The sequence below is a fragment of the Hemicordylus capensis genome, chromosome 5 (genome assembly GCF_027244095.1).
Source record: "Hemicordylus capensis ecotype Gifberg chromosome 5, rHemCap1.1.pri, whole genome shotgun sequence".
Lineage (NCBI taxonomy): Eukaryota > Metazoa > Chordata > Lepidosauria > Squamata > Cordylidae > Hemicordylus > Hemicordylus capensis.
In genome coordinates this window covers 68689258-68816029 of record NC_069661.1, presented here as the reverse complement: position 1 = coordinate 68816029, position 126772 = coordinate 68689258, and the positions used below count along the sequence as shown (strand labels likewise).

Here is a 126772-nt window from a genome sequence, read left to right as displayed (position 1 = left end):
ATTTATTGTCATTGATCATTATTTTCAGAAGAGAATTCTTGTCTTCCCCAAGGATCTATGTTGGAGAGAATGGCCCATACTCAGCTGTGATCCATTTGAAAATATTTATTTTTATTCAGTCCAAACCTGTGCATGTTTCATCAGATATAAGTTTCATGATATGAATATGGGACTTATGTACAAGGAAGTCTAAATAGAACCTCATCCACAGATACATTCCTCCATAACAAGCCTTTCTACAAACAATTCAAATTTCTCTGATCAAACATTTCTTTTTAGTTTTAATGAATTTTACAGATTGTAGAAGTGCAATGTAAAAGCAGTAGTAAGATATAAGAAAATCTAATCTACAACATATATTCCTGTGCTGTTAAAAGAAAAGGTATATATGCTGAATTTCCATTGTAACTGTTAGTATCCCCATATCATTTATTTACTGATGCACAGTAAAGCATCCTATGTGAGGGAATATGTTGGAATGCTGAGATGTAAATCTTTGGAGGAGTAAAGATGTGTCAACAAGGGCTATTGGCCACATCACACCCAATTATTTTCCTTGGGGTTAGTTCCATCAACAAAAACATATAATCAAATTCAATGTAATTTATATTCTCATTAGCTCAGTGAGCAGAACATAAACTAGAGGTAATTGTTGAGATAATTCTCCAGTGAGAGGAATATGAACTACAGGTACTGCAATTGCTGAGGTGATTCTCTCAGCAATACTAAATGATCTGATCAGATCAGATCATGGGGTTATGCACCTGACCACATGCACGTGTGGGCAGGGGGGAAGGCAGGATCCAACCTATCTTCCTCTGCATTCATACTTAGGAAGTAAGGAAATCTCAATGTCTATGCCAATTTCCTACTTTGGCAAGATAGAGAGCATAATTTCTAACATCAGGATTGTTATTTGCTGAAGGATCTGAAATATTTAATCTTTTCACTTTAAACATTTTTCTAGTCCTCAAGGCTGCAGAAGAAATACCTACGTTGCAAAACATCCTTCTAGTCAGAGGCGTAACTGTTGGGGCACATGTACGGGCACATGTACCCCAACCTTAGACTTAAAGGTACCAACCCAGAAGTATGTGGAATTCAGGCCTGTGTCTGGTTCCATTTTATTAAGATAGGAAATAATACCTGGGCTCAGAGTGAATTGACACCCCAGATCTCAACTGGTCTGTGAGGGAAGAGGCGATCCAGCATTGTATTGTGAAATGGGTACTCAAAAGCACAAAAGCCAGGCCCGAACAATCCAAATGCTAAAATGTGACTCACTATCAGATAATGTCTGTGGAAGAGGCCAGAGGCTGATCTCCCCTCTTCTGTTGCCAGAAATCTGTGTTAATCCTTGTCAATGATTGACTCAATTGCTCTCTATAGAAATTCAACATAGGTAGATGCATACAAAGAAAACACCTATAGACTATAATTCTTACTTTACTAACACTTTAACACCTTTTTGGGACAAGGGAAGATGCCCATTTGCAGCTCAGAGATGCAGATTTGCTTTGGGCAATGCCCCCCCCCAAGCACACAGTTTACAGAAGATGAGATTCAGATTTTTCTTGACTGGCCAATATCCTGAATAATTAAAATACATTATCTAAAAGGTAACAGCATTGTCACCCCTTTTTGGGGACCCAGGAAAAGATGGAGATTTGAATAGACTCTATGAGAGATCAAAGGAAAATACAGCTATAAAGAATGAGGCTACTGGACAGAGAGCTAGCAATCTTGTGCCTACGTGCAAGATCGGCTCACAAGCAATCCCAGAGTTTGCTGCTAAGCCGCGGGGCAACAAGCAGGAACTCTGTCCATGGACAGGAGCTGTCTGTGACTTCTACTGCACAGTGAGAAGTCAAGACTTCCCCAGCCATGGTGCTCTGACTCTCAGCCGTGCTCTGAGCAAACTGCATGCTTCATCCAAAAGCTCCTGTCTCCAGCCAAAAGCTTCGCTCCTTCAGCTGAAAGATCCACCGCTCTCAAAGCCTCTGTTCCTGGTAATATGCTGCCCCTACAAGCCTTGAATCCCTTAATCCCTTCCCCTTCTTCTCCCTTCCCTTCATCCCTCTACTAATTCCTGATCTCCCCAAACCATGCCAGTCGTCAGCCTTCCTTACCCCCCCTTTTTCTGACTATATCTGAATTATATTAGGCTTTAGGAAAATTTAATACACACACATATGTTAGTTAGGAACACGGGTTGAACATTGGTGCTGGCTAGGATGTTCTGTTTAAATACTGTTAGTAATATTGATAGAGTGTTCTGCTTTCTGCTCTGCTAGATTGATGTTGTTATACTCAATAAAGCCCATTGAATCCTTTTAGGATTGGTTTGATCTCCTTTCTTCCTTGAGCCCAGATCCCACATGGTCACTATATAAAAGAACATGGTCACTTGGTGACACTATGAGACAGGCCTAATTTTGTATGCTAGCTAATAAGCATATTTAGTATATAAATCAGGCCTGCAGTGTAACATAACTAGGGAAAATAGCGCCTAGGGCAAGCACTGAAATTGCGCCCCTGTCCAAACAGGAATGGTGGGACTTGTAATCAACAATATCTGGAAATCCCTGTTAAAAGGAACACTGTACCATCTCGACATGGTTGTTGATCAAAACCTGAAAATATGAGCCATCTCTGTAAAAGACTTAGAACAACAGTCAGGAGTTATGCGAGGATTCCAAGTGTCATTTTCTCTTTCTCATCTCATTCTTTAAAAAACATGACTTTGTCCTAGAGCAGGGGTTCTCAACCTTGGGTGCCCAGATGTTGCTGGACTTCAACTCCCATAATCCCCAACCAAAGAGCACTGGGGCTGGGGATTATGGGAGATGAAGTCCAACAACATCTGGGGACCCAAGGTTGAGAATCCCTGTCCTAGAGGATCACCTGCCCAAATAGCCACTAGCAAAATAGAGGAAGAAGAAGGTGGTAGGGTGTGTGTGTGTTTCTATAAACCAGTGAATGATTCCTGCCAGCCTTTGTCTTATGATGACTGTTGGCTCATGATGGGGTATATGTGCATTCACCACACTAGTGCTTACTTTGACACCAGGAGGGAGGAGGATACATTAGTTTGCCACACTAGACAGAGGAATTTGCAACAGGAGCAGACAGCCAAGTTCTGCCAGACTAAAAAACCAGCCCCTGCCAGACTAAAAAATCATTGTAATTTGCCCCTTCCTGTCACAAGCAGCGTGCTGTTCTTTTATTATTGACTCTAACTCTCAGATATCCCAGTCATGGATGGAAAATTCAGGGTCAATTTACAAGAGACACATTTTCTACATGGAAGTTTCTTCTGTGCAGGTGTTGTGCAGAAACCCATGTGTAGTGACCGCCAGGGGCATAGCAAGGTTGGAATGGGCCAAGATGAGAGTTTAAAATGGGCCCCCAGCCCCTCAAAGTCCAGGGCCTGCACACACCCCAGGCCCCCAAGGATTTAAGTCGGATATTTCAAAATAAGTATGCTGCCTGGAAATACATTTCACTGAATACACACATGCACACTTCACAGTATATAGTGATATACATTGAGTACTATATATTTGTGCTACCTTTAATGCCTAGAAAACACTAGCAATGCTAATTATTAAAATGGCCCCCTCACTGCAGATTAGCAAAGGAGACTTTCAACCATGCAGGGTGAGCCTATGTTTGTTTTCTCAGAATTCTGAACAAATTCAGTAAAGTTTGATTCCAGGAGGTTTTTCACACGAGTCTTTTAAAGCCCTTTAACACACATCTCCTCTGGAATGGAGGTGCTGCATTCACATGTTGGCCAGATTTACCCTGAAGTCCCGGCAAGTTATTGGGGAGCAGTTCACACACAAGAAAAATAAAATAAAATAAAATAAAAGCACAACACATGCTTCACAGTTCTCACTCAGACCTTCTGGGTTGCAAAACAACTTGAACATCAGTGCATTTATGAATGAATGAATGAAAATAAATAAAACATACTTGTTCCAGAAGTGTTTGTAATTTTCTGCCCTGAAACAAGCCACTTATAGGCCTTTTTAGATAGTTTTTGTTTTTAAAGCCAGCACATTTTTCAGTCTGTTTTAAATTAAATATTCAGAGACTTCTCAGTCTCGCCCCCACCCCCCATATCAAAGCCCTATGGCAAGCAGATTCCTATAGGGGTGGGGGGACAACAAAAAGGAATTCACAGCCTACCTGGCAAAAGCTGTGCTGGGTGGTCTGGGCAGAGGGTCTGCTGCTGCTACTGCTGCTGCAGAGAACTCTAACTGATTCCTCCTTCCTGGCTTGCTTGGCCTGGTGAGTACAGGCTTCAGGGAGGCTTACTCAGAGGCCTCTCTGGAAGCCCCACCCACCCGCCGATCAGCTGAGAGGCGGGGAGAGAAGAGCTCTGCAGTTTGCAGGCCTTGCTGATCCTAGGCCTCCCGATCAGCCGGAGCTGAAGGCAAGTGGCTGAGGGGCCCTGGGGCTGGGCAGGTGGGCAGTGGGGTGGGGGTGGCAGGAACTGGCGTGGCACCCCCACCTCAGTGGCACCTAGGGCATGTGCCCTGCCTGCCCCCCCCCAGTTCCACCTATGCTTCTAGTAGATGAGTTGTTCTCTTTACACAACATGGGCAGTTTCCCTTTCTATTTGCCTGATGTCTATGAGTCCCTGTCAAGAATTTGAACTCACCTGCTGGGCCAAGAGATGATCTTCAAGATAAATGGTAAGTCAGGCCAATAAAATATTGAAGAGTAAATAACAAAACTGTCTTAAAACCTTTCTGTGGAATATACAGTAAGCTACAAAGCATAGATAGCTGGCACACACCTGTTGCTCAACCTGAAGAGAGTTCAGTGTTCATCAGACTCAATACTTGACCAGATTTATGATAGTTCCTGAACACTGTAATCTTTTCCCCACCCACTGGTTATATAAACAGCACTCTTTAGAACCAACACTTATGAAGAGAACTGCATTCATTTCTTGACTATGACACAGTCCTTCTGCAGCCAGCCATGCAAAAAATGAAAAAAAGAAAAGAAAAGATTGAAGCAAAGAAAAAGCCCCATATCTTACAATCAAAAGAGAACATGCAGGTTAAATAGGTATGCAAACATGTCTAACTTACATAATTTATTTCAGTTGCAAAAGCTGAGTATTCCAGAGACAGGTATTAGTAAAGAGTTTCAGGTGTCTCGTCAACTTTTCTGATGGCCACATCAACAAATCAATCTGCATTTAAATAATATTGTGCCCTTTATCTTGGCCCCAAACAATTTATTTATTGGCTGCATGGAACAGTTTATAGAGAGGATAAATTATCATTCAGACATTTAGAAAATCAGTCTGGAAAGCTGTGCCTGATGCTAATGATGGCTCATTTGGCTGCCTTTCTTCTCAGTGTAATTAAGGAAATAAAAAATCCCAATTTGGTTTCAGAGTTCATTAAAATAAATCAGAGGGAGGCTCTCTTTGAAAAGAGAAAAAAAATGATCACTAGGATATGCAGACCAGATGCAAAATGTCCTGAGTGGGGGGATGCCTGACATGAAGATACAAGGTCACTAGAAGAGCACAAAATGAGACATCCTTGTGAGTGTTCTGGGAATGTCGTCTGACTACATATTGTATGAAGAAGTGATATATTCATTCTAGTAATTCTAGCACTGTTGTAGATGGCTGAATGCATGCTGTGCCTGGGTTCAGCCTTCATGAGGGTGTGCATGAACTTACTAAAGGCATCAGACTCCACAGTGGCAACTGTCTGTAGGCATCTGCTGCCCTCTGTGAGAAGAAGCAAGATGGGGAGCTAATCAGTGAAGATCTGAAAAAATTCACTTATTCATTCTGTATAACAATTCCAGAGAAGATCAGGGTGCAAATGTATTATGTGAAAGCAGCATAATACATGAGACTGCTTGAAGTCTTGACAGCTTATCTGATGCAAGCAGAAGTTAAGATGGGCACTATAATGAGGAGTATAATCCTGTTAGATATCAACAAATGGTTCTTGAGGTGTTGTGACTTACTTTCCATAGGAATCAATGGCAGCAGGGATGGAACTATAATGTGTTCAAAGAACATGAACCGGCCAGCATTCAGGAGCTGCTTCACTTGCCTCCCCGCTCCCCTTGTCTCTTTCTATGCCAGCCAGCCACTCCTGCTGCCACCCATCATGCTGACTTGCTGCTCACTGTCCCACCTGCTCACCTGGCTCCCAGGCTGGTGGGAAGCAGGAAAGCCCCAAATGGAGTCTTCCTACTTCCCATCAGCCGGGATCTAGCTGGGAATGGACAATGTTAATGTGTTTGCATCAGGATGCATGTGTGTCATGCATCCCAGCTGGCTCTGGGCTGGTCCAGCTGGCCCAGGAGCCAGGTGAGTGGATAGGACAGTATAAAGAGGAGCAGCAGCAGCAGCAGCAGCAGGAAGGTCTGGTCAACCAGCTCCCTGGTTCAGGGCTCTCCCACTTCTCACTGCCTGGGAGCCTGGTGAGTGGGCAGCGGACAGGAGTGGCAGTACACAGTTGGTGAGAGCAATGAGCGGTGCTAGCTACCACCACTGGTGAGCAGTGCCATTGTGCCACTGTGTGTGTGTGTGTGTGTGTGTGTGTGTGTGTGTGTGCGCGCGCGCGCCATTTTTGTGTACTGGACACAGACCTCTTTGCCCTCATTATGCCCCTGAATGACAGATACGCAAATGGGACAAAGCAGGTCCACTAGAACCACTTCTAATGCCAACGGCTAACAACAACAAAAAGGAATGGACCATCTTTCAGGAACATCTGTTTAGGTTACTTTGCCACTGTGGTCATGTATAATGGTTATACTGGCTTTGTATCTTCCTGACTAGATTTCAGATATTTCATTGTCTTCCATTTTTGTTCACTATGGCCCATTGGAAGCTAACAGAAAAGTAATCATTGGTTAAGAAAATACCTCAGACATGGAAGTGTTTGAGTATGCTAGAGTGCACAAGTTGTCTGGCAAGTACCCACAATAAATCATTTATTCCTCTGAATAAACAGTTGCTTTTAAAAGTGATGTATTGATTCTTACATTCTACAACCCACTCAACAGAGCACAGAGAAAACACGGAGTTCTTTTAACCTTCAGCATTTCTGTTTTAGAGTGTAATCACATATGTGGGCTGGTTCGGATGAGACACCAGTGGCAATTAGGAAAGCATCACACTGAGAGCGTGCCCACCTTGATGTCACCAGAGAACATCCTGACATGCTATTGGAATGTCGCTTAATTGCGTGAGGGGGTGTTAAATGGAATTGCCCCTCTACATGTGCTCTGGAATCCTATTTAAACAGGTATTTGGAGTGTGTGTAGAGGGATGTTTCAGATGAACACTCCTTCACATGATTAAGGGATGCCTTGACAGAACATTGGGACATCCTCTGGTGGCACCAGGGTAGGAATGCTTTCAGTGTGACCCTGTCCTGATTGCATGTTGCAGCTGGTGTCTCATCTGAAGCAGCCCATTGTTTTTTATTCAACAATAATTATAAATATAAACAACAAAACAGAAACATAATAAATTAAAACCAACAACACAATCAGAAACCAAAACAATATAAAACAATTTAAAAGCAGTTTAAAACAATGAAAAACAGTTTTAAAACTCTGGAAGGCCAGACCAAAAAAGTAAGTCTTAAGGGTTCTCTTGAAGGCCAGTAATGTTGTTAAGCCTCGGATTTCTGCAGGGAGTGAACTACACAACTCAGGAAAAGCTGCAAAGAAGCCCTGATCCTGAGTTGCCACCAGTTGACCTGGTGGCAGTTGGAGGCAGACCTCTCCAGGGTGCTTTCCAGACTGTGAGTATGAGCGCGGGAGGAAGTGGTGGAAAGTCTGGCACCTAACCCTAACCGTTTTCAAAGTGTGTCACGTTTTGAAGCTGGTTAGGGTTAGCCATCAGATTTTAACCACTTCCTCCCACTCTGAGGCTTTGAGGGGAGAAAGCAAGAGAAAGGAGGAGGAGAGGAAGCAACCTCTCACCCCTGGATCCACACATAAGGCGCTTCCGTGTGTGTGTGTGTGTGTGTGTGTGTGTGTGTGTGTGTGTGTGTGAGAGAGAGAGAGAGAGAGAGAGAAAAGGATGGTGAGCAGGTGACATATCAACTTCCCCCCACCCCCAATGAATTTGCGCAAGAGCACTGGGCTCTTGCCAAAAAAAACCCCCAATAAACCAAATATTAGCTGATTGCAACCAGTGGTACTTCAGGTAATATTGTGCAAGTGCAGTACCAGGGATTTTTTTTAAAAAAGCCGATTGCAGAGGCTGGTTGCTTTGTGCAAGAACAGCAGGATTATTTTTTTAAAAAGCTGATTTCAAAATCTGAAATGCAGAGATTAAGATATATCCACTGATAAGCCCTTTCAAATGACACTTGGGGGAAAATGGAGCAAGCCTGCAAACTGTTCTCAAACCTAAGAAAATCAGCAACTATTTTCTCATGCACATACAACGCTTTAAATCTGAAATATCAAGATAAGATCCGAATACAGGCTGTAGCTGTGCAAATGCCACCTTACTGTTCCCATATGCAAGACAGTGTCAAAACCCATATTGTACAAACACACACCAAGCTTACACGTAGCAAAGTAATTTTAAGTTGCTGATTGGAAAGCACCCAGATGACCTTAATGTGCAGTGGGGATCCTGAAGAAGGCAGCACTCTCTAAAGTAACTTAGAGAATGACTCTCTAAGCTATTCAGGGCTTTAAAAGTAATAACCAAAAGGCTCGTGACTCTTATCTGCTCTTAATCTTATCTGCTCTTAATCACAATCTGCCTCTGCTAGAAATTACCTCCTTTTCTTTCTAATGCATATATATATATATATATATATATATATATATATATATATATATATATATAAGAGCAGGGAAAGAGGGGAGTAATCCTTCACCTTCCTGTTGTTTCCTATCCAGTTATCTTTTGTAGTTTGTTTTTTTGTTTGTTTGAACGTCTGTCCCAAGGGGAATCCTGTAGAGCATGTGGGGGAGAAGTCAGAAAGGAAAAGGAGAAGGAGAAAACGGGAGTTGTTGCTGAATAAACCTTTAGAAGCCACATTTAGTTAATCTATCTCTTGAACTGTTAACTATCACTATTAAGCAAGACCAAACTATTTCTGGTATTCAGATAGGTGGTGAAGAAATCAAACTTGTTTTATATGCTGATTATGCCTTGCTTTTTTTTTTTCTAATCCCATAACATCCTTGTCTCCATTGACTGCTTTAATTTCTAAGTTTTGGATCTTATCAGGCTATATGGTGAATTATCAGAAATCTGTGGCTCTGCAATTTGGTGCATCTCCTAAAGATCCCACATTGAATAAGTGGGGTTTCAAGTGGTCAGAAAGTCATTTTAAATATTTGGGAGTGTTAATGTCTAAATAAATCAAACAAATGGTTCCTATTAATTTAAATCCCTTCATTAAACAAACTGAGATGGATCTTAACCACTGGGGAAAGCTCACACACCACCAGGGGAGTAGGAGCAAGGCAGGAAGGGAGGATGATGAGCCAGAGCCAGGCAGCTCCGGTGGTGGGGAAAGAGGAAAACAGGAAAATAGAAGCTGCCATATACTGAGTCAGACCATTGGTCTATCTAGCTCAGTATTGTCTTCACAGACTGGCAGCGGCTTCTCCAAGGCTGCAGGCAGGAATCTCTCTCAGCCCTATCTTGGAGAAGCCAGGGAGGGAACTTGGAACCTTCTGCTCTTCCCAGAGCGGCTCCATCCCCTGAAGGGAATATCTTACAGTGCTCACACTTCTAGTCTCCCATTCATATTCAATCAGGGTGGACCCTGCTTAGCTAAGGGGACAATTCATGCTTGCTACCATGAGAGAGCTCTCCTCTCCAGCCAGGAGGAGGCTGAGATGAGGTGGTGCTGCCTGGACCAATTCCATTTGAGTGAATATGAATGATTGCATGTGTTTCTTATTATGCACATGAGACATGACATCATTGGCGAGGAGAGGAGAAGGATGGCAAATCTTTGCTTGCCTATGGGTGGCAAAAAGGTCAGTCCTCCCCAACAACCCTGGAAAGAGGCAATCTGTGAAACTCTAATTGAACTATTCATTCCACTACAGGAAAATCACCCTTTGAACTACTGAGAGGACACAAAGCTACCACCAAACTTACCCAATGGCAACAATTAATAGGATTTTCCATTCACCCTGACAGTGCAGAGATTTGCCGCTTTCCTCTCCCCCTGCCGGCAGCTTGCTTGCGAACTCTCGTGAGAGCTGCCACGCATGAGATTAGCGACGGGGACACCATAGAGAAATATCTATAGAGAGATAATGGCATTTTGGAGTTTCTCTGTAGTATCCTGGCTATAGGCAGTTGTTACTAAGTGGGAAACACTTACATATATTAAACAGCACTAGTATGATATAGTGCTGCTGGCATGGATAGCAGCCAACTAGTGACAAGTGCTAAGTACTTCTGACTGTTTTCATTAGAATCTTGATCTAGCTACATGATGGATCTCTCAATACTAAACTATTTTAGAAAATGAAATTTGTCCTTAGTTTTGGAAGCATTCTATTATATTAAGTGGTTTCTGCCATAAAATGTGATTTCTGCTATCTACAGTGGCTTTCTAATGTGACAATCACTTTTGTGTAAAGGGTAATGTGAAGTGACATTTATTGCTTTTGGTGTTTCTTCTTAGGGGTCTATAGTAAAAGATATTACTCTCTATATCCAGCCTTGCAAAATGGCTTTCAGCTACTAGAGTGGATATTAGTTGTTATGTGTCGCCAGAAGAATCCTTGGTCCAATTAAAATATTATTAATAATAAAAGTTCAATTGAAGTTATACATTTGTTTATACAGGGAAGCAGAAAATAACATATTCTAGAATAATCTGTCATGAAATCTCTATAGAAATAACAACAATATTTTATAAAAGAATACTAGCATCAGGAAAAATGTATTCATGGATTTATAAACAGATTTCCCCCACACAGGTAATCTACATGCATCACTGCAGTCTTCCTTGACTGAGCAGAAAGGATAGGATCTCTGGGTATGCAGGAAGCAGTCACCACCTTCTCCTGTAATGGCCTGCTGCAGGCACTTTAGGCATGTCCATCCGCAGATGCCAAGGAGGGGCAGCAAGAAACAAGGCTCCATTATGTCACATAGGAATCATTTCCCTTGCAGGTTTGATGCCTGCAGTGACCTGGATGAAACCCAGTGTGGTTTACTATTACTTAAACATATTATGAATATGTTTTAAGTGTGAATGTTTTAATGTTGCAAAAAGATTTTTAAAAATAAGATTCTTAAACTGAGGCGTGATCTGTTCTAGTACTGAAATTGATTTTCTTGTGTGAAATGTAATCCTTTTTTGCAATTAATTTCTCAAAAAGATACGGTAAAAGAGAACAGTAGATACAGATAATAATCTCTCAACTTTCTCCTCCTCACTGCATATTTGAATATTTTTAACGTGGATAAAATGCACCTTTATTAAGCTTCTGAATTAATTAGGCAGAAATAAAAATGTATAACTAAGAGTAATCAAAGGTTGCCTTAGGTAAGCATTTAAATGTTGTTGTTTTTTAAAGAGTTAACTGTAAAATCAATTTGCAGCATGGGATTATATTGAAATTATAAAGATCAAATGGCATTAGCATTATATATGGTTGGAAAAACTTTGATGAAAATAATTATAAGCAGAAAATATGTGGATGTATTCTACAAAAAGCTTTTCTGTCTTCCGCCTCTCTGTTGGGATTCCTCAGGGTTATCTGCTCCTTGTTTAAAGAATCCTTATACAAATCCCATGGCTGACATCAGCCCAGTAACATAGCGTGAATGCAAGCTGCACTGATTGCACAAATGCAAAATTGTGCACATGATGTAACACAAGAATATGTTCATTGTTTCCAATGGACTTACTCCTGTGTAGCAAATAATGTTGCATGGCTGCAACAAGTTGTTTTTGTGGTTGTACTTAATCATTTTTAATTGTTTTTATTAAAGTGTTTTATTAAAGTGGTTTTTATTTGCTTTTTGGTTTAAATACTGTCTTGAGATTTTATAATTTTATGATTTATGAAAAATGTAATAAATAATGAAATAAGTGGGACAAAGTGAGCTGAAAAGTAGGGACCTGAGGAAACGATGGCTGATAGGCACATGGTGATGAAGAAAGGAAGAGCCAAGGAGAAGGTCGAACTTGAGCAAAGCCGCTTATAGAGCCTATAAAGGGGGGCTCTGTGCTATTGACAGGGGAAAGTGATTGGATAGCAGAGGTTTGAACACTGGGAGCTTTTGGGCATGGGCAGACTCTAGATTCTGACTGTCATGTCTCTTAAAGGGCTACATAGAAAGGCAGTTCTGTAGCCTCAACTGTCACTGTAGCACAGCATTACTATGGAGACTAACCTTCTCACCACTGAGTTCTCTGGGGCTTACTTCCCAGTAGATGTGCATAGGATTGCAGCTTTAGTCTTACAGCAGATGGCACTCACATGCAGTCAACCATCCAAATGCAAACCAGAGTGGAACCAGCTTAGCATAAGAGGATCCATCGTGCTTGCTACCGCAAGCCCAGCAATCCTTTCCTACATTCCAAAGGCATTTTCTCCCACATTCCTCTCCCACATTCCAAAGGCTTGCAAGGATCAGATCAGGAGTTCCTGATCCCATCTGTGCAAGCCTTTGGATTACAAAGTCACCCTCATAGCTTCCTGCTTGATAGCAGTCACTGTACTTCTCCTCCTCCTCTTCCTCCCTCATCTGCTCAAAAGGCAGAGGGTGGAGCCTTCTTTTTTAATCACTTCCTACTGCTTTAACTTCTTCACTCTCAACTGTGGTGTTTTTGGTTAATCCATCCCTTGATCCAGGTCAGCTTTTGAATGGAGATTTAGTTACTTGTATTCCAGTCCTGGGGTAGAGGCAGGGCTAACAAACAGCCTGCAGAAAGAGGACTGAAAAGCAGTCCTCACTTGCCTTTCTGTACGTACTATCTATTTCATTAAACTATTAATTTTCCTGATTCCACTCCATTGCCTTGTCCTTGCATACCACAACTCTTTCCCTTGGATTCTACATCTGCCTTTTGAACATGCAGAGGACAAGACATGGCAGAGAAGAAGGAGAGTGTAGAGAACAGTGGTGGCAGTTGGTATGTGGGTACACCACTTAAATCTTGTGGGCAGTGGCAACTCTGGGCCAGATGAGGTGGTTGGAGGCAGGGGATCAGTGGAGACAGCTGTTCTACCACCTGAGAAAACCATCTCATCATGACACATTAGTGGGCTAGCCCTGGCCAGATACCATGGGAATACAGGATGCTTGCTGCTGTGGTCCTAAATAAGTCAATAAAAACAAACAAACAAACAAACAAACAAACAAAACTACCAAGCTCTCCCTACTTGCATGTGCAGTGAATTTAACAAAAGAACTTTGGGTTTTGATAAGGTTACCTACCGTTTTGACATCATAATCAGCTTCATGGAACCAAGTATTTTGACATGAATTTCACTGTTAACAAAATTTGACAGTAACCACGATGACAATAAAGAATCCCAGTAAGCATTAGGGATGTGCACGGAACTGGCTCAGAGGCCCTTTATGGGCCGCCGAACCAGATCAAAGAACCAGTGCTTCTGCCGGTTCAATGGTGGCAGGGGTCTATCTTTTAGAGTGGGAGAGGGTGCACTTACCCCCTCCCAACGCTTACCCACCGCCAGCGTCCGTTTTTTGTAACAGCTAATCGGGGCGGTAGTGTACCTCCCTGCTGCCCCATTGTCCCCGTTGGCCAGATATGACTGGTAGTTTCAGATGTGCCGGCGTGTGCAGGCGCGTCTGGAACTTCTGGCCATATCCAGCGAATGGGGTCAACAGGGCGTCAGGGAGGTATGCTGCTGCCCCGATTAGCTATTACAAAAATGGACGCTGGTTGGGGAAAAGCAGCAGGAGGGGTAAGTGCACCTCCCCCCGCTCTTAAAGATAGACCCCCGCTGCCTTTGAGTCTCCCCGCCGCAGTTCTGTGCACATCCCTAGTAAGGTTTTTCCAAAGTGAGATGCAAAGAGAAATTTCAATATTTCACACTACTCACAGGGGATAGTCTGACAGTATCAATAAAGTTTATATCTTCTGGAGAGGTATCTATGTTAATCTGTTGCATTAAATAAACAACAGAGTCTTGTAGCAATTTAAGGACTAACTAATATATTACAGAAGCATACTATAATTCTGCGGGCTGTAGTCTACTTTGCCAGAGGCCACTGAAGAAAATACACTCAGTATTTAAGGAATTATAAGCGCAGCTTAAAGTCATAACTTTTCTTCTGTGAATGGTCTGAACCTTTATTTCGCAATCACAATCAACAGTATTTTAATAAGGGAAATGAAAATGTATTTCTGCATTTTCCCTCCCCCAGGACATCACATTAAAATTGTATAGCAAGATCATTGATTCTGACATAAAAAGGGAAAGGTATAAAAATATATTATCCAGCAAACTCTTGCTGTCAACAATGCCTATTAATCCTATTTGAAAGGATATAGACTATGGATAATTTAGAAACAAATTGTAAGCAAGTTGCCTGAGTTTTCAAATTACCTGAATTTTCTATCTGGCATTGTGACAAACAGCAGCTCATTCGGTTCTATGAGCTTCAGTGTTGTGGTGAAATCATATATTTTCATTTGTTTCATGCAGGTATGACAGGCTGACAGAATGACAGGCTCTTTTGTGAAGTTGGATATAACTATTGTCATTTAAATTACCGCAAATGGTGAATTCGTACTAAAAAACAGATACAGTATTAGTAATAGCCTTGTTTTTACTTTCATGGGCAGTAAAGGGATAAAACCTTGCATTTTAATATGGAATAATTAATTCTGTATTAATCCATTGTCCCCAGTGTGGGAGAATAACCAACCTGTTCTCCAACTCGAGGCTTCTAGTTGTATTTTAATAGTTTGGATCCAAAAAGATAGGAGTGGAAGCAAAATAGCTTTTAATACTTTTCTGCAAGAGTTTGCACAACACAACAGTTCATGCAGTGCTAGGTTCTATAGAAGTTTTCATTTTTCTGCTCATGCAAGAAGTTGCACAAGGCTGTTCACAAGCTCTTGTAGAAGTGGAAGAGCAGTTTTACTTGTATCCTGCAACATTCTGATGTGAGGTACAGAGCAGTGTTTCTGTGAGAATGTGCATCTTTGGATTTAACCCAGTGTTTGAAAAAAACCTACATTATCAAAAAATGAAAGAATACAAAATGTGCATCTTTGGATTTAACCCAGTGTTTGAAAAAAACCTACATTATCAAAAAGTGAAAGAATACAAAATATCAATGAAATATATGAAATTAAAGTCTTAAGAGTCAACAAATAACGTTAGGCTTTCCAGTCCAATGAAGTCAGGATTTCCAGACTAGTCACATAATTCAAAAGACTAGACTTAAAATAGCAATATACACAGGTTTAGCTGACTTGTAGACTGAGTGATCTGCAGCGAGATTTGTAGTGATGGAGTTTTTTGAAGTTATTGCAAGATAATAAATGTGTATAAATATGTTCATGCAGTTAGCTTTCACATGAAAGTGTCACCATGAGGTTATATTTCTCTATAATACTTCTGTAATTGTGTGTTTCATAAATGTTCCTCCTTGTAAGGAAATCAAACCGAACTGTGGAAAAGCAGCCACTGAATACTGGAATGGCATCTTTATATTTGCATCCTAATTTTCACTACGGGAGAGCATATTTCTAGAAATAAATAATCACAGAAGAATGACAGCATAGCCCTGCTAATTGGGCAAAGAGGCACCTTTTAAAATGGTGGCTCCTTTATATTTAGCTGTGGGAAGCAACTGTCTCTATTCAGTCCAGCATAACACCCCCCCAGTAGCTTGTACTGACGTCTCTCTTGTGTTTCTTTTTCATATTGTGAGCCCTTTTGGAACAGGAACTATCTTCTCATTCCTTTTGCTATGTAAACAATGTTTTGAATATATTTTCATTGAAAAGCAGTCTACAGTATACATATTCTAATTTTTTAAAATGTTAGTAGACCCTAGATAAATGCTGTCTTCTGATGGATTTAATTATGCTGTGACTGAGTTTTATAGTTATTTCAAAACTAGTGTTTAATACAAGCCCACTGTGAGCATATGTAAGCTATAAAATGCTATAAAATGGTTTATACCATTTTAACTGTCATGACTCCTCTCCTCCAATTGTACTTGGATGATGATGCTGAGAATTGTTTCAAAACCTTTCTTTATAGAACTGCAGTTCCCACCGAAAGTGCTCTGGGGAGAAAGAGTAAGTATTAAAACTATGTGAGTTGGTGGCACAGATGTGTTCTTATTACAGTTAGCAACTATGTTGTGCAAGGCAACATGGTTGGTTCTGAATTGCCCATGCTGTTGCAGGAGTCTAAAGCAATGCTGTTTCAGACAGGACTTGTCCGCTACTACTTAAAGTGGCACAATCACATTTCTGCAGCACTACACACATTGGCTGACACGATGCGCAGCCCATCATTGCCCAAACACTCCACCACAGGAATATTGCAGATTTGTAAGCAAATCAAATGCTTTCCCAAACCAGTGGTTGCATGAGCAACACTACCACAGTTTCCCCCATTTGCTGCAATGGGGAAAATTGTGGTAGTGCTGCTTTCTGAACAGTGCTGCTGGGGCCATTAATATGTCCACAGCAGCCCCAGGGCAGAGCATTATGGGCTCATTGTCAACCAGCATTTTCAATATACATGCTGCCGAATTGAGATGAGCTCTGTTCCACAACATTACGCGCATTGCTTTAGATACCTGCAGCAGCACTGGTGGTCAGAGGCGTATCTAAGGAAAATAGCACCTAGGGCAAGCATTGAAATTGTGTCCCCTGTCCAAACATCTGACACCCATCTTTCAGATAACTTTACCATAATATCAGTGGAAAAATACAAGTCTGAAGGTCACATACAAGTCACATATCTGAATATGTGTACAGTGACTTATATTATATTAATTTTTTTAAAAAAATTACCTGTAGCCCCTTTGGGGGGCTTCTAAAGGCTGGGGGGGTCTGCAAAGGTTCCCCCTCCCCCCTGCTGGCCTCTAGGGCCTCACAAGGACCATTTAAGTATGTGCGGTGGCCATTTTTTAATATTTTTTTAAAAAAACTGGCAGCTGAAAACAAAATGGCCACCACACATGCTCAAATGGCCTCGGTGAGGCCTGGTATGGCCTAGGGCCTCAAAGAGGCCATTTGAGCATGCACGGTGGCCATTTTGTTTTTGGCAGCCATTTTTCAAAAAAAATATTTTTTTTAATCGCGCCCCCCCTTCAAGTGGCACCCGGGGCACGTGCCCTGCCTGCCCCACCCTAGATACGCCCCTGCTGGTGGTTCAGAACCGACCACGTTGCCTTACAGAAAATGGCAGCCATCGGCAACATACAGAGTAGTTAGTCATCACTACATAAGAACATAAAAACATAAGAACAGCCCTGCTGGATCAGTCCCAAGGTCTATCTAGCCCAGCATCCTGTTTCACTCAGTGGCCCACCATATGCCTCTGTGAAGCCTACAGGCAAGAGGTGAGGGCATGCCCTCTCTCCTGCTGCTCCTCCCCTGCTACTGGTATTTAGAGGCGACTTGCCTCTGAAACTGGAGGTTGCTAATAGCCACTGATAGACTCTCCTCCCCTGAATTTGTCTGCCCCCTTTAAAGCCACCCAAGCTGATGGCCATCACCACATCCCATGGCAGAGAATTCCATAGATTAATTATGCGCTGTGTGAAAAGGTACTTCCTTTTGTCGGTATTTCCTTTTTAGATTCTATCCCTTCTCTTACATGCAGTGCTACTCCACCTCCAAGGCGCCCCTCCCTGTCCTTTCTATAGACTTTATATCCAGGGATAAAAGTGTCCCACTGTTCTCACTGTTCCACCATGTTTCTGTTATGCTCACTATATCAATTCTTTCGTTAGAAACCATGCACTCCAGCTCACCCATCTTGGCTTGGAGGCATTGTCATCTACTACTACTACTACGACGATGATGACGATGATGAATTTTTATGTACCACTCTTCAACCAAAGTTCTCAAAGTGGTTTACACAGAAAAAAACCCCAAATACATAAATAAGATGGTCCTGTCCCCAAAGGGCTCACAGTCTAAAAATGAACATTAGGTTGACACCATAAACAGCCACTGGAAGGATGCTGTGCTGGGGTTGGATAGGGCAAATTGCTCTCTCTCTGCTAAATATAAGAGCAGAGAGAGAAATATATACATAAACACCACTTTATGTTGGGAATTCTCTCTGGTAGGAGAAACCCTTTTTCATTATAGCAGAGTGCACAGAGGCACAACACAGTGGAATTTCGTTAGGCATGTGTGTATGCTGAGAGTAAAGTAACTTGGAGCCAGTTCATAGTTTCAAAGCAATATAAGTGGTATTTATTAGAGAACTCCATTCTAGATAGGAAAGTGAAGAGTTGGGATCTCTAATCTATCTATCTAGCTGGATTCTGCATCTCTGCACACATGGTGCAGGAGAGAGGAGCTTGCATGTTGCAAGGTGAAGGGAAGAGAAGAGAGAGAGGAAGGAAGTGGCTGGAAGGAAGTAAGTCCCTAAGATTAGCAATCTACATATCAAAGGGATAGTGTCAGAGCAGTAGAGAAGGGATGACCAGTGTCTTGACCCTCTAGCCCTCTGACTCACTATTATTTTACATTTTATATCCCGCTCCTCCTCCAAAGAGCCCAGAGCGTTGCACTACACAGTTGAGTTTCTCTTTCACAACAACCCTGTGAAGTGGGTTAGGCTGAGAGAGAAGTGACTGGCCCAGAGTCACCCAGCAAGTATCATGGCTGAGTGGAGATTTTAACTCAGGTCTCCCCAGTCCTAGTCCAGCACTCTAACCACTAAACCACGCTGGCTCTATGTCATTGAGACAAGCAACAGCGCATAGTCCTTCACTTCCAACACTTTAAAAGGTGCCTCTTTGCTCAGTAAGCACCTATACGCTGAATCCCTTACCTGGTATCTTTCTTTTGTCTCTTTGGCTAGCTGGCACAGCCTACTGCCCAGGGGCGTAACTATAATAGGGCAAGGGGAGACAGTTGTCTGGGGGCCCACTGCCTTGTCCCCCCCAGAGGCAAGTCACATGACTGACCCCCCCTAGCCGTGTACCTGTCTGGGCTTCCTTCAGTTGTATTCATCCTCCAAAACTGATGGAGTGCCAAGACCTGGAGCTACCAGAACAGCATCTCTTTCTCCATCAAATGACTTGCTGATGATGAACACCATCATTTGATGATGAACACTTTTGATGATGAACACCATCAAATGGTGTTCATCATCAACATTTGATCATGAACACCATCAAATGACTTGCATCATCCACAATTTACAAAACCGGGGGGGCATTTTAAAATCTTGTCTCTGAGCCCACTCCAACCTTGCTACGCCCCTGATACTGCCTGCTCTTTATGTGGTTCTGCTCTGTCCCATTCTGTTTTATCTGAATCCTCTGTACCCTCACACTTTAAGGGATGGCATTTGCTGAACCGGATACTGTCTAGCTCCTGTCGGCTATTCCCCAGGTGTCATTTTAAAATCTGCCAACTTTTGGATTTTAAGCAGCAGTCTGGTTCCATCATGGTTCAAGTGCAGCCCATCCCTTTTGTACAGGCTTTACTTGCCCCAAAATGTATCCCAGTGTCTACCAACTCTAAACCCCTCCTCCTGGCACCAGTGTCTCATCCACATATTGAGACCCCTCAGCTCTGCCTGTCCCACTAACCCTGCATGTGGAATAGGTAGCAGTTCTGAGAATGCTACCTTGCGGGTCTGGAACTTCAATATGCTACCTATCAGGCTAAATTTGGCTTCCAGGAGGACCTCCCAACTACATTTCTTCACATCATTGGTGCTAACGTGCACCACGACAGCTGTCTCCTCCTCAGTGCTGCCCAACAGCCTATCTAGATGCTGCTTGATGTCTGCAACCTTCAGACCAGGCAGGCAAGTAACCATGAGGTCACAAATCCATCTCTCTATACCTCTATTGACTGATTCACCCACTAGAAAGAGCCCCCCCCAGAGGAGTATCCCCTGTGCGAGAGGATATGGGCTCATCATCCATGGAAGGGGTCCCTTCTGAGTGAGCATTTCCCTCTTCCTCAAACTGATGTCCTTCTTACCAGAGACCTTCATCCTCCCTGACAGCAGTGGAGCTATCAGCCTTGGAGTGAGATGCCTCTACCACATCCCTGGCCTCGTTTGCATGTCTCTCCAAGCTTTTCCAGATCCACCACCTTGGACTCGAGGAAATGAACTTGTTCCCTGAGAGCTAGGAGCTCCTTGCACCGAGCACACACCCATGACTTCTGCCCATGTAACAAATAATCATACATGCAACACTATGTCCAATGCACTGGGAAGTGTCCCCTTCCTTGTTGACTCTCTATCTTTATAACTGTTTTTGTTGGCTGTTTACAGTATTTCGAGATAGTTTATTATAAAGTTAGGTCTTAGTTGTATTAGTCAGCTATTTAACTGTCCAAACTTCCTTTCTCAAGAATATGAAGGAGGGAGTAGTACTTACCTTCTTTTCCCACTGGGCTCCTTGTGATCAAGGGGACTCATTTCAGGCTCTCCTGCACACTTCCCTGCTAAACTCCACACAAAACTCCAATGTCCTGTTTGCTATCCCTGTTTGCTAAGCTCTCAGGCCTTCACCCTTGTGTTCAAGACCAGCAGACAAACTGACTCTGCTCAGGATTGTGACCCCTCCCACAAGCTGAGGCACTCACCTGGAATGAATCCTCCACTCAGGCTACTCTTCTGTCAAAGACACAAACACTTCCACTCAGCCAGAAATCAAACCCTAGAAAATCACCAGATCTAGCAAACTTACTTTTGTATACAACAACAGTTTGGAATATGTTTGGAATACTTAGTTTGGAATATGTTTGGAATACTTAGTTTGGAATTATTTTGGAATATGACAATATTTGTCATATTCATATTTATATGAGTTCCTAAAGCGAGTGCAGAATGAGAAAGGGGGGGAAGGTAACATGCATAAAGCAAGTAGGAAAAGGAGGGAATGAGGAAGATCTGAGAGTATCAGTCTACCGATCAGAAGCCAGAGCAGGGAGAGAGACAGCAAGAGTGGGTAAACAAAGAGGAAGACCCTTGCTTTTTATCTCTATTCCCAATGCCCCTAGTGGTCAGTAGGATAGAAGGTGTAAAGTGTCGATGCTGCTGGAGCTGTATGTCCAGCAAAGACTAGCTCAAGTCTTTCAATGGGACTTAGTAACAACTAACTTATGCAGGATGCTGCCCCTTGATATCAGTGGCACGATACTAATTTAAATCTACTACTTTCTGAAAAGATTGGGACTTGGGCTGTAAATTTGCCACATATTGATAAACTGTAATGAGAGAAGTTCCAACTGAAAGGGATTAGAGAATAAAAATCATTTCATGGTGGAGATGATTCTATACAATTAGAGACATTCTTATACTACAAGCAGTCTTCCTTGTTTGTGGATAATGTGAATGTATCACAGACTGAAATTCCAAACCTCAAAGAACTGAGGTGACCTAGAAGGTTGGCTTTGAATAATCTGGCACCTGTTGTGAGCATTTACTTTTATGTGAAATTTATTAGATCACTCAATTGTATCTGTCTTGGCAAGATATACTGGTGGGAGGGAAGGAGGGAAAATAACTCATGAAAATGGAACTGTAGAATATCAAAATCTTAAATGCATTTAATAACATTAATAAAAGAAACTATTATGCAGCCTTGGGGAAAATTGCCTTCTGGCCAATGCAGATAATTTCCTTGCGAACCTGTTTTGGCATCAGTCCTGGTTATTACAGTATGCATAATGTATGTATTTTTATCTGGTCTTATTTCAGTATATCTAATAATTGGACAAATAATTTCCTGCCTCAACAGGACAAGTTGCCCCAGATTGTACAGTATGTTTAATGTTAAACTAATTGGGCCTAACAGTACAAAAAGATCAGGTCATTTAAACAATCAATTTGATGTTATCACAAAATGTACTGTGCCAAGTAAAATTCTTTTCTGGATAAACAGTTGAATTGTTAGCCACATAATAGCCACCAGTCAACACATTCCTGTTCTGATTGTGTTGGTGTCAGTCAGGGAGCTCCAGGGACAGTTAAAAGTCAGACACCCCAGATAAAGTAGGAAATAGACTTCATTATACAAAGAGTGACATAACCGCTGCTAACTTGGCAAAGAGACACCTTTTAACGTGGTGATTCTCTTTATTGCTAGTTTTCATGCTAGTGCTTGTTATTTATTTATTTAAAATCAGATTTGTTTTTATATTTTTAGCTCAATGTTTTAATGTGTCTTTTTTATAATCTTGTTTTTAAATTTTATTGTGAGCCACCTTGGGATTTTCTTAATGAAAGGTGGGGTATAAATTTAACAATTAAATAAATAAATAAATAAATAAATAAATAAATATTGAGCAGGAGGAGAGTAACTGGCCCTCTCCACCCCCAGCACAGCACCTCCAGTGACTGTTGCTGGTGTCTATCTTGTGTTTTCTTTTTAGATTGTGAGCCTTTTGCGGGGTCAGGGGTCCATCTTATTTATTATTTCTCTGTGTAAAGTGCCCTGAGCCATTTTTGGAAGGGCGGTATAGAAACTGAATGAATGAATGAATGAATGAATGAATGAATAAATAATATTGTTCATAATCTAAAATTAGCTAGTATGGTAGCATTGCCTCACAGTAGTTCTAAGAGAACTTGTAAATGTCTCTGACAATTTCTACATACTTAATTTTGGCCTGGTGAGAGCTGTAGTGGCTGTAGGGAGAGCATAGGTGGCCCGTGTTTAGCCCCCCCCATTCTTAAGGTGGGCCTCCCCCATGGCACCCCTTCACTCCCACCACACATGAGCAGAGGCTGTTTGTGTCACCATGCAAATTTCTGTGGTGATGCAAATGGTCTCCATGCATGTGTGGAGGTCGCTCTGTTGGCCTCCGTACTTGCGTGGAGGCCTGAACTGGGCCCCCGGTGGCCTGAGCTGATGGGGGAGCAATGGGGGTGGAGGCATAGGGGAGCATCTGCAGGCCTGAGGAGCGCCATGTCAGCGGGGTGTAAGGTTACCTCCTGCCCCTTTTAACCCGGGTAGGGTTCCCCCAGGTGCTTGTAAAGGTGAATCCTTACCAGATTCGCCTTTACAAGCATACAAATCTGGCCAAACTGGTTCGATCCAAATCAGGTTTGGTTCAGCTTGAGCTCAGACTGCCCCCCCCCCTTTTGGGGACTGGTCTGGTTCAAGTTCAACCAGGTTGGTTCAAATTGAACCAGTTTTGTACAACCTTAATTGTTTGAGCTTTAAAAATGAATGTTGTTTAGATTTCAACTTAAAGTCTATGCAAAGACTTTCAAGCACCCAGGGAAAGCTGTATACTGAGCCCCCTCAGGCACAACAATGCCCCTGACAGTGTGACCAGAACCTAAGGGGTATACTCATGAGTCAAATGGGCCATAACCCAAAATTTGCCTTTAAAAAAGCCAAATCTGGCCAGAGAGCCTGATAAATAAATTAGGAACTAGAACTTGATTTGATGTACTTCCATGATCCTTTATCTACTGGATTCTTGAATAGTAGAAGCCTCATCAAGACAACAAATGTGCCTACAATCAGTGTGTCAATTGAGGCTGGCTGTATATGCATATGCAGACCCCGCAAAACTATAGATAGTGTGACTGGAGCCTCCATGTATATAGCTACTTTGAATGTGGTTTGGTCCACAAGATAAAATCAAAGCATGGAAGCCATTGGCAGGGCCAGTTGGTGTGATTCTTCTTCCTTCTCCATGTGTTGATTCTCCATCCATACGTTATGTGAACAGGGCTAGAAAGCAGAGTGGAAGGTAGATCAGGGATTGTTCTAGAACACAAGAGATATAAGTAATATGATCTCACAAGAGCAAGGGCACGATCCCAGCAATGGCATGCACTCTTTGCTTCATGTTTGTGATCCTTAATTCATTCTCCCTGCTGCGTTTTGAGTGCTGAGCAATGGCGGATTAAGGTATAGGCAGAGCAGGCATCTGCCTACAGTGGCAAAATTTGAGGAGTGGCCATCTGCCTCTCTTCAAATTTTGCTGTGCCTCTCTGTGGGCTTGGTAGCTGCGGGGAGAGGAGCGTGAGAGGGGAAATCCCCCCTTTTGTCTCAAAAAATCACCACTGCTGTAGTAGGATAGGGGTGGTGTAGGTAGTTGGCTGCAGGGAGGGTGGAACGGGGCGAGGAGGGAAGAGTATCCACCCTTTTTTACCTTTTAAAGCAAGTAAGTGCTGTTATCCCCGATTTTGCGTGGTAGTGGTCTCCAGCCCTGGCCCCTCCCCTCCAGTAACAGGTTACTTGTAAAGGGGGCATCACTGGCTTACTCACTGCTTGGCTTGAGCAAGCTCTCCTGCTCATTTCAGGCTGCGTTGGCTGCCTGAAAACCCTTTATTTTGCTTCCTCTCCCTCTAGAGCTCCCTCAAGAGCTCACTCGGGTTCTCTGGAGCACGGGCCATACCCCTTTTGCATGTGATGTCACAGGCAACAGGGGTGTGGCCTGGGCTAAGGGGGTGTGGCCCGGGCTTCAGAGAGCCTGAGCAAGCTCTTGCCACTCATTTCAGGCAGCCGTTTGCTGCCTGAATTCAGTTCATTTTGCTTTCCTTCACTGGAGGGAAATAAAGGGTGTTCAGGCAGCAAACGCAGCCTGAAATGATGGAGAGAGCTTGCTCAAGCTGAGCAGTGAGTGAACCAGTGACTCCCTCTTAACATTTATGAGTAACGCTCCCAGTTACTGGAGGGGAGGGGCCAGGGCCATAGGCCACCATGCCATTGTGAAACATCAGGGATAGCAGCACTTACTTTCTTTAAAAGGTTAAAAAAGGGGGGTACTCTTCCCTCTTCATCCCCCTACACCAGGGATTCTCAACGTGTGGGTCCCCAGATGTAATTGGACTTCAACTCCCATAATTCCCAACCAAAGGCCACTGAGGCTGGGAATTATGGGAGTTGGAGTCCAATAACATCTGGGGACCCACACGTTGAGAAACCCTGCCCTACACCCTCCCTGCAGCCAACCACCTACACCGCCCATAACCAGCCATTGAAGCGGTGATTTTTTGAGACAAAATGGGGGGAGGGATTTCTCCTCGCGTGCTCCTTCTCCATGGTGGCAAAAGTCCTATTTGCCTATTGCCAGCAAAGAGGTTAACCCACCCCTGGTGCGAGATCAACAGGGAGGGTAGACTGGACTGCATCTGCAGTTCAGCTCTTTTGAACCTTTGCAAACATGTCATGTCCAGTCTTATACAAGCAATGGGCAATGTTTACTCAGAACTTTTATACAAGCTGGAAAAGTGAGTCAAAGCTCAATTGAGATTTGAAAGTTTGAAAGCCTGGCATCCCAAACAGTATAGATTTCCAGTGATTTGACAAATATAATATGGGCAAAACAAGATGAATGCCAAGACTCAGGTGGAAACCATTCCATAATAATGGTGTTCTACACTGGGCTGACTTCTGAGCAAGCTTTCCCATTGTGTAAAAATTAGTTTGATATCTCCCTCCTGCCAGGTCACTGAATGGTAAGTTAAATGCATCATTTAACACAGGTCAACCATAAACAGGAGGCAGGGATTTTACTTTGTACTATAACATTAGTGAAGAGGGTCACTTGTGAAAATCTGGTTATTTTATTTGCTTCATTAGGCTCTTCGTATGATCAAACGCAATACTCAATAATTGCACCTTTTAAAGCTTAAAAGTTTTTATTCAAAGACTTGAGGCATGTAGAATGGCAATGAGCAGCAAAAGATACACAAAATGCAAAGGCATAGCATGGTTAAATCAAAATGTAACTATAACATTCTAAGAAGCATTAAATGCATGGCACTTGAAGCTACTATTAGAAGAGATATTGTGAATTAATAAGATTTACCCCCAACAGGAGCATAGCTACGGAAGAGGGGGTCCGTGTTCACCTGTAGACCCCTTGGAGTGAGGGAAATAATGAAGAAAATAGGGACAGGTGGAGTTGGGGGGCCCTTAGGAGTGGGGAACCTGGGTTCTTTGAACCCATCCTCTCAATTATAGCTACACCCCAACCCCCAATGACATCCCCTAAGCCTTTTCTATACTAAGTTAATCTGAACTCATTACCCTGTACCTCTAAGAGCAATCATATTTATGTTCTGGCAGCTTGAGGTGTTTTCAGGCTTCTCAATAGAATAAAATAAAAGTCAGAACAAACTAAGCAAAGAATTAGCTACTCAATGCATAGGTGAGTGTATCAGAATATACATTGCATAGATTAAGCATATAGACTTAGAAAAGGATAGAATACTTAAGATTTAATAAGAATGATTACTGTGCATCTTGGCTAGAGGGAGAGAGAGAAAAGACTGAAGAGGAACGTAAAATATACCTGCAAAGAGAGAGAAATATTCTATTTGTGAAGAGAGAGAGAGAAAATCTGCTGCTTTCCCTACTGTTTCTACATTTTATATTCCAAAAGTTAAAAAAAAAAAAAAATTCTCTGTATTTTCAGACTCTTGATTGGTTTCCACGTGTTGCATCCAGGATTCTCATTGGCAATTTGGGTTCCCCTTTTGCACAAATATTAAAATTTAATATTCTGCTTTGATCATGGCCACCTGTAATCCACCAATCATCCAGTCCTCCCACTTTTGACAAGACTTGCTGATGCTTAATTGTCTAGTTCACTGCATTCTTCCAGCCACCTGGTCCTCCTTTCTTTCTTCACTCCAGATAAGGCTCCAGATACCATATACCAGCTTGACAAGATGCAGATGAAGTGGGTCTTTCAGTCTACTCCCTATGCCTGTTCCATGGCCTGTGTCCCCACAATTCATTAGCTGGCTTATCTTCAAAGACTCTCTGGCTAGTTGATGTCAAGCCACCTGTCTCTTGCTTGCTTAGAGGCCCCTTTCCAGGTGTTTAGCCTGAGTTTGGCTCTCTGCCAGAGTCTTTCATAGTACAAAGAAAATGCTAGATTTTCCATTTAGTTCAGTTTTCTGGTCCATTTTCCCTTTTTCAGTATACACTTCCATAGTCCAGCATAGTCCAAAAATAGGCCAGAGTAAACAACTTGGACTTGTGAGCTGCTCTAATTGAGAATGGCATTTTGCCCTAAGAAAAGCAATAATAACTAGAAAGTAATACTGTGTTCCAAATCAATCTCTTATTAAAAGGCACAAGTTCTTCCTCTTCTAATTTTTCAATCTGCAAGTGAAAGACTGACCAATTTCTTATAGTGTCTGAGTCTAAGAATGTTGTAGCAATCTAGGAAAGGAAGAGAAGCGTATGTGCCAGGATTGCATCCATTAGTGAGTTCAATTAGATGGAATGAATGTAGACAAGGGGGAGGGGGAGGGGCGGGAGCTTGTAAAAGAGACTGGGAAATGAAAGTCAGCGGCTTACATACTGTGCAGCGTTATGCTGATGTTGAGAGATCTCACCTCACTGCTGCACGACTTCATATACATGCCTGCAGAGGGGAATGTTCTGATCTCTCGGAGCATTGAATGCAACACATCTTCTGTTATTCCCAATGGAAGAAGCACCTCACTGTGTGACCACACACACACCACCCCAAGGGAGCAGAGCCGAACACTCTGCCCCCTGCAAGCAGCATGGATGTGTGTTTTAAAGTCATGCAGCAATGAGGGTAGGATCTCTCTGTTGTGCTGTGCAGTATGCAAACCAGTCACCTATTGTTTCTGCTGCTGCTGCTGTTACTGTTCTTGTCAGGTGTTGCATTTTATTTATTTAATTAGTTAGTTGGGGGTTTCCCAACTGTGTGTCCTGAGATGTTGCCCAACTACAATCCCCATAATAATCAGCTACATAATACCCAGCTACAAAGGCCCCTTGCTTAGTAGTGATGGATGCAGTCCTGGCACTTTTCTTCTCTTCCAAGATTGTTACAGCATTGCCAGACTCAGTGGGTCAGTCCCTCACTGTGTGTCCCTCAGGAGATTGATTAATCACCACTTTCCATAGTATGCATTAAGTACTCTGCACAAGCACTTTGCTAGTTTAGATGTGGACCACTGTTTTTATCCTTTTCCTGGCTTTAATATTTTTAAGCATGGTATACATAAACTAAGCCACATAATGGTGCAGCAGGGAATTAACTTGCCTAGGGAGCAAGAGGTTGTTGGTTCGAATCCCTGCTGGTATGTTTCCCAACACCTATATTGGGCAGCAGTGATATAGGAAGATGCTGAAAGGCATCATCTCATACTACGCAGGCGATGGCAATGGTTAACTCCTCCTGTATTCTACCAAAGACAACCACAGGGCTCTGTAATCACCAAGAGTCGACACCGACTCGACAGCACAACTTTACTTTATACATAAATTAAATGATTGAATGATCTATCTATCTATCTATCTATCTATCTATCTATCTATCTATCTATGTTCTGTTGCATTGTATTGCTTTAAATGGTCTGGTTGATTAGAAGACTAACTTTTGCTGCTTCATGGGGGAATTTCAAGAGCTCATTAAGAAGGATGAATCTGAATTCTCTGCAATTTCCAACTCTAAACATTGGTTTTTACCTAAAGCTCTCCATGTGTGCAGAGGCGTAACGAGGGAAAACGGCGCCCGGGGCAAGCACTGAAATGGCACCCCCCCAACTGCCCCCCCAGGTTTTTCCTCACAAGCGCCCGCCGCCGCCGCCAAGCCAGGCCACTGACTGGCCGCCAGGTGCCAGCAAAGCAATGGGGGGGCCCCCCCGCAGGTGGCGTGGAAGGGACCACTCGTGGGGAAGGGGACACCGACGTGCTCCCTTGACTGCTGCAGCACTGCTGCACTGAGTAGGAAACATTTGTATTAACAAAATTTTTTAATTTTTTTTAAAAAAAATTGGTCATGGCGGCGCCCCCCACGTGACCAGAAAAGATGGCGCCCGGGGCATGTGCCCCCCCTGCCCCCCTATAGTTACACCTCTGCATGTGTGACAGGAAGCATGGGAGTGAGTGTCACTAATTTACCAATTTTGACTGTTCCCTCATGGCTGCAGCCATGTCACACACACACTCTTCTGAAGAGTTCCCCAATCCTCAGGAATGCCTTTGGGAGAGGAATGTGAAGGCTACAGTGAGCAGAGAGCAGGAAAAATTCTGGGGCATTCAAGAAACACCACATGTAGTATTTTGGGATCCAAATTATTCTTACTCACAATAAATATATTTTGAGGGATTCATTCTCACAGCAGCAAAGAGGAAGTGTATATTCATGTAAAGTATATTCACTCTGGAGTTTGCTTCAGGTGCATAGCAAGGTTGAAGTGGGCACTGGGGAAAACGGTGAAGATGGGTCCTTGAGCTTTTTGACTAGATATGCCTCCCCCCATATCTTTGCTGCAGAAGAACTGTAATGACATGATGAAAAATGATACAGTTTTGGCACATTATCGCTCTCACTCCTATGCAATAATTTCACACACTCCTCACACCTGCACACTACCCCTCCCCCCCACACACACTTGTGCACACGTTTTTCTGCCTCAGAATTTTTTCAAAAACAATTTCAGCTTAAAGATGCAAGGAGTCCTCCAATCAGTGTGCTCGGGAGGAAGGAGAGGGAAAGCAAAGAGCAAGTTGTTGCCCAGCCAGAAGTCCCTGCCCCCTCAGGGGAGGGGGGAGGGATGTGCACAAGCCATTTGTGCATCCCCCAGTGGGGTGATGAGTGGTTCAATTAAAGAGTAGACAAGGAGTTCCTTACCTGCTTGTCCTCACCTCTCCACTCATCTATGGGTGGCACCCGCTCTCCAAATGGCTGCAAGGGGTTGCGGCACCATTCCCTGCAGCCTCCATGCAGTGTTGGCACACACATCGGCCATGTGTATGCCGATGCCACACAGAGGCTGTAGGAATAGTGTCACAGCTCCGTGTGGCTGTTTGGGGAGTGGGCGCCGCTGGCGGAAAAGCGGCAGGGTGGAGACGAGCAGATAAGGAACTCCTTGTCTGCTTTTTAAGGGAACTGCTCCCCACTGCATTGAGCCAGTTCAATTGCCAGTGCCCAAGCCAGTTCGGCGCTTCCCAGAAGAGGCGCCAATCTGGGTTGTGCACAGATTGCACCCAGGGGCATTAGTTCCTCCTTGTTCAATGATGACTATGTCCTTTTGTGCTTCATTATGCCTGCTGCAAAGGCTGTGTTGTGTGTTTTTCAGAGCTTTTAAACATGGCTATCTCTACAGATGAAGATCATGCACTGTATTTATAAGGTACTGAAAAGCAAATGTTCTTTTGTATTTATAAGGTACTGAAAAGCAAAAGGCCAATGTTCTGTCACTGCTGTCCTGGATCACTCTCAGAAACTAGTTACTAAGAAGCCAACTGTTCCACATTACATTGCACTGCTCTAGAAATGGATGAATTTCAAAGCTCAGATGAATTTCTGCGTGTAATTAACCTTTGAAGAAATGGCTACAGACAGAATAGAACTGTGTTCCAACATCTGGCTTCAATCTACTTAAGTAAGAATCACACTGAGCTGGCCTCCTGACTTAAAAAAAAGAAAAGAAAAGTGTTAGGTACATCTTTAAAGAAATAATGTGGGACCTCCCATTGGTGTGAGAGATGGATGCAAGCACTGGATCCTTAATTGCTTTGGGAAAATGGGCTTTTCCATTGCCACCACTGAAGTATAGATGACAGTTCTTCTGTTTGAAGCCTTATTAAAGGAAATATCTATGGAAAGCTGAGCTTTCAGCCTGCCAGAACATGTTCTGGAGGCTGGACAAAGAAAGAAAGAGTACAAGGAGTTTTTTTAACCTGTCATCTGGTTTAGATGGATTGAAATTAAATGCATAAAGTTGTAGCAGGAATAAAGAACAATGCTGATGCATGATACAAGCACAATGAAGAGCATAAAGAGCTGTTCCAGCACTGGAAGATATAGCTCTGGGTGAAGTATTAAAATCTCATTATATTGGCTTTCAAAAACTAATTGGTTAATCAAGGAAGCAAAGGCAGCTCATATATTAACTTCCAAATGGAACCCATCTATCAATGCACTGCTTCAGAAAGGCCTTCCACACATTGTCAAAGAGTTTTTGAATTGGTACACCTAGCCCAGAGAATAAGGTGTGGCCATGTGGGGAGCGGGGGAGTAACCTGCCTACAGAGCAGGAGGCTGTTGGTTCGAATACCCGTTGGTGGGAAACACCTATATTGGGCAGCAGCTATACAGGAAGACGCTGTAAGGCATCATCTCATACTGCACGGGAGAAGGCAATGGTAAACCACTTCTGTATTCTACCAAGAAAACCACAAGGCTCTGTGGGTGCCAGGAGTCGACACACTGACTTGATGGCACAATCTTTCCTTTTCTTATGTGGGGAGTGAGGTTGAAGGAAAAGTGGCTGCCAGTTCTCCTTCCCTTGATGAAGTGAGGCTCTCAGCTGCTGCCTGGGGCATGATGGTGTGAGAAGGGAAAGTCGAGAGAAGTGGAAAACTGACTAAACAAACAAACAAAACAAACAAACATTCAGTAAGTAGTGCCTCTGAAGCCCCACCTAACTCATGACAGTTATGAGGCAGGATTTCCCTGTCATGAGGCAGGACTGGTTCGCGGGGAGGAATAAGGGAGTCTCACTACTAGAGGAGTAATTTTAGGGTAATCCCAAAGGATTTGTCCTTCTTCAACATATGGAGAATATGAATTATTAGTTTTAAGTATAAATACTTAATCTGATTTTCTGATCCCTCAGTACTTTCTAGTTTTAAAAACATTCTAGTTTTTAAAAGATACCAGTATTTTAATTTCAGAGCTGCAATTGAGTTTACCATCAACCCAGTGTGCATTATCCCATAACACGAACAATTTCATATTTTTTTCAAAGAAGCTTAGGATGTATGAAAATTAAGTATTTAATGTTGGAAGCAGCTGGATCGATATAAATAGGTTTACTTTAATGAGCTTCTAATCAGTAAGTACTGATTAATATGGCTAATAAATGAGCTTCCTTCATTCTGAAATAGCACAACAGTTTTTTAGAAAGAAAATGGAATCACTCTCTGTAATGTTCCACATTTGAACATTCTTCTTTTTACTTGGGTCTTTGCACAGTAGGAGGATGGATTGCATTTGTCTATTCAGTTGAGGCTTTTTCATTTATGATGGATTATTTTTACTGTTTTGTGGCTTTGTATTCCATTTTTATTCTTTCATATGATTTTTTAAATATTGTGTTTTATATACTGTGCACTGCCTTGAGGCTATAGCGTGAAAGGTGGTGTGTGTGTGTGTATATATGCATCTATCTATCTATCTATCTATCTATCTATCTATCTATCTATCTATCTATCTATCTATCTATCTAGTTTATTAATTTGTACTTTTGTCTACAAATCTGCCTACTTCTGTTGGACTGTTGCTGGCATTCATGGGAATCTTCAACCCCTTCTTTTTTATTTACAAAATGCTTCTAGCTATTCCCCCCTTACTCTTTACTCTTCCTATATTGCCCTCTTCCAATACTTGGTTCTGAAGCCATTGAACTCTTTATCTGTATTCTGTAAGCACCACCAAAAACATGGCAGTGATGAAGACTACAGTTCGGTTCAAATTTGAATGGAATTCAAACTGAACCACTGATATGTGAACTGGTCCATTAGAACTGGTTGGTGATTTGGTTTGTGCACTCTAACTGGGTCGAACTAGTTCCTTGGTGGCTCCTCTAGGCCCTGCTTGCACCCAATAAAGTGGGCCAGCAGGGACCCAGTTCTGGTCTCCAGTCACGTGGGGAGCCCGGAAACAGGGTCCCACCAGCCCATGCTGCTGGGGGGAGCACTGCCACCATCACCACAGGTAAGGTGCCCCTTCACCCACCTCCCACCTGCCCTTTCAACCCCCTTTTAGTGTTAGGGATCCCTCTTGCTTGTAAAGTCTTTACTGGATTCCCCTTTACAAGCATCCTGAACTGGGCCTGGTTTGGTTTGAACTCAGACCGGTCCCCTTTGGTGGGGGGCAATCCAGTTCAAGGTCGAACTGGTTCTGCACACCCCTAACATGCAGTATAAATGTGTGTGATTCTGGAAAAAATGTAATAGCAGTGAAGTTCACTTGGAGAACATGCAATACAGGAGGGTCAGAGGCCAAAGGCACAATTTTAACAAGTAAATGAGCTTTGAAGTGGTAAGGAAGAAAGGAATCTATTCATTCTGAAATTTGGAAAAAAAAAATAGCCAGCTAAGGACAAAGGCAATAAAGGAAAGAAAATGATGTATGCCATCCAATTTTCCTTGTACTATTTCTCTTTCTTTCTTATCAGACTATGAAGTCTCTGTATTTTAAAGACGTCATTTCTTGCTCTGTTCTGATAGCTAGAGAGATTTTCCATTTAGATTATGTTTTCTCATTTTTAAAGAAACAACACCGATTCTAAGATGCTATTTAAACTATCAAAAAGCTTCCAGTTTTAGGTGAGAGTTAAGGTGCTTACAAATTTCACCCATGCATGCACCCATTTCCAAAACTGTGGAAATTGCATGTTAAGATTATTACTTTAACTTCAAGACCATGCAAGCCATAGATAATTTGTGCAGTTTCATATATTATGCTGGCTTTACAAAGTAAGTGTGAGTCTGGTCCTGAGAATGATGATAACCATGGGATAGAGAGACCAACCCTCATAACTCATCCCAGATGGCGGCCCCCTTTAGGACCCCATGGGAACCCTGGGCAGTGACACATATGGCTGGAGGTGGGGCTAGGTAGGGATAGGGCATATCCCTATGCCCAGCAATAGGCTTGATGCATACCGATTTCGACCCCTGGAAAGCACATTCTTGGTTGTGGCAGACCCAGGTGAGCATCTACAGAGAGGTATTGGAAGACACCTCTGTGCAGCTGCGCATCAAAGGCATGCCCCCAGGGCTGGCTAGTGGGCATCTGTTTGAACCTCTCCCAGGTCATATGCCCTTTCCGCTTTTAAAAATGGGGTTTTCCATGTGATTGGGGCAGTTCCCAACAAGTTTGACCCTTAGAGTAATTTCTTTCAGTCAAATAGCATGTCTGCCAACCCTCTCCCCCAACATTCTCTTCCTTGGATGAGGACAATCCCAAGTGATCTCAGCTGAGATCTCAGCTACCACTCGTTTGTTCAGGTACAACCATGTGGAAAGATATAATTTTAATTTTCATCTGGTTGGCATTCAGGCTGTGCAGGCAACGTCTTAAATAATGCTCAGCCCTGGCTAAACATCAGCTAAAGAAAATTTAGCATTTTATCCTTACAATTATGTGTTACCATAGTAACCAACAGCTGAGCTGAACATTTTTCTTTCTTTCATGTTATCCTGACAATTAATTCCAGTGAGAAACTTGTCATACTAAGTGGCTGGAAGAAATCAGGAAGAACAAAATATTTCATTTTTGACTTGGTGACATGCTGTAGGTTTTGTTCTACAGTAGTAAGGTACTGCTTTGTATTAGTAAAGAATGCTGCCTTGAAAAAGAGAAATGCATTAGGCCTTTTGGGGTGGTGGTCATTTTTTAAAGAGAAGGCTGGACTTGCATATACTGTTCTGAGAGTACGTTCTTAAGCCCCACCCAGTGCTGATGCACTTATAAGGCTTCATCTGCTCAGTACCCATAGTTAGATTCTCTGCAGACAAATGCTATAAGTTTTGTTTACTGTATGGGGCTTCTGAGCATGTCATTTCCAGGGCAGGTCTCCGGGATATTCTCTCAAGATGCTGTATGTGAATACATTGTCCCCCTCCTTTTTTAAAGTGCCTGAAGAGAGCTAATGTTACAAATGCCCTGCCTTCTACATTTAATTCCTAGCACCTCGAAATATAAAATGCTGGTAAAATCAGATAGCAGGCCTAGAGAATGCTTCTACAGAACCCTTGTGAGCTACGAACAACCAGAGCAGACAATTCTCAGGAGAATAGGCCAACAGTTTGGTTTAGTAAAATGCATATGGAATACCCTTAATATAATGCAGGGGTCAGCAATCTGTGGCCCATGTGCCAAAAGTGGCATGAAGAATGATTTTGAGTGGACTCACACTGCTAGGTTACAGTGCCCACTGTCTGTCTCCAGCGAGTGTGTTGCTGCTTACTGTAGCAGGCGATGGAGATCTTTCTGGCTGGCTCTCTCTCTGTCGCTCTCTCTCTCTCTTGAACACACTGAAAAAAACACATGCATGCATGTGAGAGGGAGCCAGCCAGACAGCACAGCCAGAGAGACTGCTGCAGCTGATCCTGGAGGATGTCTGCTGCCTGCTACAGCAAGCCCTACACAGCTTGGGACCAGTGTTCCTTCCCTCTAACAAAGATTCCCAGATGTTGTTGACTACAACTCCCAGAATCCCCTGCAGCAATGGCTTTTGCTTGGGGAGTATGGGAGTTGTAGTCAACAACATCTGGGAATCCCTGTTAGAGGGAACACTGCTTGGGACCAGGTTACCTGAGAGAGAGCCTTGCCCCATATTCCCCAACTTGGACCTTAAGATCTTGTGTGCCTCTGCCAAATGAAGTGAGGTAAGTGGCTACTAGGGAGAGTGAGTTTTCAGTAGCGGCACCCCATTTATGGAATAGCCTTCCCAGTGAGGCTCGCTTGACACCATCACTTAGGTCTTCACCTGGCATCTAAAAGAAACTTCTATTCACTCAGGCTTTAAAAAATAGATTTAAAAAAGTTTTTAAAATATTTTGTACAGTATTCTGTATTTTGCTGTTGTTTTGTGTTGTGTTTTATTGGATGTTTTTAATGTTGTGCAGTGAGTCACCCAGATAACAATTTGTTATAGGGCAGCTAATTATATATTATTTCTTGTTTACACAGTCAGACAGTAGGTGTGTGCACAGAACTGTCTGGCCCGGTTCGGTTCCAGGCCGGCCCCCCATCGAACCTCCCCCCAGTCCGGTCCGGTCCTGGACTGGTCTCGCAGAGGCCATTGGTGCATGTGTGGCGGCCGCCAAAATGGTAGCAGCTCACTGAGGCCTGGAAGGGCCAAAAAGGCTTTACATAACGGCTGCTGTGGTGATGAGGAAGGCTGGCAGGGGGAGAGGGAACCCGCAAGGAACCCCCCCCACCCCGCAGCTTCAGCAAGCCCCCTGAAGGGGCTAAAGGTACTTCTCATTTACTTTAATTTTTGTTTTTTAAAAAATACAGACCTGCTGGACCGGACCCGGCAGTCTGGTTCTGGTCCGACGGAACCGGGTGGTGGTGGTTCAGTTCGACCACGAACCCACGAACACCCGGACCAGACTGCTGGACTGCCGGACAGGTCCGCACATCCCTATCAGACAGGTGTTATAGACTGGTTTGTTTTATCCAGACCGGGTCCTTCCCAAGGACCTGGGATTACTGAATTTTATTATCAATATTGTTGTTGTTATTATAGATATCAGTGCAAAATATAGGCTGTTCCCAGTAAAGCTGCTTTTTGTAATTGGCTGATGGTGATTTCTGTGGCCCCTATGGTGCTGAGGAGCTCTTCAAGTTGTTTTGGAATTGCACCTAGGGCACCAATTACTACTGGGATTATTTTGGACTTCTTCTGCCACAGCCTTTCAATTTCAATTTGTAGATCTTTGTATTTTGTGATTTTTTTCTATTTCTTTTTCTTCTATTCTGCTATCACCTGGTATTGCTATGTCAATTATTTTAACTTGTTTTTCTTTCTTCGCGACTACAGTTATATCTGGTGTATTGTGTGGCAGACGTTTGTCTGTTTGTACTCAGAAGTCCCATAATATTTTTGCATCTTTATTTTTTACAACTTTTTCAGTTTTATGGTCCTGCCCATCTTTGGCTACAGGTAGCTTGTATTTTTTGCAGATATTCCAGTGTATCATCCTTGGCACTTGCTGTTTGTTGTTGATTTTTCGACTTTTGCTCTTATTGCATTTGTTCTTAGTGCCTGTTCTTGTGCAGCCAGTATTAAACCCTCTGTTTCTTTCTTCAAGTTGCCATTCTTAAGCCATTGCCAGGTCTTGGTGATGTCTGATTTTTCTGGTTATATTGTACAAATATTGACCATGCAGTGGCTTATTTTTCCACTTGTCTGCCCGGTTCTTTACTTGTTCTTTCTTGTAGGCCTGCTTTGTTTCATTGGTGTCTAATATCATCATCATCATCATCATCATCATCATCATCATCATCATTGTAACCAGTCTTCCTAACATGCACTGTCTCTCCCCCTTCAGCAACTACCTCCTGTGCTTTGTCTGCTCCCAAAATGGAGGAGACAAAGCCCACGTTTGCTGAAGAATTGATGCTTAATGCTGGCTGCAGAACAGTGCTGAATGCTGTTTGGAAGAAAAGAGGTGCCGATCAGCACAGGGCTTCAAGCCTAGGAGTGACTCTGGTGGATGGGAATGGCCAGCAACTTAGGAATGGGGCAGCATCACAGCCTGGCTGACAAAGGGGGCAGGATGGGGCTTATTTAAACAAGTGCATTGAGTACATATTTAGGGGCTATGTGCCAGGAGGACAGGCTATGTGTGCCAGGACATAAGAACAGCCCTGCTGGATCAGGTCCAAGGCCCATCTAATCCAGCATCCTGTTTCACACAGTGGCCCACCAGATGCTGCTGGAAGCCACAGGCAGGGGTTGAGGGTGTGCCCTCTCTCCTGCTGTTACTCCCCTGCAACTGGTACTCAGAGGCATCCTGCCTTTGAGGCTAGAGGTGGCCCTCTGACTAGTAGCCGTTGATAGACCTCTCGTCCATGAAGTTATCCAAGCTCTTCTTAAAGCCATCCAGGTTGTTGGCAGTCACCACATCTTGTGGCAAAGAATTCTACAAGTTGATTATGCATTATGCAAAAAAGTACTTCAGTTCATTGGAACTGAACTAAATTTCATTGGAACTAAATTTCCTGGCAGTCAATTTCATGGGATGACCTCTGGTTCTAGTGTTATGTGAGAGGGAGAGAAATTCCTCTCTATCCAATTTCTCCACACCATGCATTATTTTATAGACCTCTATCATGTATCCCCTCAGTCGTTTTTCTAAACTAAAAAGCCTCAGGTGTTGTAGCCTTGCCACATAAGAAAGGTGCTCTAGGCCCCTGATCATCTTGGTTGCCCTCTTCTGCACCTTTTCCAGTTCTACAGTGTCTTTTTAAATCTATTAATATTTATTTAAAATATTTATACCCCATTCCTCCAGTGCACTACTGCTTGAGGCGGCTCACAACAATAAGATAGACACAAGATACAAAAAAAGTAATACAATTAACTGAATTAAACAAAATAAATTGTCAGATTAAAAACTACAATCCTTAGGCTCAAATTAAAACTGAAAATTATAAAAAGCTAAAGAAACTACCAAATTTGGTAATTATAATAACCATAATAATAATAATAGTAACAACAACAACAATAACAGTATCTGATCCAAAAATACCATATAGATTCAAGGAAAATTAGAGAAGTCCTGGAAATAATAAAGCAGCAAATAACAGCAGTGTCAAAGAAGATTAGCAGATATGAAGCCAGAATTACACAACACAGGCAGAACCTCCAATTCCAGTCAAATCAGAAACAATTCTACCAAAGCATAGAAGGAGAAACTGCAAGAAACCTAGAAACACCAAATAAAGAAGAAACAGTGCAATTCTGGGGGAAATTATGGGACAATCCAATAGATTATAATAAAAAAGCAGGCTGGGTAAAAGAGGTCAAAAAATGTAACCAACAATTGCAAGATCTAATAATAACACCAGAACTAATAAGTGAAAGAGCAAAGAAAATTAAAAATTGGACTGTGCCAGGCGACGATGAACTGCATGGCTTTTGGCTTAAACACTTAACAAGCCTTCATAAACAACTATCAAAACAGTTCAATCACATTTTGCAAGGAGGTGATATTGAACTATGGCTAACAACTGGGAAAACTCATCTCATCATGAAAGACCCAGCAAAAGGTGCAGTTCCAAGTAATTATAGACTGATAACCTGCCTGCCAACCATATTCAAATTATTAACTGGAATAATAGCAGATGAAGTGATGCAACACTTATTAACTAACAAACAGCTTCCAGTTGAACAGAAAGGAAATTGCCCGAACACCAGAGGCACAAAAGACCAGCTCCTGATTGACAAAATGATTTTAGAAAATTGCAAGAGAAGAAAAACCAATCTAAGTGTTGCATGGATTGACTACAAGAAGGCCTTCGTCTCATTGCCTCACACATGGATACTAAAATGTTTAGAAACAACTGGTGTCAGCAAAAATCATTCAGATAATTATTTTAAAAAGCAATGAGCATGTGGAGTACACAGTTAACAATCAATGGCGAGACACTTGGACAGGTTAGCATTAGAAGAGGCATTTTCCACGATCTGGAGTTGTATGGAAAGTCCCAGTCAGAAATCGAATCACTGCTAAACACTGTTTGTACATTCAGTAGCAATATAGCAATGGAGTTTGGACTAGACAAGTGTGCTGCATTAATCATGAACACAGGAAAAATAAGAAAAACAGAAGGAATAGAACTGCCCACTGGAAGCAACATCAAGAACCTGGAAAGAAAGAACATTACAAATACTTGGGAATTCTCCAGGTTGATAACATTGCACACACTGAAGTTAAAATAAAAATTGGAAGTGAATACATGAGGAGAGTTAGAAAAATCCTAAAGTCCAAACTCAATGGCAGGAACACCATACAAGCCATAAAATACCTGGGCTATACCTATTATCAGATGCACTGCAGGAATAATAGACTGGACCCAGGCAGAGCTAGAGACGCTAGATCGTAAGACCAGGAAAATAATGACCATCAATCATGCTCTGCACTCCCGCAGTGATGTAGATAGGCTATACCTCCCTTGCAGCTCAGGTGGAAGAGGAATGCTGCAAGTCCATCAAACAGTAGAGGAGGAGAAAAGAGGCCTTGAAGAATATATCAAGGACAGTGAAGAAGATGCACTTCAAATGGTCATTAACGGGAAACTATTCAACACCAATGAAAGAAAGCAGGCCTACAAGAAAGAACAAGTCAAGAACCGAGCAGAAAAATGGAAAAATAAGCCCCTGCATGGTCAATATTTGCACAATATAAGTGGAAAATCAGACATCACCAAGACCTGGCAATGGCTTAAGAATGGCAACTTGAAGAAAAAAACAGAGGGTTTAATACTGGCTGCACAAGAACAGGCACTAAGAACAAATGTAATAAGAGCAAAAGTAGAAAAGTCAACAACAAACAGCAAGTGCCGCCTTTGTAAAGAAGCAGATGAAACCGTGGACCACCTAATCAACTGTTGTAAAAAGATCTCACAGGCTGACTACAAACAAAGGCATGACAAGGTAGCAGGGATGACAGACTGGAACATCTGCCAAGCTACCAGTAGCCAAAGATGGGCAGGACCATAAAACTGAAAAAGTTGTAAAAAATAAAGATGCAAAAATATTATGGGACTTCTGAGTACAAACAGACAAACATCTGCCACACAATACACCAGATATAACTGTAGTCGCGAAGAAAGAAAAACAAGTTAAAATAATTGACATAGCAATACCAGGTGATAGCAGAATAGAAGAAAAAGAAATAGAAAAAAATCACAAAATACAAAGATCTACAAATTGAAATTGAAAGGCTGTGGCAGAAGTCCAAAATAATCCCAGTAGTAATTGGTGCCCTAGGTGCAATTCCAAAACAACTTGAAGAGCACCTCAATGACATAGGGGCCACAGAAATCACCATCAGCCAATTACAAAAAGCAGCTTTACTGGGAACAGCCTATATTTTGCAATGATATCTATAATAACAACAATATTGATAATAAAATTCAGTAATCTCTGGTCCTTGGGAAGGACTCGATGTCTGGTCTGGATAAAACAAATCAGTCAATAGCACCTGTCTGACTGTGTAAACAACAACAACAACAATAATAAATAATTACTGGGAACAGCCTATATTTTGTGATGATATCTATAATAATAACAACAATATTGATAATAAAATCCAGCCATCCCAGGTCCTTGGGAAGGACTCGATGTCTGGATAAAACAAACCAGTCAATAACACCTGTCTGACCGTGTAAACAAGAAATAATAATAATATAATGGAGCATTAAAAAGCCTAAAATAATAAAATGGAGCATTAAAAAAAAAAAAGAGCCCCTGGTGGCACAGTGGTAAAACTGCTGCCCTGTAACCAGAAGGTTACATGTTCGATCCTGACCAGGGGCTCAAGGTTGACTCAGCCTTCCATCCTTCTGAGGTTGGTAAAATGCAGAGGCGTAACTGTAGGGGGGGCAGGGGGGGCACGTGCCCCGGGCGCCATCTTTTCTGGTCACGTGGGGGACGCCACCATGACCAATTTTTAAAAAAAAAAAATTAAATTTTTTTGTTAATACAAATGTTTCCTGCTCAGTGCAGCAGCGCTGCAGCAGTCAAGGGAGCGCGTCAGTGCCCCCTTCCCCACGAGCGGTCCCTTCCGCGCCGCCTGCGCCCCCCCCCATTGCTTTGCTGGCGCCTGGCGGCCAGTCAGTGGCCTGGCTTGGTGGCGGCGGCGAGCGCTTGTGAGGAAAAACCTAAGTATAATGTAGTATGTTGGGGGGGCGACGGGGGACGGGGACAGTGGGGGGGCGCCATTTCAGTGCTTGCCCCGGGCGCCGTTTTCCCTAGTTACGCCTCTGGTAAAATGAGTACCCAGAATGTTGGGGGCAATATGCTAAATCATTTTAAACCGCTTAGAGAGCTCCGGCTATAAATCGGTATATAAATGTAAGTGCTGCTATTGCTATTATTTAAAAGGTCTCTTTTTAAGATGTGCTTTAGAACTGTATGCAGTACTCCAGGTCTGGCTGCACCATAGTTTTATAAAAAGGCATTATAATAGTAGCAGTTTTATTTTTAATCCTCTTCCTAATGATCCTTAGCATGGAATTGGCCTTTTTCACATCTGGCACACATTGAGTCAACACTTTCAACGAGCTGTCCACCACAACCCCAAGGACATCCATGGAGGATGTCTTGAGGATTTGCTCTCGGGGCGCCCCCTTCTTCAGATATATTTGAACCAGGCCACAGTGAACAGTAGAAAGAAAATAAAAGCAAATGAATGAATAATGGAAAGCTAATGAAACAGATACCATGTTTACAAATGAATAACTAAAATGGCGAGGGTTTTTAAATAATAAAAATGAATGATATAAGCAAAAAAGATGTTCTCACCGTCCCTAAGAATGGGTATGGGAATTGATAGCAGATGCACATTCATGAAGTGAAATGAATGAGAAAGGGGAATAAGGCAAAATGAAAGAGGACAGCTGATCACATGCATGTTAATCAAGCACTAGTTTCAGTATCAAGTACTGACTTGATACTGCATTTATCAATACTGTCCCAAGTTTGAAACAGGCCATCAGAGATCATAACCATGGACAGAACTTTTATTTTATCTCGCATCTACTCAGTACAGAATACTTTGCAATGGCATCAATTAACACTTCCAGCAGCCAGTCACCAACTAAGAAGTAAAGATATTCATTGTAAGTCTTCAAGTATGAGTCAGCCCATATCCAGGGCAGAAAGATGAAGAGCTTAGGATTTTGCATTTGTTATGAATATATTGTTCTTTTCGCTTATGTTGTGTTTAGAGATGAGAGCATGTAAAATACTGAGAAGAATAATTTCACACCTTTCTAAAACTAGGGAAGAAGCTCCTTTCATTCAGAAACACAAACAGTTCAAATCTTCTAATGAAGTACTTTATATTGAAGCACCAAGTTCTAATGAAGTACTTTATATTGAAGCACCAATATTGAAGCACCAATTATGCACCAGAAAATTAGTCTTCTGCTTTTAAAGTGTTTGCTTTCGTCAAGCATCAAGAAACAAAACAAAATTACCTGTAGAGAAAACAGTGTAGAGTGTAACTATTTCAGTTCATTATATATGCAGGGCCTGGAGAGATTAATGTCACCAGACAGGTTTTTTAGAATAATTCCTGGAATGGTTGAAATATTATAGAAGCCTAAATGAACGTGTATAAAGTAACCATAGAATAATAGGATAAATGCACTATTTTGTGAGTGACTTCAGCTTGACAATTTAGGGATTTTGTGTCTTGAGGTCTGTGCCCCATGAGCTAGATGAGGCTATCACACTTAGGAACATAGGAACATAAGAAACTGCCATATACTGAGTCAGACCATAGGTCCATCTAGCTCAATATTGTCTACACAGACTGGCAGCGGCTTCTCCAAGGTTGCAGGAAGGAATCTCTCTCAGCCCTATCTTGGATATACCAGGGAGGGAACTTGGAAACTTCTGCTCTTCCCAGAGCAGCTCCATCCCCTAAGGGGAATATCTTCCCGTGCTCACACATCTGGTCTCCCTTTCATATGTAACCAGGATGGACCCTGCTTAGCTAAGGGGGAAAGTCATGCTTGCTACCACAAGACCAGCTCTCCCTTCCATGTAGACTGTCAAAGAAAAGATAGGGGGAATAACTTTCTTCATAAGCAAAGCCCCTTCAGGATTTATGTAACTATATATGCAGGTGCAGAGTTTCAGTGCCAGCAGGAATGCATTGGCAGGCCCTGATCTGAATTGTGTGCCCCTGCCCACATATTGGAAATTGTGGATTAAAAGAAGCTCTTCTGAGTTAGGGTTAATTACACGAGAGACAAATTCAATTTTATTGGAAAAAGCCACTCCATATGTAAGCATATTTTCTCCCTGTGGGGCTTATGGGCAGGTCACAGCCAATATTAACTGTTGAATTGACACCTGCGGAAAATATGGCATTGCATACTGCTTTAATGTGCTTAATTGGCACAGTCATTCAACTGACACTAGAATTTCTCAGAACGAGTTTAGAGTAACTAAACATGAGGTGCTTTCTGCACACAAGGATAGATTGCCTCCTTGTTTCTATTTAAATATAATCTAAATTAATATGAACTAAATCCTAAAATCTTTCAGAATCCCTTTTCCTCCCCCCGCCCGCCCCCAGGATAGTATCCAGGAAGCTAATAGGATGTACAGAGTGATCTGGAACTAGAGGCGGATGACAGTTTAGTGGATGGTTTACATTCCAGATGGAGTCATTTTTACCTGCCAGTAGAACTCAGGACAATAGCCAAGCACTTATTTCCTTTGCTGCACCTATACAGCAACTCAGAGGAGATGAGCAGTGTGGTATGTATGAGGCTGTGACTTAAAAACAGCTAGGAAATTCAAACATTCTCCTTTTCCCAAGCAAATTAAACACATGCCTGCTCTTCAGCTTTTTCTCATAACTACCGTACTGTTCAAATGCTCATAATTATTAGGGATACTAATCTTTTTTTAAAAAAGGTCTTAGAATCTGCTTCTGACTTAGGAAATCTTTTGCTCATCAGTGCATGGAGAACAAACAGGACTTTGACAACTGTAGGATCTTCCTCAGAGTGGGTGGGTTCACATGACCGCTGGGAAGTATGTAGGAGCAAACCACTAGTTGTTGGTGAGCATGTGCTTCCAGCCCCTTTCGAAACCTACCAGTGTTGGATTAATGAGCTGCACTTCCCTCCATCAACCCCAAATTCATAACCTACATTTGAAGTTGGGTGGCGAATGTTGGTAGGTGGAAGGAAGTGTGACCTGGGAACACAACATTGGCAGGTTTGGATGACACAGAAATGTGCTGGCGTACTGACTTGTGCTGGAAGCATGCACTCACTGAAAATGAATGATTCCTTCCTACTTAATTCCCAGTGGTTGTGCGAACCTGCCCAATGTGAGAAACATGGCACTTCCAAGGTTGTAATAAAAGCAATGTTCTACTTCACCATCAGGCAATGTTTTTGTTTACTTCTGTGGATGCTTATATGTATTTTGGTGACACAGGAAGCTGATTGTTTTCAAGCTTTTTTTAACAATGAAATTTGCAATACAGTCCTACAATCACAATGAATTTCCTTGGCCTACCCAATTCCTTCCAATAAAAAGAGCCAGCCAGGTAGCTGTAGTGGGGGTGGGCAGCAGGTTCTGCTGGGTGTCATTCCTTCTGTCTCTGCAATGGCACTGCCTGCCTTCCTGCCACAGTGACAGCCATCGCCTCTCCCCTCTTCTCCCTGCTATCTGCTCCACTGAGGTCCACCCTGCCTCTTACACCACCAAACACAGGGTAGGGGAAAAATATACTCTAGTAACGGGGAAGAGAAGGTATGACATGGCAGAGGGGAGGGGGAAGCACAGCAATAGGGGAAGAGAAGCTGGGAGGAGAGTTGGAGGAAGCCCTGCTAACTTGGCAAAGAGGCACCTTTTACCGTGGTGATTCTCTTTATTTAGCAGGGGGAAAGTAAGTGGCCCTATCTGCCCCCAGCACAGTACCTCCAGTGAATGTTGCTGGTGTCTATCTTATGTTTCTTTTTAGATTGTGAGCCCTTTGGGGCAGGGAGCCATCTTATTTATTTATTATTTCTCTGTGTAAATCGCCCTGAGCCATTTTTGGAAGGGCAATATAGAAATCTAAATAAATAAATAAATAAATAAATAAATAGCCAGCGCTCATTGGGGAAGGAGAAAGAGAGGGGAAACCATGCCCTGACAGGGTGAGGTGGCATTTGATTCAAAGAAGATTCTTTGAAATATGAATACATTTTTTTTAAATTTATTTGATAGATGATGAATGACTGGAAATGCCAGTAGGTCTTCAAACTTATATCGAGGTGAATGATGCGTTTTTCCCCTTCAAGCCAGGGGGTGGGGGAGAAAGGCAATAAACTTGCTTTTATTCCAGGTCCAAGTGGTTTGTGAGAAACTGCTAGAAGAAATCCAAACTCCCTGACTAGCACTTTGCTGCTCAGCTGTCAATCCACAGATGAGCTTATCCTTACTGATAGACCTTGGCACTTCGAAGTGAAGATTTCAAACCCCATGCCATTTTGCCTGTGAATAGCCACTTTAGTTCTCCCTGTTATCAAAATGTGACACATTTAAAGATAAGAGGGTTGCCTTTTCTGCTTCAGTGGTTCAGTTATGTCTATCACTGTAACCCAAAGCTGGTGCTTTCAGTTCAGCTATTCCCCATTAGTATTTATTTCTAAAGCTTTGCTTCATTACTTGCATAATGAGCACTGCTAAGCTTAAGCATCAAGGGTAATAGAAACATTTATATATTTCTTTTGTAATATATACTATGTAAACCATTTGGAGATTTTTGTTTGTTTGTTGAAAAGCAGTATATATAATAACAGCAACAATGTGACATTTCATGTCCAACTTGCTAACTTCTGCACAATGAGGCCCTATTTACATGTTCATTTAATGTGGGATGGCTGCAGACAAACATCATTCTACTTATTCAGGTCTAAATAGTGAGCAAGGCATCAAGTGCCTTATGAACAAGGTATGAATGCTAGGTTGCTAAAGAAATGTTGCCAGGAATTCTTTTGAAGGCATGGTGGTTCACTCTTCTGGAAATCAAAGTTTTGTGAGTGCATTAAAGTGCAATGTGATAGTTTGGGAATGGGAAGCAAGGAAAGATCTAGCATGGAAAGCCATATGAGATAACTGGCCATCTGGGGCAAGGCCTGCAGTGGATCATTATCCATCTGGTGAATTTATCGATTCCAAACACATGCACAGCCCAAGTAGAAGCCATAGCGCCAGGTTTTAAACTGCAGAAATGTGTGCAAGAGATATTAATCCCTCAGCATGCAAAGGCATGCACTATGTGCTTAGACAGAAAAATAAAATGTGTGACGGGGAGCCCACATGCTAGAGTACATAATGTCTGTCATGTTTATTATTGATTGATTGATTGATTTGATTTGATTTTATACCGCCCTTCTGAAATGGCAGATCTGAAACCCGAATCGAATCGAATCGAATCAGCCGTGATTCAATTTGTACACGAATCTAGCCAATGGACCACAGGGGTGATTCGTTTTGTCTCCGAATCAGCTAGATTCGGGTACAAATCGATTTGTATCCAAATCAATTCGCACATCCCTAGTTTTAAGGGCTCTCTTGAAGGTCAGTAAGGAATTAAGATTGCGAATTTCCGCTGAGAGTGCATTCCACAGCCCGGGAGCAGCTACAGAGACGGCCCACCCCTGAGTCACCACCAAACGTACCGGTGGTAACTGGAGACAGACCTCCTCAGATGACCTTAACGTGCAGTGGGGATCATGTAGAAGAAGGCACTCTCTAAGCTATCTAGGACCCAAGCTGTTCAGGGCTTTAAAGGTAATAACCAGCACTTTGTATTTTGTACTGGAAACATATTGGCAGCCAGTGTAACTGTTTCAAAAGAGGAAAAATATGGTCTCTCCAGGTTGCCTCAGAGACCAATCTGGCTGCCACATTCTGAACTAACTGAAGTTTCCGGACTACATACAAAGGCAGCCCCACGTAGAGCGCATTGCAATAGTCAAGTCGGGAGGTTTAGGAATACATAGCTTCCACTTCAGTTTTCATGTTTATCTCTGGGGAAAACAAATGCAGTTCAGCTGCTTCATACAGTGGGTGGCTTCACACGATCACAAGCAAGTAAGTAAGCTGGAGACATGTCAGGAATTGAAAGCACGCACTCCTGGTGGGCATGATGTCTAAACCTGGCCAAGTCCAGTTCCTGCGTTGGATTCCCAACCTTCACCTGACATTCTCCATCCACATGTAACCTACATCTGAAATTGAGCAGAATGGCAGGTGAATCTCCGGAATCCAGTGTAGGAACTGGACTTGCATAAATTCAGATATCGCACCTCCCAGGAACTGAAGCGCTCTTACCCCTGGACCTCAGGGCCGAAGTCCAGGGCCTCCGTATCCCCTGGGGACCCCCAAATCCTCTTTAGTCTGCCCTGGGTGGTGTGGCCGTGGTGCCATGCTGTGGGCCTATACTGTGCTGTGCAGCTGAGTGCAAGTGTGACCTGCACCAGGACACTTTAAAGAAAGAGGGGGTAGTGGGGAAAGTGTTGCATGTTGAAATGTTTCTGCTAATGCATATTGGCATAGACACACCTGTTTTATATTCTTACATACTTGCACGTTCAGTTGTTGTTTGTGCCATCAAAAGCCCACGTGTTAAATATATATATACTGTGTGTGACGTGGTATGTGTAGGGGGGTGCTGCTTAACTTGCCGGGGGGCCCCAGTGGAGGGGTGGGGCTCCAAAGGCCTTTAGGTCCTGGTTCCAAAATTACCTAGGTGCACCTCTGCCAAGGACCATGTGCTGCCAGCTCCCAACACTTCCCCTGACATGTTTATGGCTTACTAATTTGCTGGCGGTTGTGTGAAGCCACCCAGTGTAACACAACTCTAGGATTTCTATAGGTTAAGGAGCTTATTTCAGAATCTCAGTACAAAAGGCCTTGCTCCTTTCCACAGCTGCCCCAGGCTCCATGCAAAGGACTTGGAGCAGGGCCACTTCCATTGATAAATAAGACTAGCAGGATTTCTGTTTAAGGGTAATGCATAAAGGTAAAGGTAAAGTGTGCCATCGAGTCGGTGTCGGCTCCTGGTGACCACAGAGCCTTGTGGTTTTCTTTGGTAGAGGGGGTTACCATTGCCATCTACCACACAGTATGAGATGATACCTTTCAGCATCTTCCTACATCGCTGCTGCCCGATATAGGTACCAGCGGGGATTCAAATCAGCAACCTTTGGCTTGCTGGTCAAGTCATTTCCCCGCTGCACCATTAGGTGGCTAAGTGTATCCCTTTTCTCAGTGTAGCCAAAGACTGTTGGGAGGGCACAGCCAGGGGACATTTTGCCGCCAGGGCCAGTTGGTGTGGTCCTGCTCATCTTCCCTTGGCAGGGGTATTATGTGAGGGCTTGTGAGAGTCCAGGCAAGGATATGAACAAACAAAACTGCTCAAGGGCCGCAGTGCTGTGTGAAATGACAATCACAGATCAAACACTGCTAGACAGAGCTTTGGTTATCATCATACATCACCATAAAAGAATCCACACATTAAATTACAAGTCATCAAAGCCTTATTCAGACTTCCCATTGTATGTGCATACAGGTGACTGCACTGCACACATGTACATGTTTTTTGTGTGCATGACTGTACCTGCATTCATTTTAAAGTGAACCTGGATACAGGCCCCCTCCACTGCAAGGCACAGATAGGAAGTGTACAATTGTAAATAAGATGTGAATAATTGTACATGTGTACACATTTGCATGTGCATGCTCATGGTTTGAGATAAAAGGTGGAATGGAGCTAGAAGGAAGAGAACAGGGAGAACCCCTCCTTGTGTGCGTTCATTGCATGAAGCTTGATCCAGTGATCCTCAAGGAAGGGAGCGTGTGGCAAGGCGGGGAGTCTGTGTGTAGAAAGAGGGGACAGTATGGCGGGGGGGGGGGGGCAAGAGTGTCAAGAAACGGCAGCAGCTAGCCCAGCAGTAGCAGCTAGCTCACAATCTAGCTTGAGCATGCCAAGGCTAGATATACCCACAATTTTGCCCCTGGGATACAGCAGGGCCATTGCGGGGCTCTCTCTCCCCCGATAGGTGAAAAAATAGAGACACCTCAATGGTGTCAATAACTGGGTTAGGCCAATCAGCATGGGCGCACATTCCATTGCAGCACAGAATAATGAAAAGGGACAAAGATGGTTCCAATTATTCATGAGCGGTTATGTATTTGATTGCCTTACTGAAAACAGGTGTGTCAGGTGCATATAGAGTCCTTTGTTTAAGGTCAAGCTCCCCTCCTAATCTAGCTGCTCCCTTCCTTTACTTATGGCATGATTGCCCATCTTGGCTGGAGCACTCAAGTGTCCTTATTGCTAGGAGTCATCCTGCCCAGGAGATAGCTTTTAAGGTCTGTCAGCTGGCAACTTCAAAAGTCAAAGCTGTTTTTAACACCCTTTTCAGTCAAGCGTTTTGACCTTTAGGCACGTGTCCAAACTTGCCTTTTGCCAACGGCCCAAATATGCATAGAAGCATGAGCTGGAAGATGGGTGAAGGCTGCTCAGCCATGGACCTGGTGCTGTACAAGGTTCGAGTGTGTGTGTGTGTCCCCGCTCCCTCATTAGAACACTATTGGCAACACTATACCTAGACACACCAGGGATTGAACCTAGGACTTCTACATGCAAAGCAGATGGTGTACCACTGAAATGCAGCCGCCCTCCTTAGCTGTGGTTATTAACTGGTAGGAATATTTTCCATACATTACCAGCTAATTACTTCATTTCCCTCAAGCTGAAATCATACCCTGCAAAAACAACTTCTGGGGCTCAGTCTTGGAATTCCGTAAATCAAGGCTTCCCACCTTTGGGTCCTCAGATTTTTTTTTGCTATAGTCCTATCATCCCCACATTGAGGTCCAACAACATCTGGGGACCCAAAGTTGGGAACCCCTGGTTTAGACAAAGGAAGGTCAGTTGATGGCACTGGAGTTTTCCTACACATTGTAGATACTGACAGGAAGAGAAGCATCTGTTTCTTCTTCCTTCAAAGCAGCTGAGTGACATGCTGCATTTAGGCAGCATTATGCAAACTGCAAGTTCCCAATTAGCAATTTGATTTCTTACATAATAACAGCCCTGCTGGATCAGTCCTAAGGCCTATCTAGTCCAGCATCCTGTTTCACATCGTAGCCCATCAGATGCCTCTGGGGAGCTCACAGGCAAGAGGTATGTGCATGCCCTCTCTCTGCTGTTGCTCCCCTGCAACTGGTATTTGGAGGCATCATGCCTCTGAGGCTGGAGCTGGCCTCAGCCATCAGACTAGTAGCCATTGATAAACCTGTCCTCTATGACTTTGTCAAAGCCCCCTTTAAAGCTATCCAAGCTGGTGGACATCACCTCATCCCATGGCAAAGAATTCAAAAGATTAATTATGTGCTGTGTGAAAAAGCACTTCCTCTTGTTGATCCTAAATTTCCCAACAGTTTCATGGGGTGACCCCAGGTTTTAGTGTTGTGAAAGAGGGAGAAAAACATCTCTCTGTCTACCTTCTCCACTCCATGCATAATTTTATACACCTCAATCATATATTCCCTTAGTTGCCTCTTTTCCAAGGTAAAGAGCCCCAGATGCTGTAGCCTAGCCTCATAAGGAAGGTGCTCCTGGCCCCTGATAATTTTGGTTGCCCTCTTCTGCACCTTTTCCAGTCCTACAATATCTAACTTAAGATACAGTGATCAAAGCTGTACGCAGTACTCCAGATATGGCTGCACCATAGATTTGTATAAGGGCATCATAATATTAGCAGTTTTATTTTCTGTCCTCTTCCTAATGATCCCTAGCATGGAATTAACCTTTTTCACAGCTGCCAAACACTGAGCCAAAACTTTCAATGAGCTGTCCATCACGACACCAAGATCTCTCTCCTGGTCAGTCACTGATAGCTCAGATCCCATCAATGTATATGTGAAATTAGGGGTTTTTTTTGCCCCAATGTGCATCACTTTACACTTGCTTAGACTGAACCGCATTTGCCATTTTGTCACCACCTCCCCCAGTTTGGGGCTACCTCTTTGCAGCTCCCCACAATCTGTTTTGGATTTCACTATCCTAAATAGTTTAGTGTAATCTGCAAATCTGGCCACTTCGCTGCTTACCTCAACTTCTAGATCATTTATGAACAAGTTAAAGAGCATTGGTCCCAGTACTGATCCCTGGGGTACCTGCCTTCTTACCTCCCTCCATTATGAAAACTGTCTATTTATTCCTCTGTTTCCTGTCCTTTAACTAGTTTCCGATCTACACATGAACCTGTCCCCTTATCCCATGACTGCTAAGTTTACTCAAGAACCTTTGGTGGGGAACTTTGTCAAAAGCTTTTTGGAAGTCCAGGTATACACCGGATCACCTTTATCCACATGCCTATTGACACTCTCAAATAACTCCAAAAGGTTAGTGAGGCAAGACTTTTCCTTGAAGCAGCCATGCTAGTTCTCCTTCAACAAGGCCTTTTCTTCTTTATGTTAAACAATTTTGTCCTTAAGTATGCTTTCCATCAATTTACCCAGCACCAAAGTTAAGCTGACCGGCCTGTAATTTCCAGGATTCATCCTGGATCCCTTTTTGATCATCGGAGTCACACTGGCTACTTTTCAGTCCTCTGGTATAGAGCCTGAATTTACCCAGTCTATTAGTTGAAATCACCCAGTATTACTGCCCTGTCCCTCTTTGACGCCTCTCTTATTTGTTTTTCCAACTTCAGGTCACTCTCAGCACTTTGATCCAGAGGATGATAGCACGCCCCTAGTCACACATTTCCTTTTAGTCCTCATAACGTTACCTATAATGTTTCTGAGACTCCGGTCCACCTAGGTTTTCTAGTTTATTAGAATCTATCCCTTCTTTGATATACAGTGCACTCCTCCCCCAATCCTCCCCTCCCTGTCCCTTCTATAGAGTTTATATCCAGGAATAATCGTGTCCCACTGGTTCTCACTGTTCCACCAGGTTTCCATTACACCCACTATACTCCAGCTCAGTCATCTTGGCTTGGAGGCGTTTACTGCATTTTCCAACATTGTTGGTGCCAACGTGCACCACGGCAGCTTCTCTCCAGCACTGCCCAGCTGCCTACCTAGACACAGCATGACATCCACAACCTTTGCACCAAGCTAGCAAGTCACCGTGCGGTCTACATGCAGGTCATAGAGCCATCTCTGTATGCCCCTGACTGAATCACCCACTACTAGGAAGTCCCCACCCCCTGGAGGAGTATCCTGTGCCAGAGGATATGGGTGCATCATATGGGTGCATTACCCAAGGAAGGGGTCCCTGCTAAGGGAGTGTTTCCCTCTTCTTCAGACCAATGTCCTCCTTCCCCGAGACCCTCATTCTCCATGACTGCAGAAGTGCCATCAGCCTGGGTGTGGGATGTCTTTATCACATCCCTGAGGGTCTCATCCACATGCCTCTCTGCCTCCCTGAGCTTCTCCAGGTCAGCCACTTTGGCTTCAAGGGAACAAACTTGTTCCCTGAGAGCCAGGAGCTCTTTGCACCGAGCGCACACCCAAAAATTCTGCCCCACAGGCAAATAGTCATTCATGGGACACTCTCTATATTACACTGGGAAGCACCCCCTCCCCTGCTGGCATTCTACTTTCATAACTACTTTTATTGGCTATTTAACATATATAGGGCTTGAAGCTATGTACTGGGTGTAATTGTTGGCTAATTAAAGTTTTTTTAATCTTTGTTCTCCAAGAAAATAAAAAAAGTTGGGTAGTACTCACCTTATTCTTGCGCAGGGTGTCTCCTCTGCGATGGGGGGGCACTTCTGTGCCTCCCCACAGAATTTCCCACAAATCTCCTGCAAAACTCCTTCTAACTGGGCAAAGAGGCACCTTTTACCGTGGTGATTCTCTTTATTTAGCAGGGGGAGAGTAACTGGCCCTATCCACCCCCACCACAGTACTTCCAGTGACTGTTGCTGGTGTGTGTCTTGTGTTTCTTTTTAGAATGTGAGCCCTTTGGGGACAGGGAGCCATCTTATTTGTTATTTCTCTTTGTAAACGGCCCTGAGCCATTTTTGGAAGGGCGGTATAGAAATCGAATTATTATTATTATTAATATCTGTTCGCAAAGCAACTCTGGTCTGAGTCTTGTATTCAAGACCAGCAGGCAAACTGACTCTCCTCAGAAATATGAACCCTCCCACAAGCTGAGGTACCCACCTAGAATGAATCCCCCACTCAAGCTAGTCCTCTGTCAAAGACACAAACACATCCATCCAGCCAGAAATCAAACCCTAAAAAAATCAGCAGCCCTTACAAACCTGGCTTCTTCCCCTCTTGTTTTCTTGGTGATTTATATATTTAGTTCCTTGCTGTGTTCCCTTGCTTGATATCTTCTTTAGGAAAGAAATACAAGCTTGTTGCTTCCTCTTGTTCCAAGACCAGCTGGCAATTTCTTAGATTAGATTAGATTAGAAATTGAAGATTAGACATTCTTAGAATTTCTTAGGTTTCACTAAATGCAGACACACGTTTTGACCCTTTTGAATCTCCTTTCTTTATAAAACCTAGCCACGTTTGGCTTAATAGCATAAACTATGATCTCCACTCTATTCATTACAATCTCAGTCTTTTTTCCATGTGGCGTACGTTAAAGATGAAGTTTCCTGGGCTGTGCTAATATGTTACGCAAGAAGCAAGGATGATGGCCAATTTGCTGTATCAGAGGGTTGACAGCAGATTAACAAGGCAGTGAATATATTGATTCCGTTCACCTTGAGTAATATAGATATAAAGATATAAAATAATGTTCATTGTGCTGCTTCTGATATTTAACAAGGAACTAACAGCTATTTTGAGGGAAGAGGGATTTTCATTCAGACCATGGCAAAGGAAAGGCTTACATATCCACTCCTTGTGTGCTAGGTTCCCATACTCAAGCAAGTTATTTCAATGTTTTAAAAAGAAAAACCCTAGGTGGTGGCAGAAATAACTTTTTAAAAGCACAAGTAACGTTTACACAGCTCTTTAATGAGTGATACCCTGGGCTTCTTCTGACCTTTGTGAACCAGAAAGAAACTATGTGGGAAGGTGTTGGCTTTGCCCCAGCACTTTTTGCAAAGGACTGAAATGCACATAGAAACAGATGAGTGGGAATGCCAGTGCTCCTCTTCTTCCAGAGATTTGCAACATAGGACGCTGCCTTATATAGTCAGACCATTGGCACTGACACTGCCAATACTGAGTCAGTATTGTCTACATAGACTAGACTGGCAGTGGCTTCTCTAAGGTTGCAGGCAGGAGTCTTTCTCAGCTGTATTTTGGAGATGCCAAGGAGAGAAGTTGGAACCTTCTGCACGCAAACATGCAGGTGTTCTACCCAGAGCAGTTCCACCCCTGAAGGGGAATGTCTTACAGTGCTCGCACATGTAATCTCCCATTTACATGCAAACCAGGGCAGACCCTGCTTAGCAAAGGGGACAATTCATGCTTGCTACCACTAGACCAGCTCTTCTCTCTTTGCAAAAGATCATGTGTGTCCTGTGCAGACAAATTCCCATGAGGGATGCAGAGATCCCACAATGAACTGGAGACCTCAGAAGAACTGAATGTGCATCCCCATTCATATCCTGTGTGGAAGGCTGCTTACACATTTGGCCAGTACGGCTGCAACCAGTTGATCCATTAGTGTCCCATGGTGATGCTGACTGGGGCTCTGCAGACCGATCCCGTGCCTGTTCATTTGCAAGTTCCAATGGGATTTACCCCTGAGTAAATGTGCACAGGATTGTATTATAAAACTATTACCCAAGTATATAGCACAGCGTTCAGAACTGAACGTTTTCCCCCCTGAGTGAGTCCTATTTTGCTATTTCTATTCTAACCTCCACTACTTTGGTCCTTTGAAGACCAAACTGCAATTCTGCTCTCATTTGCAAGTTATGTAAAATTAGATTAACGCATCTTATATACAGCTACTAGTAGTCTACATAACAACTTCTCTCCCATTCAGGTTTGTTCATCATAGGCACTATTGCTCACAATAGTTTGCTAGCAACACATTTCTAGATTTCTAATTCAGGGATACATGAAAAATAAGAATCTTGGTTTTTATTTAGAAGCAGCTCAATAGTATCTATCTATCTATCTATCTATCTATCTATACCTTTTAAAGGATCATATAAAATTATCTATGAAACAAGAAAACTAGAAACAAGATGTCTAAAAATAATGCATTTTTAAAAGGTTTATGCAAATATTTGAAATTACAAAATATCTGGAAGTAATGAACAAACAAGCAACATCAATACAAGTAGCATTTAAATAAGTTATATATTTCTTATTAGAAACCACATGACAAATGGAGAATCTACAAATGAAGAAGTTATTCTAGTAATAACTAATCTGCCTACTTTCCTTTCACTATCCCTACACCTGTAGCAAGTCTGGTTCAAATCGTTTAGGTGGTTCACAAGTTAGCCCACTTGCGCCTCAAACATTTACACATCCATCATCTTGAATTCTGGTGGATGACATCACCACAAACTACGTTGTTGAGGTGTCCCTACAACTCTACCCATTTTGGTTCATATTGGTCCCCCCCCCGCCACACACACACACAAACACAGACACATGGAATGCTGGGTGATCTCATAAATCTACTGGAAAGTAGGTTCAAAATCTAAGCGTACATTTTCTTAAGAGATAGCACACTACCTGTCCTGGATAAAAAAGGGTGAAAGTTCAGCACTGCACACGGTTATGGCTACTTGGCACAGGGATTTTGTGAAAGGCATGGAAGAGTTGTGAGATAGATACTGAAGATAGGTTCTGTATTATGGTCACTGACCAGTCAACGAATCAACTTTAGGAACAGACAATAAAATTTAGTATCTAAAATGATTACTCCAATTATTCAACTAAGATCTAGCCACAAAATTAACATCTAACTTAATCTGTTACATCCAGAAACTACATTAAATTAATCTGAACTTGAGCCACTTCCTTCCATGCCTTGATTGCCGCAGCACAAAACTTAGCAACACGGTGTTAACAGCTTTATTTTCCATCAAATAAGAGAAGGAAACATAGAATTCTTCAGGATGGCCTGGTAATTTTAATATGAAAGGGTGGATAAAAATATGATAAAACTCACAGTAAAATGAACAGATAATAAAACGTGCCCCACTGCTTCAACCTCAGCAGACCCACAGTGGCATATATGTTCTAAACAGAGAATTTTATGAAATCTGTCTTCCAGTGCTGCTTCCATAGGTCAAGGGCAAGGACTGCTTCCATGTACTCTGGAAACAACATGTTAACAGAGCTAGCCCCACAGGGCTGAATATTAGCTTCAACCAAAGGTTAAAGGCAGTAATCCACACCCTCATTTCAACTTCCTGAAGGCCTGCTTCAAGTTACAGAACTACATTAGGAACACTTCTGGGTACCTGGAAAATTGCCCCATTTTGGTAGTGAAGTTGGGTTAAATGTCCTGTAATGCTGCCTTTTTCTTAGTCAATCAATTGGTCAGTTTCCAGTATTGCTACTCTGACTGGCAGCAGGTCTCCAAAATGTTTCTCAGCCTTCCTATCCCGAGATAGTTTAACTGGAAATGCTAGGGTAGAGGATAAATCCGAGACCATGGGCCTGGACCTTACACATGAACCTAAAGCATGGGCTCTGCCACGGAGTTCTGATGAGCCCTCAGGAAGCAGGGCTGCTCCTGCTGGAAGGCGGTCTGGTTTCACATGGATTGCAGCTTATGAGATGATTTAAAGAGCGATGTAGTGCGCTCTGTGTGCGGGGGTGGTGGTAGGGTAGGAGGGCTTCTGAGCCCCCACTTCAGAAAACAATTCCCACAATCTATGGCAAACTGATCCCCAATCTCAGGGGAACTCTGGAAGTTGCCTCCAATGTCAGAAAAAGAGAGCACAGCAGTTACAAAAATCCATAATGAAAACATGCTGGAGAGTAGTCTTTGAGTCAAACTAGTCATTTGTGCTTCAGTTTATGTATTTATTTTAATCAAAACAGCAGCCACAGGATGGAGAGACTGATCAGGATAGCAGATTACAGGGAGAGGGCATTTAAGCTTTCTTTGTTGTGGGAATAATCTGCAACTCCCTCTATCCTTAAGTGCTTATTAGCTCTTCGAGGGAAGCTCCTATTGCTGCCAAAGAGAGTTTGCCTCCCAGCTAACAGCAGTTTTAAGCAGATGATTTAGGCCATGGTCCCAATCCTGACTGAGCCACCTTCCAGTGTGTGTGTGTGTGTGCGTGTGTGTGCGCGCACACACACACACACGGACAAATCACACATTTAACATCACATTTGGTTTGACTCTTAACAATTCCTATATAGCCACTGAAAAATAAAGGAAAGACAATACTGACATTATTCCCCTGGATAGTGACCAATAATTACACTTAACTGATTGCTTTTAAAAAGCTTTCTCCATTATTGTTATTATTTAGAATATTTATGTATCAGTTTTCAACAACTACAAATCAACGGGAATAAGAAGAAGATTGCTTGTCCTAAAGAGACACAAGGGAGGGACCAGCAACAGCCATTAGAGAGATCCTGTGCTGGGTTGAATAGGGACAGTTTCTACTTCTCTGCTAAATATAAGAGAGCCACCATTTTAAAAAGGTGCCTCTTTATCCACAGTATGGGCCACCATACTGTCATTCTTCCATAGTTACTAATAAACTTCTGTAGTTAGTTAACAACTTGTAACATTACAGAATCATTAAAACCTCCGACTTAAGATTTCACCCCATAATCATCCAGTCCTGAGATAGTAAGCGTTAAAAGATTTCCCCTTATTTCCCAAAATGTAGAGGACATGATCAACGTTTTTCATTAAGCACAAAAGTTATTCATTTAGAGACCTTCTCCTGTTTCTGTAGCAAGAGTGAGGATATCTTTGATCTAAGAACATATGTGATCTTCTCACACCTCTTAAATGTAGTAACTAGTGGCACCATCTGCTGGTTCAAGTGTTTCTTCAGACTTTAGAAAAAGCTGTTGAGAGTGACCCAGCCAGGATGACACAAAAGGCTATCAAGAGTAATAGATAGTTTCTCAGGCCCTGCATAGACAAAGAAACATATAAGAGTGGGAAGAGAAGTAGCATTATTTTCTAGAAAGGCAATGCAATACTGAGTTACTTACAGAACTCTGCAGACAAGTGAATTTGTTGTAAGGGGGTACGTCCGTAGAAACAAATGTTATTATAAACATTAGTGGCCATCTTCTATGCATCTCATTCAGCAGGAGTTGCCAACCCGAGGTTCTCCAACTGTTGGACTACAATGCCCATCCTTCCCAGCTACAATAAATTGTAGCTAGGAGGATGGGAACTGTAGTCCCAACAATAGTTGGAGAGACTCAGGCTGGCCATTCACGTCATATAAACCACCTAGAGACGTAAGTTTTGGGTGGTATAGAAATATTTTACATACAGACAGACAGACAGACAGTGTGAAGATAATGTTTATTTGGCCCAATACATGGATTTTACAGATCCATGCATACAAACCAGCAAGAGTGCTACAGCCATGGTAAATACTCGAGCGTTAGGAAAGTGGAAGCCTTCGGTTGCTGCTTCTCCTAACGAAAAGCAGCTTTTGGGAGGTACAAAAGGGATGAAGAGGTGTTCAACTCCTCCCCTGCACATTACTTAGCTGCTCCAACTCACACCGCCCTCTAGCCCAGGGATCCTCAACGTTGGGCCCCCAGATGTTAGTGGACTTCAACTCCCATAATCCCAAGCCCCAGTGGCCTTTGGTTGGGGATTATGGGAGTTGAAGTCCAATGACATCTGGGGGCCCAATGTTGAGGATCCCTGCTTAGCCACTTGCTCCCAGCAGGGTTCCAGATGAGTACTGCCCTCACAAATGTGCACCTGGAAATATGGACCCTGTGATAAGGGGAATGGCAGTGTGTGTGTGTGTGTGTGTGTGTGTGTGTGTGTGTGTGTATTCCCAAACTGGAATATTCAATCCAAGCTGCTCCTTCCAGATGCTGCTTTTCTGCAGTAGAAGCAGCAGCAGCAGCCAGAGGCTGTTAAACAAGTAATATGCCACTGATCTTCTATTTTTTGAGCAATCTTGGGAGGCACACACAGAGCTCTAGGAAGTGTAGTCCATCTAGTGCTCTAGGTGAATCTTCCAAGATGGTGCTGGGCCTCGACAGGACTCCATTTCTCTTAAAGGAGCCCCCCAGGACAAGCAAAACCACAGCACTGTGCAGAGGCGAGCATGCTGGGAAAAGTAACCTTCATGCAGTGCCAGGGAAGCAATGCTTCAGGTCAAGGCTTTGCACAGCCCTTGCCAGGGAGCTGCAGTTTGGAGCCCCCACTGGCTCATGGGACTCACAAAGAAGAAGACTGTAATATGTAGTTCCACTCAAAGCGTAAATAATTCAACACATGGGAGGAAAGAGAGTACAAGTGAGTTGCACTTCCTCTCTCTAGGTGCTGAAAACTGGGCTTGCTCGTCTCCCCATGCAAAGAAGGGATACACAGGCTCAGCTTCTGATGTTCTAAGCAAGCTTGGAAAAAGGACACACAACCCACTTGCACATCCCCTTTCCCTAGGGGTGTGCACGGAACTGGGAACCCCGGTTTGGTTAGAACAGAACTGGACTTCAACCAAACCAGGCCCAGTTCGGTTCCGTGCACGTTGAGCCAGGCCCCAGTTCGACTCAAGGCTGAAATGGTTCAGGCCTAGCTCAAGGGTGGGGGGCAGTTCTAAATGTAATAAATAAATAAATATATTTTTAAAAAAATTATAGACAGGTCCAGTGGCCTCTGGGGAGGTGCTGCCGCAGCCGTAGGTATAGGTGGGTGTAGCCGAAGTTTTCTCTTTCCCCGCTGGCCTCCCTGCCGGACTTCTTTGGGCTGGTTTGGCCTGTTTATGGGCCTTTTTGGCCGTCTGCCTGCTTGTGACAGCCATTTTGAAGGCCTCCATGCATGCACACTGGCCATTTGCATGCCTGAGTCAGGCTGACTAGGGGAAGGCCAGTGGGGGGGGAGGGGGAACCTTTGGCGACTCCCCGTGGCTGCGGCAGCACCCCCTGGAGGCCACTGGACACAGCCGTAAGTTTAATTTTAAAAACCATTTAGAACCCCCGAGCTGGCCCGGGGGGCTTGGCTTGAAGTCAGTTTCAAGCAGAGCAGGCCTTGAAGCCAACGAACCAGGCCTTTTTGGCTTGAGGGCAAGCCCAGTTCGATAGTGAACCGGTTCGACCTCGAGCCGGTTTGCACATCCTTATCTTCCCCTACACATCCTATTGACTGACTGATTGATTGTTGAATTTGCATACTGCTTTTCATTAAAACAAACAATTAATTTCAAAAAATTAAAAAGGATATAATATTTACACAATTAAAAAATTAAGCTAAAAATATAAAAACCTACACCTGACTAAAAGGATTTAAAATAGTACAAAATAACAATTCAACAATACAAAGCAGCAATGGAGTTAATCATATAAAAGCCTGGGTAAAAAGCCAGGATTTCATAAGCTTTCTAAAAACTGTGATGGAGACCAAGGAGTGAATAGCCACCAGGAGAGCATTCCAGAGTCTGTGCATTCCTATCCACTGTTCTTGGAGATGCAGTAGCCATCAGAGCACTTAATACAACTATAATGAGAGAAATATGTACAGGATGCTAACGTCCATACCTTTATTTCTTTAAATACCAGGGCTCCCCACATTGCAGCTATAAAGCCAGGACCCTAGAGAACAATAAATAAAAAACATTAATATCAATTGAGGATTTTGCACAATTCTGTTTTTTAATATTAAGAAAATATGATTATGCAAGTAGATTGTTGATCATGGGTAAGACAAGAGGACGAAACGAGAAAGACATGGACTAATCCTGCAATAGGCTGTAGGATAATTATTTTTTAACTTGCAAGCAACCCCAGATCTCCCCACTGGGAGCATGCTAAAGCCTCTAACCTGGAAATTCTGATTCTTTGTGGTCATTTGCACAATCAAAAAGTGTGTTCAACCCGGGTTTGGGAGCTGCGTGTGCTCCCAATTTTCAGTTGTGTAGAAGCAAGATTAGAGGAAAACCTGGGTAGAATTGATTGTGTAGAAGCAAGGTAGGAGGAAAAGCTACCCAGGTTTTCTTCCTACCTTGCTTCCATACAATCACTTTCCACACAACTGAAAATTGGGAACACAGTCAGCTCCCAAACCCAGGTAGAACCACACTTTTTGATTGTGCGAATGACCTCTTTATTTCAGATGGGTAAAATTCTCTTCTCTTTCTCAGCAGAAGGGAAAGCACTCAGCATATGCTCAGAGACATAAGCACTGGTATATAAAGCAGTTCAACAAATACTGAATTATACCAGCATGCCCTAAGAACAGCTGTCTTCTCTAACAGGCAGCTGATAGCACTGATGGAGGCCTAGCTCTAGCAGTAACAAATCCTCCTATGCAAACCTGCTGCAAGTTCTGCACATACAAAGTCAAGTACAAGATCATGGTCAAGCAGTTTAAAACAAAATGTAGTGCCTGCCTATATAGTTACTGCAGACCTTCTCCTGCCTATACCTTCAGTCTTAATTCTGAATTCTACCCACAACCTAGCCCCTACACCAGATTTGCCTTATAACAGTTTGTACATATCATAACAGAGCCTGATGGAAACCCTTGGTGGAAGATATATCCAACCACATTTGGAAGAATGCCCATATTGTATTGTGAGAACCCGTGGGCTTCTTAACATTCATTGTAAGCATTCGTTATGAAAATGGCTTATTTCATTCTCCATTCCCACTCACTAAATAATTCAGTTTAGTTCTCTAACAACTTTTCAAGGTGTTTCCAATTGTAGTTACTCAGGCTTAAACCAACCCCCACTCTACACTCAAACATTAATTTCCATAACTGAGATGTAAAGTTTCTGGGTTTAGTACCTTGCAGCCAACCTGCCAGAATATTTTTTTGGAATTTTCTCCCCCTATTGCCAGTTTTGACCTCAAATGCACCTGCACATTATATCTCAAAATGTCTCAGAGTACCCTCGGTTTTCCTCTGTAGGGAGGGGAAGATTTATTTTATGAACAATGCCCATCTCTGAAGTTCTGAAGCTTACATAAACCATAGCATACATGTCAGTGGGACAGGTACCCTGAGGAAGAGGGCAGGGAATGATTTATTCCTTTGGCCCTTTTCTCCTTCCCACAGCTGAGTTTTTTGTGGAAGTGGGGGAGAAAGGATAGGAAGAGTCATTTTCACTCTCTTCCATTCACAGTTCCTAAATCACTCCTGCAGGTGGCAGAATTCATTGGTTGGGGGAGCAGGAGGAGAATGGGATTTAGGACCAGAAACCCTCTCTGAGCCCAGTTCTTTCCCTTCTCTCCCCTAAGGTGTCCATGCGAGGGAAAGAACTTGGATTCAGAGACAGCACACCTTACTCTGAGTCCAATTCCCCACAGTCCCCTTTTACAGTTGCTTTGGAGGGTTTGCACTATCTGCTTTCACTCAGGCTCCCTGAACATGATCTGTAGGCACACAATGCAGTCATTGTGAAGTTGTTGAAGTTAAGCAGGTCTAAGTCTGGTTGCTGAAGTTAAGCAGGTCTAAGTCTGGTCAGTTCCTGGATGGGAGATCACCTGGGAACCCCACTGCCCTAAGCTATATGATGAAAGGAAAGGTGGGATAGAAATTTAACAAATAAATAAATATGCTGCGGCCTGCCTTTACAATGACAGATAGAACTTTGCCAGGTTCCATCTGCTTTCCCTAAGTGGGGCTATTAGTTCTAGAAGAACAAACATGGTCAGACTAGAATTAAAGTTAATGATGAAGGTGAAATCACATTCTCCTAAAAGAAGAGGCAAATGAGAAAAACCTAACCTGCGGTTACATCTCTCTAATTTTTTTCATCTGTGTGTGGAATGAGTTTTATTCTGAGCAGCAGTATCAAGGCAGTGTGTGTGCATGTGCTTTCAAAGTGGGGCCTTCCTGATTCAACCTGAGCAGGATCTAAAATTAACTGAGCGGACATCAAAAACCATGTGAGCGCATGCACACACACACACACGCCTTAGAGGGAACACTGATGCAAAACCCCCAAAACAAGGGTAGGAGTGGGTCATAAGCACAGCTTGGTATGCAAATGAACGCATTGTTGAAAACCTTGCCTTACAAACAAATTTTTTGGTACTCACAGCAGTAATGATTGGGAAGCTGACCACAGCACTGAGGTAACGATTTGCTAAAAACCAGCAACAAGTGGCTATTGCCCACAGCACACCAGAAACAAATCCTAAAAACAGATATAAATATATGATATGACACATTCAACTTTTATATTACATATAATATGTAGTGGGAGAAAAATACATTAATACAAAAGCTGGTTTACCATATCAGGTTTAGTTATTCCAACAAAGGCAGGGGTCCTAAGTTTGGGGCCCAGAGAAACTATGGACAAGAAATACACACTCAATGCATTTCCTTACGAGGTTAGGAGAACTGTTCAGGGTCCTAATAAGAATCAGTGAAGTCCTCCCATTATACAGTCCAATGTTTACAAAGAAATCATGGGCTGTATCTAGAAGTTCCCTTCCTCTGGAAGATGGGAATCTTTGGATATAGCCCCCTGTAAATAAAGGCTGCAGCCCAGCAGGCAATGCCAAGTACATGGCTTGAGGATTTCAGGTGGGCAGCTGACTCCACAAAACAGTTAAGTTGGAGATCTGGGATAGGGATGTGCCAAAACGCGATTCGGGGATCTGAATCATGGGCGCATGCCTTTAAAATTACACAGGCATTGCCATAATCCTCTAGTATGTCTGCGTGCCAGCGGGGTGTCTCTCAGCTGCCCCTGGGCAATGCTGGCATGCACATGGCTGTTGCACATGCCCTGCCGGCATAGCTGGGGGGAGTGCTGGGATGCCGCGGGCATGCACGGCAGCCATGTGCATACCAGCGTCATGCAGGGGCAGCTGGGAGACACCCCGCTGGCACATGGGAATAGCTGGGGGGAGTGCCAGGATTACAGCAATGGCAGTGATCAGAGGAGGAGCAGGTATGGACTTCCTCTCCTTTGCTTTAAAGGGGCTGTGTAAGCCCTCATTTTTAAAGGGATGTGCCCACAATTTAGAGGTCTGAATCATGTTTTAGCACATCCCTAATCTGAGATTTAAGCTGATTTAATGCCATTGACCAGTTCAGGCTCCGTTGCCTTCATTCTAAACATCCAGTATCCAGACTAAATTACTTCTAAGTAGTCATATTAAAATTTAGTCCAATAGAGTAACTAATACTATTAAGCAACTTAGTCTGGATACTGCTCACTGGCTGTAAAGTAGCAGCACAGTATCCAGTGGGAGTCTCTTACTATGGACTATGGTGGGGAAATTATTTTCTTTGCTTTCTTGCTCCATCTGTCGTATCTCCATTTGTCATAAATTAGAGCTTGCTGCAAGAATGCAGCCATCAGGTGGAAGACATTTCCTCTGAATTAAATGAGGCTTATTATCAGAGTGTATAATCAAAGTGTAAGGTTGCAAGCCTGTGTACAGTTCTACATACCTAAGGCACATCAGAATCATAACCACCCTACGCATTAGAAGTAAATGCCACTGAAATCAATGGGATGGCCTTTTCAGTCAGCATACAACCTCCTTCTTTCTTAAATCAGTTTTGCAAGCATTCACAAAATTTTAATTAATTAATTAAATTATTTTTTACATTTCTCTACCACCTTGTACCAACATTTTGTATCAGTTTACAAAAACAAGTGATCAAATTAGAATTAAAATCAAACTAAAAGTTATAAAATTTCAAAACAAGGAGAACTGGTCTTGTAGTAGCATGCATGACTTGTCCCCTTAGCTAGCAGGGTCCACCCTGGTTGCATATGAATGGGAGACTTGATGTGTGAGCATTGTAAGAATATTCCAAGTTTCCTCCCTGGAACCTCTAAGATAGGGCTCAAAGAGATTCCTGCTTGCAACCCTGGAGAAGCCACTGACAGTCTGTGTACACAATACTGAGCTAGATGGACCTATGGTCTAACTCAGTATATGGCAGCTTCCTATGTTCCTGATTGATTGATTAAGTGGCATCAAGTTGGTGTTGACTCTTAGTGACCACATAGTTCCTACACTTTTTAAAAACCTGCCAGAAATGGGGAAGCTTTTTCAACAACAGGAAGTTTGTTCCCAAGCCTCAGGGTGACTATAGAAAAGGCCCCACCCTGAGTCTCCACCAGATGAGCTGGGGGGCAACCACAGGTGGACCTCTCCCAAAAGATCTTAATAAGCGGTGGAGATCGTGAAAGAGAAGGTGCTCTCTTAAATACTATGGGAAAAACCAATTAGGGCTTTATAGGTAATCACCAGCAAAAAAAGTATAAAAGATCTGTAGATGGGAGAAAGGACTGAACAAAACATTGTTCAGATAAACACACCATGAGCCTGGAAAAAGAGATGCAGACAGTTTAAGCGAAGAGGCAAGACGGAACAGCGAATCTGCATTTGATCCAGGAGCTGTAGAGGTATTATTTTTTTGAGAAGCAAAGGTAGCAGGGAAGCTGAGCTCACCCCACAGCAGAAAAACTGGCACCTGCTCCTATTTTCAGGTAGGTCTATAAGCAGCATTTGAAATTTGAATTCTATTCCATGTTGAATATGCAATAAGACTTAAGCACCAGATAGTTTTTGTATCTTCTTTAATGAAACTTCATAACGAACTATATTAATGGCATCAATGGTCTTTCAGAAGGATTTATGTATTGCAGCTGTCTTTGCATTCTCATTCAGAGATACCTAGGGGGATCTTTGCAAGATTAGTATATACCACCTGCATTACGGGTTTGTCTAATCGCAGCAAATAATGTGCTATATCAGATAGCAATAGCAATAGCAATAGTACTTACATTTATATACCGCTCTATAGCCGAAGCTCTCTAAGCGGTTTACAATGATTTAGCATATTGCCCCCAACATTCTGGGTACTCATTTTACCGACCTCGGAAGGATGGAAGGCTGAGTGAACCTTGAGCCCCTGGTCAGGATCGAACTTGTAACCTTCTGGTTACAGGGCGGCAGTTTTACCACTGCGCCACCAGGGGCTCATATAATAGGAGATAATATGGAGCTTGTTAGTTAAAATAACAGCATATGTATTTCACCATTATACCTGGGATTATAGCTTTAGGATAAACTTTAGGATTATTTTTCATGGCTGCACAGTAGATCAAAAAGTAGGTGGTACTTGTAAGAAAGATGCCACTGAAATGTGCAAAGACGTAATCTAAATCTGAAACAGAAAGTAGGGCATATGAAATATTCAAAATATACAAATTCACAAATGCTTACACAAAGCATAACATTTCACAGTACTCCAGAAAAGATGTAATTACTGGAGATAAGTTCACGTTCATGCTGTATTATTTATTTATTTTTTATTTATTCGATTTTTATACCGCCCTTCTGAAATGGCTCAGCGTGATTTACAATTAAAAACAGAAACCATTAAAACCAATAACAATTAAAAACAGAAATATAAATATGAACACCAATTAAAAAACATCTTAAAAAACAATAAAACTATCAGAATAATTAAAACCCTGAAAACCAGGTTAACATTAAAACAATTAAAACTAATTAAAAACCCTGAAAGGCCAGGCTAAACAGATGGGTTTTAAGGGCTCTCTTGAACGTCAGTAAGGAATTAAGATTATGAATTTCTGCTGGGAGTGCATTCCACAGCCTTGGAGCACCTACAGAGAAGGCCCGCTTCTGAGTCGCCACCAAACGAACCAGTGGTAACTGGAGACGGACCTCCTCAGATGACCTTAACGTGTGGTGGGGATCATGTAAAAGAAGGCGCTCTCTAAGATATCTTGGACCCAAGCCGTTCAGGGCTTTAAAGGTAATAACCAGCACTTTGTATTTTGCCTGGAAACATATCGGCAGCCAGTGTAACTGTTTCAAAACAGGCATCATATGGTCTCTCCGGGTTGCCCCAGAGACCAATCTGGCTGCCGCATTCTGAACTAACTGAAGTTTCTGGACTACGTACAAAGGCAGCCCCACGTAGAGCGCATTGCAATAGTCAAGCCAGGAGGTTTGGAGAATGAGTGCCATTTCCTGAAGATGAAAGAGAGAAGTATATTTGGATGTCATCAGCATACTGATAACACCCAGCACCAAACCTCCTGATGACCTCACCCAGCTGTTTCATGTAGATGTTAAAAAGCATTGGTGACAGAATGGAGCCCTGAGGGACTCTATATAACAGCTCCCGTTTTGAGGAGCAACTGTCACCAAGCTCCACCATCTGGAATCTACCTGAGAGATAGGAACGGAACCACTGCAAAGCAGTGCCTCATATCCCCAACTCCCCCAGGCGATCCAGAAGGATACCATAGTCGATGGTATTGAACGCTGCCAAGAGGCCCAGAAGAACCAGCAGAGTCACACCCCCTCTGTCAATTTACCGGTAAAGGCCATCCATCAGACCGATCAAGGCTGTCTCAACCCCTTAGCCAGCTCTAAATCCAGTTTGAAATGGGTCTAGATATTCAGTTTCCTCCAAGATTGCCTGCAGCTGGTCGGCCACCACCCTCTCAATCACCTTGCCCAACCAAGGGAGATTGGAGATTGGCCTGTAACTATCCAATGTTAAGGGGTCCAGAGAAGGCTTCTTTAAGAGTGGTCACAATTACTGATTTAATGCCTCCTACAGTTTATTCAGTTTTTGTTGAATTAATGTGTTGATGGCATTATACATTCATGTGTGATGAAGGCATGAGTGGAAAACCACACTAAATGTCTCTTTCATTAAGAACAAAACTATTTCTATAGGTTTTATGTTGGTGGACCAGATGGTGGTCTTTTTGGTTAAACATTTATTTATTTAGCATATTTGAAATACTGCCAAAAACTCAAGACTCTGGTGGTTTACAATAAAAACAACACAGATTTTAAAAAGTTAAAGTATTAAAACAACTTTAAAAAATGATAGATTCTATAAATCGAATTAAAAGCCTGGGTGAATAAATGTGTTTAACAGCCCTTTTAAAGGCTGTCAAAGATGGAGAGGCTCTTATTTCAATAGGGAGTGCGTTCCAAAGCCTAAGGAGAGCAATGGAGAAGGCCCATCCCTGAGTGGCCACCAGATGAGCTGGTGGCAGCTGCAGACTGACCTCTCCAGATGATCTCAATAGGTGGCAGGGCTCATAATGGAGAAAGCGTTCTCTTCAATACCCTGGGCCTAAGCTTTTTAGGGCTTTATAGGTTATAACCAACACCTTGTACTTTGCCCAGAAACATATTGGTAGACAGTGTAGATCCTTTAATATAGCTGCAAAATGATCTCTTTGACATGACCCATAGACCAACCTGGCTTCTGCATTTTGCACCAGTTGCAGTTTCTGGACTATGTACAAAGGCAGGCGCACATACAGGGCACTGCAGAAATCAAGTCTGGAGGCTACCAGCATTCACACTCCGGTTCTAAGGCTGTTTATCTCAAGAAATGGACGCAGCTGGCATATCAGTTGAAGCTGATAGAAAGCACCTCTGGCCATTGCCAAAACCTGAAAGAGGTCTGGATCCAGAAGCGCTCCCAGAGTGCTGGGAGTAAACATGTCCATATGCTTTACAAAAATGTGACAACTGCTATAGTTATTTACGGTGCTCTCTTTCTCTTGGTGGCTTCAGATGTTCAGTGTAAAAAGCAGGAGAAAGACGTTTTAAAATGAATAACAAAGAGGCGGGTCTCATGATCAATGAGACTTGCCTGGGGAGGGTGAGCGGGAAGAGCGGGACTTAGCCAACTCTCCCAGCACTCGAGCAGACAGTCTGTTCTGGGTGGCCGAAGCAGCCGCCCACACAACTGGAGCTGGGCGGAGCGAAGGCCAATCGGCAGGTGTTGGGGGGAGCAGGAGCTGGGGGGAGTGGCGGGTGCTGGGGGGACCAATCAGCAGGTGCTGGGAGGAGTAGGAAGCTCCAGCATGCCCTGAGTGAGCGTGCAGGGCATGCTGGTGAGACCTCTGAAGTGGGGAAGCCGGTTTTTGCCTCCCCTCCAGGGGTCTCCTCGTGAGTAGCTGCGCCATGGCTACTCACGATTTTTAAAATCAGGTTTGCGGAGTGCTCGCTCTGCAAACGTGGTTTAAGGGCAGGGGTAGTTAGGTGGGTTACCCGCTTAGGAACCACCGGGCTCAAAGCCGAGCCCGGTGGTTCACACGATGGGACGAAATCGGGCTAGCGGATTTCGTCCCATCGTGTGAATAGCCTCAAAGTCCTTTAATTAGCAAACTGCTCTAGCAGACTTGCTATGCTGGGGAGCTCCTGGGTCACAAAGACTTGTGGTGACTTGCCTGTGGTGACTCAGCTGATACTGCCACCACCAGGGAGGTGTGAAGGGATCTGTCATCACCACTACCACAGCCCAATTCAGATGGAAGAGATTCTAGACCAAGAAAGTTCTGGCAGGGTCTGCTAGGTCTACTGGCAGAGATATGTGGGGAGAGAAACAAAAGGGGATATAAGAAACTTCTTCTGCCACCCACCACAAATGATATTGGTTCTCCAGTGGTATATGTTAATTTTAAAAGAGTCAAATCTCCCTTTACCAAACTGACTTGCTCCTGTGTACTTAGTTCCATTTCTTCTGCCATGGTCCTTGATGTAAAGCACAGGCACAAAACTAGAACCGTACAGTATTCCAGCGATCACAGCTAGGCAGCAACCTCTAACAGAAAAAGATAGACACAAATTCACAGTCATGCCTTGAGTTGCAATATTCACTAGAGGCTTCCTATGTGAATCATCAATGGATTTCCAGAAATTGCTATCTGGGAAGTGAGGGCAAAGGTTTCACCACTGCAATGGTATACATTAGGTACATAGGAAGCTGCTTATACGGGTCAGGCTATTGATTCATTGAACTCAGTACTAACCGGGAGTGGCTTTCCAGGGTTTCAGACACGGGTCTTTCCCAGCCCTACCTGAAGATGCCAGGGATTGAACATGGGACTTCCTGCATTCAAAGTAGATGCTCTACCACTAAGCTATGGTTCCATTCCCTGTGGCTACTGTTTGCCATCTCTGCTGCCTTATGCAATTAATACTTTGCACACCGCAAGAAGGAAGGTAGGATAGAAAAAATGTACTAGAAAGCTGGAGAGAACTTACATTATTCTCTTTCCTAATGGAGAGAAACTGTCCACCCATGATACATCACTCCTGTTTGCAGCACTATGTATAGAAGTGTTGACTAACTGTTGATGAAAATGAAAGCCATTGAAACTAAGATTTCTGAAAACATCAACACTTGTATTCACTGCAGATTTTACTAGATATGAGAACTTATTTGAGATGGGGAGGGCATTATTACCATTGTGCAGAGGCATGACGCTAAACCCCATGTCACAGTAAATTTATCCAAATTTTGGAAAAGTATGATTTCATTACTGCATTGATTTCATAATTAAGAAGCTTTTTCTGTTTAATGGAAATATGCCTCCTGCAACTTAAATGCACTACTTCATATCCTCTTTGGACTCAAAGAATTGTATGCTCTTTTTTCTGGATGCCTTTTATAGATGTGAAACTTGTTAATGAGGTCGTTCTCACAACCAGCTCTACCCAGGCTGCGTTGCCCTACCTGGGTAGCGTAGCCCTACCTAGGTAGAGCTGGTTATGAGAAATGCCAGGATCGGTCCCGATCCCGGTGCTCCTCAGCTGGGTAACCTGGGTTTTCTATCTAGGCTAAAAGTGAGGTAGAAAGACACGCACATGCCCTTCTACCTCACCACCTAGTCATGTGGGTCCTTAGGCTACTGGCAGCCTGAGTGTCCATAGAGCTGGGTGGAAGGAGCAGCCTGGCAGGAGGAAGTTCCTCAACAGACTGTGCTACTCATGAGGTGAACTGTGGACTTCCTGGAGGCTGGGCATCCTTCCTACTACCTTTACCTCGCCGCCCCAGTGCTCATGTGGGCGTGCGAATGGTGGAGCCCTGGTCAGGCCCTGGATCATGTTGGGGGAAGACAGGTAGTCTCCTGCCTTTCCCTCAGTCCTCCCCAGAACAGTAATTTTGGTCATGTAAACAACCTTAAGATATTGCCTCTTAATCTTGTGGAAGCTGGCCTTTGTGTTGAAATACACTACCTTCCCTGAGAACAAGGGGTTGTCTGGAGAACAGCATGGCTCCCAAAGATAAAGAAGAGGCCACACTCAGTTCCTTCCAATATTCCTTACAAGACTTTTATTCTAGAGCTTTCATGGCCCTCTGAAGTGTCCCTCTTTTCAGCATTCTAGACTGAGCTCTCTATTCTAGAGGCTGGTTCACACATGTATGTAAAACACTCGAATTGCTCATACATTGATTACTTGGCACCAGCATGTGTGAATGGACATTAGGTAAAACAGAGGTTTTATCTGAGATTGCCTATGACCTATGAAAGTCATACTTGATGCTACAGTCAACAAATGGCAAACATGCACGTGCCAACTGGCTACAGGTGGGAGCAGAGATATACACAGAGAAACATTTATTTCCTGAACATAGGACCAAAGGTTGCTCTTGCTGCAGTCTAAAACAGCAATCGCTTTTTGGATCATATGGTCATCTCATGATTTATTTGCTTTACTTTAACATCTCAGCAATGCAACTTCTTTTCAGCAATGCAACTTCTTGCCCAAGTATCCCCCACTTCCATTTCTGGCCTTTCCCCTTCTTTGATATGGACACTAGTTTACATTATAGAATGTTGAATTTCATTTTATTTATTTATTTTTTATCAGGCCATTTCTCTACTGTGCTTAGATAATTTGAAAGTTTCAGTCTATTCTCTCATGCTCCGTTCTGCTCATTCCCTTCAAGTCATCAATGAAGATTATACCAGTTGCAGTGGAGCACCCGAAGGAGAAAGGGCATGCACATACGACTTGTCTGTAGGCTCCCCAGAGGCATCGAGTGGGCCACTGTGTGAAATAGAATGCTGGACTAGATGGGTCTTGTGCCTGATCCAGCAGGGCTGTTCTTATGTTAAGATGACTTTGAGCTCTGAATTGAGCTCTGCAGAACTTCAGTTGAACAGGGGATAAGGGACAGTTTGGGGCCTCCCAGGGGCTACCCTGCAGCCTAGCAAAGCAAGTGGCTAGGGTAACCCAGTGCTAAGAGTTTTTTTCTAGGGCAGAGGCATAAACCAGCTATCTTAAAACAACAATGCAAATGGCATACTCACATGTTCTCTTATTAATGGAGTGCTTTCTGATGAAGGTAGAGCGCTCTGAACATCAGTTTTTACTAAAAGAAATAGGATGGTGCTGCAAAGGAAATTATTTTAAATACTAAACTCTTGATGTTGCAGTATCTCAAGCATCTAAGACTTAGCATTTGTGCAACACTTTCAAGTATTAGAAGCATTTCACATCACAGTGTTGTAAACCTTACAAGAACCCAGTATAAGTATTATTCTCAGATAGCAGATGAAGAGCACCTCATCAAAGGCATTCATGGCAAAAGCAAGATTTGAGCAGGGATTCACTGATTCATAGTTCAGTCTTTTTGCCAATACACTATGCTAGCTCTCTAATATATTTGTACAGAACAGGAGAACCCCATTATCTGTGGGGGTTCCGTTCTGTGGGGGGCGGTGGGAGGGAACGGATAGCGAAACTGTGGATAACAGGGCATTAGGGCAATGGGAATGGGGGGGCAAGGAGGGTTATGTCCCCTAATCAGTGAAAAGAGCAAAAAAAGGGCAGATAGTGGGGGGAAATGGGGGGAGTGCCCCAGTGTACTCTATATGACCCCAGTGTCCAGCAATACCCCCCAAATGTTCTCTAATATATTTGTACAGTACAGAAGAACCCTACTATCCATGGGGATTCTGTTCTGGGGGGTGTGAGGGTAGGGAGTGGATAGCAAAACTGCAGATTATTGGGCACTAAAGATAAAGTTTGCTGTCGAGTCGGTTTCAACTCCTGGCGACCACAGAGCCCTGTGGTTGTCTTTGGTAGAATATAGGAGGGGTTTGCCATTGCCATCTCCTGTGCAGTATGAGATGATGCCTTTCAGCATCTTCCTATATTGCTGCTGCCCGATATAGGTGTTTCCCATAGTCTGGGAAACATACCAGCAGGGATTCGAACTGGCAAATTCTGGCTAGTAAAGTCATTTCCCTGCTGCGACATTAGGGGCAGTGGAAATTGGGGCATTAGGTTCCCTGGCCAGCAAAAAACGAGCAGGAAGTGGGGAAAATGTGGTGGGTGGGTGCCATACTGTACTCTATGTGTCCTCAGCTATCCAGCAATGCTCCCAAACACTGAAATCTTCATTTTTTAAAAGCAAAAATAAAATAAAATCTGTGTTCTTTTTTTACAAAAACGAGCCAAAAAATGATTCCCTTACTTAAAATGGTGGGCAGAAATGACCTCAGATATTATTTCTGCCCGATCCACATATATGCAAGTCTTATCCCCTTAGCTGCCAATTTTTCACGCATATACCGGGGTCGAGTATATACCTGACCACGGATACATGAAACTGCGGCTGGCAGGTCTGCGATTAACGAGGTTTGCCTGTATATATTTCAGTCATATGGTTTTCAATATTTCATTTTGTCACTTTTGCAAGACATTATTCTTTGAAGCAGGGGTTCCCAACCATGGCTCACCTGATGCCATAGTGGCTGGAGATGATGGGAGTTGTAGTCCAACAACATCTGGGACCCATGGATAGGAATCCCTGCTTTAAAACAGGTAAAAATCATTTGATTCCCAAATTATATTATTAAATCATTTAAAGACATATATTCAGACTGTAAAAAATAAATTATTCACTTGGTTTTAAATACATTTCACTTGCTGGCATTTTAAAATACAAACATAAACATTATTGATTGATTAAGTAACGTCAAGTCGGTGCTGACTCTTAGTAACCACATAGATAGATTCTCTCCAGGATGATCTGTCTTCAACTTGGCCTTTAAGGTCTCTCAGTGGTACATTCATTGTTGTCGTAATCGAGTCCATCCACCTTGCTGCTGGTTGTCCTCTTCTTCTAAGCATTCTAACCCCTAAGCAGGGTTCTAAGCATCATTAAGAAAAGGATAGGTTTTAAAAATACCTTAACACTGAAAGTCCAGCTCCAATGTAGTTTAAGACTGGCTTTGCGACTTCTTCAGGGTCAATTCCAAACCAGCCAAACCTATTAACCAAAAAGTGAAAAAATAAAATAAAAAATTAAAGTACCCAAAATAAAATGGTTATAGGAAGAGAAGGAGGAAAATCTGTATAACGAATCACCAAGTAAGTTTCAGTTTAGATTCATTTTATTGCTTAGTAATAAAATACTTCAAAAAGATTATCTTAACACAAAAACAACATGTATTAAAAACATCCAAACATCTGTGACACAATTACATAGGAACACAGGAAGCAGTCTTATACTGAATTGGACCAGTGATCCACCTAGCTCAGTATTGTCTACACTGACCGGCAGCAGTTCTTCAAGTTTTCAAGCAGGAGCCTTTCCCAGCCCTACCTGGAGATGCCAGGGATTGAACCTGAGACCTTCTGCATGCAAAGCAGCTGCTCTACAGTCCCATCCCCTTACATTGAACTTAACCTCTGCACATACCTTGCCTAATACCCATAGAAAGGAAGGAAGGATGAAAAGTAGTAACTTTTTTCAGGGTCCTAAAGTCACTGGCTAGGTTGGACAATACATCCAACTGGCTCCTTAGCATGTGCTATAGGAAGCGAACACGCAAATCTTGCCACCTCCCAGCTTGCCATCCTGCAGCCTCATAATTGCCCAGGGGTGTACCAGGAGGGAGACAGGATACATGTGCTCATGTCCTCACATCTCATGGCAAGAGGGACTGGTTGGATGTATGGTTTAAACCAGCCCATTGCTAAATAAGTTATCTAGCTTTTAAAGAACAGACCACTTACGTAACTTTAAGAAGTGGCAAGATCTCCCCCCTCTTTCATCCTGCATCAATGAGCAGTCAGAAAACTAGTGGAGAAGATCTTCAACCAATGAAGTAAAAAAACAATACTGTCTAATAAGATATTCAAGCTACTTGCACAAACACATTTCATACGGTACTTACAATCTCAGTGGAAGCACTGGGGCGGAGGGGTGGGATAATATTCCCTGTGATGCCATAGTGATTTTAGTTTGAATGGTGCTGGCAGTTAATTAATTTTAACATCATTTATTTGCTACAACATGACAAGACTTGAATGGCTTGTCATGTTGAATAGAAAGAAGACACAAACCTGAACATAAAGAAATCACAAGCATGTTGGTTTTACACTTTGACCCTAATATCAATTGGCCTGCACATTGCTGACTCCACACCAGAGCATGCATGGAATGTCTAAGCAACGTGTGGGAGAACGGATATTTATTTAGTTATTTAATTTATATACTGCCTGACTCCAAAGGCTCTAAGCAGTTCACAAACCATAAATAACAAACTGTAACACAATAAAACAAACTAATCAAACAAGCAAGAGTAAAACAATTAAAAACATTCAAGGATTACTAGAAGCCAGGCTAAAAAAAAAAGTGTCTTAAGGGCTCTTTTAAAGGCTGACAAAGATATGCCACGGAAATCTATAGGGAGCGCATTCCACAGCTCAGGAGCGACTACAGAGAAGGCCTGCTCCCAGGTCACCGCCAGACAGCAGCATCCAGAGGCAGACCTCTCTCAATGACCTTAATGTGTGGTGGGAATCATGCAGAAGGCACTCTCACAGGTAATCCAGTCCTAAGCCATTTAGGGCTTTAAAGGTAATTACCAGCATTTGTATTTTGCCCAGAAGCCTATTGGCAGCCAATGCAATTCTTTTAAAACAGGCATAATATGGTGTCTCCGAGAAACCCCAGAGACCAATCTAGCCGTTGCATTTTGGATCAACTGAAGTTTCCAAACTACACACAAAAGCGGCCACATGTAGAGTGCATTGCAGAAGTCAAGCCTAGAGGCTACCAGAAAGTGCACCACAGAACAAAGATCATTTTCTTTGAGGAATGGATGCAGCTGTCATACCAACCGAAGTTGATAAAAAGCACTTCTGGCCTTACCCTCAACCTGAGCAACCAGAGTGAGGCCTGGGTCCAGAAACACGCCCAAGCTATGTACCTGATCCTTTGGGGGGAGTGCAACTTTTTATAATATTAAAAAATATTTAAATATTTAACACTTTCCCTGGTGTTCTGGGCTGTGGTACAGAATTCTTAGGCATTCTATATGGAGGATATGGTAGCCATCTTCAAGTATCTGAAGGGCTGACGCCTAGAAGGAGGAGCGGACTTGATCTCCCAAGGGCAGAACTAGAACTAATGAGCTGAAATTACAAAGAAGCAGCTTCAGGCTAGACATTAGTAACATTTTGCTCTGTACTATGGAGGATTCTCCTTTACTAAAGGTTTTCCAACAGGGGCTAGATCATATTTTGTAAAGGATGCTGTAGCAGTTTCCCACACTGAGCAGAGAGCTTCTCTAAGGTCCCTTCAAAGCTACCTAATGGTGCAGCGGGAAATTTACTTGACTAGCAAGCCAGAGGTTGCCGGTTCAAATCCCTGCTGGTACCTATATCAGGCAGCAGCAATAAAGGAAAATGCTGAAAGGCATCATCTTTGAGGAGGAGGAAGCAATGGTAGGAGGCAATGGTAAATCCCTCCTGTATTCTACCAACGACAATCACAGGGCTCTGTGGTCGCCAAGAATCAAAATCCACTTGACAGCACACTTTACTTTAAGGTCCAGGGGTGCAACAAGGTTGGAGTGGGGTCCAGAGACAAGATTTTAAAATGCGCCCCCCTCACTGAAGCTCAGCTCGTGAAGCAAAGAAATCTTAAATGAGGTTGAATAGTGGTAACAAAAAACATAGTTAGGTGTTACATACATACATACATATATATGTGTGTGTGTGTGTGTGTGTGTGTGCGCGCGCGCGTGCGCCACAATAGAACATCATCCTAAATTATTTTTTAAAAGGTTTTGTAAATTGTGGATGATGCAAGTCATTTAATGGTACTAGAGAAAGACATGCTGTTCTGGTAGCTCCAGGTCTTAACACTCACATAGGTTTCAGAGGATGAATACAACTGAGGGAAGCCTGGGCGGGTGCGCAGCTGGGGGAGTCAGTCATGTGACTTACCTCTGGGGGGCCCCGCAAGGCAGTGGGACCCCAGACAATTGTCTCCCCTTGCCCTATTATAGTTACGCCCCTGTTAAGGTCCCTTCCACCACCGTTTAAAATGTCCCTGTAACACATACATGTGGAAAGAAATAATCATAAAGGTGTATCCATACAATGTTTCTGGGTCTGATTCTTTGAGCAGAAACCCCTATTTATGTTGTATAACTGATTACAACTATGAAGGGGAAAATGCTTTCACCCAGGTGCTAACCTGATTGAAAGTATTTTAAAAGAAAGTGTCAGAAATACAAACACGACTACCAACGGTAGAGATTAAGCATACAGAATGTTTACCTTGAGCTTGCCCAGCCAGTTAGCAGGTTAAAAGAAGCCCAGATTAACAGCCCAAGGCCTAACCCAATGGTTTTAACAATGGGGACAACTGTTATATTACCTGCATGGTATAAAAAGAAGAAAAGTGAAATAAATTGATTTTTAATATATATATTCAATACCGATAGTGGAAGGATACAATAAACTCCGTAACTAGTGCTTTTGAGTGCAAATCACATAACAAGCTAACAATTCAAACACAAACATTGTTCCATTTACAGTTATGTCAACAGAAACAAATTTAAAACACTCCCAGTTTTTTTAAATAAAGTAATCAAGACTAGATTTACCACTTCCTCCCTAAAACTGCGACACTGAAATTTTACCTGCCATTCAGTTGCTAGGCACAGATTTCAGGCAGGACAGAGGAAGCTAATCATATGCATTCAATATCGCCAAAAGCCCTGTTTGGCATTATCTGGGGATGCTCTTTTCCCATACAGAGTACACTTGAAAGCCTTGCCCCTGCACTTACACCAGGAGCGACCAGCGCGGGTGCTGCCAGGGAGGTGGCAAGAGGCACCCTCAAGCACCAATTAGAAGGTCCTTACCTCCGCTCCGGCTGCAGCTGCAAATTACTCCAAGCAGCAGCGCTCTGCCCAGCACTCCCTGCAGCAATGGATCGGCTCCGTCACTCACCTGGCTTCCGTGGAGCCACCCCCACTGGTGGCCAGGTGAGTGGCAGAGCTGATCCGCTGCCACAGGAAGTAGTTTGCAACTGCAGCCGGAGCGGAAGTAAGCACCTATTAATTTGTGCTTAATGGTGCCTCTCTATCCTCCCCCCCCCCACACCGGCAGCCACACTGGCCACTCCTGACTGACACACTCTGAAGCCCTGGCCTCCTATTGGTCTGCATGGACAAATCCTATACTTGTGGACAGATTCTTTCCATGATAAGAACACTGGGGTATCCTAGCATTCTTTTAATGCCTGTATAGGCCTCAAATGGTATTCAGAAGCAAAGCAAAACATGAAAAATACCAACAGGGCCGAGCATTCGGCAGAGATAAGCTGACCTCCTGACTAAATTGTTCAGTGGAGGTCCTGTTGAAATTAAGTAACACTTTTTAATAACTCAGCCTGGATGTAATGCATTTCTGTCTTGCAATAGCTCTTACAGTGCAATCCTTTATTTAGACGTAAATCCCACTGATTTTGGTGAAGCTTATTTATGATTGTTTAGGATTGGAGCCTCAGAATTCCAGTCATAATACATTGCTAGATAGTATCTGCAACCATAGATGTGGGTTTTCTGGAACATTTTGAACTGGGAAATTTCCCACGCAAATTTTCCCCTTTGCATAATATCTGCATTTTTCCTTTTAAAAATACTAAACAAATTGCTCTAAGTAGATTATGATATGTTTGTCATATTATTTGACCTATTTATACAGCTAAAAAACACTTCCATCATATTAATTTCCCGCTCTGTATCTCAAAGGTTTTTTCAAGTAGCCAAGTATTCGAACTAAAATATTTGTTTTGGGTTGGGGAATCAATAAAGACACTTCACATGCTTTAATTGTTATACTTAAACAAATGCAAAGCTTTGTGTGGAAAGAATGTTTTTTATTACAATCCTCAAATCAATACAACATACGTACCCTCTCATGCACTTTTTTTGTGTATAATCACCTGAAAAACATTAAGTACAACTTACGAAATTGCTGAACTTGCATTGGAATCATTCATTATTATTAATGAATTTCATGAAACAATGCTGGGCATCCAGACTAACATTGTACATGTGCAGCAGTTTGAATTCCAGACCACCACTGCACTGTCACTTGAGCAGGGGGAGGGTGACTTTTGTCCTCTTCCCTTTGAAACCCAGTGTCTGTCACCAAAATATGCCCTTGAGGATCATGCAAATATCAGGGACATATTTTGGTGAAGTGCAGATGACGTGAGAAGAAAGGGAAGATGGGCAAAAATCTACATCAAAAAAAGGACATTGCAGAACTGGAAAAGCTGCAGAAGAGGGCAACCAAGATGATCGGGGCCTAAAGCACTTTTCTTATGAGGCAAGGCTACAACTAGGGGATGTGCAAACAGTTCGAGGGTGGTTAGCTGCGCGAGTCTACGGAGGCCCGAACGGGCCCAAAAAAGTGGCCAGACGGGCCGCGGTGGTGAGGACCGAGGCTGGTCGGGCTGTGGCGGAGATAACCGAGGATGGCAGGGGGAGGGGGAACCTCCGTGGACACCCCCATGGCCTAGAGGAAGCCCCCCAAAGGGGCTAAAGGTAGAATTTTTTTAATTTTTTCTTTTTAATTGCGAACTCCCCTCCCAAACCAAACTGAACCAGGGGGTGGGGGGTTTCTAAGGGGTGCTGGACTGAACAGATTTGGTAAGGTTTGATTCCGGTCCGGACTCAAACCGAACCGGGCCAGCCAGTTCCAAGCACATCCCTAGCTACAACACCTGGAGCTATTTAGTTTAGAAAAAAGACGAGTGCAGGGAGACATGATGGAGGTCTATGAAATCATGCATGGTGTGGAGAAAGAGAAATTCTTTTCCCTCTCACATAACACTAGAACCAGGGGTCATACCATGAAATTGATTGCCGGGAAATTTAGGAGCAACAAACGGAAGTAATTTTTCACACAACACATAATCAACTGGTTGAATTCTCTGCCACAAGATGTGGTGACAGCCAACAACCTGGATGGCTTTAAGGGGGTTTGGATAACTTCATGGAGGAGAGGTCTATCATTGGCTACTAGTCGGAGGGCTATAGGCCACCTCCCGCCTCAAAAGCAGGATGCCTCTGTGTACCAGTTGCAGGGGAGTAACAGCAAGAGAGAAGGCATGCCCTCAACTCCTGCCTGTAGGCTTCCAGCGGCATCTGGTGGGCCACTGTGTGAAACAGGATGCTGGACTAGATCGGCCTTGGGCCTGATCCAGCAGGGCTGTTCTTATGTACCCCTTTCTCCACTCAAGCAACAGCACAGTGGTAGTCTGGAATTTGCACTGCTGAACATGTCCAGAAGTAAGCCAATGAAATTTTAGAAATGGAGAATTTTCCAGTCCATATCCCTGCCTGCAACACAAATTACAACTTTCTCAGGTGTCTTATCTTTTGCTGTATAATGTCAATCTGTAAATTGTGCCGAGGTTCACATATGTGCCAGTGTAAAATTCTGAAGTAGTAGGATTAATTCAGCATTACCTGTAGCCCATAAAAAGCCCCCAACCATTGCAAGAGGCCAAAATTTAGGGCAGTTTTGAATGAGGTTAACGATTAAAGAAACTATCCATATGGCAGTGCAGAGAATCCACTGGAAGAACATTCCTAGAATGCAAATAAAATCAAGAATAGTTAAATGTCACTGACACTCCAATAGATCACTCTTCATGAATAGGTTCATTTTTATGAAATATTATAAGTTAATACTTCATTTTAACTCATATTATAACATGCTAAGATACTCTGTGGTTTTACTAGTTCTTCAATGACAACTAGTTAGTAATCACATTTATTGACCTAATTTATTTGTTTTCAGGTGCTGTCTTTTAAAAGCATATAAAATGACATGGTGCATATATATATTTATATGTACAGAAATTATAAATTTCTATAATGCAAAAGAATATAAACAATTTGGTTAAAACATAAAAGTTTACCATCTCCAGTGTCAAATTTCTTAATGGGTACAAAGTTTGATCCAAATAAGACGACAGCTACTGCTGAAGAAGTAAAACCAATAGTTAGCTCTGTTGTGTTGCTGCTGACGGAGCTGTTGCTTGCTTGCCAGTTGTCCATCTCTGTTCTTGGAGCCTGACTCAATTTCCTTTAGGAGATACTTTGATTCTGTTTCCTCCTGGCAGCCTCTGTAACTTGAGAAATGATTTGAACAAATAATATCCATGGGCTAAGAGCCAGTAGTCCACAATGCAAATAAACAATCCTATTATGGATATGCTTCCATTTTCTTTTGTTATTATGAGTACTGTATAAAAACATTACACCTAATATTGTATATACTAATTAGTAATAAGAATTAGGGATGTGCAAATTGATTTGGGTACAAATCAATTTGTAGCCAAATCTAGCTGATTCGGATGTAGGGGCGGAGCCACCATTGGGCCAATGGGCTCAAAGAACCCGGAATGTGACCAATCAGGCGCCACATCTCGCAGCCCCCAACACCCCCCCAAATGATGTCAGAAGCGGAGATGCTAGTTTAGCTCCTGAGCGGGGGCCACATGGCCCCTTCGGGAGCTAAACTAAGGCTGGCACTGCGTTCGTAATGCCAGCCAGGAGCGGCTCTTCCCTGCTAAGGCAGGGAAGAGCCACTCCTGGCTAAGTAGCTCCTGAAGGGGCCGCGTGGCCTGTGCTCAGGAGCTAAACTAGCACCTCCACGTCTGATGTCATATGTGGGGCGCTTGTCGGGGGCTCCGTTCGGGAGCCAGACTTGAATTGTGCCTGATTTGATTCGAATAGATTCAAGATTTGGATCCCTCCTATTAATTCCCCCAGATTCCCAGCCTTCAGAAGAAGAAGAAGAAGCAGCAGCAGCAGCAGCAAAGCTCTGGCCCTTGTAGAAGTGGAGTTATGGAGCAAAATGTACATTCACTATTTTCCAAGTGTTTGGATACTTTGGTGTATAATAACTGTCCCTCAATGAATCCCTATGAGGATTCATTACACACCTTCATTTCTTCTATTCATTTTGACTGTCTTTTTGACAGTGCCAACTGCCGTGTGCCAACTACACCCCACACCCACCCACAAGGCAATGGGGTACTACTCTGTTTATGTTCTAGGATTTTTTCAAGTGTTTAGGCTCTTTGGTGTCTAATAACCTTTCTTCATAATGAATTCCTATGAGGATTCATTACACACCAAAAAGTCTAAACTAATCCACTAATCCAGTAGTCCACTAATTCCCCACCCCCACCTGCAAAGCGGTGGGGTCAAAATGAACAGAAGAAATGAAGGTGTGTAATGAAAACACCAAAGAATCTAAACACTTCAAAAATACCTAAAAAATAAACTGAGTACTCCAGTGTGTGGGTGGGTGGGGAACACATGGCAGCTGACAGCTGGCACTGTCCAATGATAGTCAAAATGAACAGAAGAAATGAAGGTGTATAATGAATCCTCATAGGGATTCATTATGAGGAAAGGTTATTAGACACCAAATAATCCAAACACTTGAAAAATAATGACTGCACATTTTGCCCCATAACTCCACTTCTACAAGGGCTAGAGCTTAGCTTAGCTATTTATTTATTTATTAAATGAAAGCTGGGGATCCGTTTTAGGGTTAGGATAAGGCAATTTTGAATCCCCATTGTTTCCTATGGGGGAAATGTTCAAAATCAGTAAAAACTAAAAAAAAATCATTAAACGTCAACCAAGTATCCCACTGCCTTGAAATTTGGGTGGTAGGTGGCACCCATGGGGACCTACCCACCACCCAAATTTGGTGCCCCTAGGATCTTGTTAAGTGGTCCAAATCAGACCGAGTCAAAAGCAAAGCACATACAAATTGAATCTGGGATGATTTGAAGGGGGTAGATTTGGATACAAAACAAATCAGGGGAGATTTGTTTGGGGTACAAGTCAAATTTTTAAAAATCGATTTGTGCACATCCTAAATAAGAAGGGGCTACTTTGCATAAGGCTTATTGTAGTATTTATTTATTTATTGTTAAATTTCTATACTTCCTTTCATTGTAGTTCACACAAAAGTTAAAACAAGTCTAGAAAGAATACACAATTAAATTATCAGCAAGAATATAAAAATACAGATCTGATTAAAGGATTAAAAAACAAGCACAATATAATCATACAAGAAGCAGTAGCAATAGAAACGTTCGTATAAGAGCCTGGCAAAAAACCAAGATTTCACATGCTATAAATTGTGATGGTGACTGAGGAGCAGTTGGCCACCAGGAGAGCAATCCAGAGTCTGGGGGCAACAACTGAGAAGGCCCTGTCCCATGTGCATGACAGCTGAGCCTTCTTCATTGTACCCGGAGTACAGCCCTCCCAGATGACTTTGTCAAGCAGGCAGAAAACTTTGGGAGCAGAGGGTCCCCTCAGGAATCCAGGGCCCAAACCGTTAAGGGCTTTAAAGGTCAAAGTGTAGTAAAATGTACATGCAGAAAGGCAGGAATCATACTAAGTTAGTCATGAATAAATACCGTTGAAATTAATGGGACTTGACTTAGTCATGACTAACTTAAGTCCCATTAATTTCAATGGGACTTATGCATGACTAACTTAGTATGATTCCTGCCCAAAGACAAGCTCTGTAGGGCTCTCGCTTGCCTATAGAGAGCCTTCCGCACATACATTTATGTGCATGGGACACTCTACATGCTATAGCCAATGTATAACATGTATAACAGTACATCATGCACTTATTTTAACTACCACAATGTCGGAAAAGAACAACAGATTGTTCATATGAGGCACCTCAGAAGCAAAATGATACGAGTGCTATGTTTGTGCACATAATACACGAGCGGAAGCCATCCCTAGGCTGTTATATGGATTAGCCCCAGCCAGAGCAAACCTGTTCACAATTCACATGAACAATAGCAATGTATTTAGCACATTTTTATGCCATCCTATCTACAAATCTCTGAGCAGTTTACAATTTTCACCTGCTGTATTTGTATCCCGCCCCCCTCAAATGGATTTGTTTAATCCTCCATTTAATAATGATGGCATCCTTGGAAATCCAGCTTTTCTAGTCACTGTCACACCAGATGAACTTGCAGATATCATTAGTGGCCACTGAACAGCCCCTTCAGACTATACCCCATTATTCAGTTTTCTGCAACATCTTGCTTTATCACGCAGTAGCATATCACAATTAACGCTCTTGCCTCCTGAAGGGCTTCAATCTTTTGGCTTTCAGCTTGGCTTTTAGAATTCAAGCTCTCTCGCTGTCTGTGTGTCTCTCTGCTTCTCCCCCATTTCTTTCCCCATCCGTTCTCTCTAGAAACGCTAGTCTCACCTCCCCACTACCACCCGGTCGCCCCCACCGTAATGTACTTACAAAGTTTCCCTGTCCACCCTGCTTCCTGCTTTCCTGCCTGGTCCGATTTTTCAAAACTAAACTACAGACGGAAGCAAAGAACTCCACCCCATTCTCATGTGATGCATCTCCCCTCCCATCTACTTGTTTTCGATGGCACGCTCTTCTGGGGGTTTTTATTTTGCGCGTTACTGACCAACGACCTATTGTCTATGCTGAGACAAACCACACGACTAAGTAGAATTCTGCACTCTCTGTGATTCCTGCTCTCTCTTTTTTTGCGTAAACTGCAACTAATATCATGTGTGTGCTTGGATTTGATCACGGGATCAGGGCAAAGGGGAAGAGGAGTGGTATTGGTTTCTTTTAAGGTAGTCTTGCTCTGACGACATTCTTAAGGACAATTTTCTCTTAACTCTCAGATTTTTGTTTCCAGTAATGTCTTCTGATTCCAGTACTGTCTTCTGATTCACAGGAATAAAATTTTCTCTGATCCCGTCAGATTTTCTCCTTCTGGTTCTGTTTTTTGATAGACAAGACATTATAAGTTTTCAGGACCCTGTCAGTGTCAGGTTTTAGTACCCACGTATGCGTTTCTGATGGGTGCTGTTTATATATTATTTATTTGCTTTTCTGATGGGTGCTGTTTATTATTTATTTATTACATTTTATCTCCTGCTCTTCCTCCAAGGAGCCCAGAGCGGTGTACTACATACTTGGGTTTCTCCTCACAACAACCCTGTCAAGTAGGTTAGGCTGAGAGAGAAGTGACTGGCCCAGAGTCACCCAGCAAGTCTCATGGCTGAATGGGGATTTGCTCAGGTCTCCCCGGTCCTAGTCCAGCACTCTAACCACTACACCACGCTGGCTCTCTAATGGACTGGACCATAAGTTTTCATGATTCTGTCAGGTTCCAGTACTGAGGTATGTTTTTTGCGATGGGTGCTGTTTCCTGATGGACTGGACCATAAGTTTGCAGTCTCTCTTCAATACTCCCTCGGATTTTAGTAGTGGGGCAAGCTTGCGCCACTGCTTTTGAGCATGCTCAGTTGTACTGAAAAGAAAAATCTGATAGTTAACTGAAAATTATCCTACAGTGCTGATTTGTGTGTGTGAATTAAGGTTACCAAACCTCTGGGATTGGCCTGGAGTCTCCAGGAATAGTCATCCATCTCCAGGTGATGGTTAAAAGCAGTCCTGGAGATTTTAGTGGTTTGATATCATGAAAAAATATTGGAAAAACACCTTTAGAATGGAATAGCTTCAGCCCACGTTGGCAACTCGGGGCCTTTTAAAGACATTCCGGGGGGGGGGATTTTCATTGGAATCCCCCACTTTCTTCTCTAGCTGACATACTGTGCAATGTTGTACACACAGTGGACTGTGGAGGAGCACAATTGCGCAATCACAAATTTTGCTCAGAGTTGCACGGCATTGCACCAATGAATTATATAGAATGGCTGCACTATCATGCAACTCCATTTGTGTAATTTTTGCACAGCTGCAACAGCACTCTTGCATTGCACAGCTGCAACAGTGCTCTTGCACTACTGGCCAAATGTTATGTTCCACTGTATGTGTAATGTTGTACAGCCACCGCATCCCATAACAATGTAAAAAGCCCCAATACTGAAATAACAGCCACCTAATGGTGCAATGGGGAAGTAACTTGCCTAGGGAGCAAGAGGTTGCTGGTTTGAATCCCTGCTTGTGTATTTCCCAGAATATGGGGAAACTCCTATATTACGCAGCAGCAATATAGGAAGGTGCTGAAAGGCATCGTGTCATACTGCGCGGGAGATGGCAATGGTAAACCCTTCCTGTATTCTACCAAACAAAACCACAGGGCTCTGTGGTCACCAGGAGTCGACACTGACTCGACGGCACAATGTTACTTTACTGAAATAACTCTCTCTCTCTCTTTTTTTGCATTTTAAAATTTTATTGATTTTTACAATACCTTAACAATCAAGTTACATTTAATTAAGTAAATGCTTAATCCCGCTTGCCAGTCTGAGTGGTTCTTGTTAACTATACATATTTTTACTGAAATAACTCTTGATCCTGGGGCTATATTTTAACTAATTTGTTTTGCTGCCCCAAATGAAAAGGATTGATCTGATCATTTCAAATATTGATCTCCACTTTGGGAGATTCAGTGCTCCAGCTGCTTATCTCTAAGTCCAGCAGATGAACAGAATAGTGACTGCAGGTTTTGCTTCTTAATTCTGCCTTAATTCTTAATTCTGCAAGGGCTATAACTTAGCTTTAAAAGAAAGAAAGAAAGAAAGAAAGAAAGAAAGAAAGCTGGGAATCTGGGCAAGTGAATGGGCTAACCGGGTGCCAGGAAACATGCTTAAAATCTAGTAAATACCTAGAAATCTGGGGGAGATGGCAACAACCTTAAGCCTGGGCACACACATGATCCCAGCACTGCGGTTATGGGCATGCTCGCACCCTTATCCTTGGCTAAAGGCCGGGCTTCAAAGTGGGCTTAGGTGGATGGACAGGTCCAGGATCCATGCAGATCCCGGCGATTCACACGAGCAGTCTAACCCAGGCTGGGCTGCCCTAGCCTGGGTTAAGCTGCTACTGGGAACAGCCTTACTGTGTTTTTATGAAGACACTTAAGTTTTAATTAAATGCCTCGGCTGCCCCCTGGTGGCTCTGCTGAAACACTTTTCAGACTCAAGTTGACAAAGCAGATCACCTACAAGCATCGGTAATTAAAATATTAAGTGTGATGACCTCTGGATGACCTGTATTTCCAGCCTCTTGCCTTTTTTCTAAGATCTAGTGCAAATAATGTTGTTTTTCCTCTTTCCAGAAATGATACCAATTTCAGCTGTCCTACAGTTTTTACAATTAGGGACATTCTCATAAGAAAAGTTAGGAACATAGGAAGCTGCCATATACTGAGTCTGGCCATTGATCTATCTAGCTCAGTATCGTCCTCACAGACTGGCAGCGGCTTCTCCAAGGTTGCAGAGGCAGGAATCTCTCTCAGCCCTATCTTGGAGAAGCCAGGGAGGGAACTTGAAACCTTCTGCTCTTTCCAGAGCAGCTTCATCCCCTGAGAGGAATATCTTGTAGTGCTCACACTTCCAGTCTCCCTTTCATAAGCAACCAGGGCAGACCCTGCTTAGCTAAGGGGACAAGTCATGCTTGCTACCACAAGACCAGCTCTCCTTGCTGAGGCTTTTCTGACAAGCCTAACCCTGCCTGCGTTGCCCCAAGCCCCTTCCATGCCCAACCTGAATGAGAGCATCATCAACATGCCATCCTGTGATTGGTTTGTACTGGCCGTGCTCCCATTGACATTGGGTAGAGGTTGGTGGACTTTCTTTCTTTCTTTCCTCTTGTTTTCTCTTCCCATCTTGTTCATAGAATCCCAACTAAGCTCCACTGTGTTTACACTAGTGTAAGTAGCCACTGCTGTAACTGAGACCACAGGATGGCACTGTTACTTCAACAGGCCTGTGTATGTCTTAGGCCTCAGTAGGCCTGAGGTACACAAAGGCCTCCATTTTGTTGTGGCTGTCTGTGCCTACACAGATGGGCTGAGTTACACTGAAGGGACATGATATCAAAGAGAAAACTATGGAAAACAGAATACAACCTAAATATATAGACACAAGTGAATTTTGGCCCGTTGAATAACGGGCGCTAGTAATGGCGCTCCTGGCCCCCCGCCGCCATTCCCCCTCCCTCCGCCGTACGCCCCCCCCACCTTTAAGGGCCAAATCGGCCCAGGCACTTGCCCCCGCCAGGCCGGGGAGACGGAGGCCGGGACCGGGGGCGGAGCGGAGGCCATGTAACTTTAAAATAAAAATTGCTCCCGCGGTCGCTGCCACCGCCGACCACCCTCCCTCCCTCCCAGCTGCTGAGTCCCCCTTACCCTGGCCGACTGCTGTCGGCCGTAGACAGCCCTCAATTTAAGAGGCAGAGAGGAGCTCGCAAGCAGAGCTCCTCTCTGTGCAAAGCCTCTTGCCGAACTGCCACTTTGGGCGCAAGGGACGCAAGCGCCCAAAGCGGCAGTTTGGCAAGAGGCTTTGCACAGAGAGGAGCTCTGCTTGCGAGCTCCTCTCTGCCTCTTAAATTGAAGGCAGTCTTTGGCCGACAGCAGTCGGCCAGGGTAAGGGGGACTCGGCAGCTGGGAGGAAGGGTGGGCGGTCGGCGGCGTCGGCCGCGGGAGCAATTTTTTTTTTAAGTTACATGGTCTCCGCTCCGCCCCCGGCCTCCATCTATTTTGGCCGAGGCGGCGGCTCCGCCGCCGCCTCGGTCACTTTCCCCCGCCGCCACCTCTCCGGCTTCTTCGGGGCAGCAGCTTCTGGCTGCCCAAGATGGCTCCCGGTGCCGGCGAGCGTGTCTCCCTTGCCCTGTTCTGGGCCTGCGCTTTGTGCAGGCGCAGAACAGGGCAGGGAGGCACGGACATACGCTTGGTGTCCGTCCACGGACGGACACCAAGCGTTTTATTAGAGAGGATACTTTGCACTGCTAGTAGACTAGAAAGCTGAATTACATCAGCAACTGTCCTCTTTTTGGCTAAGAAGGGGCACAAGGCAGTCCCAGCCCTGCTAAAGCTGCTGCAAGTACTTTATAGGATGGCCCCATTCCTTACCAAAATTAAACCTAGGTATATGTAACTAAGCCACCTAATGGCACAGTAGGAAATCACTTGACTAGCAAGCCAGAAGTTGCTGGTTCGAATCTCTACTGGTATGTTTATCAGAATATGGAAAATTCCTATATTGGGCAACAGCAATATAGGAAGATGCTGAAAGGCATCGTCTCATACTGCGTGGGAGGAGGCAATGGTAAACCCCTCCTGTATTCACCACGGGGCTCTGTGGTCGCCAGGAGTCAACATCAACTCAACGGCACGCTTTACCTTTTATATGTAACTAACCTGAACACTTTTTATTCTCTTCTTAACTTTGCCTCCATCTTCCTCCTGCTACCTCTTTTACCTCCCTCTGAGTTGAATTTTAGCTTCTAAAGTTTTTAGGGCACTGATGGATCTATATAACACATTAATACAAGTTAGTCTCATTTAATTAAATGGGACTTACTATCTAGAAAATGTGCGTAGGCTGTCAAGGCCACCCAAAGCTTTCTTTTCTGTACTGAAAATTCTTAAATGTTTGTGGTTGTTATACGCTAGGGGGCCTCCAAGAGTTAGAAACCCACCAGATTGTTCTTTTTGGAAAAGGCAGTACACCAATGCAGAATTTAAAAACATGTTCTTGCTTTTTTTTTTATTTTTTTATTTTAAAAAACACTCATAAAAAGTTCATGTAAGTTTGTAGCAGTCATCTGCAGACAACCACACTGTACAGTCAGAATATTTTGAAGGAATATAAAACCTGCAACAAAACCTCTAAAATATGAATCACAGTCATTCACAGTGTGCTCCTATAGTAGGAAAACCACAGGTTTTACTGGACGATTCTTTCATTAGTGTTAGAAACTTAAGAGAGGAAGACTGAGGCAAACTGTAGGTAAGAGATTTTTAAAAACAATAAACCTACTATAAGCAAATGTTGCTCCTTATTCCAGCAGGAGGTGCATGTACGTGTCTGTCAATATGTATATATCTGCCTGCCTACCTACACACACTGGCACGTTCTGTGATAATAAGAAATCATTTGTTTGTTCATTTGCGATATTATATTTTTGTATAAGGATATAGCCAATTACTGTAGAAATATTTTAGTTTCTAAACTGTGTATATAATTACCAGCAATGTTTCTTTAATGTAGAACCAGGAAGCTTATTAAATAGCTGTCTGCTATATTTAGCTCAGTCTAGGCCTAATATATTTCTTTAATAATGTCAGCATGCCTCCTTGGATTAGTGCCATCTCTGACTAGTTAACGTAATATTTTCTCATAATAATAGCAGGCAATAACATATGTGGTTTTATAAAACATCTTCCTTGTTATTAGCATGGGAAGCGGAAATCCTGACTTCACTACATTCCAAAAACATGTGTCCTACTTAAAGTTCTTGTTACATGTTCAGTTATTCTGTTCATCATTCTTTTTTTTCTTTTTTCTTTACTATGTTTAAGATTTAAAAAATATTTTCTTATTAACTGGTATCCATAATTCAACTACCTGGGTTTTCTTCCCTTTTGGTGTGCACATACAATCATTAGCCGTACCTTTTAAACACAGAGCCTTTCATGGTTAAAAATAACTAAGCAGATGATGCTTTAAAAATGGTATTTATAATTCTCTCCCTGGTAACAGTATGCCAGCCCAAAAGGAACTTCCAGACTTTTCAGACTGTGACTCAGTTAACTTTTTTGTTTTGTTTACACAGCCGACTCCATTCATTCTCTGGAAAAAAAAATCACACTCTTTGTGGTGGCCGATAAGATTTTAACAGCTTGTTGGGGTAGCCTGTCAGATGCACTAGGACTAAACATTAACATTCCTAGGGCATTTCCAGTATGTGTGCATATATATACACAGCTGGAAAAGGAGGAGGAGAAATCTGGTCATTTAGAAAGCATGCATCATCATCCTAACTGGCAACCACTGAATTCTTTAAGCTGCTTTCATCATGTTGATTCACTGGAGAAATGAGCTTCCTGGATCAGACATGCCAAATTATAAACTGGTTCATTTGCTCTTTGTGTACATCCCGGTTGCTGAGACTCTGGAATGGCAGGTGCCCAAGGACCAGGAGGAATTTGCTAGTTGGCACAGCCTGTGTGATTTACCTGGGGTTTCTCGTCAGCCAAGTAGGCCATGTTGTACCACAGCACAGAGCAGGACTTCCAGAAGCAAATTCTAGGAATCTCCAAGATGCTGTCCAGACCCCATTTCTTGAAATCCCATTGGATGGCACCTTGTCCCTTCCTGATTTGGATAGACCCCAGATGGGGTTGAATGACACCTCAGCACTGCCCAACGTGGTCTACATCACCCTGCGGTCCAAGCGTAGCAAACCAGCCAACATCCGAGGCACTGTGAAACCCAAGCGAAGGAAGAAACAAGCAGTCCCTTTGCACAATGGAAATAGCCATCCAGTGGCTATCAATGGACAGGAGAAGCCTTTTGTTCAAGAGTCACTTCATAGGACTCGTAATTCTGTAGGAATGAGGAGAGCAGGAGCAGTGCCTGAGAAAGCAAAGCAGCACCAGGAGGACAACAAGCAGAAGGCATTGCCCCCAAAGGGTAAGAGACACTGGAGACCTGTGGCAATGGTAAGAGATGCTAATATTCGACCCAGTGCTCAGGAGAGCAATATCAGGATATACAGTGAGAGCTTACCACCTTGGCTGAGCAAAGAGGACATCTTAAGTATGCGTTTTTTGGCAGACTCCAAGATAGACAGTATTCAAGAGGCACCTTCTGAACATGGAGTACTTCTGGTATTTGGGAGGACTGCTGCTATTAACAGGTCAGCCAAAGGAGATGTTTGTAGCCAAGGACACTGTGGCCTCCTCAAGAGACCTCTTGACTTGAGTGAAGTGTTTGCCTTCCATTTGGACAGGATTCTGGGGCTGAACCGAACCTTGCCTACAATAAGCAGAAAATCGGAATTTGTCCAAGGTAATCAATTTTCATGATGCACAGTAACTAGGGCATTTCCCCACATGGGACATTGTTTCTCCTACAAAGGCCATCAAAAATGCAGTGTAAATACTCTACAGAGTATTTAATACCCCCCCCCCCTTGTTACCACCCCCCCTTAGATAAGTTATTGCAGGCTGCTAGCTAAACCTGTACTTTTCTGAAGGACACAGGTTTCCCACACCCCCACCCCCACCCCAGAAGTTATCAGTATTCTAAGAACCTTCATGCATCATTGGGAAAGCTGAGAGTAGAAAAAGACTCCAACTTTGATTGTAGTATAATTTTTGTAAGGAAGAGGGACAGATGATTTGTGTTCAGATATTAATCATAGGTAATGTGGAGTTGCACAGAGTAATGGAAGGGGGAAAAATAATTGTGTGGCACAGCTTGAACATAGGCCAGGCTTGCCAGAACATGTTGACATTGCCCTGGCTGAATTTTGTTTTCTGCACAATGAAATTTTATGGACCAGAGATTGCTGTCAGTGGGTATGCTGTCAGATGTTATAGCTATGGAATTTCCACTCATTCCAGCATGGCTTTTCAAAGAGTTCAGGATAAACCAGTGAAATTAATGGAGGCTGTGGCACAGCAGGGCCTTGTGATTTGCTAGAAATTCAGTTCTAGTAACACTAGAATTGAATGAAATCTACTTCAGAGACTGCTCAAGGTGATTTGATGGGCACTTCACATATTTTTTTTCTCTGTTCATGCTGCTAGGTTTTACTATTTTTCTTTTTCTTTTTAACAAGTTATCACAAATACATAGCAATGGAATTCTCTGACACAGCTAGGTTGGAGGATATTAGGCATTTTTATCCACTCAGGATTTCTACTATCAGTATTAAAAGAGCTTTTTAAATTATTCTGGCAAAACCCCTGAATGCTAGAAATGAAATGTAATGATGAATAGACTTTTCACCCATATCGATAACAAAACATGCAAAATCTGTTATACACAGATCTTACAGCTTGCTTAAACTATACACTTCTCATTTTCTGTATCCCAAAATGAAATTAAAATTAGACCAAAATAAATGCAGTTTGATATATGCCTTAAATCTCACTGTTGCATTAAATTGTGGCTTCAGCAGAAGTATTAGTCACAAATCATAACCAGAAACCGCTGCAATGCATTTTAATGAATCACTAAAAAAAAAAAATCTTTGCTATTTCTGCTGCTGATTTATTCCTAGTGCAGCAATTACATAATCTTATTCAAAATGTATTTTCAGATTATATTTTTCTCTAAGAAAAAAAATAAAGCAACCATCTACTAGCAGCAGACAGTGCAAAGCAAGTAAACCAGTAGTGTCTGGTCTGATAACACGTTGTAAACCTTTGCATAAGGCATTATCAACAGATCTCTAGAAGTGCTTCTTCCTTGCTTGTTTTGGGGAGTTATTCAGGCTACTAGAGCGTGGGGGACATTATGCATGCATTATTTTTAGGAAAAGGTTTTGTTGCTTTAGAAATGTCAGAAGGCAGTTTCTGGGTAGATCCTGGATGTGGTCGCACTGATGATAACCTGCAGCCCCCTTGTAAACTGCTGTTAGCCTAACCTAAGAAATCGTTGATTTTGGCCTGCACTAGCATTTTAAAATGTCAGAAGGAAAGAAAGTAATCCAGCCTTCCTCCTTCTCTCTTTCGCTGTAATTCCCAAAGATGGAGAACTGTTGCTAGGTGATAAGAAGAGGGTGTGTGTATGTGTGGAGTCAGTTTTCATTTTGATTATTTCTTGCCAGGCTGTTTATTAGCTACAGGTGAGATCAGAATGTTGAACAGCAACAGGACATGGCTTTTCCTGAAATCATTCTCCATCAAATGTCCCATTTAAGACACTGAAATCATAGTTACTCTGGGCATTATCCACTCAGCCCCAGCCCCAGCCCCAGCCCCACTGAAACGAATGGGAGTTCCTACGGTGCTCTTATCTATTTCAGTGGGCTTTTGCAGGAAAACTTCCTGGTATATTGTGTTTCTCATTTTTATTCCTGATTTCTTCGTTGACTACACAAATTTGTATGATAAACAACTTCAAAATGAAGAGGAAGCAGACTGATATATCAGAGCTGAATTAGCATTCATTCATCCCTGTAGGTCAGATGTACATATGTGATGGTTAACCCTGGCTAACTTGGCAAAGAGGCACTTTTTAATGTGATGATTCTCTTTTATTTAGCAGGGGGAGAGTAACTGGCCCTATCCACCCCCAGCACAGTACCTCCAGTGACTGTTGCTGGTGTCTATCTTGTGTTTCTTTTTAGATTGTGAGCCCTTTGGGGACAGGGATCCATCTTATTTATTTATTATTTCTCTGTGTAAACCAACCTGAGCCATTTTTGGAAGGACAGTATAGAAATCGAATGAATGAATGAATGAATGAATAAATAAATAAATAAATAAATAAATTAAAAGCTGTGTGTATACACACACACACACACACACACACACACACACACACATATAATGCAAATCAGTCAGCAAATACTCAGAAAATCATGCTGCATGAGAGGTTTAAATTAGTAGAGATAATAAATGTATCTACAACTGCACTCTCGAGTTCAGTAGTCCTCTTCAGGGAACATAAGGTGTTTTTAATCTTTCCTCCCATATGTAGTCTCTCTCACACACAAAATTACATAAAGTGAATCTCTATCTTTTGAAATATTACTTTGGGGCTGACATCTCAACATGATATTTCCCTTTTAGCGTCCCTCAGTAGTGATGTGATATAAAAAGACAAATTTGCTGCCATGTTAACATCTTGCAAAATAGGCTTCTCAAAGCTGTCATTCATTCTGTGTCAGCCTTTTCTAGAGATGCACTTAGGAACTACATAGAAAACAACTTTAGCTTGTGCTCCCCTTTCCCCTCCCCTCCCTCCTGCCTGCAGTCCTTTCACATTTGACAGGCTAACAAAATGCTCTCTGTTTGCTGTTGGCCAAATGAATGGTGAACCTTTAAATCACAGAATTAATTCACATTGTTCTGTGACACGTCTGCATTATTAGAAGGGAAAGCTGACTCCTGACAACTTTTGCCCTAAGATTCATTACTGTTGACAGATCAAAATTTAGAAAGGCTTGGGTGTTGTAAGAGAGGAAAGCCTTCCGTCGTTCTGACTTGCAAAGCAAACGAAACATAATTTGTAATGTCAGTTGCAAACTTGCTGCTTTTGTCTGGGAGCTCACATGTGATGTTGGCTGAATGAAGGCCCTTCATCCCAAGAGATGAAAAAAGTTAACAAATCAGGATGTGGAAAGGGAGATAAACTTGCAACAAGTTTATAGTAGATTATCACTGATCTGTGTTTGCTGAGGTTAGGTTGTGGACCAAGGCAAAGTGCTGAGGATCTAGAAGGAAGGTTTCGACAAGGTTTGTACTTTGGAAAACAAGGTCAAGATTCAAAGGCTAATTGAACCCTTGTTCAAAATTAGGGTGAATTGTGCCCCATTTGAGAAGGAAGATAATGATGATGATGATCATAAAACTGTGTTCAGTGTTCTGAAACTCCATGTTACAAGTCAGGATCAACCTTAATTATGCAAAGTGCTCTGTGGTAGTCACCACTCCGTCATAATATTGTTTGAAATCACAGTTTTTACTAATATGGTGGTATTTACTAAAAGGTGGCAGACCTCTTTTGCATTGCATTGGAAAATGACAGTACTATGCAGGTTCAGCACCAGGAGTCAATGGGACCTCCACTGCCTAGAGATGTACATATCAGCCGGTATAAAAATATGATAAATAAATAATACATCAATGCTGTTGTAATTCTGTAAACACCGTATGTCCATAGATGTTTAGACCAGAACCTTTTCCTTCCATGTAGATAACACGTCATGTGCCCACTTTCCTCATTATCTGTACACATTGTTAAATAAATAGCACACCATGATTAATCACCCCCCTTATAAACCTGAACTGTTGTAGAAGACCTTTGGTTTTAAATTGTTTTAAGGCTTTAATTTGGTTTATTTTCTTGTAAACTGCAGAGACGGAAATTTGGGGCGGTGTACAAATAGCATATAGAAATGAATAGCATGCTTTTTGTAGACAGAACCACCCTTGTGAACTTTGCTTCTGCAAGTCCCCAAATATTTAAAAACATTAGAGCCAACATGGATATGAGAACAGTTAGAAAGGAGAGCTGGAGACGACATTCCACAGAAGAGAACATTGCCCTTGCGACCTACAGGGGCTGCTGTACAACATAGAAGCGGCCCTCGTGGTGCTGTTTCCAATGGAAACAGTACTGCACAACTGCCCATAAGTCATTTTAAGTCATTCTACAGCTACCCTTCACTGGTGGGGCTGCATTTCACATTTGCAGCAGCCCTGGCAGGTCCTGAACACCAACATTCTACTGTGTGGCATGTCTGGCAGTGTTTTAAAAAGAGAATTGAAGGCGATATGGTAAAGCCATTGTCACCCATGGTGTACACACTTGTTTCTTTTGCCTCGCTCATCTCTGGTCAACAGATCTTGCCAGTTTTCAAGGCAGGGCAACAACATGGAAAAAACTAGAAAGAGAGCTGGCTGTGGGATGCTATCATACTGCCTTCAACTTTCTAAAAATATCTTGTCTATCTCCAGCCAAGTCTTCTACAGTGTAGCAAGAAGCAGAGTCCTTGTTGATATCAGCCCAGCGACATGTATATATAGTTTCAATTTACAGCACTAGCTAAGAACCAGTGTTCCCTCTAAGGTGTGCACAGAGGTGCACCTAGGTAATTTTGGAGCTTGGACCTAAAGGCCTTTAGAAGCCCCCCACCCCCCGCTGCAAGTTAAGCTTTTTTTTTTTAACATGTTGGTTCTTGAGGGAACAAACCACGCCACCCAGGACAGATTAAAGAGGATTTGGGGGCCTCCTGGGGCTGTAGAGGCCCTGGACTTTGGCCCCAAAGTCCAAGGGAAAGAGCGCCTCTGGGTGTATGCATCTGCACACACACACACACACACACACACACACGTTTTTTGATGTCACTCCGTTAATTTTTGGCCCCACTCCGGTTGAATCAGAAAGGCCCCAATCTGAATGCACATGAACACACACTGCCTTACTGCTGCCCAGAACAAAACTCATTCCTCATATAGATGAAAAAAATTAGAAAGAACACTGCTAAGGACCTAGCTCAAATCCAGGGTAGCCTTCATCTGAAATGTATTTAGTGTGAAAGAGCGTTTGACTTTGAGCCTCATTGTGTTTGCTCACTCCATAATTGGTCTTGTACCAACAGAGGCTGGGAACTTGGCACAGACAGAAGAGGAAGCTCCATTGATTACATTTAGCATGTTACCCTAGTGATTCCCACATGCTGATAAGCGTAGTCAGAGTGCTACCTTTAAAAAGAAGGAGAAGCAGCAGCAAGCAAGCAAGCAACACATTTGCTGTGCTCTTTCCAGCACACTTGAAATGGTACCTCATCAGAATGATTAATGTTTGGACAAAGGACAATGAGAAAACTTGTTCTTGCTGATTCATTCGGCTTTATTGAAGGCCCTTATCAGATTCAGCAGTTTTGTTTGCAGCTTGCTCTCATATCCTAGTATTTGACAAAATGACCAGAGGGCAAAGTAATATTGTGGTAGATACAAATCTACTGGAGAGTTGTGGTTTGTTTATGTACAGCCTATAGGTCAAATCTATAGATATAAATGCCCTCTTACATGACTTCATAATGACATTTTTGCACAAATAGACAAGTAATGTTTTTCATCTTGTCCAGTTTCTCCTCCAAATTTTGTAATGCTTTTAAAGTAAGATTGTATAGAAAGATAGGAAAGAGCAATTCTGCTATCAAAAACTTGATACTATGCTACTGTGTTTAACTGAGTCCTGTATATCTTATAACCCACCAGCTGTGAATTGTGACCAGGCAGGGCCACATTTTGTGTGGGCCTGGTTCAAGATTTCCTCACTATATTTGCCTAATTTTGAAATCTTTCTTTGTAATACCAATTTCCTCTGCTTTCTCCCACTTAACTTCAGATACACTTCTGTTTCCTCCTCCTTTCTTTCAGAATGTGAGCCACACATCCACACTGAGTAACACCCCCTCCATATTTTTTTCTTTCAAGAGGTATTCTTCTCAGAGGTAATGGCTGCATTCACACATACAGTAACATGAAACCCTGGGCAGTGTTGCTAGGGTCCCCATCCCTGGAGCTTGCTTGTGTGGAGCAACCAGGCTTGGCGGCATCTGCATGCCTGCTTGAAGGCATCTGCATGGTTGCCACATACGTTTTCCCATGGCCTAACACTCTTATGAGAGAGTGGTCCATGGGAGAAGGGCTGTCATCACACATTATTAGCAGTTCTGCCTGATGCCCCGGCCCCTCCCGGATGGTTCTTCTAATAAGTTGTGATGGGGTACAGCCGTGGAGCCAGCCAAATGGCGACCTTGCTCCCTACTCGGCGGCCCGCTCTAGTTACATGCCGTATGCGTGATGTCACACGGACGGGGGCGTAGCTCAGGCTCCAGAGGAGCCCAGAGCGAACTCCCCCCTCCTGCCCGGGCTGCTGAGAGCCCGAGCGAACTCTCTGTTTGTTATTTCAGGCAGTGCCAGCTGCCCAATAGTACGTTTCCCCCTTTCTCTCCCTGGCAGAGAGAAAGGGAAAAAGTACCACCAGGCAGCCGGCGCTACCTAAAATGACAAGCTGAGAGCTCACTCATGCTCATCTCATGCAAATGGGGCATGGCCCGTGCTGCCAAGAGCCCGAGTGAGCTCTCAGCTTGTCATTTCAGGCAGCACCGGCTGCCCGATAGGATGTTTTCCCCTTTCTCTCCCTCTCTGGAGGGAGGTTTTCCCCTTTCTCTCCCTCTCTGGAGGGAGAGAAAGGGAAAAATGTCCTATCGGGCAGCCGGCGCTGCCTGAAATAACAAACAGAGTTCACTTGGGCTCTCGGCAGCCCAGGCATGGGAGGGGGGAGTTTGCTCTGGGCTCCTCTGGAGCCCAAGCCATGCCCTCCTGCAGGCTTCAGCAGCAGCCTAGGTTTTTTTGGAACCCATTCGCACAATTGTGACTATGCCCCTGATGGGGTCTCCCCATGGCCTTCCAATCTCATGAGAGATTGGTCCATTCAGGAGTAGCATCCATCCTCATCACACATGAGAAATCTCTCCTTTCACTGGAGGCAGTGCTGATTCTGTTGCCTGGCCCTTCTCATGGCTAAGCCTAGGAAAGGCATGTGTTAACCCAAGGGGAAGGGTCTGCCCGCCCTACACTCAACATCATAATGCAAAAATAGAGCAGAACCATTCAAGAATTCCTGGGTGGGGCTGTCTTTTAAACCTGACCCCGGGTATCGCTGCTCTGCCATATGTTATCATATCAGCTATCTAATGGGGTTGCCCTGTATATGTTGCCACCACAGCTGCATGTACTTGTGAACATACATCTTCATTGCTTTATTTTTAGAGAGCAAAACACATAGTGCCCATCGTGCCATCCCGTCCACTTTTGCTCCTGATTGCTGGGGGAGGGGGAGGGACAAGGTGGGACAAGGGCATGTCCCCATGTGACTTTCATGTTTGACAGGCTTAAAAGCTTGAGATGGAATGTGGTGGCATCCCTGTTGCTTTGCAACTGATTTATTAGATTGGAGGCAGGGGGGAAGGGCAAGTGCTCAGAGAGGCGGCAAGTGAGAAGCACTGCAGGCATGGAGCAGGCATGATCCCGGGCAGGTCTGGGCTGCCCTCTCTATGGTTACAGTTCCAGAAATAGCACGAAATTGCGGTTATTGCAGAATCCGTGTTCGGACATAACACTGCTGTGCCAAAAGTTTAGTTTGGGGCAGTGAAACTCACTACACACTGAAGGTCCAAGTTGGAGTTTGGTGAGGGAAATTGCAGGTCACTTTGCCACAAAACCGTGGTTTCACACACTGGACATACACAAGTCCCAACCTCTACCTCATTTAATTGCGGGTTTGCATTATGTGCGAACGCAGCTATTAACTTTGTAGTGGATACCTCTAGAGTCAGATATGAGAGACCTGGATTTACTAATTTATGACATTTATACACTGCCTCCCCCAGACGGTTCAGATTCCCCTAGATGGTTTACCATTTATTATTAATAATAATAAATAATAACAATAATAAATAGAACATTATTGTGGTTGATTCTTCCTGTTTCTCTTTCCCTTTACAGGCAGTTGTTGTTTCTATGTGAGAAAGGAGGGGATTTAAGTTAGAGTTGGCAGCATAGACTGAAGCCATACCTGAAGATCTTTTTCCAGTTTCCCCCCCAATATTTTTAACAATGAAATCTTTCAAGATTGCTTTTATTTGTGACCTGGAAATGGATGCCAAATTCCTGGAACTTTCTAACAAATCTTGGAGAGTTGGTAATCGTAATTTAAGTCCTGTTTTTACAATAGTCTTGTTGAGCTCCTACAAGCTGTGCAAGTTCAAGCTCTATCATCCTAGAAATAATTTGGTTGCCTGTATCAACGACCCTGTGGCAGCACAAGAAATTAATTGAGGGAGGGCACATAAGGGGCCACCTAATTAGCCACCTAATGGTGGAGTGGGGAAGTAAGTTGCCTAGGGAGCAAGAGATGGCTGGTTCGAATCCCAGCTGGTATGTCTCCCAGACTATGGGTACACCTATATTGGGCAGCAGCGATATAGGAAGATGCTGAAAGGCATAATCTCATACTGAGCAGGAGATGGCAATGGTAAACCCCTCCTGTATTCTACCAAAGAAAACCACAAGGCTCTGTGGTCACCAGGAGTCGACACCAACTTGATGGCACAACTTTACCTTTACCTTAGGGGTGAAGTGCATTTCTGGGTGGGCAAGCTGTGTCTCATATGTTAGATTTTTGAAACAAAAATGGGGGGCAGGTGGGGGGGTCAATCTGCTTTTCTGAGGGAGTGCTTTTCCTCCTTTGTTGCCCCCCTCTGAAGCTACCCCTGCAATGACTGTCTCTTAGCTTCAGTTTATCATAGTGTGACGACATGAAAAAGAGAACAGTGCCCTCATACTTTTCAAAGATACATTAGAAGAGGTACTTTCAGAAGGTAGAATTTGTGGTGCTGGGATGAGAACCACTGCAATCATTGTATAGTATTATGCCCTGCTTGTGAGATTCCTGGGAGCATCTGATTGGATTAGATCTGATCGTTACATGGACCTTTGGTCTGATGCAGTATAGCAATCTTATGACAAATATCTTTGATGGTACTCTGTGGGAATTTGGAAATGGGATGGGGCTCTTAGATTCATCCTGCCTTTTTACTTCGGTGATGCTACTTTCTTGGTGCATTGCCATAATTTACATGTACATACATGGATCTTCTGAGAGCAGGTTTAGTTCTGAATTATTGGGGATTTTGTAGCCTGTGCTTAAATTCTGTATTTTGATCAGTGGTTGAACCTATAGAACAGAGTCAGAACCTATGGAACAGAGTCAGTTACAATACTTCTAAAAAACAGGCGAGAGTTCTCTGAATTTTCCCACCCCCTCCCGCTCCCAACAGGCTCTGGTTAAGTAGATGAAGATACAAAACCTGCAATTCTAATATTAGAAATCTGGTGGGTACATTAGTGTAGGCGAAGTACTAAGTTGCTATGGAGATGGGAACCATGTAAGTAAAAATAGCTGGGATTTCACTGATGCTGTATTTATCACCAAGGCAGTGACTGAAACAAAATGCATTTATCTGCTGACTCTGCACTCTCTGTGCTATATTTCTTATACTTAATTTTTTTTTAAAAAAAAAAGGTCTCATAAGGGCCTACTTCTAGACTTCATAGTTCCTCAGCTCCTGCCGAGATTAGCTGGAGCATTAGATGCCCTGCTGTTTAGCAGTTTGTAGGACAAGGCTCTGGGGCAAGACTCCATGTCATGAATAAACCACATCATTTTGCAGATTGAAGTGGAGTGTTGAAAGGAAGAGATGATATGGTGGGGGCAGGTTTCCAGGTTCCATGCAGAACAAACTCTGCCATGATTGCAGTTTGGGGTGTAAGGAGCACTTGGGCAGCCAGAGGATGCAGTCCTGCTGACAGCTCCCCCACCCCTGTGACTGTCAAAGCGTGCCCATGCCCCAAGCCAAGTCATGTCAGATGCAAGGGGTGTTGGCCAGTACCAGTTCTCAGGAGGCAGGGAAAGGAGCTCCTAGTCAGCAATTCAACAAACCACTGTCTGAGGAAGCTCTGTAGGGGCCAACTAGCCCCATCCCTGGTACTGGCCAACCCCCGGTATCTGATGTCAGATACAGGTGACATGGCCACTGCCCGGGATTGGGTCTGTTCGGACCGTCTCCCATCCTCCCTAGACAGCATTTCAGTGAAACACTGGCTGGGGAGGAGAGTAGTATGCCTCACACTTCCAGCTGGCGAGCACTATGTTCACTGGCTGGGCACAGGAGGGGACAAGGGGGTGGCCTGTCTGAGGGCGAGGGGGTGCCTTGGTGCCCCCTCAAACCTGGAGGCTGGGCGATCCCAATACCCCTGATTGGAGTCATAGTCTTTCTACTTCCTCCCCAACCCTCCAAAGCAGGCAACTGGGCAGTCTCTTCTTTTCCATCATCCAGTTGATTCATATGGTTGGCTGCTGGGAGAAGTTGGGAAACTGGTTACTGGGAAAGGGCAGGGGGCTTGAAGGGCTGGGTGACATGCTCAAGAGCCCGGAAAATCTTCTCTTGGGGAGATTCAGTGGATCTTGGATCATCTAGTTTGGCAATCTGGAATGATGTACCCTGCATGCACTTTATTACCTGCTTTCCATTTGTGGCATCATGCTTTTAGTCAGAATTGTACGCCACTTTTCCCAGGTTGCTTGGCCACACCCCTTGCACATTCATAGGTATGTCCCTATTTTCATCAGTGATGTTGGAAAGTATGTGCATGGGTTTTGCTTCAAATTCAGGTCTAGCTGATTATAATATTTGACTGATTTTGTGTTTTCCCCCTGTGTTTTTAATCCTACTTTCTAGTAGGCTTATGATATCATGTGATGTTCTCTGTGTGTGTGTGTGTGTCTGTCTGTCTGTCTGTCCCTGTGTTTGTGTGTGTGTTTGTGTGTGTCCTCCACCCCCACCCCATCAACATCACAATGCCTGGACCAATATGAACCAAATCGGGTACAGTTGTAGGGATACATAGGGACATCTCAATGGCATAGTTTGTGATGATGTCATCCACCAATTCAAGATGGTGGACATGTAAATGTTTGAGCCGCAAGTGGGCTAACTTGTGAACTGCCTAACTGATTTGGACCAAATTTAGTACAGTTGTAGGGATAGTGTACAGAAAGTAGACAGATTAGTCCTAACTGGAATGACTAGTGTTTTTACCATGGTCTGTTATGTGTGATGGTCATTTTACTAATACCTCCTTTAGCTGTTTCTGGTGTAGGATTCCTTATTAACTCTGTTTGTTTGAGGCATGCTATTATTTGGACATGAGCTAACCAGTCAGAAATTCATGTGCACTGTGGATGTAGATTCATTAGGGAACAGACGTATTTTAGGACAGGGGTCAGAACAGAGATATTTTAGGGCCCTTCTATTTATAATACAATGTGATATTATACACTTTCCAATTCAGTCACATCAATGTTTCTCTAGACAAGGTTTATTCACTTTAGTGGAGTCTGTTTTAGGGATGTGCATGGAATGGATTTTGCATTTTTGTTTCAAACTGGAAACAAAACACAGATGGCCAATATATTTCATTGAAACAGCAGTTGAACCGGTTGTTTTGATGAAACAAAACTTGAAACATTTCCCATGTTCCCCATGGGTAGCTCCTAGGGACATCAAAGTGAGTTTGGTATTAGGGCATGATGGGTGCTACCTACTACCCAACCCACAAAAGGAATTGCAAGCAGGTGGTTTTAAACTTTTTTTAACCTTTCCCCCAAACTCTGATAGGATCTTATGTGGGTTTGTGGGAAAGGTTACGAATTTGTTAAAAATCACCCACTTTCCCATTTCTTTTGTGGGTTGGATGGCAGGTAGCACTCAGCATGATTATCTGGACCCTTTTCAATCTGGCTTCCACCCCGGATATGGGACTGAGACTGCCTTGGTCGCTCTAGTGGATGACCTATGCCAGGAACTAGACAAGGGGAGTGCATCCCTGTTGGTTCTGCTGGACCGATACTATCAACCATGGTATCCTTCTGGGCCGCATCTCGAGTATGGGGATAGGAGGTACTGCGTTGCAGTGATTCCAGTCCTTTCTTGGGGGGAGGGTAAAGAAGGTGGTGCTGGGGGACTACTGCTCAGCTCTGTGGCCATTGGCCTATGGGTCCCGCAGGGTTCGGTCTTGTCCCCCATGCTGTTTAACATCTACATGAAACTGCTGGGAGAGATTATCTGGGGACTTGTCAGCAATATGCAGATGACACTCAGCATTATCTCTCCTTGTCACCTGATCCTAGGGAGGCAGTGGGTGTCCTGAATTGGGGGGCTGGAGGCTGTGATAGTTTGGATGTGGGCTAATAAACTGAAATTGAATCCAGACAAGATGGAGGTAATTTTGGTCAGTAGGAGAGCCAATCGGGATGAGGAGATTTTACCGGTTCTGGATGGGGTTGCACTCCCCTTGAACGAGCACGTACACAGCTTGGGGGTATTACTGGATCCGGTTCTACTTTTGGAAGCTGAGGTGGAGGCGGTGGCCAGGGGTGCCTTTGCACGGCTTCGGCTAGTGCGCCAGCTGCCTTCTCGAGAAGGCAGATCTGGCCACAGTTACCGATTCCTTAGTCACGTCACGGCTGGATTACTGTAATGCGCTCTATGTGGGGCTGCCCTTGAAGAATATCCGGAAACTGCAGCTAGGGTTTTATCTGGAGCTGCCTGTTGGGATCACATCACACCCATTTTCAAAGAGCTGCACTGGCTACCAGTTCATTTCTGGGTCCAATTCAAGGTGCTGGTTTTGACCTTTAAAGCCCTTAATGGTTTGGGCCTGGGATACCTGAGGGACTGCCTGCTCCCAAGGGTTGCTGCCCACTTGATGAGGTCATCTGAGGGGGCTCTGCTCCGGGTGCCGACAATGAGGGAGGCTCGGTTGTCATGCATGCGGGACAGGGCCTTCTCTGTTGTTGCCCCCAGATGCTGGAATGCTCTCCCGGTGGCTATTCGCTCCTCAGTCTCCATCACAGCTTTTAGAAAGCACATTAAATTGTGGTGTTTTACCCAGGCTTTTATTTGATTGTCTCTGCTGCTGCTCTTTGTACTCTGTATTGCTTTATTTATTTATTTATTTATTTGTTCGATTTTTAGACCACCCTTACAAAATAGCTCAGGGCGGTTCACAAACATCAAAGACCCTTTAAAACAATTTAAGAGCACTGAAAGACCAGGCCAAACAGGTAGGTCTTTAGGGCTCTCCTAAATTCCAATAAAGAATTCAAATTACGGATGTCTGCAGGGAGCGCATTTCACAGTCCAGGAGTGGCTACAGAGAAGGCCCGCCTCCTCAGATTTATACTGCCGTTCCACAATGGCTCCGGGCTGTTTACAATTAAAACAAACCACTAAAACAATAAAGAGCTAAAAACAAATTAAAAACAATATAACAACAATTAATGACTTAAAAACATTTTAGAACAACAATTAAACAATCACAGTGATTAAAAGCCCCAAAATCGGGTTAGAATATTAAAACAGATTTTAAAACCCTGGAAAGCCAGGCAAACAAATATGTTTTAAGGGCTCTCCTGAAGGCTAATAGAGAATTCAAATTGCAGATTTCCTCAGGGAGTGCATTCCACAGCCCTGGAGCAGCTATAGAGAAGGCCCACCTCTGAGTTGCCACCAGATGAGCTGGTGGTAAGTGGAGATGAATCTCCTCAGATGACCTTAATGTGCGGTGGGGATCAGACCGAAGAAGGCACTCTCTAAGGTAACCTGGACCTAAGCCGTTCAGGGCTTTAAAGGTAATAACCAGCACTTTGTATTTTGCTCGGAAACATATCGGCAGCCAGTGCAGCTGTTTCAAAATAGGCATAATATGGTCTCTCCGGGTTGCCCCGGAGACCAGCCTTGCTGCCGCATTTTGAACTAACTGAAGTTTCTGAACTACGTGCAAAGGCAGCCCCATGTAGAGTGCATTACAGTAGTCAAGCCTGGAGGTTACCAGCCTGATGCACCACTGTTCTGAGGTCATCCTCCTCTAGGAATGGAGGCAGCTGTCAAATCAGCCTAAGCTGATAAAAAGCACTCCTGGCCACAGCCTCCACCTGAGATACCAGACTGAGGCCTGGATCCAGGAGTACCCCCAAGCTGCGTACCTGCTCTTTCCGGGGGAGTGTAACCCCATCCAGCACAGGGAGATCTAACTCATCCCTCAGATTCTGAGCCCCTACAATGAGCACCTCCATCTTGCTTGGATTCAGCTTAAATTTGTTATCCCTCATCCAGCCCATTACTGCCTGTAGGCAGGTATTTAGGGAATGACTGCCATTTCCTGATGAAGCAGATGAAAGAGAGAAGTAGATTTGGGTGTCATCAGCATACTGATAACACCCAGCACCAAATCTCCTGATGACCTCACCCAGCGGTTTCATGTAAATATTGAAAAGCATTGGTGACAGAATAGAGCCCTGAGGGACTCCATATAACAGCTCTCATTGAGCAGAGCAACTGTCACCAAGCTCCACCATCTGGGATCTGCCCAAGAGATAGGAGCGGAACCACTGCAGAGCAATGCCTCCTATCCCCAACTCTGCCAGGCGATCCAGAAAGATACCATGGTCGATGGTATCGAATGCAGCCGAGAGATCCAAGAGAACCAACAGAGTCACACTCCCTCTGTCAATTCCCCGGTATAGGTCAATATACTTTTTATGCTTTTGTTTTAAATTTTTAATCAGATTTGTTTTATATTTTTAACTTAATATTTTAATTGTGTCTTTTTTACAATCTTGTTTTTAAATTTTGCTGTAAACTGCCTTGGGATTGTTTTAATGAAAGGTGGTATATACATTGAACAATAAATAAATATAAAATAAATAGAGAACAATGAGTTGCTTTGAGTTCCCCATTGTTGTCTATGTCAGGAACAAGCTGCAGTCACAGCGTGTACACACGCATGTTTTGAACTTCAATTTGCAATGATTTTGCAACCCTGCCTTGAAAAACACTGCAGAGGCACACAGTAGAAGGAAATCTGTCCCTCCTAACACAGAACACACATTTCAAACAGAGTCCAAAAAATGGCCACTGAGCCAAAATCCACTACCAGCCATAGTGCCTGTGCTGTAGTAACATCACTGGCACAAGTTGCTCTCTCATACACAATTATGATTCCTACTTCCTAACATTGTAACAGCTGCCACAGCAGCACCCTTAGCAGCAAGCATAGCCATAAGTGCAACTAGAGCAACTTCAGCCAGTTTTTGAACAAGTATACCTTGCAATGCAGATTGCAGAGCAGACATGAGCAGTGAGTGAAGCACAAGTTAGTCTCTGGGCCTGACATGGAGCTCATCATAGCAATATCAAATTAATATTACAGAGATTTTGAGAGAGAGAGAGAGAGAGAGAGAGAGAGAGAGAGAGAGAGAGAGAGAGAGATGTCACTGTCCATTTCTCACCACAACAATATCTCACAAACAAAACAAACCACAACTCAAGGAAGGCAGGCAAAAGTTCTGCTTTTGTCAATCTGAGATCCAGCAAAACCAGAGAGTTATAGCAGCAATAGCACCACATATTATACTTGGTGCTGAGAAAACCACAAAACTAAACCTTCCATTTAAAATGAATGTATTGACCGATCTGCTTCAAATTAAATATGCAGAACCCTTCTACTTGTCTTATATCCGTGCTCAATATCAAAGCCCTATGCCAAGCCAGTCTAGGTGATCTAAAGGGTGGGACCCAAAGAGGGGTGCTTTATCCTTCTTTAAGAAGGCAAAGGGCAGATTCCTCCACATGGAGGTAGAATGATGGCTGGGGGGCGGGCTTCAGTTCCAGAAGTTTTTGTAATTTTGTGCAATGAAACAAGCCACTTATAGGACTTTTTGATGTTTTTAGAATTTTTAAAAATATATATTAAAAATCAACAGATTGCCCAATCCACTTGTCATGGCTCAGACTTCTGACTCAGAAGAGTCAGAGCAGGAATGGGAGGATTCGCCTTCTAGTGAGGGCTCAGAGGCACAGCAACAGGATTTGGCAGGGAGACCAGACTCTGGAGCTGAGGATTCGGAACAGCTACCAGACATGATTCCTGAGGAGGAGGAGGCTGGGATTTCACCTGTCTTGAGAAGACATCTCAAGAGGAAAGCTCAGTGGGAGTCACGCAGGTGCAGGAGATCACAAGAGAGGAAGCAGAAGTGCTGATTCAGGAAAGCCTGATTGGCTGCTGGTTCTCTTGAGCCATATATATTTAGCAGTCTGTGAATTGCTCAGATGCTGTTCGCAACTTTTGCTCACCGCAGACCGTGTGCTATTTTGAATTCCCAACTTTTCTGAGTTACAGTTTGCCCTTGTTTGTGCTTTCCTGCTTTCTTGTGTTAATTCCTTGTTCTGGTGTCCTTCGTTCTTTTCATTCCTTGCTCTGTGCTTCCTTTTCAGTTATTACTCAGTTATTGTTAGAGGGGGGTACCTAGTTCAGTTCAGGGGACTTAATTCATTTACTATTTTTTGTGTGAGCCTTTTATTTTCCTTCGTGCAGCTTTGCTGCTACTTTCTGTTAACTCACAGGGGGAGTGCTGAAGGGGGTTGTAAATCCTGTTCATGATTCGGGTTAGCCGAGCTAACAGATTTATGACACCACTTCAAATTAAATTATTCACCCTGCCCCACATTTGTGCCCAATATCAGAGCCCTATAGCAAGCCATTCCATAAATATACAAGGGGGTGTGTGGTAACCACAAATGGGAAATCACATACCTTCCATTGCTGGCTCTCAGGAGGAGGCAGGCAGAGGCTCAGGACACGAATAGGTGGCAGTTGCAGGGCAGGGCAGACAGAGGGTGTGCACAGCACTCTGGTGGGCAGAAAGCTGGCCATTTTGCCTCATTTTTTCATTGCTGCCTGCAGGAAGCCTGCCAGCCCGCACTGGAGAGCTTCATGGAGACAAGCAGAGAGGCCTCCAGAAGCCCCACCCACCCACTGAACAGCTGTGCCCCAGCCCATTGGGAGCCTTCCAATTCCAGGCAAGCTTCCCAATCACAGCCAGCCCCATGCGGCTGGCATGCAGGGTGCAGAGGAGGCATTGCAGAGCCCACAGTGGCTACAGGGCAGGGAGGCATGTGTGCTGGGGTCCTCCAGAAATGAGAGGCCAACCAGCCATGGACCAGCACCCCAGAGTCTGGGCCTAATGGTGCCTCTTCTCCCACCTATGATCTGAAGGGGTACAGTCCAGGCGACGCCAAGATACATTAATATGCAAACATTGTACATTCAGACTAGGATAGCAGGGTGTCATCTGCATACTGATAACACCCTGCACCAAATCTCTTGATGATCTCTCCCCGTGGTTTCATGTAGATGTTAAACAACATCAGAGACAATATGGAGCCCTGAGGGACACCATACAAAAGTTTAGATTTTGAAGAACAACACTTTCCAAGGGACACCATCTGGGACCTGCCCGAGAGGTAGGAGCGGAACCACTGCAAAGCAGTGCCTCCCACACCCAACCCCCTCAGACGCTCCAGAACAATACTATGGTTGATAGTATCAAAAGCTGCCGAGAGGTCCAAAAAGAGAGTCACACTTTCTCTGTCAATTCCCAATAGAGATAATCCATCAGGCCGACTAAGGCAGTCTCCACTCCATTGCCCACCCAAAAGCCAGTCTGAAATGAGTCTAAATAATCAGTTTCCACCAAGACTGTCTGGAGCTGGGAGGCCACTGCCCTCTCAGTTACCTTGCCCAACCATGGAAGTTTGGAGACAGACTTGTAGTTGCTCAACTCTGAGGGATCCAGTGGAGGCTTCTTCAGAAGTGGTTTAATAATTGCCTCCTTAAGACAAGGAGGCATCCTACCCTCCATCAGATAAGGAGGCATCCTACCCTCCATCAGAGAAGCATTTATAATCTCTACCAAGCCTTCTACAACAACCGCCCCCCCCCCTCCGCCAGATAGTATAAGTATAGTACAAATGTGTTAAATAAAAAAATAAGCCATGTCAGGCAAGGATCAAGAAAACAGATGGTAGGCCGCAGTATTCCAAGCAGCTCATCCACATCCTTAGGTGTCTTAGACTGGAACTGATCAAACCTAACCACACAGAGTTGTCGCTGGACACCTCTGCATCACTGCAGTAATTGTGGAGACTGAGTATAAGCCGGCCTGAATATGAGAGATTTCCCCCACAAAGAATTCATTAAATATGCCAGAGCGGGTAATTGATGGTTCCAGAGTCTGATTCAAGGTAGGAGGGGCACATACTAGCCCTTTCACAACCCTGAACAACTCTGCTGGACGTGAACTTGTGGATGCAATATGAGCAGAAAAGCATTGCTTCTTTGCCACACGTATTGCCTGAGGATAGATCTTCAAATGCACTCCATGTTGCAATCTGTTTGATTCGAGTCAAGTCTTTCTCCACTTGCGCTCCAGTTGTCTTCCTTGTCACTTCAGCCCCGTAGTTCTCCCATATGCCAAGGGGACAGTTTTGAAGTGGGTTGGAGAGGATGCTTAGGAGGGATCCTGTCTATTGCTCTGGGGAGTTTGTTGTTCTGATTCTCCACCAGGGCATCAACAGCATCGCTGGCAGAGCCTGTTGCTCTGTGAATGCACCATTCACAGAAGACACCAACAGGTCCTGCATACCATGTCTAAAGATTTTATCAGCTTTTCTCTTGGATATTTTTATTGTATTTAAAAAATTTTATTCACCATTATTGATTGATTTTAACTGTTTTATGATATTTGTGAACTGTCCTGAGCTATTCTGTAAGGGTGGTCTAGAAATTGAATGAATGAATGAATGAATGAATGAATAGCCTACACAATCTCACTGTGGCTTGACTTTTGGGGGAGTCATAGAGCCGCACATACATTTTATGTATCCTCTCTCTCAAGCATATCCCCCTTAGAGTTAGGAAATCATACATTGTTAAAAACTAAAGCACTAAAGATAAGAATATAAATCTGTTTCTTAGATGCTGGAATTCATTGCTCAGTCATGCATATATCACTGAATGATGACAGTCTCATAAATGAATATTGCTTTACTGAAATTGAGTGAGCTACAGTGATTTACATCAGGTGCTGATCTGCCAAACCACTTTTAAACTGTTTAATAAATCTTCTCATGAAGTAGGGTTACTTTTAAGCATGCCACATTTGTAACCAAAAGGCAGCTGTTGTTCTCAAACTTTGGAGATGATTATAATGTCCAGGATTCTTCCTTGACTTTGGTGGCTTCCTTTAGATGTGGAGTATGACCACATTAACCAAAGGAAATAAAAGCATTTCTTGTTTCAGATTCTTCCCACCACATCTTTAAAATGTCTTCTATAAACATGTGTTCTAAGCACTATGATTTTAGACAATGGCTAAAGAATGGCCAGATGTTGCAAGTGAGAGCCCTTGGATTGGGAAAGCATCCCATTACATGTTTCAAATAAATAAATAAATAGAGTCTTATGAGCACGGCCTAAGTATGTTACAGTTTATATTTGGTATTTTTCTTTTCTTTCACATTAGATAATAATCCATGTCCTGTTATTCTTTGGGATCCCTCCATGGCTCAGACAGACAATGAGACACACTCTTCATTGAAACTAACCTGGGGAGTTTACAAGCAGCAACTAAAACAGAAGTGCTGGCAAAATGGCAAAGTGCCCAAAGCAGAGTGGGGATGTACAGATGTCCATTACCATGAATGGTCCAAGATGGCACTCCTTGATTTTCTTTTACAGGTAATACAATTATGTCCAAGTTAGATCTATCTATCTATCTATCTATCTATCTATCTATCTATCTATCTATCTATCTATCTATCTATCTATCTTCAGTAAGGAGATTGATATTCATATATATATTCATGATATATATGATATTCATATATACAGGTGAAACTCAGAAAATTAGAATATCGTGCAAAAGTCCATTAATTTCAGTAATGCAAATTAAAAGGTGAAACTGATATATGAGACAGACGCATTACATGCAAAGCGAGATAAGTCAAGCCTTAATTTGTTATAATTGTGATGATCATGGAGTACAGCTCATGAAAACCCCAAATCCACAATCTCAGAAAATTAGAATATTACATGGAACCAAGAAGACAAGGATTGAAGAATAGAACAATAGTTAGCAGGTTAGCATTAGAAGAGGCATTTTCCAAGGGGACTCACTATCCCCTCTGTTGAAGAGCACCTCAACACCATAGGGGCCACAGAAATCACCACCAGCCAATTACAAAAAGCAACTTTACTGGGAACAGCCTATATTCTGCGATGATATCTATAACAGCAACAACATTGACAATAAAATTCAGCCATCCCAGGTCCTTGGGAAGGACTCGATGTCTGGATAAAACAAACCAGTCAATAACACCTGTCTGACTGTGTAAATAAATAATAATAATAATTAAGCCCACCCAAAAGCCAGTCTGGAAAGGTTCTAAATAATCTGTGTCATCCAAAACATCCCAGAGCTGAGAACAATCACTCACTCAATCACTTTGCCCAGCCAAGGAAGACAGGTCTGTTATTAGCTATCTCTGAGGGAACCAAAGCAGGTTTCTTCAAATAAGGTCTAATAATAGCCTCCTTAAGACAAGGAGGCATCTTTCCCTACCTCAGTGAAGCATTTATGATATTTACCAGACCCTCTCTGATAATATGACTATCAGATGAAATAAGCTGAGTTGGGTCTTAGGTCAAGAGAGCAGGTAGTGGGGCATACACTCTGAAGCAGTTTGTCCTCATTTTCAGAAGTAACAAACCGAAAATGATCCAATTCAGTCCTACAAGGGGGTTGCTGGGCACCTCTATGATAGACTCTGCAGTAATTGTGGAGTTTAGTTCAGCATGAATACAAGATTTTTTTTTTGGGGGCAAAAAAAGTTGTTAAAAACATCACAGCAAGTGACAAATGGTTCCAAATTCAAATTCAAGGCAGAGGGGGCTGCTTTGATGCTGTAATACTATAATTTCCCTATGGTCACCTATTAAATATATGGCTGAACTTGGACCAGTGACATCCACCTTATAGTTCATGTTATTAACCACAGGATAATAACAGCATCAGTTCTCTAAAAATTAAAATTGTTAAAATTAAGAATGTTGTGTATTGATGGGACTGAATAATGGATGTGATGATATGCTTTCCTCTGCATTTCATCCCATAATCCTGAGAGAGAGTTGTCTGCATATCGCTGTACACTTCATTGTGAAAACAGAATTGTATTCATTTTCAGATCTACCACCGCTTGGATAGGAACTGCTGTGGATTCAAACCACGCAAGGAAGATTCCTGTGTACAGAAGGGACTGAGTCTGCATTGTGACAACCAGGATAACATTGTTTTGACACACATTGTTCAGAGCCACGATAACCCTAGACATTTGGTCCTTATCGATAATAAAGGTTTCTTTGACAGGAGTGAAGACAACTTAGATTTCAAACTATTGCAAGGCATAAACGAGTAAGTTCTGTGATCGACTGACAAGTACAAATAGGGTTCAGTAGCATTCCCCCTTTCATCATTTCACCTTTAAAATGGCAGTAAATCAGAGATATAACTTAACACATTTCAAATTGTGAAACATTAAGGGCTGTTTCATATGTTTCTGTCAGGGGTATCAGCCATGAGGCGTGGGAGGGGGGGGGGCAGGGACATCAACCATGAATATTTCAGAAGCTGGGATGGAGCCATCAGAGAATCTAGAGCCACTTAGTACATCAGCCAGCTGGGGTGGTCACTCTGTAATATAGTGGGGACAAATGCTCACTATTTTTGACAAATTCTACACCCCAAGAGATGGAAAATAGGTGATAGCATTGCAATATTTTCAGCTTCAGTGTGTTATCATGCTTTTATTGCCCTTGGCCCTTGGCCATTGGCCAAAAGTGCAGTGGTGTCTCAAAAACTTTTAAAAGTTTTAAAAACAACAATAAAAATTTATCAATATTGTCAGAGGAGAGAAAATGAAAATTGGCAAGTATGCCCTCCAAAGATTATTCTATGGAGAGAGTACAACTATTGCTTTCCGGTTACCCTAACCCTGACGCTAACCCTTTCCTCTGTGCAAAAAAAAAAATGACTGCAGTTTGTGGATAGAGATAAAGAAGGGGTGATTGCCCACAGAAAGCTGTAAGTGTAACATTGCAATCACCTATTTCCCATCTCTAGCGGGGTGGCAGTGCCAAAAATCACTACGAGCATTCATCCCCTGAGGCAGTACCAATGACCAGTTACCATCAGTTACAATAACTTCACGTTGGGATCTTGCAACCCTTTCCCTAGTCCCATGGCCCAACTAATCGAGTTCCTCACTCTTCACCTGACCTATTTGCCTTTTGGGAACTGCCTTCTGCTTGCTTCTTTAATTGATGGTCAACTTATTTCAATCCTACAAATTGCCTAGCTGAGTGCAAGAGTGAAGCTGAAAAAGCTGAGTTGCAAAATATTTTCAAGTATTTTCATGTAAATTTATATCAGAGCTGAGAAATTCTTGTGCTTGCTTTCAGGTTCCCTGAATCTGCGGTCTCAGTGCTGAAAAGCCATCGTTTGCGAGAAAAACTTCTGCAGTCTTTGTTCCTGGACAGAATTTTTTGGGATAGCCAAGGAGGTCGCCAAGGAATTGAAAAACTCATTGATGTGATAGAGCGGAGGGCTAAAATCCTTCTTACCTACATTAATGCTCATGGGGCAAAAGTACTACCAATGAATGAATGAGTAAAATAGTCTCATTCCAATGAAAGGTCACAGGGCTTTTAAAACGTTAAATAAGGAAACATGCACACCTGACAAAAACCTGTTGATACTTTTAATTCTTTTTTTCATTTTCAAAGGGCACATATCTACAAATGATAAATTTAACATTTAAAAATAAGTATTCTGTGAATGTAAACTGTGACATAAGCACCAACTTGTTGCTTTATAAAGTCAAATATATACTCATTTACTTGTTTGTTTCCACTTTGGAAATCAAAACACCTTCCAGCAACACAACAGAATTTTCACCGTTTATTTGATTTTAATGTGAGTAAACTTGCAGAGCAATGCAATGCATTTGTATTCAGGAGTAAGCCTCATTATTTCAGTGGGTCTTACTCCCAAGGAAGTGTGTATAGGATTGCAGCCATAAAGGTGCTTATCACATTGTGTGTGTGTGTTGTGTGTGTGTGTTGTGAGGGGAAGGGTCCTAAAAGTATGACAAAGGTTTCAGCACTCAAGCTACTTATTCTCATGAAATAAGTGGTTTTTAGGAATGCTACAGATAACCTGCTTCAGGAAGGCATTTACACAGGGATCTTTCCTTCAGCGACAGACCTCAAGAGTTTATACTTCTTTATATGTCATCTAATACTGTTTAGTATACAGACCAAATCAAATCTTCCTATAGTTGGATGCATTTTTCTTTAAATTTAGTTATACGTAAACATGCCATCCATAACAATGAGAAAATATTTCATGGGAATTTTACATATTTATATCTATTTTGTGAACATCCTGTCCACAATCTATTTCTTTATATAAGGTTCTGTAGAAAACTAGATGTCTGAAGCCCTCCAAAATGACTGGCCCACCAGTTAAAAACAATATGTGCAATTCAGGCCCACCACCCACCATGATTTCTTGATCTCCATAAGGGTGCTGTGTCACAGTACTGCAATGCCAGTAGAAATGACAACTAACAAAATTTTCCTGTCAGAGTATAGACCTTAGACCTATCACGTTTATGCTCTTCTCCCCCAGATTCCTCCCTTTCCTGGGCACTTTCTTCCTGGTGCACAGCCCCTCCTGTATGTTGGCCATCTGTGTACTTTTGCTCCAGTCCTATGTTCCCCTTGGCTTTTCCTACCTTCAACTCTGTCTCCACCATCTATTGTTTACTCAGATCTCAGATTTTCAGTCAATGGCCCACTTTACTCCACTTCCTTTAGCAACCCTAACTCTTGATCCAGCTTTCTGAGGACTTCTCCCTCCATCCCTCTCCTCTTTTAGCATACCACACCTCCTCAGCTTAAGTGCTCTGAAGTTTTTGATTAGTCCCTTCTTGCCTCAATTTCCTGCTGCCGCCTTCTCCTCAAGCCCTATTATCTACCAACTCTTCCTTCAGGTTTTGCATTCTTAGTCTATTGCCTATTCTTCACCCAGTCTTGTCTCTCTTCTTGTTCCTTAACTTCCCTACCTTTTGAGTTTAGAGATCTTTCCAGTCCTCAGCCTGCCTGCAGGTGAGATTTGAATACCACCCAAATTACAACTGTCCTTCTCTCATGGAAACTAGACTGCAAACTACTTTTGTTCCACAAGGAACTGAACATTCCAATTCAACTTACCAGCTCAGCCAATCAGTATCAGAGGCTTCACTGACAGAAGTGCAATATAATATTGTGTCTGTTTAAAGAATGACCACATTCACACGTAACATGGATATAATATTGGGTCTGTTTAAAGACCCAATTAGTATGTACCTGCTCCTCCCCTCCCCTTCCCCCGCTCTCCTTTCTGAATGTGGACATAATGGAGAGCTCCCTCTCTGCAGTCAGCAAGACTGCAGAGAGCAGGGTTCCTTCTTAACTGAAGGACAGCCCCAGCAGCCAATAGGAGCGGGAGCAAGGGAGGCGCTTCCTCCCTCAATCTCTGGTTGCCAAACAGCCAGACTGTGGTGTCCTGGCACTGCTAAACCAGAGGTCCAGGCAGCAAAACTCACTACAAACTGAAAGTACAAATTGGAGTCTGAGGTAGCAAACCATGGGTCTATTTTCAGTCATAACTGCAGTTGCCCGTATTTGGACATACACAAATTGTAACTGGATGCCCCTTCACTTCTGTTTTCATGTTACATGCGAATGCAGTCATAGACATGCAAATTCTTTCTTGTATACGTTCTACGACATTTTAGCTTTTAGATGTGATATCTAGTTCACCACCACTGTTTTTTTGTTCAGCCATTTAACTACATGAAATTAAGTTTTCACTGTAAACTGTCATTGATGATAACTTTTGATTTTGCTTGCTGTGAGAACTTGGCAACATTACAGGGAAATATGGCTCTGAAAACATTCCTTCCAGTTAAAACATTCTTAAGAACCGTGATAAAAGGAAACATAAAGGGATATGAAGATCAATGTTATTAGTATGCAACATTGTCTTAAAGCATGTGCAATCTAACTTTGGGATCTCCCTATTAGGGGGATTGGCTTTGGACTTCTTGAGAGTGGGGTGTGACTGTGCCTCCAAAACTCAGAAAGCATAGCTGGCCTTGATGTTCCTTAGCTTCTAACTTTGTGGTGCTAGTTTAACTGTCATGGTGTCCCATCAAAAAATCCTAAGATTTGTAGTTTGGTGAAGATGCTGAGAAATTCGTAGTTGTCCCCCTCCCAGAACAACAATTTTTAAGACTAGTAAGACACAGGTTCAAACCCCTGCTTAGCCACACAGTTTACGGTGTAACCAGATCTCAGCATAACCTACCTCAAAGGGTTGCTTGTTTGTTTGTTTATTCAATTTCTATACCACCCTTCCAAACTGCTCAGGGCAGTTTACACAGATAAATAATAAATAAGATAAATAAGATGGATCCCTGTCCCCAGAGGGCTCACAATCTAAAAAGAAACGTAAGATAGACACCAGCAACAGTCACTGCAGGTACGGTGCTGGGGGTGGATGGATAGGGCCAGTTACTCTCCCCCTGCTAAATAAAGAGAATCACCACGTTAAAAGGTGCCTCTTTGCCCAGTTAGCAGGGGTAAGGATAAAGTTGTTGTGAGGATAAAGAGCTGGAAACATATATAGCACATGCTTTTGTTGTACAGTGGAGGTGGGGCTGTGTGGGCTATTATGCTCTTGAACTTACATGCTTATCATTACCACTGCACTTCATTTCATGAACTGGAGGCACAAAACAAAGTATTATAGCTGTAATGCAATTGCTCAAAGGGCTCTTTCCTTTTGTCTTGCTTATCCTTTTACATGTGAAATCATACTAGCTTTTCTATTAAATCATACACGGTCATGATGGTCATACCAAATAAGAATTGATTAGCTTACAAAATCATGGTCTACGTTCCCCTAAAATAAAAGGGATTTCTCATCTATAAATCTAGCTCTGTGTTTGCCTGTCTGCTCTAAAGTGACTAAGGACAAACACAACTCTCTAGTCTATGGGCATTTTTTGTTGTTGTTGGAAGCTATTTCCTCTCATCTTGACTGCTAGGCAAAGGTAAAAGCTAAATTAATCTATTTTAATTCAGAACAGCAGCAAGAACTGGGATTCTTATTCCACTGTGGGAAACAGGACAAAATAAATTAGGAAAAGAAACTAGGCAAATGTACAGATGTACATAACAGTCTCATCCACTTATTTGTAATAATCTGTATGAACTACTTTCCATTTATGGGCAAAAGGGGCCAGACATAGCTTCACGTTCCAGTCTAATTTGAAGGGAGTAGCCAAGGAATCCAAGTTCTGAGTGTGGGAAGAATGATGTCTGTGTTACAACTCCTAGGTAAAATGCCAACATTTAAACAACTCTGAATATTTTCATAATTATAAAATGTGAGAACTTTTGTTGGCTTGTACTCACAATAATGACTCTACTTTTCCCACTTCCGCATTTGCTACAGAAGCAGTTCTGATCAGAGTGTCTGAATTTACAGGATTGTTTGCATATTTTATTTGTGTTCAAAGAGATTCAGACCTTAGGAATGCACATATGGAGCTTCTGTGCTTGTTATCTTCCTTAACTCACTTCAACAGAGATTTTTGCATGGATCTTTTTGTACATACTGTGCTACCTTTCCATAGAAATCAATGGGAAAACTGTTGTGTGCAGTGGAGATACTTGTGTGCAGTCTCCTACATCCAAATGGGATCGTTCACTTGGGTTGATGAGCTCTGCTTGTCAATCAGGAATATTCCTTCTTCATGTCTTGATGGGATCATAGTCTGGCAGGGACTAATAAGCATCAAATTTCTATTTACAAAGCCTGAATATTCTGGGACTTATTCTGGGATAAATATTCCACCATCCTGGTGGTTGACTCAACAGTGCACACAAAGTCTAACCTGGAATCACACTGTCCTTTAAAAATGCAGTTACCTGTGCACAGTTAGTACTATGTAACTAAATAACTATGTTGGACATAAATATAATTAATTACAACTGAAACTATCATGTGGAAATGCTACCTGGAAGGCAAAATGTACTGAGGATATACAACTGTACCTTTCTGATTAAATGAGTATAATGGTATAAGAAACCAATTGTTGAGTTTAAATAATGAACTTTTGTTTATTAAAAAGAAGTTTATTTAGTATAATGACCAACTAGATTTCTAATACAAAATAATCTGGATAGAATGCTGTAGACAGACAGACAGACAGACACACACACACACACACACACACACACACTTCATGCTGTTTTAATAAGGAATAGAAAAAACCGTTTCTTAAAAAAAAACCCTGCAGTTGTATTGTTGTGGAAAATAAACAAAATAAGTGGTTTCTATCCTGACTATGGAAGCACTTGGGCATTGGCAAAGCACCAGTGCTTCTGAAGAGTTTTAGACCCAGGCTGCACTGGTAATAGTGGCACTTTCCAGACTAGACCCTACAACGGGGTCAGGATGTATCTCGGAAGTGTGCTTCCACTCTTCCTGCATTGTGACACTGCAGTCCCTACACGGACACCAGGGTACCGTTCACATTTCTAATGCCTTGTTTCGAATTTAATCGTTGCGATATAGAGCTAGGACATCATATAACTGGTGTGAAAAAGTTGCTAGTTTTTTGGGTTGTTAGTTGCTGCGAGACTGCTCCCCCTACTGTTAATGTTTTGAATGTGACTTGCCCGAACAGAGGCATTTTGCTGCTGATTAACAGCTAGTCTGGAAAGCACCAGTGTTTGTGTGTGTGTGTAATTTCAGTAACCATCTCTTCCCTTGAAATTCCTCTGTGTTACTCATAAATATTTTCCTGAGGGCTGTGCAACCCTCTGGGACATATTTTTTGGAGCCACAGAGTGCTTCCTGGGGAAGGAAAGGGTGTTGAAATTTGCCCCCACTAGTGAGTGTGTTCCATGCACTGTCGCAGGGCCTGACCTAAGCCTAAGTCTGTCCTGTGGCACCTAACCAAAAGGGCAAGTGCACCCTTAACCCCGCAGCCAGGATTGTGTGTTTCCTCCAGTAGCAGGTAATCCAAGCTGATACAGAGATGGGCGCCTAGAGTGCTGGTCTCATGGAGGTATCCCCTAATGCACTGTGCTCATCGTGTGGTGCCTTGTGGGATAGCTGGGGGCCAAGACGTATCATTCTGGCCTCTGAAGATCCATGCTGCTTGGAGCGGCATGAATCATTTGAGAGTACAAGCCGTGCTCCATGCAGCATTTTCTTGATCATCTGTGGAGAAGGTAAGTTAGACCCTGCTTTCACTCCCTGCCCACTCACCCACCCCAGTCATGTGAATAGCCTCATTGTGTACTTGAAGTGGGAAGAACACACACAGATCTCTAATGAGAAAAAGCTGAATGATGGCCCAGGTGGACTAGTGGTACAGTCATTATAGTAAAGTACCACTTTAGAATGTAGGATGTTCTAAAGAATACTTAGAATTCTATTAGAATTCTCCCCCAAGTAAAACACTTCCTGCACATAGAAAATGAGCATGACTAGGTGAAGAAATATTTAAAAAAGAAGTTAACTCCTCCTTTCCTGTGTGGTGGTACAGTGCAGAAGGAGCTATACTTCATGGCATTTCCAATAATCCTTCCACTGATGCACTAGGGCTGCTCTGAGAGAAATATTTACAATTCTGGTAAGAACTTATCTGCCTACTTTCCTTTCACTATCCCTAACTGGAGTAAATTTGTTCCAAATCAGTTAGGCAGTTCACAAGTTGGCCCACTTGTATATCAAATGCTCACATGTCCACCATCTTGAATTTGGTTGGATGACATCATCACAAACTACGCATTTGAGGTGCCCCTAGGTGTCCCTACAGCTATACCAAATCAGTTCCTACTTGCTCCTCAAAAGTTCATACATCTGCCAGCTTGAATTGGGGTGGATGACATCATCACCAACTATGCCGTTGAGATGTCTCTTTGTGCCACTCACTACAACTGTACTGAATTTGGTTCAAATCAGTTAGACGGTCCATAAGTTAGCCCACTTGCGCCTCAAATGTCTACACGTTCACCATCTTGAATCAGGATGGATGACATCATTGCAAGCTATGCCATTGAGGTGTCCCTACAACTGTACCCAATTTGGCACACACACACACCTAAACACACACACACACACACACACACACACACACACACACACACACATATACAGCCAGATGATCTCATAAGCTTACTTTCCTTAAGGAAAGTAGGCTAAAAAGGGCTCTTTCCTGCCTTTTCCTTATTTAGACTGCTTTATCAATGAAGAAAGAGCTCAATGCTTCTACCTGTTTCTTTCCCTGTGATCTGATAGGAACCCTCACGTGCTGTTACTCCTCCATGCTTCTTAGGTGACCTTTTGCTCCTAGCTCATCTACCCATATCTCACACTGGGCTTTGTATCCCACAGCCTTTCAGGTGTGTAGCTATAATTGAACAAAGGGGATAGGGACAAATGATCTGGGCCCCTGATGGTGATGGCTTGCTCTTCACTCTCCCCCTCATATATCTCTGAAGAAGAAGTGGGGCGGGCTATCTTCACTTTTTGTCCCAGGACCCACTCTAACCTTGCTCCACCCCTGTATTCTTTGCCTGTTGCCTGGTCTTCCCTTGTCTTTCTAAACAGCATCATTCACTTCATTAATTTCTGCCTTCACTCCTGTGGTTCCTGAGCTGTGTAAGCAGCACATACATCAAGGTGATCCTAGGAAGAGAAATCCAGTTTGTTGGTACTACAAAGCTGTTTTCAATTTACAAAATGCTAACCTGCTGAGTAAGTATGGCTCTGCTGGCATAACTCCATTTACACGGATTCATTTATTGACATTTTTATCCAGTATCCCCCCAAGGAGCTCTAGGAAGTATACATGATGGGGGTTCATTTCCCCTTTGCAGTGACTCTGCGGTTGTTGGGTGGATGTGTGCTAGGCTGAGAAGTAGTGACTTTTCACCAAAGCAGACAAAAATTGTAGACAGTTGTGTTAGTCCATTAGAAAAAAGTCCAAAATGTAAGTCAATATCTTTATTAGGCTCACAGTTTAAAATGTCACAGGTAAGTATGTGAGCTCCTGCAGGGTGAGTGGGACATCCCTATTTAGGAGACAGAGTGAGCACCTCTGAAGAATTCAAGGTAGTGGTTCTCTTCAGTAGTGGTTTCTCTTCAGTAGTGGTTTCTCCTTCTAACTAGGTAAAGAAACATCTTGCAAATTGTGATTCTCTTTATTTTTAGCACGGGGAGAGCAACTGACACTATTCATCCCTAGTACAGTGTCCTTCCAGTGGCTGCTGCTGGTGTCTACCTTGTGGGTTTTATTGTTGTTGTTGTTGATAAGATCGTGAGCCCTTGGGGTTCAGGATACCACCTTATTATTATTATTTTTAATATAAACCAGTCTGAAAACATTTTTGTTGAAAAGCAGTATATAAATGCTGCAGGCCATTACAGGAGTAGGGAAATCAGAAACTTAATAGCTGTTTCCCCTTCCAGCTGCACTGTCAGCTCTTTGACCTTGGGGAGCAGTGCCAACTACCCGCAGAGCCTTGCCTTGCTCCTCTTTAACGCCAGGTCAGTCCAAAATAAATCTGAAGTAATCCATTATTTGATCATGGATGAAGGGGCTGACCTGGTGTGTATTACAGATACTTGGCTGGGGGAGGCTGGTGGCCCAGTTTGGGCCCAGCTTCTCCCTCCAGGATATTCTTTTGAGGACCAGGTGAGGGAATGTGGGCGGGGAGGTGGAGTGGCTGTGGTCTTTAAGGATAATATCTCCCTTACCAGAATCCCTGTCGGAACAACTGATCATATTGAGTGTGTGTACTTACGCTTGGGGACTAGAGATAGATTGGGACTGCTGTTGGTGTACTGATCACCCCACTGCCCAACAGAGTCCCTAACTGAGCTTGCGGACCTGGTCTTGGATTTGGTGTTGGAGTGCCCCAGGCTTGTGGTGCTCGGGGACTTCAACGTCCACTTCGGGACTGGGTTGTCTGGAGGAGCTCAGGAGTTCATAGCGGCCATGACAACTATGGGCCTATCCCAAGTGGTCTCCAGGCCGACATATACTGTTGGTCACACGCTTGATCTGGTCTTTCACTCTGATCAGTGTTCTGTGGGTGGGGATTCCTATGGACGGGGATTCCGTCATGGACGGACCACCATCTGGTTAAGGTTGGACTTACAGTTAAGTCCCACCTCTGCAGGGGTGAGGGGCCTATTACAATGGCCCATCCAAGAAGCTTATTGGATCCAGTAGGATTCCAAGAAGCCTTGGTTGGATTTAATGTTGGCTCAGCCAACAATCTGGTTGATGCCCTGGTAGAAAATTGGAATAGTCAACTTATCAGGGCAGCAGATGTGATTGCTCCTAAGTGTCCTCTTCGATCCACTTCAAAAATGTTATACTGAAGATCTGCGAGAGCTGAAGCAGCAAGGTAGACGACTGGAACGCAAGTGGAGGAAGATTCGACTCGAATCTGACAGATTACGACATAGAGCGCATTTAAAGATCTATGCTCTGGCAATACGTGCAGTATTGCACGAGTTCTGCAAACTCACATACAGCTGAGCTTTTTAGGGTTGTGAGGGGGCTAGTAGGACCCCCTGCTCCCTTGAATCAAAATTTGGATCCATCAGTTGCCCACTGTGATGCTTTTAATGAGTTTTTCATGCATAAAGTCTCTTGTATTCGGGCCGATTTAGACTTCGACTCCACAGTTAGCATAGTATCAGATGCAGAGGTATCCAGCAACTCCTCTTGTGTGGTTAAACTGGATCAGTTCCAGTTTGTGACTCCTGAGGATGTGGACAAGCTGCTTGGAATGGTGCGTCCTACCACCTGTCTACTTGAGCCTTGCCCGATGTGGCTTACATTGTCTGGCAGGGAGGTTGTTGTGGAGGGCCTGGTGGCAATTATTAATGCCTCTCTGAGAGAGGGCAGGATGCCCCCTTCTTTAAAGAAGGCAATTATTAGACCTATTCTTAAGAAGCCTATCTTGGATCCCTCAGAGTTTAATAACTACAGGCCTGTCTTCAACATCCCATGGTTGGGTAAGGTGATTGAGAAGGTGGTGGCCTCCCAGCTCCTGGCGGTCTTGGAAAAAACTGATTATCTAGACCAATTTCAAACTGGTTTTCAGGGTGGAGACTGCCTTGGTTGGCCTGATGGATGATCTCCAATTAGAACTTGGAGGAAGTGTGACTTTGTTTGTCCTTTTGGATCTCTTGGCAGCTTTCGATACTATCGACCATAATATCCTTCTGGAACATCTGAAGGAGTTGGGTGTAGGAGGCATTGCTTTGCAGTGGTTCCGCTCCTATCTCTCGGGCAGATTACAGATGGTGTCGCTTGGAGACTGTTGCTCTTCAAAACTTGAGGTTTTATATGGGTTCCCTCAGGGCTCCATATTGTCTCCAATGCTTTTTAACTGCTGGGAGAGATCATCCAGGGATTTGTTGCTGGGTGCTATCAGTATGCTGATGACACCCAAATCTATTTCTCCATGTCAACTTCATCAGGAGAAGGCATATCCACCCTGAATGCCTGCCTGGAGGCAATGCCTGGATGAAGGATAACAAACTGAGACTGAATCCAGACAAGACGGAAGTACTTGTTGTGCAGGGTCGTTACTTGGGAATCGATATTGACCTGCCTGTTCTGGATGGGGTCACACTTCCTCAGAAGGAACAGGTATGCAGTTTGGGAGTGCTTCTGGATTCATGCCTCTCCTTGGTTTCTCAGGTTGAGACAGTGGCCAGAAGTGCTTTTTATCAGCTTCAGTTGATATGCCAGCTGCGTCCGTTTCTTGAGATTCATGACCTCAGAACAGTAGTACATATGCTGGTAACCTCCAGACTTGATTATTGCAATGCACTCTATGTGGGGCTGCCTTTGTATGGAGTCCGGAAACTACAATTAGTACAGAACGTGGCAGCCAGGTTGGTCTCCGGGTCATCTGAAGAGACCATATTACTCCTATATTACAAGAGTTACATAGGCTGCCAATAGGTTTCCAGGCAAAATACAAAGTGCTAGTTAAAACCTATAAAGCCCTAAACAGTTTAGGCCCACGGTATTTAAGAGAGCGACTTCTTCTGAATGATCCCCATCATCCACTGTGCTGATCAGGGGAGACCCGTCTGTGGCTACCTTCAAGTCGTTTGGTGGCCACTCAGGGACGGGCCTTCTCAGTTGTCGCTCCGAGACTTTGGAATGCGCTTCCCGCTGACATAAGACTCTCCCCATCTCTAGCAGTTTTAAAAAGATCTTTGAAGACTCATCTTTTTAACCAGGCTTTTTAGCTTTCATAATTTTAAATACTCTAAATTGTTTTTGTTTTAGGTAGCTTTTTGGAGTTTTAATTGATTTTAATGTTTTGTTGATTTGTATTGTTTTATTATTGTGAACTGCCCTGAGACTTTGGTTTAGGGCAGTATAGAAGTGTATTAAATAAAATAATAAAATAATAAATAATAATTTAAAATAATAATAAATTTTGGTATCCCCATTTAGGTATTTCTGTGGTATCTCCAAAGTGAATGGAAAAGACTCATCCATGTGGTCAATAGCCTTTTGGAAATATAAATCTTGTCTGTGATCAAAAGTATTGCTATACTGTTACTTTTTACTTGTTTCAGCTGTCCAACCCACCCCACAGTGATGGCTGAGCAAGGCTTTGAATCCAGGTGTCCTCTGATATAAATCTCCCATACCACCCACTAGACCACTCTGGCTCTCAAATTTCACCTGGCCATTGTCCATCCTTCCATATCTGGCCTACCACCAGGATAAATATAGTGTGATTTTTCCCTACAGAAAAGCTAACATTTGCAATCTGTAAGCAGCTGTCTAACTGAAGAGTCAAAGTAGCTCATCATTTAGAACCAAAGTCTCTAGAGTCTACTCATCTTTAATAGCCAAGCACACTATA

General features: G+C 43.1%; 2 protein-coding genes across 7 annotated transcripts; one reads left to right on the top strand and one right to left on the bottom strand.

The window, feature by feature from the left end:
- Nucleotides 1-55640: 55640 nt before the first annotated feature.
- On the bottom strand, nucleotides 55641-85276 carry TMEM144 (transmembrane protein 144). 4 transcript variants are annotated; one of them, XM_053258399.1, is made up of 12 exons: nucleotides 84991-85276; nucleotides 81599-81811; nucleotides 81144-81266; nucleotides 77935-78034; nucleotides 74549-74629; nucleotides 72663-72744; nucleotides 70609-70694; nucleotides 70056-70165; nucleotides 66605-66724; nucleotides 63625-63722; nucleotides 61117-61170; nucleotides 55641-58516 (listed from the first exon to the last, which is right to left on the bottom strand). In XM_053258399.1, exons 2-12 carry the CDS (start codon nucleotides 81735-81737, stop codon nucleotides 58433-58435), a joined length of 1077 nt encoding a protein of 358 aa, XP_053114374.1. In that variant the 5' UTR covers nucleotides 81738-81811; nucleotides 84991-85276; the 3' UTR covers nucleotides 55641-58432. The 4 variants fall into 4 exon arrangements, with proteins under 4 accessions (XP_053114374.1, XP_053114371.1, XP_053114372.1 ...); XM_053258396.1 differs by having other exon boundaries at nucleotides 70047-70165; nucleotides 84991-85274; XM_053258397.1 differs by having other exon boundaries at nucleotides 70047-70165; nucleotides 81599-81805; nucleotides 84991-85274.
- A 2939-nt stretch (nucleotides 85277-88215) lies between these two features.
- GASK1B (golgi associated kinase 1B) lies at nucleotides 88216-115832 on the top strand. 3 transcript variants are annotated; one of them, XM_053257989.1, is made up of 6 exons: nucleotides 88257-88299; nucleotides 90262-90470; nucleotides 91297-92534; nucleotides 112203-112417; nucleotides 113923-114149; nucleotides 115196-115832. In XM_053257989.1, the coding sequence occupies exons 3-6, from the start codon at nucleotides 91559-91561 to the stop codon at nucleotides 115401-115403; spliced, it is 1626 nt and encodes a 541-aa protein (XP_053113964.1). In that variant the 5' UTR covers nucleotides 88257-88299; nucleotides 90262-90470; nucleotides 91297-91558; the 3' UTR covers nucleotides 115404-115832. The 3 variants fall into 3 exon arrangements, with proteins under 3 accessions (XP_053113966.1, XP_053113965.1, XP_053113964.1); XM_053257991.1 differs by lacking the exon at nucleotides 90262-90470 and having other exon boundaries at nucleotides 88216-88261; XM_053257990.1 differs by lacking the exon at nucleotides 90262-90470 and having other exon boundaries at nucleotides 88223-88299.
- Nucleotides 115833-126772: the final 10940 nt, after the last annotated feature.

What these genes read in the sequence shown, in the direction of transcription:
- GASK1B (XM_053257991.1), top strand. Translation starts at nt 91,559, where the DNA reads ATGAGCTTCCTGGATCAGACATGCCAAATTATAAACTGGTTCATTTGC. An exon ending in AAAATCGGAATTTGTCCAAG is followed by an intron (nt 92,535 to 112,202) that starts GTAATCAATTTT and finishes CTTTCACATTAG; the next exon opens with ATAATAATCCATGTCCTGTT. An exon ending in CTATTGCAAGGCATAAACGA is followed by an intron (nt 114,150 to 115,195) that starts GTAAGTTCTGTG and finishes GCTTGCTTTCAG; the next exon opens with GTTCCCTGAATCTGCGGTCT.
- TMEM144 (XM_053258396.1), bottom strand. Translation starts at nt 81,737, where the DNA reads ATGGACAACTGGCAAGCAAGCAACAGCTCCGTCAGCAGCAACACAACA. An exon ending in GCTGGACTTTCAGTGTTAAG is followed by an intron (nt 72,745 to 74,548) that starts GTATTTTTAAAA and finishes TTTCCTTTGCAG; the next exon opens with CACCATCCTATTTCTTTTAG. An exon ending in CCATTAGGAAAGAGAATAAT is followed by an intron (nt 70,166 to 70,608) that starts GTAAGTTCTCTC and finishes TTTTTCTGTTAG; the next exon opens with AGGTTGCTGCCTAGCTGTGA.